Source organism: Podarcis erhardii, assembly GCF_964252035.2.
Source record: "Podarcis erhardii genome assembly, chromosome: 8".
Classification (NCBI taxonomy): domain Eukaryota; kingdom Metazoa; phylum Chordata; class Lepidosauria; order Squamata; family Lacertidae; genus Podarcis; species Podarcis erhardii.
Window position 1 is genome coordinate 38061734 of NC_138499.1, and position 144179 is coordinate 38205912.

General features: G+C 40.6%; 1 protein-coding gene across 4 annotated transcripts; it reads right to left on the bottom strand.

Annotated features, from left to right (window-relative positions):
* Positions 1 to 6841: 6841 nt before the first annotated feature.
* On the bottom strand, positions 6842 to 79279 carry FAM110B (family with sequence similarity 110 member B). 4 transcript variants are annotated; one of them, XM_081874562.1, is made up of 2 exons: positions 78604 to 79279; positions 6842 to 10021 (listed from the first exon to the last, which is right to left on the bottom strand). In XM_081874562.1, exon 2 carries the CDS (start codon positions 9676 to 9678, stop codon positions 8566 to 8568), a length of 1113 nt encoding a protein of 370 aa, XP_081730688.1. In that variant the 5' UTR covers positions 9679 to 10021; positions 78604 to 79279; the 3' UTR covers positions 6842 to 8565. The 4 variants fall into 4 exon arrangements, with proteins under 4 accessions (XP_081730688.1, XP_081730691.1, XP_081730690.1 ...); XM_081874565.1 differs by lacking the exon at positions 78604 to 79279 and adding an exon at positions 54351 to 54484; XM_081874564.1 differs by lacking the exon at positions 78604 to 79279 and adding an exon at positions 44004 to 44134.
* Positions 79280 to 144179: the final 64900 nt, after the last annotated feature.

The window sequence follows — 144179 nt, forward strand, 5'->3', positions numbered from 1 at the left end:
AATCTGCTTCAGTGCTTCCAATAGGGGACAGCTTTGCTTCAGATAATATTTGCTTTGCTTTGGAGGTGGGCCAAATACATCCAACTAAGTCCACAGGAGTTCAGCCTTGGCTCTCTCCAAAGCAGATACACAATCCAAGTACTGTAGCTAACTCCTTTGGAGAGTTACAATGCCAGCGGTGGGGGTAGAGACCAATACAGGAGCTACATGTTTTATTGAAGCTAGGGTACATAAAGGACAGACCACTGCAGGAGCATTTGGCTTTCCAACTCTAAAAATATATTATGACCCATTTAAATTCAAACAACTGATCCATGTTATCGAGAATGAGTCTTCCCTGGGAACTTCTGCTTCATTCGCCATCGTTAAGGGCAGTCCTCTCTTAACCATGATAGAAACACACAGTATATTTTTAAGGGCAATGTGGAAATCCTGGGCTAAAGTGCTAACATTACATATATTTGTCTTATTCTTGGACCACCCCTATTTCACAGACATGGGGATATATACCGTATTTTTCGCTCCATAAGACACACTTTTTTCCTCTAAAAAACTAAGGGGAAATGTCTGTGTGTCTTATGTAGCAAATGTGTGGTCCCTGGGGCTGCATGCAGATGCCCCATGCTCCTGAGCAGCTCTGGGGTAGCCCGCGAAGCCTCTGCAGGGCAGCGGGATGAAGGCTCCCCACTACCCTGCGGAGGCTTCGCGGGCTACCCCAGAAGCCAGAACAGCTAGAGAAAGCGCTGTGCAGCGCTCCTTCTAGCAGTTCTAGCTTCTGCCTTAGCAGCGCGAAGCCTCTGCAGGGCAGCGGGGAGCCTTCATCCCGCTGCCCTGTGCAGGCTTCGTGCTGCTATCCCTGGCTTTTGCTGCTATCCCTGGCCTTGCTCTCTCCCTTCCCCCACCTCCCACAAAAGCCCCCAAGAGCCGCGCTCCCTTTAAAGAGCCGCGTGGAGTGTGTGTGTGGCACTTGGGGGCTTTTCCCCAAGGAGGGAGAAGGGCAGCCCGTCAGTGACTTTTCTCCCTCCTTGGGGAAAAGCCTGCAAGCGCTGCACACACACTCCGCGTACCTTGTGAAAGGGAGCGCTGAGCAGAGCCTGGGATGCATACAGGCTCTGCTCAGCGCTCCCTTTAAATAATATTTGTTTTATTGCATTCCACCTTTAAAAACTAGGTGCACCTTATGGTCAGGTGCGTCTTATGGAGCAAAAAATACAGTAAGAAATGCATTGGTTGTGGAAAATGCAGACTGAACAGAATACCAGACTTCTTTATTAAGGGTAGATGGCAAAGCAAAGCACAACTTGCTGAAAAGTTTCAAGGTATCAGTTTAACTGGCTGCTACACCATCAAATAAGCTCATTTGCATCTAAGCTTCTAAATATTCAGCAGGCAACGCTCTTACAGTTTGAAAAGGCACGTGTTACCTCAGTTCCTGAACATGTAGTATCCACCATTTGCAATTCATTCATTTTCAGTCTTCTGATAACAATGAAGTTTTAAGAACTCTATGAAGAATGGATGCAGGAACCTTTATTCTGGAGCTTCACTTGTCATTCATGCGGACCAAATTGCTCCGCAAAGTCCACCTCAGCTTCAGTATGTGTGGTTTCCTTGAAACTCATTCATAGGTGCTAGCTTACCCCCAACCATTTTTACAACATCGATGGAACAATGTACACTCATGTACACTAATGCGCAAAGCATGGGTAATAAACAAGATGAGCTTGAGCTCTTGGTACAGCAAACTAAATATGACATAATAGGCATCACTGAAACCTGGTGGGATAAGTCCCATGACTGGAATGTAATAATGGAGGGATACAATCTATTTCAGAGAAACAGACCAGACAAGAAAGGAGGAGGAGTGGCATTATATGTCAGGGATGTGTATACCTGTGAAGAGATCCAAGATTTAGAACCTCAAAGCCAAAGTGAGAGCATTTGGGTCAAAATTAAGGGAGAGAAGAATAACAGGGACCTCATTGTGGGAGTTTACTATGGATCCCCAAGCCAAACGGAGGACATAGATGATGCCTTCCTGGAACAGATGGCCAAGCATGCAAAAGGAAGGGAGATAGTAGTAATGGCGGACTTCAATTACCCGGATATTTGCTGGATGTCAAACTCAGCCAAGAGGATAAGGTCAAACAGATTCCTCACTGGCCTTGCAGACAACTTCATTGTCCAGAAAGTGGGAGAAGCAACAAGAGGAACAGCCATTTTAGATCTGGTCCTAACCAATGTTGATGACCTGGTTAGTGGGGTAGAAGTGTTAGGATCATTAGGTGCGAGTGATCATGCTCTTCTGAAGTTTACTATACAGCGGAAAGGAGCAGCCAAGCATACTAGGACTCAATTTCTTGACTTTAAGAAAGCCGACTTCATAAAACTTAGGGAAGTGCTGGGTGAGATCCCATGGACAGTAATACTAAAAGGAAAGGGAGTTCATGATGGCTGGGAGTTTGTTAAGAGGGAGATAGTAAAAGCACAACTTCAGGCAATACCAATGAGACGGAAACATGGAAGGTGCCTAAAGAAGCCAGGGTGGCTATCTAAAGAATTTTTAACTGAGTTAACATTAAAAAAGGATGTGTACAAAAAATGGAAAAGGGGGGAAACCACCAAAGAGGAATTCAAACAAATAGCCAGCACGTGTAGACACAAAGTCAGAAAAGCTAAAGCACAGAATGAACTCAGGCTTGCTAGAGAGGTTAAAAGCAACAAAAAAGGCTTTTATGGGTATGTTCGTAGCAAAAGGAAGAAGAAAGAAACAGTGGGGTCACTCAGAGGAGAAGATGGTGAAATGCAAACGGGACACAGAAAGGGCTGAACTCCTCAACGCCTTCTTTGCCTCAGTCTTCTCCAATAAAGAAAACAATGCCCGACCTGAAGAATTTGGAGCAAATGATTCAGCAGAGGAAACACAGCCCAGAATAACTAAGGAGATAGTACAAGAATACTTGGCTAGTTTAGATGTATTCAAGTCTCCAGGGCCAGACGAACTGCATCCAAGAGTATTAAAAGAACTGGCAGATGTGATCTCAGAACCACTGGCAGTCATCTTTGAGAATTCCTGGAGAACAGGCGAAGTCCCGGCAGACTGGAGGAGGGCAAATGTTGTCCCTATTTTCAAAAAGGGGAAAAGAGAGGACCCAAATAATTACCGCCCAGTCAGTCTGACATCAATACCAGGGAAGCTTCTGGAGCAGATCATTAAGCAAACAGTCTGTGAGCACCTAGAAAGGAATACTGTGATCACCAATAGTCAGCATGGATTTCTGAAAAATAAGTCATGTCAGACTAACCTGATCTCGTTTTTTGACAGAATTACAAGCCTGGTAGATGAAGGGAACGCAGTGGATGTAGCCTACCTTGATTTCAGCAAGGCATTTGACAAGGTGCCCCATGATATTCTTGTAAAGAAGCTGGTAAAATGCGGTCTTGACTATGCTACCACTCAGTGGATTTGTAACTGGCTGTCTGACCGAACCCAAAGGGTGCTCATCAATGGTTCCTCTTCATCTTGGAGAAGAGTGACTAGTGGGTTGCCATAGGGTTCTGTCTTGGGCCCCGTCTTATTCAACATCTTTATCAACGACTTGGATGATGGACTCAAGGGCATCCTGATCAATCAAATCAAATCCGTTTATTGTGAGGACCATGCCTGTGCACAAAAAGCATCCTGATCAAATTTGCAGATGACACCAAACTGGGAGGGGTGGCTAACACCCCAGAGGACAGGATCACACTTCAAAACGACCTTGACAGATTGGAGAACTGGGCCAAAACAAACAAGATGAATTTTAATAGGGAGAAATGTAAAGTATTGCACTTGGGCAAAAAAAAATGAGAGGCACAAATACAAGATGGGTGACACCTGGCTTGAGAGCAGTACATGTGAAAAGGATCTAGGAGTCTTGGTTGACCACAAACTTGCCATGAGCCAACAGTGTGACGCGGCAGCTAAAAAGCCAATGCAATTCTGGGCTGCATCAATAGGAGTATTGCTTCTAGATCAAGGGAAGTAATAGTGCCACTGTATTCTGCTCTGGTCAGACCTCACCTGGAGTACTGTGTCCAGTTCTGGGCACCACAGTTCAAGAAGGACACTGACAAACTGGAACGTGTCCAGAGGAGGGCAACCAAAATGGTCAAAGGCCTGGAAATGATGCCTTATGAAAAACGGCTAAGGGAGCTGGGCATGTTTAGCCTGGAGAAGAGGCGCTTAAGGGGTGATATGATAGCCATGTTCAAATATATAAAAGGATGTCACATAGAGGAGGGAGAAAGGTTGTTTTCTGCTGCTCCAGAGAAGCGGACACGGAGCAATGGTTCCAAACTACAAGAAAAAAGATTCCACCTAAACATTAGGAAGAACTTCCTGACAGTAAGAGCTGTTTGACAGTGGAATTTGCTGCTAAAGAGTGTGGTGGTCTCCTTCTTTGGAGGTCTTTAAGCAGAGGCTTGATAACCATATGTCAGGAGTGCTCTGATGGTGTTTCCTGCTTGGCAGGGGGTTGGACTCGATGGCCCTTGTGGTCTCTTCCAACTCTATGATTCTATGATTCTATGTATGCTGGAGGAGATGCAAGGAAAGGGGGGTGAATGATCTGCATGGGGTGGGCTGGTCAAGTGGTAAAGACATTCTGAGAACAGGGTTTAAGGAATATATCAGACATTGTATGTCTAAAAATACTGCATTGCCCCAAGTTACCATTTTGCATCTATGTGTGTGTATATGAAGAGGATCAATAACAGCTTCTCCAGAAGAACCTCATCGTATTCTTCCTTATAGCAGCTAGAATGGAGGCAGATATAACTGGAAATGCTTCTCTAGATATTCAGTTCGGAATTGGTTCAGAATTATGTTTTTTGGGCAGTGCCTGAAAGATAACATGTCAAAGTAAACTGGCAAGTGATGCAGCTAAATAAGACTTCTTTGAAATGTGATTTCCCTTCATCACATAAACAAAGGGGTGTCAAGTACTCATCCCCCGCCTAATTCATCCTTTTTGAAAGATTCACTTATTTGACATTATGGTTATCATGTTGTAATCTAACTTATTAGTCCTTTGGGCTATGACTTCATTCATATTCGTTATATGCCCTTATTCACATTTGTGTTTTTCTGTGTGGCAATATATGCACTTGTACTCCAGTAAAATAAAATACAAATAATAATTCTAGCTTTAATAATTCTACCAATTTACCTAGGACAAAGAGTAACTAGCTAATTGTTGTGACTCTCCCTTAGATCCCTTTTTAAGAACTGGTATTGCATTGGCTGTTTTTCAGGATGGATTTTGGTGACAAGTTGCATATTTTTTTGTCAAAGGTATAACAAATTTATATCTGCATTATTTAAAAACTATTGAGCGCATGCTACTGAGCCCCAGTGATCTGTTAAAATTCTGGTACTAATTGATAAAAGTTACCTTCTTCACCTCCTTTCATCTCTGCTCTTGTGGACACATACTTATACCTGAACCACTTTTTTTCAGGAATGGCCTCTAAAGAAGAGACAGTGTGTGAGGAGTTTTAATCCTTCTGCCCAGATGTGGCCCTCATGAAAATCACCCCCTCTTCTTTTAGCCTTAGAAGGCAAGTTTGCATCTCCAGGTAGGGCTGGGAGAGCCACTGCCAGTCAAAATAGACAATGGTGTGGTAGTTGAACCAACAGTCTGACTCTGGTATAACACAGCTCCCTACATTTGTAACACCTAGCCTTAAGGGTATCTAATGGCTGCCTGTTTTCTACTGGGCCCAATTTATGATACTGACTTTGGCCTATGGCATCTATATAGCCTAAGCCAAAGTATTTAAAACAATGCCTCCCCTATTACCTGGTATCCCGTGCCTTAAGATTTCCAAGAGAAGCCTTGTTCTTAGTTCTGTTTATATCTCGTGATGTAATGATGTGGATTAGGATCTTTGTTGTAGCATTCTGGTTGTGGAATTCTCTCCCCATCAAGATCCACCTGTCGCCTACACTGTTTTTAGGTGTCAGATTCATATGTATTAATTTCTACAGGTATATTATTATTATTATTATTATTATTTATGCGAGAGGCCAAGTTGCAGGGAACCAGGCAGAGGGCCTTCTCGGTGGTGGCGCCCGCCCTGTGGAATGCCCTCCCATCGGATGTCAAGGCGATGGACAACTACCTGACATTCAGAAGACATCTGAAGGCAGCCCTGTTCAGGGAAGTTTTTAATATGTGACATTTTAGTGTATTTTTTATCTCTGTTGGAAGCCGCCCAGAGTGGCTGGGGAAACCCAGCCAGATGGGCGGGGTACAAATAATAAATTATTATTATTATTATTATTATTATTATTATTCAAATTTGTATACTGCCCTTCATCTGAAGGTTCCAGAGTAGTTCGCAACAGAAAAATACCAAATAAGAGTACAAAATACATAATTATACAAAAACAAAAGAATATGGTCTGGGCTGATGTAACAGATAGATTGCTGCTGGGTTGTCTGATTCTGATTTCTTGATATATTGGTTTGATATTTGCTTTATGACTTTTGTGTTGATTTTGTTATGAACTGTTATGGCCTTTGGCTAGCACACTAAACTTATTGAATTGATGAACAAACGTATTGTTATGCACTGCCCTGGGAACCTTGGGGTTGAAGGCCAAGACTACAAATTTCAGCAATAACAGCAACCCTGATTATGCCTAGTCTAGCAGTAAAAAGGTTGAGGTAGGGGATGGGAACTGTTTCCATTGTACATTTAACCAGGAGTTGCTTTCACACTCATTACATTCAATCTTTTTCCTGTGCCCACTTTAGCATAATGAGTACAAACAGAGAAACTCATGACCAGTAGCTGCACCAAGAGCTATTTATTAGCATAACACTTTTTTTTAAAGATCTCGTAAGAACTGAAATATGTACAAAGTCTTACAGCATTTACACAAGAAAAAGTTTCCTATTAGCTGATGAAGTATAAGAGTGCTGCAAAGTACTTCAAAGCATGAATAATAATAATGATGATAATAATAATAACAATGAAGCAGACCACTGCACTTTCAACTCTCTGCTATGCACCACAACTGCCACTTTGACATGACAGTTAAACCATTGGGAAGACACAAGATTGTCAAAAGAAAAAAAAGTGTAACAGATTGACGTGCAGCACTAAACATCGTACGGTGCAAGGAGGAAGAGAAGGGTACAAAAAAGAAGAAGCTACATACTGTCATGTTTCTACAGTTTCCTAGAGCTGTAACAAACTTCCACAGCCTTAAGATATAACATATTTAAGACAACATAATCACAATTTCTCAGATATAGTTCAGCTATATTGAGTGTGTTTAAACTTCTGGGTAAGAGGCTCTTATTATACTGATATGGCTGTGTACTTCCATTTTCTGTTCATGAACTGCTCAAACAGGTCTATAAAAAAAGTAGTCAGCAGCAGGAGCTTGTAATCATGATGTGCTTTGTCTAGATTAAAGGCATTCAAAGATCAGCAAACAGGATCTAACCATTCCTGTCAAAAGTTTAAGACAAGGAAGTTTCCTTTAAAATGTCACCCATCCTTTTCATTTTCCCAAGCTCTTTTCAAAATACCCCTTGATTGGTGAAACCAAACCATTACCATTCTTGCTACATAAAAAAAAAAAAAAAGTTTATAGCTTTCCAGACCACTGCTTGTAAAAAGGCTGTATATGGGGGCACCAGGCGTGTCGGTGGGTGTGGAGGGGGGATTCAGTTAGAAGATTACGACAGAAAACCTGTGCATCCTTTCTTTGAAAGGTAAACAACCTTTTTAAAAAGAAAGAAAGAAAGAAAAATAATTGCATTATACAATGTAGTTCATGGACAGGCCAGCCCCCACCCTCCCTGCAACCTCAGCCCTATACCACTGCCTTTTACTGCTATTCACAGATGAAGACATCTGAAGGCAGCCCTGTATAGGGAAGTTTGCAATGTTTGACATTTTATTATGTTTTTATATGTGCTGGAAGCTGCTCAGAGTAGCTGGGGAAACCCAGCCAGATGGGCGGGGTATAAATAATAATAATAATAATAATAATAATAATAATAATTATTATTATTATTATTACAGGTAATCTGACCCATTCATTCCACAGACTACTATGCCGTTCTAATGCACGGTGCTACAACAATCTTAGGTTGGCAATTTCTGTCCTGTGTCTTAACTATACCTGTGCTCAAGACACACACAAAAATGTACAAAACAAAACAAAACCCCCAAAACAACCACAAGGGACCTACAGATCTAGAAAAAAGAAGCCATATAACCATTTAATGTAAACAATTTGTTCATAAACAAAGCCCTATTTAGATTCTGGTCTTAAACTTTTGGCAGATAATGTGTGTATGCTCAGCCAGGCTCTGTAGCTAGTTATTGTTCAAGTGGAAGCCAGGTCAGTTCACATGTTGACAGGCATGCAACTTGAAAACATTGCACAACAAGCAACACAAAAAGGGATCTGAGAAGTGTATTAAGACTTCAAGTAGACTTCACAACCCTTCACAATATTCACAAAGATACAGTCCCTCTTTGCCCCCCTGCGGATCCAACTCACACATGGGACACTTTCTGTGACTCTCTAGCTTGCTTGATGCTGTATAACCACTTGATGATTCTGGCATTTCTTTCGATTGCAGAAATGCCATATGGCACGCGGTCATTGGCACTATCATCGTTTCTAAGGTCACTGTTGCTGTCCTGAGACTGTTCACAGTCTGAACTGATCATACTTGCACTGCGAAAATTGAGAGAGATAATATCAGAGTTAGCCCTTGCAAAATTTTCCATCCCAAGATTTTCAAGTTCTTCAGGATCCAGTCCACAGTAGTTAAAGAATCTTTCAACATCTGCATCAACTCGAAAGTATCTGTCACTTAAGTCTGACTTCGATCGCTGTAGAGAAGGTCGTCTACTGACTCCACAGCTGGATTCTACTGTGTCCATCTCTGGCGATTTCAGCGTGGTGATGGCAGCAATTTTGGGTTTGGGAGGGAGAGGTGGAGCTGAACTACTGCACGGTATTGCTTTTAAGGTTTTGCCACTAGATACTTTCCTAATGTCTGATGAGCTATGGGAAACGTGCAAGAATGACTCTGGCGACTGTCCCAATAGTCTTCTACCCACATTGGAGTTGCTTTCTTGAGGACTGCTACGGCCTTGGGTGGGGTAAACCTTTAAGGATTCTGCAAACGAATGCCGGTTAAGGTCTCCTGAATCGGATTTGTGGGGAGGCCAGTTTCGTGAACTATGTTTGTGACCCGAACCTGAACTAGAGCCCTCTGAGCTATTGATTATGTTTTTCAAAATCTCTAGCTTCAGATTCTCCCTTTGGACACCACTCTCAGTCTTTGCATTGTTGCTAAACACTTTCAAGGTAGGGCTGCCCAAAGCCCGCTTGGCTGCAGGACACACTGGCGGCTTGGGAAGCACTGCTGGTTTCACAGGCTCTTGTTTGGCATTGATGACCTCTTGGCTCTTAACGTATTTTGCCTTGTCAGCTTCCAGCCTCTCCACGGCACTAAGTCTTTTTGGGTTAGGCTCTGCTTGCCTGCGAAAATAGTCAGGTCCTTTGTTTAGAATGCGGAGTGGAACGGCTGAAGTGAAAGTGATGGCGGGGCTGACAGGTTTCACCATGCTACCTGTCTGTAGTGTTTCTGTAGGCATGTTTGGTGGTCTTTCCCCGGCAGCCGTTTTGAATTCCTTTCTGGGATCTTCTAAATGCACAGTGCAGAAACATGTATATTAAGCACAATGAATAGCAGATGAATCTAGGAATTGGGAGGTTAGCAGCAGCAGCAGTAGCAGCAGCAGCAGTGCTTCATTTCACAGCTCATTAAATAAGCACGATGTTTCTTTCTTCCTTCTTCCCCCACCCTCGAAGGCAGCCTTTGTATAAGAAGACCACCAGAAACAAGCCTGTATTAATCCTGCTCTGCTGGCTTCTTTCTTCTCAATGAAGGACGTGGAAGTCTCTGCGGTTCCTTTGTGCTCCACTACAAGCAGTGATCTGAAACGCAAAATAACCAACCACATGTTAGTAACAGTGTATGATATCACAGCTATAGCAACAGAGATCTCTCTCCACACCCCTTCATTTGTTGGCTGAGCTACAGCTGTGGACTGTTCAAGCTAAAACATTCCATCATACTTTCGACTAATGGCATGCGCCTTATTAATATGGGATTAACAAACTGGGATTGATGCACTTCTATGTAGGTATATTTATGCATCTTTGTTAGTTATTTGTAATCTAAGCCTGGGGTTCAATTTTTTAAAAATAAGTTACAGCGACAAAGCTGCAGGCTTATATGGTAAATCATATTCTTGCTTAGACATTTTATGTGGTCTCTTGAATTTTCAAGGCTGTCCCTATATTTCTGCCTGTCATTTAAAACATGGTAAAGAGGCTGAATGAAAAGGACCAACTGGGAGGGAAAATTTAATAATCTCTCCTGCTATATCTATTGTCACAAAAGAAAACCAGAACTGCAGCTGTTGGCGTTTTGCCTAGATGATCTTAATTCATGTATTTTATACTGAACAGTTTATGCAGAGTTAAAAACAGCAATAGCTTCCTTCTCTCTTAATGTTTGTCTCTGCTGTGAATGTTTAAACAACAAGGAGTTTTGTGGCACCTTTAAAAGACTAAGACACATTTTGTTGTTGCTGCTGCAACAGACTATCATGGCTTCCCCTCTGGAATGTTTAAGACAAATGCTACAAATGTTAAGACAAACATCTCCTTCTGATCTTAGGCTTACTTCATCATTGGCTCTGTACTCGCTGTACCTTTAAAGCACATTCAGATCACATTTTTCTTCTTAAAGAATTCTGGGTGCTGCAGTTTGTTCCGGAGTGATGGAATTGAAACCCTGTGAGGGGTAAACTAGAGTGCCCAGAATTCTTTGAGTGAAGCAACGTGTTTCAAATGCTGTGTACAGAACCCTTTTGATCTCATATGATCACACGCCAAAATCAGTTACAAAATAAATCAGTCTTGCAAATCTTACCTCTCAAAGGGGGACTCCTGTCTCCTCTATTTGCTCTGCCTAGTCACGCCCCAGTCCTTCCACCCTATTGTTGTTACTCTTGCTCACTCACTACTTCTTTACCTAATACTCTTTCCCTTCAACTATGCCTTTCCTCTGCTATAGTTACTACTGCTGATGTTATGGTATTTCTTCAAGTAGAAGCACCAGCAACAAAAGGGGAAGGAAACAGAATGTAGTGGCAGCACCTGGTGGGCAGAGAATGAATTAATGAATCTGCCATCAACACAGCTGCAACTTACTGGTGGTAAATGATGAACTGCATGGCTGATAATGCAGGGTGAAAACCATAACGACCTAATTGAATTGCAAGCAAATTAATCTACCATCAGAGGGTACTTAGTGCCTACAAGCCATGAAGCACCATTCCTATACCTATACCTGTGATTATCTAATGCTGGGGAGCAACAGACCAAGATATGACCATCATGCCTTGCACGAGAATCACACAATAGTATCTGACTGGTCACAGTCAGCAGGCAAAATAATGAGTTAGACAGAAAACTAGTTTAATCCAATATGGCAGCTTGTATGAAAACATATCATTTTGAAGTGACATAGAATAGAGGGTAGCTCTGCACCAGGGGTGTGAAAATGCTCCCCACGCCCTTGCACTGGAACTGAGTGGGGGATCCAAAAGCGTTTTTATATGTCTTCCTTTTAACAAGCAAATTATGTACCAGCATGGGCATTAAATAAAAACACAATTTGGTAACATTTTATTAATGCACTCCAAACAGAACATTATCTTCTTTCTTTTTCAGAGATGTTACACGGGTATAAAAATATTTATTATTATTTCTTGCTATGAAATTATGACACCAGTAATTCACATATATTATTAATTCTTAAGATCTCTTAATCTACTTATTAGTATCCAACTCAATAAAAGTTCTTTAAAGCTTCATAGAGCAGGAAAGGTTTGTTATACTTCCTCAGTAACTGCTGAAATAAACATAGTAATAAAGACAGAATTATACATCATTTAGTGACATTAAGAACATGGAATGAGTTCTTTAATAGGCATTACCAGGCAAACTATGGAACACTAAGGCTACAAAAAAGTCAGCAAATTATGCAACAAAGCTATATTGAATATTCAACCAGAAAGTATATGCAATACTGCAAAACCTAAGATGTTTAAAGAGTGTGGTAAGCAAGTGTTCCAGCCATACAAACACTGGCTGGTAATTAACCTCCATTGCCCCCTCCATTGATGCAAGGTATCCACTTGTGAAAGATGGGAAATTTTCTCTCTCCCTATTTCCCTATAGCCCCCTGTCCTCCCTATAGCGCCCTGTCACACACATATCCCCCAAAAGTCTGAGGTGGTGGTGGAAGGGAAAAGGAAGAACAGCATAGCAAGTAAACTGTTGTTGCATTTATTTACAGCACAGACAATGCAGGACTAACCTGTGCCCTTTCTGTATCAAAGTCTAAGCTCAATGTCAATGGATGCCATTTATCAATCAAAGCTCAAGCTCCGCTTTCACAATAGATGTTCCCATCACAAAAGCTGTTAGTTTCATATTTTAAGTTAGATTTCCCCCACCCTTGACTCAAAGTTTGTTGTTGTTATTGTTCTTTATTGTTCCAAATAATCAGCAGATACTAGTAATAAAACAAGCACCAAGGAATGTCCTGATTCCTGTTACTATATTCTTGCCCTTTTTATTGCTTTTGTGACTCCATACTAAATCTGCAGTGATTTCTAAGTTTCTTGCGCAAGGTGCTAATCAGTTCCTGGAAGTTGCTGCAATTGACAATCACTGTCCTGATACACTGACACCATAAACATATCAGCTGTGATATGGCATGCCTTGCATCTCTATTTCTCTCTTTATACTGCAGAACTGCAGTGTTATTTCAGTAAATGAGGATCTAAATTCAGTTTCTAAAATGGAAATTCAGTAGCATGTAAAAAACAAACAAACCTGGGTTAAAACCTGGCACACATGTAACTCATATGCTTTCAGATGCAAATTATTCTCTTTAAAAGGTTGCCAAACACAAAAAGCCTTGCATCGCCTTGCATCTGGATTATGAATAGACTTACTGGTTTCTCACTAGGTGGAAGTGTCCTTCAAAAGGGTGTTGTAAGTTTTTAAGCAACACTGTGTGCCAAATTTTATCCCTTAGCTATGTCTTGTGGAAAGGGAGATTTGTTTACAGTGGTACCTCTGGTTAAGTACTTAATTCATTTCGGAGGTCTGTTCTTAACCTGAAACTGTTCTTTTTTTTTTTAATAAATCTTTATTAGCGTTTTCAATAAGAACACACAAAAACAACAATTAAACAAGAAAAAACAAAAATACAAAAATCCAAAATTTAAAAGAGAAAAAGGAAAAAAAACAATTAAAAACACGTATAGTTTCAATTACTTAATTTCATTCAATTTATTTCTCAGACCTCCTCACACCTCCCCTTCTTGTATTCCAATTTAAATTATGAATTCAACAAATCCTTATTATCCAAATTAAAACATCCATACTTAAACATCATTGCTCCTTCTTAAACATTTTTTCCTAAAGTCGACCAAAATTTCCCTTCCACGGCTTTCCCCAGTTCCAAACAAATAACAAAACAAAAATAAAAAACAAAGCAAGTTATAGTTATAGTTATATACCCTTTGGATTCCCAAACTCCACCCACCCCCTTCCCGGTTTCAGTCCCCAACAAGTGTTCATCAGTTCCATATCATATTTAGCCTGGAGATCTCACGTCCGAGGCTTTTAAATCTCTTTCTCTGCCGGCCTTTTTGGTAGTCCTTAATGTTGAACCCCAAATTTCGGAGAGGCTTCGGCCCAACAGGATCCATATTTTTTCCAGCCAGCCCTCCAAACTTAAAAATAGAGCCTATGGGGTACTCAAACATACTTCTTTCAAGCCCAACTGTCCCCAAAGCTCCAATTTCCACCTTGATCAAATTTGTAATCCTTCGGTCTTCAGATCTCCCCGTAAGGAGGTCTCTCAATTTTAAACCTGAAACTGTTCTTAACCTGAAGCACCACTTGAGCTAATGGGGCCTCCTGCTGCCGCCGTGCCGTCGGACACGATTTCTGTTCTCACCCTGAAGCAAAGTTCTTAACCTGAAGCACTATTTCTGGGTTGGCGGAGTCTGTAACCTGAAGCGTATGTAACCTGAGGTACCACTGTATTTCAAGGAGACACATGACTCAGAACTTAATTTTAGAAAGCAAACTTAAATCAGACCATTGTTGTGCTGCACACATGCTGGCCATAAAAAAAAAAAAGATCTCTTCAATGGCATGTAGATGTTGAATTGAATATCTCTAGAAAGTAGAGCTAAAATATGCACTTCAAAATCTGACTTCATATAGTCTCTAATGTTAACAAATTAGTTAAGAGTTCAGAATACCCTGCTGAACCATCATCTTGTTTTCTGGATAGTGATTCATAAAACTTTATAGCACTATACCCTATTACCTTTTGACTGCTACTTAAAAACAGCCTTCTCTGCAATAACGGCACTGTAAAGGTTACTATTTATTGGCTTCCATCCTTCCCCTCTCTTATACATCATTAATAATGGAAACTCTTTGGAACACTCTATTTAAGCGATCCCTTTGTATTCTGCTATTAGCCTTTTATCTTAGGGCTACTATGCTAGCTTTCAAAGCACCCTGGTAAAAAAAACCATGATTACTCTTGTTGCAATCTAAGGCAGTGTGCACATTACTGGCTTAAAACACAGCTAGGTCATTCTTTTTCTCAATTCGGATCGAAGCAGGTTTGTGGGGGAAATGGATCAAAATGCAGTTTTTCTTAAGAAATCACAGGATAGGTGTAGATTGTGGTTAACCTCTTGTGTACATGGCTTTCCAAACCAGCCATGGTAGTGAGGCATCTGATCAAGGCCTGTATTTTAAAATGAGCTTAAAGATATATTTGCAAATGTTTGTATGTTTCATGCCAAGCAGAAACCAGCTGGCTAAGTACTTTGGCAGTTGTTTATCTTCCTGCTCTCCTGAACAAGGACCCCCCTAATATATAGCAGTAGCAGGAGACAAGTTTCTCAAAGTTGTAAAAGGGAATTACAGGCTGGGAGCAAATGTTACACTGACCCTACATATTTACAATCAAGCTGCAAAAACACTAATTAAGAGTTGGTAAATAGTAAGATTTATTGTTTAACAGAAAATAATATCATGTGCCTCCCATCAGACTCTAGCCATATTTTCCTAAGGTTTAAGGTATACTGAGAGAGTTAAAGGGCAATAAATTTTGGGAAAAGCAGCTGGCTGGGAAAGGGGGGGGGTGTAAACTGAAGAGGCTTCTTTTGAAGCTGTTTTTTACTGAGTTCCTTTTTACTTTGCAAAGGCCTTTTCTTCTAAAAAGCTATCTATGTTATGTATGAGATTTGTTGGCTTAATGTAATTAGGCAAAGGATTTAGAAAGTAAGAAATGTTAGATTCTTATGTTAGATTCTTATTTCATTGATGGTGTGTGAGAATGTGAACCCAAGATCTCTGTTTAGATAGAATTTAATACCACGAGCCATTTGTTTTAGCCATTTGTTTTGGAATGCAGGGGCAACAGGGGCAAAAGGTGATCTGGTAATTAAGGTGCTTTGTCGAGGCAAATATATGGCTACTTGTCTGCCATTTATGGATAGAAGGAAATATAGCTCTTTGTCTCCCATAAAAGGTAATAGGAAATGGGTGTATCTTTTATGATTGGTTCTAGCAAACAGCCAATAGGAATTTCAACCAGGCTGATTGGACAGAGGCAGCCAAAGGAGGAGCAAGGGGGCTGGGCTGAGGAAATATAAGTGCTGGCCATCAGGGCTGGAAGGGGCAGAGCTTTGGTAACCATATACCACTGTGCCTATCATTTATTTGTCTGACAAATAAATTATTATTTTAATTTCTCTATTGCTGTGTTGAATATTTCATTCCAGCTAAGCGTTAACCACAAGCAGGGTGCTACAGTAGCACATTGGATAAAGAGCAAAACAGAGAGTGTCCACAGCCTATTTCTACATTACTAGCAAATATGAACAGAGCAAACAAAAACCTAGTGCTACATATAAAATGTGTGCTTAGAAATTAGCTTACTTCTTTGCAACTGTTTTCTTCCTTGCCCTTTTGCTCAGACCTGACAAGGAAAAAATGGCAGATTTTGGATATTTTAAAAAGCCCATAAAACAAGCAGTTGTAGTACTGGATGTGAGAGAGAATCAGTCTCTGCACAACGTACATTCAAAGCATATTTCTCCACTCACAAGAAGCCTGGGAACTGTAGTTTGTAAAAGGTGCTGGGAAATGTAGTTCAATGGCGGGGTAAAAGCTACAGTTCCCAGGATTCTTGGTCCAGGTGTTCTTTAAGAGAGCTTTAAATATATGTTGTGTTTGCAGCCTCAAATAAAGGCTGGCTGAGATTTAATGACTGTCCTGTGGTGAATACCAGAAATCTTAAGAGATGAGAGTTCAAGAACCATTGTTTAGGATTTTTCTTGTCCAACAAGAAAAAGGATTAGGCAAGCTGGCTACTTGGCATGATGGCTATGCTCTACCTTCCAAGGTCACCAGTATGCCTCTGAATGCCAGTGGCTGGGTTACATGAGTGCTGAGTATACTGTTGAACTCATGTCCTGCTTCTGAGCTTCTCAAATATCTGCCTGGCTATGAAGAACAAAATGTTGGATTAGATGAACCTTTGGTATATGATCCATCAAAGCAAAGACACACTTAAGTCTCTGATAGTCAGGTATTAGTTAAAGGAAGTTATTGCACTTCTTGTGCAACTTAGGGTTTTTATTTTGGTTTTAATCTAGCAAGATGAAAGGCAAATTTTCCACTGCCTTAGGAGCTGTGAAACAGAGAAAAATGAAGCAGGGACAAAATGTAGTTTTCTATGGTACAGTTGCACTGGATGTAGGCAAAGGTTGTGGTGGAGAGGTTATCTCTCTGAAAATGAGGCTCCAGTGACCCTAGTTGAAAAGCAATTGGTTAAATAAGAACGTAAGAAGAGCTGGCTGGATCAGGCCAATGGCCCATCTAGGGAAATACCCTGTTCTCACAGTGGCCAACCAGATGCCTGTGGGAAACCTGCAAAGAAGACATGAGTGCACCAAGACCCCGTCACCTGTAATCTCCAGCATGCTGCCTCTGACAGAGGCGCTGCAACATAGCCATTGTGGCTACCCTGGGATCCTACAGGGTGCTGCTGGACTCAAACTTAGCGGTCTGATTTTGTATTTGTATCCTTATATCTAAGGAAGAATGCTGAATAATATTAGTGTGAATTATACATATAGCGGAAGCAAAAGTGGAAAACTGTGGGCATTGCTTTTTCCTCCTCTGTGTTGGGGAGCATGTCAGTGGGGAAGAATGGCTTCTATGCTAGCATTTGTGAATGCTTTGCCCTGTTTATCTGCACCTAGATTTCTTGCAAGCTGACTATGAACTCAGCTAAAATGTAAAGGTAAAGGACCCCTGACAGTTAAGTCCAGTCACGAACGACTCTGGGGTTGCGGCACTCATCTCGCTTTACTGGCTGAGGGAGCTGACCTTTTCTGGGTCATGTGGCCAGCATGACTAAGCCACTTCTGGCAAAACCAGAGCAGCACACGGAAACGTCGTTTATCTTCCCACTGGAGCGGTACCTATTTATCTCCTTGCACATTGACATGCTTTCGAAGTGCTAGGTGGGCAGGAGCTGGGACCGAGCAATGGGAGCTCACCCCATCGCGGGGATTTGAACCTCCGACCTTCCCATTGGCAAGCCTTAGGCTCAGTGGTTTAGACCACAGCACCACCCGCGTCCCTACTATGGACTCAGATACACAGCTGCAAATAAAATGTTTTAAATCTGCAATATACAGATGTGACACTAGATAGTACCAGTGAGCTATGCAAAATTCAATGTATTTTTCAAAACATTTCTTAAAAAAAGCATTTTCACAGAGTTTTTTAATATGTGTGTAGATTCCACCTATATGGCTTGGAATTCCAAGTGTTCTTGGAATATTGCAAAAATTTCATGGTTTTTGCAGAGTCTGGAATCAGCTACAGTGCTGAGATAAAGGACAACCTCACTTTAAGATAATAAGAGAAATTTAGATAAGTTGGATCCAATATTGATCTTCTTAGTGCTCTAGATCAAGACAGCAGCTTCGGATATGGAGAAAAACATGCCAGAAAAGACAGATTTGTGATCCATGGATATAAAAGTTTGAATAACAGAGGCAACAATGAAATAAAGGAAAACAAATGGGATAGGGGCGTTATGGATTAGTACAGCTTAGGCAGTGTCTGTTAAAGTACTGTGGTTTACTTAGCTGTTCCTTTCATTGATAATTGCATTGATTGATTGATTGATTGATTGCAGGTAGAATCAATGGTATTTTAGGAGAAACCTGAAGATGAGTTCTAGAATGAGAGTAGGGACTAAAATATAAAGGAAATCCAGCAACAGATTCAGGTACCAAGTTAGGAAGACTAGGCAGGCAAAACAAAGGTATTGAGCAAGATATCAGCATGTTTCAGGGAGCCCCATTTCAGAAGTTTAGGCAAGCCCCAACTGGCATGAGGGCTGCGTTCCAGGTTATTGCACAAGTCGGTGGAGAATGCATAAGTCCATTACAACCCCACACCACTCCAGCTTCTTTGGGTCCAAAAATGGCCCGTGTGTGCATGGTTGCACATTCTTTGAATGTGCACAAAGTGCAGATTGCCTGTACAAACCACCATTTAGGAAAAAAATCCAAGGGAGCAACTGTGCACCTACCAAACAGTTCAATGATGACCAAGCATGCTCAGTCACCACAATATGGCAAGTATAAATTGGGCATGAGAAAACTGATTGTGGTGGCCTGAAAGAAGACATGGCTGGCTGGCACACTGAACAAGAGGACTGTACACAGATTTTGCTGCAGGTCCATGTTTAACATTTTATTGTCAAATTTGGTATCCCTCCATAACTTCCATCACCCAACTTAGCAAAGATGCCTGCTACTGAATTTCAATAAAAGCAAACTTCTCATTCTCTTTCTATTAAGGACATACCTACAAAATTAACACAATACAAACAAGATATTCAGGGTGTGTTGTTGTTGTTGTTGTTGTTGTTGTTGTTGTTGTTGTTGTTAAGAGGAGAGGCATCTCCAATTCTGTTCTTCCTCCAAATACATGCCCCTGCACTGCCTCTTCCCCATAAGAACCCTCTCTATAGCAGGGGTGGGAAAACTTTTTGGAGATGAGAGCCACATGACCCCTATAATATGTCCTCACTCGCTAGATCATCACCTTGTCATGGTGAGTGGGCTTGCACGTTCCTATGACTCTTGTGAGCAAAGCCGTCAGGGTCACCCAAGTCGGTATGGTCAAAGGGAAGGAACTAGACAAAGAATGTTCCAAGAAGTCCTCTTCAGCAGAACAGGCTGATGATGACAAGCGGTATGTTACAACAGCTGTGAAGGCAGATGAAGGCTGCAGCAGATAAGAATCTACTGGTCGTCGTGACTACTCATGCCATCGGAACAGAGCCTTACTGTGAAGACTGTGTTGGTCAGCGTGCACTGATCTACACACATAAAACAAATTCACACACAGGTGTCTTCCCAAAAAACCCTGTGTTTATGGAAGACAATCTTACTCGGCTACGAGTGATTGCCAAAGAAGAAGATAATATGTCAGGGAGGACATTCCAGGAGTAGTGGGTGGGGCGAGACCCCCACACAGTCACACAACCTTCCCTCAATCTGTCTCATGAACATAGCTATTCCCTAAGGAAACAGCAATTCTCAGTAATTCCACTCATTTCACCTACCATTTTCTCTACAAACTTTATTCACAACACTTGTAAAAAAACAAACAAACAAAAAATGCTCACCAACAACCTTTATTTGTCTAACTGTGCAAAAAGAACTCAGTAATCACAGCAGGCTACAAATAAGGTGAATGCACAACAGAAAGCCCTGCCTTGCACCTATCTAAAGACTCAAACGTCCCAATGCAATTGCATCCTGCAAAACTGCATGTATGCAGCTGCAAAATGCATGGACTACTTTTTACATATTTGCAATGAACACAAGTCTGGAGAGACATTTTCTCTTCTGCTTTGATTTAAAGTGCTAACTTAAAAAAAGAAACCCACAGCAGGATATATCTGGTGCATGGATCTGTAAAGGTAAAGGTAAAGATAAAGGATCCCTGACAGATAAGTCCACTTGCAGACGACTCTGGGGTTGCAGTGCTCATCTCACTTTACAAGCAGAGGGATCTGTACTGCATTTCAAATAGGGACACTTTGAGTTGTGGGAATTCCCTTGATTAACTCTGCAAGGCAAAATAGTTTTTCAAGGTGTCCATGAGAAGAGAAAATCAAGTGTCTCAAATAACAATAGGGAAGATATGTATCCAACTATTTTCACCACATTTGAAGTCCTGTAGCACAACTCCTGCAGAATAATATAACTTCTAAGCACTTATATATTTTAGCATTCAGTCAGCCTTTGAGAGCAAATCTGGCAGAACAGCAGCAAGGGAGTATCAAATTTACTTGCAAAACTCTGAATTTATCAAAAATCCATCTGTAGTAGCTCAAGCAGTCATCTTTGGGTTTGTTTGTTTTTTAATTGGTTTCAATAAACTGCTTTCCATGGGGCAATTTGTTTCCTCTCTATGGACACAAATTCAGTGTTTGGCATGACTCAGATCCAGGCACATTCCAAGAAAACTGCTTTCATGCACGGTAGTGTTTACAATTTACAGGGAGTGATTCTGAATATAATACAACAGTGATTAAGTGTAAACTATTGTGTAGCTCTTAGTCAAATGCAGATGAAATGCAAATCCTTTCTGCTGAAGGTGAACAAAGAGTTCTACCCTCTCCAGCAATTCTAGCTCACAACGCATTAAGCCTCACATAATCATCAGCACATTAAGTTTTTTCACAGCTGCATGCACTTCACTGATGTCAGGGGATGGGTAGGTGTTTGTGCCTGGACAGGTGGGGGAGAGAGAGGTGGTGGCAAGAGGAGGGGTGCATGCTACCTGAAACAATGGGTTGCAATGGGGCGCTAAAGCCCAGCATAATTGATAAACACTGATATTTGCTTTTTAAAAAGAAAACAAAATGCTATGCACTGTTCAACAAATTTTATCACAGTTATCCTTAAGGAAACTCAAAGTCCAAACCTTGATTTCACTACTGTTTCTGTTTCTTCAGTGAATTTCCAATAAATAAAGTAAAATGACCTCAAGTACAAGTTATTAAACTTTATATTTAGATGTAGACTGATGGAGGAAAGAATTACTGAAGACATCAGGAAAACAATTAAATTAGTAGACTGATATCTAAGTTACAATAATTATGTTTTAAGGCGAAGTGGGTTACAGCATCAAATGCTGGGAACACTTAAGATAATTCTTTGAAACATCCCCTCATTTTTATTTTTTGCCTTAGATATTCCAAGACAAATTTGCACAAAAATATTTACAAGGCCTATGCAATAAATATATATCAGTAATTGTATTCTGGGAAGAGTATGCTGGGTTTCTATATTTAGATGCTCCATCATGCTTTTATAAGGATAATAACAATCACAATAGTTTGTTCTCCTGATCTGAGTAAATTTGGCACAGCACAGCTAATGATACTAAATGCCCAATCCTCAGCTGAATTGCTCTTTCAAACTTTTATCTCATTCCTTGTGATTGTAAACACTGAGCAAGTAGCAAACTGCATAACCTCTGTCAAATGCAATCATAGTTTATAAGCTCAGTTTTAGTACTAGAGATGTATAGGATACAGAAGCATAGACCAATCAATCAAAATGTAATAGAGCCAATTAGAATACACAGTGCTAACTCACAATTGAATTCTACTGTCTTATCTATACAGCTTGTTTGATAATTGCTGGTGTAACCCTTGATACTTCATTTTTTGCAATGTACTGGATCCAGGCACTTCTACAGCAGTAGAACAGCCCTGGAACCCTGAGGCTGGGGGCAGAGATCCTTTCCCTGAATTATCTTGGACATCACACACAGAGGCAACCTATCTGCCAGAGATATCTACCAATGTTGCAGAGAAAGTACTCCAAGGCCAACACAGCGTGTTCTCCTTCATGGAGAGCATGTGTTGCGGTGGGGGCTGCCAGGACACTCCAAAGTTGGGGGGCGGGCTAATTGATCGTTGGCCACTGATGCAATTGGGGCTTCCCTTATTGTTGGGAAGAAGTTAATGTTGTCATTTATTGATTGACAGCCAGAAATAGTAAAACTCCTTGCACGAGGCTAGGGCTTTCTCTTTTTGCCAGTGCATTGGATTGCCCGTCCCTCCCTCCCTCCCTAGAATAGGGTTATTTGCTTTGACCTTGCTATGCCTGTCATGGGGTCGTCTGCTTTGGAGCGGGGGCCTGGTAGGAATTTTGTCCATCTGGCTGATTGGCTGGGGCCATTTGGTTTTTGCCTACTGCGTAGCAAATCGTCACAACTTGTAAGGTTCACGGTTAGGCATTGGTTTATGGTTTGGTTGGTTGAGGGGCATGGATTGGCTGTGCCTGCCCCTCTAATGCTGCTGCTGCAAGGGATTCCGTTAAAGGAATTGGGAGCTAACTATTGCTTGTCCACTCTGTCAAGGGGGCTCGGGCCATAGCAATGAGCTCCTGGTTGCATTTGGGGTGAGGGCAGGTTCCCTGCTCCGCGTAACCCCCAAGTGTATTCCCCCATTCTGACTTTCGCATCGTGCGGAATGTCAGACTGTCCCCCATGGTGGGGGCAGCTAGTCGCAACCAATGCCTACGCAACCACTCACAAATTTGTATTTTAATAAAGTTGTGGCCAAAATTATGCCAAAAATCTTAAACAAAAATTTCTGTGTGATGTGTGAGTTATTGGGGTGGACCTGGGGACCTCGACACGCAAATTTATTTAACTAGACCTGTACAGTTTATAGAGTACCACCATCTTGTTTTGCTGCTTATGGCAGCCACTCTGTGTTGGCACCCAAGGCAGTTTTATCAAGATATGAGCACTGGCACTTCATTTTTTACACACACACACCCCGGGTCCTCCCAAAGCACTGCAATTATATCTCAACTTTTCTCCAAGGAGCTCAATGTGATATACAGTGCATTGTTTTGTCCTCCCCATTTTGTCTTCCATACAACCTTGTGAGGTAGGTTAGGCTGAGTGATGGTGACTGGCCCAAGGTCACCCCGTGAATCAGAGCTGAATGTTCTCTGAGACCTAGTTCAACAATGTAGCACTATAGTAAAACAGATCTGTGAATCATTTCAGAGCCCCAATACAAATAATTCACTATACCGGAGAAACATATATATGACTACCCTAATTCATGCCATTTTGACTAGTGAGATGTCACCATTTCAGTGACCCACCGAACAGTTTAGACAGAAGAGAGTGCAAAACTTGTCATTGTTCCTCACAAATCCAATCCATTAATACAATTCCTTACTTCCATTCAATTGCTTTCTTTCCAGTTGCCTGGCTGATGTGACAACATTCCTGTTCTTAAGACAGACACTATTCTTGTTATAAAATCTGTCCAACAATTGTGGGAATACCAATTATCTTGACACCCACCCTCTCTGTGTCCACTTGGCTTACAAACAAAAATGAATTTGAAACCCAGATCATCATAGATGTGCTTGTTGGTTTGATTTATTACAGAGACACAACAAAATCAAAGTAAGTGAGCAGGCTCTGATTAAACGCTTGCAATTAATAGAGATGGGGATAAAATTAGAAGAAAAAATAATAGTTAAGTACAGATGTGGAATGCATAAAGTTGTGTTAAATGATATTCTAGACGCTTAAATGACGTGTTAAATAATGGTAAATGATTTGAAGTGTTACTAAGTTTTGATTAACTATGTGTAATTATTAGAAAATTGGGTAAATGGATATGGAAATATAAGAGAATTTTGTTGATATAAAGAACCAGAAGAGGGGATGGAGGGAAGTCCAGAGATTCTTGGAATCTCGAAGAAAAGGTTTTGAAAAGATATTGCTACACATGGGGATTGGGTGTGTGTGTAAAAATGTTCTTTTTTTATTGGTGTTAATGTGGAATTAAATTGTGGAAAACAATAAAAATTTATTTAACACAAGAAAGAAAGAAAGAAAGAAAGAAAGAAAGAAAGAAAGAAAGAAAGAAAGATCAAAGTAAGTGGAAGTAGCCAATACATTTTTTAAATAAGGAAGTATGTACCAGTAATAGTAGAAGGAGGGAGGATTTGTTTGCTTTTAAAGAAATAACAAAATTCAATATATATCATTTTTAAAAATCTGGACATTCTGATCAAACTTTAAACTACGGAAACCTTGTAGAATATATGCTGAACATGCACTAAAATGGACAACGGTTTTCAGACCAAACCTCTCTCTCATTCCATCTTCTCCCTCCAATAATACAGGACTGAAAACATGACAAGAAAGCCTGGGAATATTTAATACCCATATGGATAATTTTATGGCTTATGGGTGGAAAGACTGAATATTCCAATAGTCCCAACACAAGCTAAAAGATATACACAGAGAGCAAGCTGTGTGCAATGGTGATATATTTGCAATCAAACCCGATTTTCTTCAAAAGACAGATGAAAAGCTTTATGGCACAAGCAGCAGTAAAGAAAGTTAATGAAAAAATGTTTGAACATTAAAATTTATTAGATGCAAGTGGAAAATATATGCATGAACCACAAATAATTCAAAGTTATTTTAAAAGGGGCAATGGTATAATTAAAAAATAACAAATAGCTGTTAAATGTCAGAAGGTATTTAGGAAGGAACAAGGAAGATATATGGAGAGGAAATCTGTGATTCTCCAGATGTTGTTGGGCACCAATTACAACCAGCCCTAGCCAGCATGGTCAATGGTCAAGGATGATGGGAGTTGTAGTCCAGCAACATCTGGAGGACCACTGAATTCCTACCTATGCTCTAAAGTAGTAAGTTTGGAGGAGGAAAATGGAGTAAAGGCACCAGCCTGTACAGCTCATCTGTAAAACCTCTTAAAGGAAACAGTGATCCCCTCCAGTAGTTAGGGTTAGACAGAGTGCTTCTGCAACCACTCCATATATTTCATCTTCAAGAAACTTGCAGCAGAAAACAATCTTTCAGGAGCGGATTTCAGGAGTAGGTCAGCAATCAATCACATAGTGTCAGTGCAGTTAACTTTTTATTCAAGGGGGAAATGTCGGCTCAGGAGGCCAGGCCTACTGAGCACAGCAACTCATTCTGGTAGATCCTGCTCCTATGAGGCTGTTGTGGGGACTGAAGGACCCCACCTCTCTACAGTTGTCCTAAGTCTTCCCTTGGGCCCTTCCTAAGCAATCGGAGACTCCATCGCCGTGCCTGTCTTTGCTCCTCCATCTTCATACCTCCTCTAGGAGACCAGAATGGGAGGGGAACTGGTCACAGCAGGAGGGGAAGACACCCTGGCTTCATCACCAGATTGACTCATATCGCTGCTTCTTGATCCCCCTCCTCTTTGGCCTCTGCTTCTGGACTGCTCTCTTCCTGCTCACCAAACCCTGTTACCTCTTCAGCTTCCAACACCTCCTCCTCCCAGTCTTCTCCCTCTGACCACTCATCATCATCATCATAATCCCACCACCAAATCTCAGGCCCTGAGTCTTATGCCCTTGGAGGTTATTCAGCTGGCGCCTCCCATCACTCCTTGGCATCCAGCCAGTCTATGACACAATCCGTGGAGGGGACAAGACTTATTGTACCTTAAGAGTTTTTGCTTAAAACTGAGAAATAGGCACAATACCACCTTTAACATTCTGCTATATGTTAGTACATAGAAAGGCACACTTGAAAGTGAATCTTCTATGTATTTCTTCTGCATAGGATCTTTGGGGGACAGTCATCTGTAATGGGAGAGGGTTGGGAAGTTCAATCCTGTTGCTACTACTTGATATCTCAGCAGCCTTTGATACTATTGACAATGGTATCCTTCTAAACTGGCTGTGTAGGGTGGATATAAGAGGCATTGTACTATAGGGGTTCCATTCCTACCTACATCATCAAGTCCAAAGAGTAACATTGGGGGAGTGCTCTTAAGACTACCTGGCACCTGTGCTATGGGGTTCCCTGGGGCACTATTTTCTTTCCAATGCTATTTAACATCTATATGCTATGGCTTTGGCTAATTAAACAATCTATAGCCTTTTAAACAATGTGTATGTGTGGTTATTGTTTTAGTTTGTTATGCATCTTTGTGTTTTTATATTGTAATCCTTGTGATCCTTGGGTGAAGGTGCTGCAGATATTCAATAAATAAATACTACTAATAATAGTAATAATAATAGTAATAATAATAATAATAATAATAATAATAATAATAATAATATATATGAAGTTATTGGGAGTTTTGGAACATAGTGGCATCAGTATGCTGGTGACCTGAAGCTATACTTCTCCATTAACATATGGATCAGGAGAGAGATAAATCAAAGAAAATAAATAAACAAGACGAGAACAAATAAAAATAAATATCACCCCCTAATGTTCATCCTTGCACATTCTTGACTCTATTTATCTCTTTTGTTCAATTTCAATGGAAGCTTAGTCACTAGCTTCAATGCAGTGGAAATTAAACCCAGTTGAAGTACTTCAAATTCTATCATGCAGCCTCTTCCAAAACAAGCTGCTGTTTATATAGCACATTAAAATTAAAAACATTGTTGGGGAAAAAAATCTTGTTTCCAACAATACGTTAGTTCAGTAAATAAGGAACTTGCTAAGCTTGTGCTTAAGTTAAACCATTTCTATTTCTTCTTTTGCAGCACATTATTTTTGTGTTGCAGAAGTGTAAGTAGTATTTGTTCTTGGCACAGATAACCTAGGATGAAAATTACAAGTCAGTGTTGCAGTAATTTCAGTCCTACCAAAAAAGAAAAGAAAAAAATACTTTAAGAGAGTAGAAATAAATCAACACATTTTTCAAGTGACTGAATAGTTATCAGACAAGAGGCCAGTTATATTCTGTGATTACTCTTGAAGAACAGTATCATTAGCATTCCACAGGCTAAATATGAAAACTCTGAAAAAGTTTAAACTGATATTATGAGGTGCCATCTAACTCCCATTTGTCATCACAAGTGCAGCACTAGCACACAACCGTACACATTCCTTCCAGTAGCACCTTAAAGACCAACTAAGTTAGTTCTTGGTATGAGCTTTCGTGTGCATGCACACTTCTTCAGATACACTGAAACAGAAGTCACCAGACCCTTCTATATAGTGAGAAGGTGGGGAGGGGTATTACTCAGAAGGGTGGTGGGAATGGGTGATTGGCAGATAGCTGTGATGAGCCTGTTGGCGACTCTTAACGACTGCAATAGGTCTTACAGGAAAAAGCAAGGGGTGAAAAGGTGAAAAATGGCTTTGTCATGTATAATGAGATAAGAATCCAATGTCTTTGTTCAGACCAGGTCTCTCCATGGTTTTAAGTTTGGTAATAAGTTGCAATTCAGCAGCTTCTCTTTCCAGTCTATTTCTGAAATTCCTTTGTAATAGAACAGCTACTTTGAGATCTTGTATAGAATGTCCTGGGAGATTGAAGTGTTCTCCTACTGGTTTCTCTGTCTTGTGATTCCTGATGTCCGATTTATGTCCGTTTATTCTTTGGCGTAAGGTTTGGCCTGTTTGTCCAATATAGAGAGCTGAAGGACACTGTTGGCATTTGATGGCATACACAATGTTAGACGATGAGCAATTAAATAGTCCCGAGATGGTATGTGTGATGTTGTTGGGGCCAGTAATGGTGTTGTCCGGGTGTATGTGGCAGCAAAGTTGGCATCTGGGTTTATTGCAGGCTCTGGTGCCAGTGTCCGTGTTAAGACAGCCACCCAATCTTAAACAACTCCTAACCCACAATAATACTACAACCAGACTTAACACGGACACAGGCTCATCACAGCTATCTGCCAATCACCCATTCCCACCACCCTTCTGAGTAATACCCCTCCCCACCTTCTCACTATATAGAAGGGTCTGGTGACTTCTGTTTCAGTGTATCTGAAGAAGTGTGCATGCACACGAAAGCTCATACCAAGAACTAACTTAGTTGGTCTTTAAGGTGCTACTGGAAGGAATTTTTTTATTTTGTTTTGACTATGGCAGACCAACACGGCTACCTATCTGTAACTGGAACAGTACACATGTGTATCATGAAGGGAGTGGGGTTGATATGCACTCTCTGGACTGTATGTTGGATGCAGCTGACGCCTGCTGTAGCTGCATCCTATATTCAGCATAAAATTTGGTTGGCCTAATGAAGGTAATCCCCTAATGCAGATTTTGCCATTTTTCTTATGGTCCAGCACATCTACCTGCAAACGACTACCTAACAATACAATGTATCTCTTGGAATTTACAACAAAAAGGTAAAGTAACACCGATTTGAAAGCAACACCGTTGCATATTACCTATGCATTATTATGTAGAAATAATTGCTTCAATATACCAATAAACTGTCGTGCTAGACTACATTTTTAGTTCTCCTGGAAGGAGAGATATGAATTCCAAAAAAAGGTCAGAAGAGCCAAGCCAAGTTACCCCCCCCCCAAAAAAAAGCAGCTTGAGGTAATAAATCTGTGCCTTGATTTAGTTTTGAGGTGTGAACTTGTATGAGGGAAGGAAAAGAATATTCCTCCACCCGGAAAATTAGTAAGTTTGGGGGCATGGGAGAAACTTGGCTAGAAAAATGACATTTGATTATGTATTCCTATACATAATTCATTCATGCAAACCATGGCAGTTTGCCGTGATACCCGGACACAGGTATACCACCTTATCTGCCTGTTTGGGACAATGAGGCTTGTAACTCCAGTCTAAAGAGCTCTTAAAAATCTTTTAGAATAAAACTTTTATGCAGAGGGAAGTGCAGAGGGAAGAAGAGCACAGAACCAAGTTAGAATATCAGCTGCTTTAAATCCCAAGTGTTGTTTATTCCTTTTGTATGCCACAGACATCATGCTTAAGACAGCCAGGGTTCTATCTTGAGGAAACTACAGGGGGTCTACAGAGTTAACTGAATGGGCACATCAAGCAATTCATATGTCAGCCATTGGTTATACAAGTATTCACATGCATTTTTTTGCACGAAAGGTAGCATTTTCAATGGAGAAATCTGCCCTCTACCTGTCTGCTAATACCTTTCTCTGCTCTTCAAAGGCTGCTAAGTGCCTGATAAGAAACTGCATCCTTTTACAACAATAAGAACATTATCCTAAGAACTTGGGCATCATGTAATAAGTGTGATGATGGCATTAAACATTTTAGCTCGAGTAATCTACAGAGTGATATCATGTGACCCATTCAATGCAAGCGCCATTGTTTTTGGTGTCTTTGCACAGGCAAACATTTTCAAGCCAGTAACAGACTCCTTCCAAAATTTGCCCTATTCTGGCTGAGCCTCACCTATTATAGAGAGACAGAACACAAGACACAAAGAAATAGTTAAATTTGGGGTGCATCAGTAGAATACATCCTATGCCATACCATAGCACCACCACCAAACAATTCCTTCACTCACAGCCTCCAAAGCTCTTGCTGATCATACTTAATTTTCTTTTGGCTAATTTATCTCTGTTTGGGATAGCATTGTTTCTAATAAGCCTTCAGAATCACAATATTTGTTTTAATGTGAGAAGGTAAAAAATATATGTGAGCATGTGTGTGTCAGCAGGGGGTTGGCTGCATAAGAAATAACATCTACAGAAAGGTGACCTGTGTCAGCAGATTTATAGGAAATAGAAAGAAAAAATAAGGCTACACAGCAGAGTCTACAACCATATTCACCAAAATATTATCTATGACTCACTCTGCTTAAACTTTCCTGCCACCAAACGTAATTATTTTTGTGTGGGTTGATGCTTCCAAGCAGTCTTGTACTGAACAGTGCTATGCTTAAAAAATGTAGGTGGCAAAAAGTTGAAAGCGAAAATACGGATAAACTTTTTGGAAAATGTAGATAAATAGTTAAAAGTTTCAAAAGCCCATGAATGGGCAAGTGATAGCTGGTCAGCCAGCTTGAGATATAGCCAGCTAAACAAGGTAACAGAAGATAGAAGGCTCCCTTTTGCGCTTTACAAAAGTAATTTAGTGTATACAATGGGAGGTGTAGGCTGTTTTATATACCTTCAACATGCAAACAGTCTGGCCACCTAATTCAAATCACGGATACTTAAACCAAAATTGTACACAGATAACAAACAGTACGATCATATGGATTAACATCAAGTTAGTATATTGCAGAACAAGTTCAATTAGTATATAATATGATATAATATGAAAAATAAATTAATTTGTACACCAATGCCAAGATGCATAAACTTCTAACCAAGTTGAATTCCTGTTGCTTATATAATGGATCCATGATATATTTGAAAATTTTGAACACAGCATATTGCACATATTGACTGTGCATACTGTGTTAAATAAACTTATGACCTGCAAACACTTTAGTGATTAGATTTTAAGTAAACATAGCATCTGGAGAAGAAAAGAGGTTAAAACAACTCTTTCATTTACACTTCACTTGTTTCAAGAAATGAAAAACTAAGATAGAAATAGCAACAATTCCCTCCTCAGAAAGTCTAATAAAATAGAATCAGCTTATGTAGGTAAAATAAACAGTGTAGCAACATTCTAGCAGATGTGATTTGCTTTAGACAAATACTTGTCAGCATTTCAAGAACCTGATGAATCTTGGTAGTTGGAAACCCCTTCCCCACCTCCCAAAATTCTAGATCTGTTGATTCTTACCCGGTACTTAAAGGACAATAAAGATCATGGAACCTATTACTATTTATAAATATAAGGAAAATTATAAGAATGCTGAACAATATGACCAATTAGGCGTGGAGAACAGGAACACGACTGACCTGGTAAAAGTTTCCAGATGCAGATTCCAGGTGCATTCAGACATGGAGATTATTGCTCTAGTTTTTCTGGTCATTATGCTAGTACTTCTGTCTTGATTTCTAATATTCATTTTACACTGCATTAGTTGTTGCATTATGGAATTGTGGCTTTTTGATTGATATACTGCCATGTCATGCTAAATTTGATTCATGCCAGTGGACACTGTGTAGCACAACACTGGATGTCACTGGACATGTCATCACCCTTTATGTTCATGTGCGCTTCTGTTTCCTCATTATTCACCCATGAAAATGGTGGGAAAGAACTGCCCCACATTTTGTCATGTGAGCAGAGATGGTATTATCCATGAAAACCACAAGAAAAAATCAGGCTTTCTAACAGGGCTGCAAAGGAGTTGATTTCTTGATGCAATTATCAAGGAAGCCTAGAAGCCTAGAATTGTAGAGTTGGAAGGGACCCCAAGGGTCATCTAGTACAACCTCCTGCAATGCAGGAATCTTGCCCAATGTGGGGCTTAAACCCACAGCCCTGAGATTAAGAGTCTCATGCTCTCCTGGTTGAGCTATCGCAGATATGCCTAAACTTCCAACCTGATTATGGTAAATATCCAGAAGTGGCTTTCATATGTGAAAGGTTACATAAAATGTGAAAATTATCAGCTACATAAATGTCAGGACAAAAGGACGAAATTGCTGTCTGACTGTGGCCTTAAAATACATCAGCTGTTGTGATTCAAGTGTATTGATTTTTTCAAAACCCAAAACAGATTGGAGTTTTCTGACATCTCAGTGTGAAAAACTGTTTGGATATTTCAAAAGGTACATCTCTTGTGATGTAGGAATATACAGTCGTCATGTCAGATCTTGAAACGTTAGTTTAATGGAAAAGAGTTTCTTTGAAAATAAGGACAAATCCTGATTTTGCCATTATCACCATTGGTAGCAAAGTCATATCCACATCAGCCTACTCTAACAATAAGTTTTTTGTATATGCTATGTGTCAGGGAACTGCCATCAGTGCCGGAGGGAGAGAGCAAAAGCCAGAGGGATTCCAGAGAGCGTCCAGGGATCGGGAGAAGCAGCCCATCTTCTGGGGAAGAGAATCAGCGTAGCACCAGTGGAGAAGGGGGGCAGATGGGGGAAGCGGCGAGGCGGTCCCATGACTCCTTGCCTGGGACCAGCGGGGAGAGCAGGGGTCCTCCGTTGCCCATGCCCTCCTTGTGCAGAAGGCTTTCGCGCAGAAAGAGTAGGAGGAGACTAGGCATCAAAGAGCTTCTTTGCTGGAAGAAGTTTAAGAAACGCCCACTGACGGATTCTGCCAGCGATTGAGTCAGCCACGGGTAAGTGGCTGTCTGGACAGAAAAGGTTCACTTTGGCAACCCAGCCAGGTGTTTGCACCCAGCCGGGGAGATAAGCACCGGCTTACGCACGAGCAACCCCTAGAACCCTTACACTATGGATATTGCAGCAGGCTGCAGAGTGGTCCATTCCTAAAATATGTTTTTTGAAACTGGAATATAGAGAACCAAAAAAAGAAAAAAGTGGATGGTTTCATACCAGGCAGCTACATGATGTTGCAAATAGAAGCATGATGTCAGAATCCCTGATAAAACAACCTTGAATTATCAGATTTGATTTTTTTTTAAAGTAGATTTGTCCAAGACTTAAGCAACGTGTGTAGGATTTCACCTACAGCATTGAGAAAACAACTATAAGTTTGGCAGTAGACAATAGTTGGAGAAATCAGCATTACAGAATATGAACCTGAGATTATGATCTGATAAGCCTGCTCAATGTCTCTTAATACACTTGATTACTCATTAGCTGGCCTTTAAATTCCCTACTGTCATCAAAAGTTGGTAAGCCCTGCTATATTCATCCTGCACACCAGCTCAAAAACTTGTAGGCTATGTGAAAGAAATATACTAAGAGGTTTAGTCGTATAGGGCAAAGTACAGGTAACTGACAACTTACACACATTTAACTTGCATGGTTTCAGCTTTACATGCTTGTCAGCCAGCCAGCTCAAATCACACAAATTAAACGTGCATGAGGAGGAGAGGTTAAAAGCTCTTTCCACCTTGGAAAAAGCTTTTAAACTCTTCACCTTGCTTAGCAGGCCCTTGCAAGAACTTGGATGGCTTAAAAGCTCCCCACCTTGTTTGGTGGTGGTTGGGCAATGGCAAAAATGCCTCCTCAATGCACCAGCTTTGGAAAGGTAGGGATGCACACATGGGGGTGGTTTCAGGGCTGCCTTGACAACACACAATATTGGCTTTATGTGAGTTACCTGTTAGTTGTAGTATATACTGGCTGCCAGGCAGAGCCGTAACTAGGTGATCTTGCGCCCCTGGCAGAATTGTTCAGATTGCATCCCCTAGCCACTGACAAATTAGTTCTTCTTTCCACCTCTCCTCCAACACCCCCCCCATTCAATTCACCCTCTATTTAAAACCTTCTATTATGAGGCAATAATCAATACAGTGGTACCTCGGGTTACAGACATTTCAGGTTACATACGCTTCAGGTTACAGACTCCGCTAACCCAGAAATAGTACCTCGGGTTAAGAACTTTGCTTCAGGATGATAACAGAAATCGCGGTGCGGCGGCAGCGGGAGGCCCCATTAGCTAAAGTGGTACCTCAGGTTAAGAACAGTTTCAGGTTAAGAACAGACTTCCAGAACAAATTAAGTTCTTAACCCAAGGTACCACTGTATTTTTATTTATAGACATATTTATGGACATATTTTTAGCCCCCCCCCCCTTTCCTGCGCCCCTGGCAGGGGCCCACCTCACCACCCCCTAGCTACAGCCCTGCTGCCAGGCTCCACTGCCTTACTTCTTGTACCATCATCAGTCTGCTTATTTGCAAGTCCAGCAAACTGAGCTCCCTGCCCAAGGTCTACTAATCATGTTAAACTTTAGTGCTCAATTCGAGCAACTCTGTCCTAGTGTAATCAAGTTGTCAACAACAAATTTCAGCTTGCCTTATTAGGCAAAACCATTGCTTGTGTTGCTACTCACCCTTTCCTCCCAAAATACTTGCTTTTTTTCAGGGAACTCAGGGAGGAAGTGTACTTGCCCTTAGAAGATATATTTTGCAGCAGGTGCAAGTAGGACTTTGCTGGCGTTGTCTCCAGCAAAAATTCAAGAGCATGGAGGATCCCCCAAAATTCACACCCCCCCCCCAAAAAAAATCCTAAAAGAACCATCCTGCATCTACTCAAGCACACTTTTTAGCCATAAAGTTTTTATGGTGAACTTTGATGTGTACATATTTCTGTAGTCAAACATTTAACAGTTATTTAAGACACTGGATCTATAATACCTTATTTGTATACATGCATAGCAATAATATTTGTAAAGAAGCCTGGAGGGTTTCCATGGTAACACATTTGTTAACAAAGAACAATTATTTCACACATTTGCAAAGGAAGCAAACCCAGCAACTTGTAGAAAGAAAATATAATTTCTGTATCACTACGATAAAATCAGGTGGGTAACAGTTCTGAAAGAGCAACTGCCAGAGGCAGCAGAAGTTCATTTGTGATTTCCACTTGGTTTGAAATTACTGCTATTTGCAGATAGCAAACATTATTTTGAGTGAAAGAGGCATTTTGAAAAAAAATGTTTTTGAATGAAACATTACTGTTGAAATCAGGAGAAAGAGGCACACAGAATGCCGTCTTTAACTGAACCAAACTGTTACCATCTCATCTTCTCTTGTCTCAGTTCAATTTAAGCTTTTTCATTATCATCTAGTCTATGCTTGAACTCAGGCAGATCATTCAGGGAAGGCATCCCAATAGCACACTGTTATGAAAAGGAGAAATGGGGCAGTGTGTCATCAGCAGACCAGTGAAATTTCACCCTATAAATGACTTGGCACAATGCTTCATGGATAATAACAACACATTTATGTTAATTTTTATTTGATTATTTGATTTGATAAATTGTTGATTTAACTGGATTAATATATTGCTTAAGCATCAAAAATTCTAGGTGGTTTATGTAAAATACACATGAAAATTACCGGTACAAATAACATCAGATGTTAAAAACATGTTTGCCCTATTTTTTTCATGTAGTTATCTCACATCACAAACTTTGCCAGTGTGCAGACAGCACTAGAAGTTGGATGTCTTGTTATTCACTAAGTATAATATTTCTTATTAGAGTCAGGATTATGCTAGAATAATCCTTTATTACTCTAGGATAATATAGAATAATTAAACCACCTGATAGAAAAGGTTTCATTTCTGTCAAGACATCTGAAAATGTGTTTTACAGGGCACCTATTTCATTAAAAAGAAAAGAAAAAAATCTGAATAGCTTGCATTGTTTTTGAAAGATGAAGGTCTTTAAAGGTCTTCCTTTTTAGAATCTGGCTATAGAAAAACTACTTCCACAGTCAATGAAAAATGCTGCTCCAGTCATCTCTTCCCAACAGAAATCTCTCTTTACAGCACATACCTTCAAAACAAACTTATTCATTGAAAGCCCAGAAGAAAGTTACCCATGCCTTCATTATGTTCCTAATTAATGTTGGTAAACCAATGTTTAGAAATGGAAAGTTTTCTTCAGAAAAATATAGATGTGGAGAATATTCACTTCACATCACTAATCAAAATTTAAGAGTTACAGATAGGTAGCCGTGTTGGTCTGCCATAGTCAAAACAAAATAAAAAAATTCCTTCCAGTTAGTTCTTGGTATGAGCTTCCGTGTGCATGCACACTTCTTCAGATACACTGAAACAGAAGTCACAGACCCTTCTCACTATATAGAAGGGTCTGTGACTTCTGTTACAGTGTATCTGAAGAAGTGTGCATGCACACGAAAGCTCATACCAAGAACTAACTTAGTTGGTCTTTAAGGTGCTACTGGAAGGAATTTTTTTATTTTGTCAAAACTATAACAGACCACTTTCACTCCTTTTCTTTTTACACATCTTCTAAACCTTTCACATTACCATGCCACTATACAACATTTTTCTGCTGTATTAAAAAGGGAGAGAAAAGAAGCAGAAACAAAAGCTTCAGGATTTCAAAGAGCTTACAAGCAATTTGTTGCCTCTGTAGCTATGTACTATGCACCCAAGTTCAGTATCACCAACTGGCAAAGTCCCAATCAGAGATGCTTAGGAAAAGGAAACAGATTTGAAGCAGAAGGCTGGCACCGGCAGGGGAAAAGAGCATGAAAGAGTGTCATGTTTTACTAAATCCGCTATTGCTGTGGATGATGCAGGGGCTCCGGAATGACTTCCCATTCTCCAGTGGAGCAAATAAAATCCCACCAGCACTGAACTTGCTTCAAAGAAGATCAGGGCTAGAAGGTCCAAAAGGAGCCAAAGAAAGAATCAGCTGTAGTCTATCTATCCCATTCCTCTTTACTGTCATTTCACCCCTTTTCCATTGCTTGAAGTAGTGTGCATGCACACAGAAAGGGGACTGAGGAGGTGGTGACATTGAAAAGAGATGCTGGTAGTTAAGACACTGGAGATGTCACTAGCCCACCCCACTCCCCAAAAGAAGCGGGGGAGAGAACCCCAACCATGGACATATCCTTGATTCCTTGATGTCAGAGAACTTGGGTTTATGGCAAGCGGACACAGTGTAAACAACTTTGCTTTCAGTGAGAATGACAATATATCAGAACCATTTTAAATGCAAATTAATGTCTTTGAAAGATAACATGTCCCTGCACTTTTATGAGATAATAATACTGTTGGCTAGTGTATCATATTTTCATATTGAGAGATAATGATACAAGCACCATTTCAACAACAAAAATTAACGGAACTGTAACAGGCAGACCAAGATAGTTGGAAAATAAGAGTTGAATGCTGCATTTTCTCATATCTGCTGGATTAATAGCTTAATAGGTGGCTTGTCAATTGGTGAAACAGAGCAGAAATCAAGCAGTTTTAGCTATGGGTGAATGTTTTCTGCTAAAACAAAGTGTGAGCAAATTATTTCATATCATGCATTCCCTTAAAAATCCAACTTTTTCCTGAGTGAAACTAGCCATGTGTGGAAGTTTTTACTGTAGCCTCTTTGCAACTGGTTTGATTGCCTGCCTTGAAATATTAAAGTTTTACAGCACATTTTCACTGCCTGTCAGGAGGACATTCTCTTGTCAAAGGCAATATTTATGTATCCAAGGAAAATCAGATTTCTCTGACAAAGTAGGAGTTATGAATTTTTTATGAGAGTGTATTATAAAGTTGAAGTGCATTTCTATCAGCTGGGAAAACTGATGTTTAACCAGGTAAAAGAAAAAAAAATACTTCTTTATAACTCTTGGTCAAAATATTGTTTCACCTTGCTGTATTTACTTATTTAAAGCATACACACTGCCCTCCCAAGGTGGCTTGCCAAAACATTTTAACATATGTAAACATGTATTTTACACCAAGCTACAAGAAGTACAATGTTAAAATTAAAAGCCAGCAGCAGTTAAAATTTCCAAAATTAGTTAAACAGCCTGGAAATAAAAAAAAATAGATATTCCAAAGTTAATTAATAAAATAATAATAATAATAATAATAATAATAATAATAATAATAATAATAATAATAATTTATACCCTGCCCATCTGGCTGGGCTTCCCCAGCCACTCTGGGCGGGTTCTAACAAAATATAAAAATACAGTAATGCATCAAACATTGAAAGCTTCCCTAAACAGGACTGCCTTCAGATATCTTCTAAAAGTCTGGTAGTTCTTGTTCTCTTTGGCATCTGGTGGGAGGGCATTCCACATGGTGGGTGCCACTACCGAGAAGGCCCTCTGCCTGGTTCCCTGTAACTTGGCTTCTCACAGTGAGGGAACTGCCAGAAGGCCCTCAGCGCTGGACCTCAGTGTCTGGGTAGAATGATGGGGGTGGAGACGCTCCTTCAGATATACTGGACTGAGGCTGTTTAGGGCTTTAAAGGTCAGGACTGACACTTTGAATTCTGCTCAGAAACGTACTGGGAGCCAATGTAGGTCTTTCAAGACCGGTGTTATGTGGTCTTGGCGGCCGCTCCCAGGCACCAGTCTAGCTGCCGCATTCTGGATTAGTTGTAGTTTTTGGGTCACCTTCAGAGGTATCCCACATAGAGCGCATTGCAGTAGTCCAAGCGAGAGATAACCAGAGCATGCACCACTCTGGCGAGGCAGTCCGCAGGCAGATAGGGTCTCAGCCTGTGTACCAGATGGAGCTGGTAAACAGCTGCCCTGGACACAGAATTGACCTGTGCCTCCATGGACAGCTGTGAGTCCAAAATGACTCCCAGGCTGCACACCTGGTCCTTCAGGGGCACAGTTACCCCATTCAGGACCAGGGAGTCCTCCACACCCACCCACCTCCTGTCCCCCAAAACAGTACTTCTGTCTTGTCAGGATTCAACCTCTATCTGTTAGCCTCCATCCATCCTCTAACTGCCTCCAGACACTCACACAGGACCTTCACTGGTTCTGATTTGAAAGAGAGGTAGAGCTGGCTATCATCCGCATATTGATGGACACCCTGCCCAAACCCCCTGATGATCTCTTCCAGCGGCTGCATGTAGATGTTGAAAAGCATGGGGGAGAGGACAGAACCCTGAGGCACTCCACAAGTGAGAGCCCAGGGGTCTGAACACTCATCCCCCCCCCCACTTTCTGAACACGGCCCAGGAGGAAGGAGCGGAACCACTGTATAACAGTGCCCCCAGTACCTCTAGACCGTCCAGAAGAATGTTATGGTCGATGGTATCAAACGCCGCTGAGAGATCCTGCAGAACTAGGAAACAGCTCTCACCTTTGTCCCTAGTCCGCGGAGATCATCAACCACCAGTGTGACCAAGGCAGTTTCAGTCTCATGATGAGGCCTGAATCCCGATTGGAAGGGATCCAAATGGTCCGCTTCTTCCAGGCATGCCTGGAGTTGTTCAGCAACCACTCGCTCAATCACCTTGCCCTAGAATGGAAGATTTAAGACTGGGTGATAGTTGGCCATACTGGCCGCATCTAAAGATGGTTTTTTTAAGAAGCGGTTTCATAACTGCCTCTTTCAGTGGGTCTGGGAAGGCTCCCTCACAAAGAGAAGCATTCACCACCCCGTGAAGCCCATCGCCAAGCTCTTCCCGGCTAGCTTTTATAAGCCAGGATGGACAAGAATCAAGGAGACAGGTGGTTGGTTTCACTTGTCCAAGCAGCCTGTCCACATCCTCAGAGGTAACAGATTGGAATTAATCCCACGCAACTTGACTAGACAGGACTCTAGCACTCTCCCGCTGCAGCCCTGCTCCCACGGTGGAGTCCACCTCTTCCTGAATCTGAGCGACTTTATCTGCAAAAAACTTTGCAAAATCATTGCAGGAGATGCAGCAGGTTGTTTCGCTAAATTGTGAACCACCTGAGTCTCCTGCTGCTGTTTTCCACAGATGCAATACAGGTGAAGAAGGTCTTCTTCGCCGTTGCTATCGCCACTTGGTAGGCTCGACATTGAGCTCTAACCCTTGTCCAGTCAGATGCAGAATGAGTTATCCGCCACCGGCGCTCTAGCCGTCTCAGCGATTGTTTCATTGCCCTCAGATCCAAGGAAAACCACGGGGCTGTCTGGGCTCCATGCAATCAGAGAGGGCACTTCAGAGCCAAACAGTCAGTAGCTCTGGTTAACTCCACATTCCAGCGGGCCACCCGGGAATCAGCTGAAAGGTCATCAACATGGGATAAAACACCCCCTACCACTCTCTGGAAACCATTTGGATCCATTAAGTGGTGGGAGCAGACCATCCGAATCGGTCCCACCTCCCTGCAGAGGGGAAGGGTTGCGGAGAAGTCCAGTTGCACCAGGAAGTGATCTGACCATGGCACTTCTTTAGTTTTGCTTTTACTTAGTGTCAAATCACCAACATCCATAGAGGTGAACACCAGGTCTAAGGCATGTCTGCGGCTATGAGTTGGGCCAGACTTATTCAGGGACAGCCCCATGGAGGCCATGCTTTATGCTTTCCACAAAGTCCCGAGCAGCCCCTTGTAAGGTCGTGTCGGCGTGGATGTTAAAATCCCCTAAGACAACCAAACCAGGTGTCTCCAGGAGAATAGCAACAGTGACGCCCTTGGGGAGGAATTCCCCCCAAAATGTGGGGCCACTACTGAAAAGGCCCTGTCTCTGATGCTTGTCAGCCCAATGGCTCTTATTACTGGGCCTAACAGGAGGTCCTCCATTTGTAATAACCATAGTTCCTTTTTTTCATTCCAGGAAAGGCGGCCATCCCACAAGAGATTGCTGGCAATTGAAGTTCTATTTGTACATTGATACAAATGACTGAGGAACATGAGTGGGGGTGGAAATGTTATCTGACTGCTGGATATAGAAAAAGCCCCCAGTACATAATTCACTGTGTGTAACATCCTCATGCACAGAGTGACCATGATTTCTGAACTTTTAAAGTACTGTGATAAAGCAGAGAGTCTAGGACCAAGAGTCCACGTAATCTGTGAACACAGCTATATCTGACATTCTCCTAATATGTTATGTGGTTGTTTATTTTTGTGGTAGTGTTGGTTGGCCAGAATCCAGAGTTCTTCCTTTTATAAAACCATACTGCTATATTCATCATGAAACTGTTTGTTCTAATGTATACTGGTGTTTACTGGTATTCTTTTGTTTGGTTATCTCACAAAGAAGTTTCCGAGGAACTTGGTTAAGATAGAAACATGCAGTCTCTTAAGAGTGGTCCCAAACATCTGTGGGCAGATTGTTGGCACAATCCATTGGAAGAAAGCATCCCGTGGGATCTACAATGAATGCAAACTGGTGGCAGTAGTGCTCTTCTCAACAACTGTTTCCACCCTTGGAAAAGTACTACTGTCACACACAGGGAGCTTTTTGGAAAAAATGGAAGGTGACCCAACATGATAAGAAAAAACAAACAAATCTGGTATCCCTCTTTCTCTTAGCCTCTCCCAGGAAATTTTATAGCATTCTCCAACCTGGTACCCTCTGGATGCTGTTGGATTATAGCTCCCACTATCTCTGACCATTGGCTATATGGCTGTGGCTGATGGGAGTTAGGAGTCCAATACACCTTTGCAAAACAAAACATAAACCAGCTTATTTCTCAGCAATATCTTAATGTGATGCACTATCACATTCGTTCTTATGTTTACAAGGTCTCTTAACATGAAAAGCAGGACAGATACCATATGCATTACTAGACTGCCTTTGACATTGCTTTTCCTCACTTGCATTAAAAATAAATAAATTATGGGGAAGGGAAGCTGTTAGGAAACAAATCAGGCACAAATGTTTGGAAGATGGTCAGAAAACTCAGAAACATGTATTTGTCAGATAAACACCAGGAAGAACTTTCTGACAAGTAAGAGCTGTTCGACAATGGAATGGATTCTCCAGGAGGGTGGTGGACTCTCCTTGTAGGTTTTTAAGCACAGGTTGGATGGCCATCTGTCCTGTAAGATTTAGTTGAGAACAATGCATAGCAGGGGTTGGACTAGACGACCCTCAGGGTACCTTCAAACTCTACAATTCTATTATCACAACAAAATGAGGGTGTATTGTAGGAACACCTTCTTCATTCCATTCTTTAACGTTGTTAGAAACCACCAAGCTTTCATGTCATCTTGCTAGCACAATACTGATAAGGGACTAGATCAGTTTTCTCCAACCTGATGTCTTCCAGATATTGTTGGATTACACCACCCATCATTTTATGACCATTTCCCATACTGTCTGAAACCGATGGGAAGTGTAGTCCAATAATATCTTCTGGAGGGCACCAGGTTGGGAAAGGCTGACAGGGTTACTGTGTCAGAAACAGCTTTCAGTATGGAAGATACCACATGCATGAAATGGTTATTAAGAGATGTATATACAACCTGCCACAAATTAAGGAGTTACATCCATGTTTTCAGAAAACTAGAGCTTGTCCTATATACCAGTAGTTGCTGGCACAGAAAAGACAGGTACTTCTCATTTTGAATTAAAACTGTCTAGAACTGTCACATGAGCTGCTGTCAACATCTGCAAGGCACTGGTAGCATCGGGCCATGCCATAAAAAGACTGCAACATTTTATTTTCCACCCACATAGATAATTACAGGAGGCAGTAGGTCTCTTTTGAAAAAGAAAACACAGGACAATTATAATTGGCAATATAGCACAGAGAGGGGCTAGCAGACAGTAACACACAGGTTGTATGTGCACACCCACTCTCTCTATTCATCACTGTCCTAGACTTAACTGTTGCTATGCAAAAGGGCTATTCTATAATTTCTGGGAATACAGAGTTCAGAAAACACTGGTACTGAAATTTATTTAAGGCAATAAACAAGTAAATTAAATAAAAATAAATATCTACAGTTCCACCCCCACATTCATGTTCAAAGTTCTTTGCATATATTATCAATTTAATCCTGTAATATGATGAGTATTATTAATATTTTAAAGCTGGGAGAGGAAAGTTGAGGTTGAGAGGGTTGCCAAAAGCCACCAACCAGTTCATAGCTGGGCTCAGATTCAAAAGTGTGATGAACCAAATTTGGGATGTCAGTCATAACCACTAGTTTAACTCTTGTTCTACAAATAGAACAAAACAAACGATCAACATTATGCACCATATTAAAACAATCTAGGCTGAAGGTTAAACTCAGTAAAATATTTGATGAACGACTACTTTCTTGTGTTTGCTTTCCATCCTCTCTGTGTTCAAATGTAAAATGCACAAAGCTGACAACAAATGACAAAAAACCCCTGCTTTTATGGGCAAAAGACTGATAGCTATGACTCACCAGTTTTGCTTTGCAATGCAGTGCAAAACTTCACTGGGGGGGGGGAGGGAGGGAGGGAGCCAGAGATTAGTGGGAGAGATAAGAAGTGAAAGCAAAGTAGTGAAAGTCCATAGCTTGTGCTTACTTGAGGCAAATCTCCTGTTACCCAGACGCATGGTGGCGAAGTGCCAGCTGGACAACTGGTGACCTAATGCACATTTATGGGCTATCAGCAGTCAAAACAAACCAAGGGAACATCCTCAAAGAACCTCTCCTGCAGAAACCCACTGAAACCATCGTCATCATGTGCAAGGTCCCATGCATTTGAATGGGATTTGAACACAGTAAGTCACAGCGCACTCTGAGACTACATGGAGATAGAGCTCTCTTTGGCTGCTCTTTTAATAAACCCTCGCAATCAGCATAGTTTTGAATAAGTTTGGATCGGTCACCACACAAATCCCAAATGAAAAAACAGGACAATACAAGATGAATCAAATTTCGGAAATGTTTTTTTCCTGAACAGCCCTCCCCCCCCCCCGCCCCACCAAAAACACAAAAACCAAAAAACCCACCCAAGCTTGTCAGATATATCACTGCAGCAATATATACCTCTTTCACTACATTCAGGGCAAGGTCCCTAAACACACACACACATACACAAGCTTGATCTCACTGTTTGGCCTTTGGGAACAATGAGTGTGCAGAGATGGATTCACTGCACTATAGTGGCTGTTTTTGAAAGGCTGCTTAAAAAATTCAAAGGATCAAACAAAGAATTCACCCAAACAACGTAAGGTGACAGACAGACAATGGAGCATATTAATCCGAATTCCTTTCCCTATGCATAAATCGGCAGGCAGTTATTGCACCAATCACATTAAAGCATACATCCTGACATTATTCCCTGTTATCTGCTCGTTGCTTAGAAATATCTCTGTCTCCATGAAAGGCAAAATCATATATGCTCTAATTCAAATGTTCAGCCACCCCCCTTCAAATACCAACACTGCTCTTAGAATAACAAAAAAGGTACATGCCACGCTCCAGATTTCATATGAGAGCTATTTCTTCATGCAGTACACATTATACTTCTCTGCTAAATTCTTAGTATAATGATGTGCTTTATAATGTGATGACCATCTCGCTGGAGTACACACAATATTAATGAAAGCAAGATCAAATTAAACAGATGACATGATTAACTGTATTCATTTCATGCATGGATGTGTTTTATGGGGGGGAGATAAAGACCTGAAAGTAATTACCATTAACTGAAACTCCTTCACTGACCTCTGCTTGCAGCCAGCAGTTGTTAAATGCTGATGGGTTTATAACAAAGAGCAATGCCTCTATCGTCTGTAGGCTTTTCTTTTATTCTACACAGAAGAGGCAGACTTCCTCCACCGTTGCATGAACACTGTACCTCTGTATCTATGTCTCTAATGCAGCATAAAGATTACTGTGGAAACCTATCAAATTGGCAAGCAGCAAATGCCAGCAGCCAATCGGAGAAAGGCGCATGCAGAATCTAGCACATGCTCTCTGAGACTTGGATACTGTCACTGCTGTTTAGCAGGCTGTTAATCTAATTATAGCAGTTTGCTAGCACAGTACTATGAAAAACGGCACATGATCAAGAAAATAAAACACCCCCCTCAAGGCAGGTATTCTAGGAATGTCTAATTGTATGTGTATGAGTGTGTGGGTACATGTGCTATTTCTTTAAATGCAAAAAATCAAATTCACACATTCAGCTTATTTCAATACTCCCTCATGAGATCTGAAACCACGAAGCAGCATTCATCAATTTCAAAGCCAGTTTCCTTCATAGGTTATGCTACAATATAGTGTTTCATTTTTTATATGCAAAATTGTTGCATTTGCATGAAATACGATCATTTTCCTTGACATATCACAGACTGGCAGTAGAGAAGGATGAGTAATTCCAATTCTGGTTTATTGTGCTAGTGTAATGAGGATGCATATAAAGGTTTGGCACATGGCTTCTCAAAGTAAAGTTATAGTGGAGCTGCTGAAACTTGTAAAGAATATGCTTGAGTATTTTGCTGAATTGTGACTCTATATCTGTGTTTCCAAAAACAATTCAGGGGTCTACATACCCTCGCTAGTTCCCCAGAAGCAAATGTTCTTCTCTATCAGTGAGCATCCCTGCCCAGTACCAAGATTCCTTTCCATGCATTATCTGCACTTGGCAGGGACCTCTGGAAGAAAGAAGCATTCTGTGTTGGGCACAACAAACCAGCTCTGTCCTCTTCCAAGTTTTTTGTTGCATGCAAAGAACCTTATTTTGTGTGCAGCAGGTACGTACAGGATATTAGGATCGGCAGAGGATGCCCACTAATCATTTTCTTGATGGCATATTGAAAGGAACAAGTGTGAGATGTGCAACAATATCAAGTCTCAGCAGCCAGGAGAACCAGGAAAGTTGGCAGTGGATCTGGGCCACTGTTCCTCCTGTTCCTCCACACCAGGCCTGTTCCCGCTTCCGTTCAGGTGGTGTCATGTAGTGAGAAAGGAGTGGGGTAGTTAGCCTGGCAGGCAGGTATGTGGCTAGGATTTAGGTTACTTGATTTGGGGAGCATGACAAGATAAGTCACACCCCATTACAACAATGTGAAATGACATGAATTATCTGCCCCATCCTCTACAGTAATTGCATACGCCAAGCAACCTATAAAGTGGGAGGTGGCTATGATGGCGAGCACGAATAATGACTAGCCAAGATAAAATTTATAGAATCCTGATTTAGGGTGGTCAAATAGCTAAAACAGGGCAAAATAATAATGCTTATTTCAACGACCTACAATTAAGGGAAAGCCAGCAAAACAAATCAATGCTAGAGGCAGGGCTTGAAGCTAGCCTCCCAGTTCTCATTTTCTTTCCCTCTCTTGACCCAATCTGGTTGGTAGTGAAAATTACCATCTGAAAAATGAATACACTAATTCAACCCAGGAAGAAAAACTTTAAACTGTTTATGCAGCTATATATTATATATTGCGAAGTATTTTTAAACTTTGCTAAAAATGCATGTTCTTAAACTCACTGAATGAAACATAGACATCAACCGTATCTGTCCCAATTTACTCCAGTAATACTTAAGCACACTTAAAAAAACAACACCAATCAGATTGAACTTGTTGGGTCCATAACTGTATTTTATTTGACACCCACATTCTCTAATGATTCTCAAATTATGAAGATGCTCATCTGGAGATTCACAAAATCTATGCTATTTAGGCTAGTCCTTCCTTCTGTAAATGAAACACGATCAAGCCTTTCCCAACAAATCTTTTTGTATACATAATCAGTGGAAACCACCAGTAATTGTTAGGGTGAAAACAGGCCTTTGCGGACTTTTGTTTTTACACAAAAACATTTCTGAATTCCTTGAATATGGCAGTAAATTGAGTGAAGTTAAATTATAGGTCGTTCACTGACAAGCCACTATTTGACAAACTCTAGTATCTTGCCATCAACATGTACATCCATCTTTGCACATTAGATGAATTGAGGAAAGGCCCTTTAGCCCACTCTGAAGTTTTAGCATCATGGCCCAGATTTATTTAATAAGTAGCCATGAATTTAACATCCAGGTGTTATGTGTGCTAAATTCATGTCAACCTGAAATCCATGTCAAGTTTAACACCTATGGACACTTACTGTGGGAGTAAATTCCACTGAACTCAAATGAGTATACTTGTCAAAAGACATATGTGGGACTGTACTGCATATTTTTTCTGATTTCTTATTATTAATAATGCAAGTTATGAGATACTTTCCTTCTGTATTGGATTATGACTTTTATCTTTCTGTTGCATCAGACATACCATGGCAGCATAAATTAAACTTGCAATTCCTGTGCAATAACCAACATAATTAAAGCTTTTCCAACATTAATCCAAATTAGTTGATAAAAAGTGTTATTGACATATCTGCAAATTATTTTACTGAACTGGTGAAGAAGAAGAAAATTTAACATACAAGGCTGACATGCTGCTCAAACATTCAAATTCAATAAACAAATCTCCCAAACTGAGCATGCCTAGGAATTTAATTGGAATGTAAAAAGATGGAATGTCTCGCTGCCCACGTTCACATTTTGCAGAAAACTTTAACAAGTTTAAAATGAAAGGAGAGCAAAAATGTGCATCTTGATTGCCTTGAGAAAATGCCAGTAATGAAAACACTGCCAACATATCTAGTCTCCATTCATAAATTTATTCCCCATTCTATAAATTAATGAAAACTCTTATTGTATTTTTCTAGACTAAAAAATGGCTTGTAATACCTTAAAACTAAGAATTTAAGATTCCCAGACTGTTCCTACAAAGATTTAATCAGAGGTAAGAGCCAGTAAGTTCAGCAAAGCTGACTCCCAACTAAGCATCCATAGGACTGCAGCCTAAGAGAGTTTCACTTCCTAAAGAAAACTGAGAAGAGCATTTGCAGTCCCCTTCTATCTCTGAGGCAAGCAGGAAGCTACATAAGAAACGTGGACGAGATATTAAGGGCTTGCTTGCAAGCAAAAAATAAACAAGCGGGATTAGCCGCTGAAGTTATATTATGTGCTGTGGTGGTGGCTGTTCATTTGGACTGCTAGGGTGGAAGGCAAGGAGGAAAGGAGCAGGCGGAGCCAGAGACAATGACATGCAGGGCCACCCACAATTGCTTGGAAGACTGCAGACTGACTGAAAATGACAGAGGTTGGTCATCCTCAGTAAGTGCCCCGGTTACCCAAGGAACCAGCCTCCCCTGCTTTATTTAGAATATCAGTGTTGCACAACTAGAACAGTAAGCATTAAGCTCTTCTGGATTTCAGAATGCTACTTTGCATTAAGAGAGGAGGACTACTTCTGAATTTTATCCCTTATGTTAAATAGCATCCTGAACCCCTTTCTAAGATATCTAAACATATGCCACAAGGGCATTTTGGAATCTTGTTAGCGCTCTCCTCAGCAACTTTTGCAATTTCTACCTCAGGCAAATCTTTGGATTGCTTTTCCATAGGAAGTCAAGCTAGGATGAGTATTCCTAGTGCAGAATGAACTCTTGGTTCTGACACACCTACATCACAATAAATACAGGGGTGAAAGCTTCCAGGAAGTAGAAGCAAGAGCAGAACTCCCATAAGCCTGTAGTGAAGGCAAGGGAACAGAATGCCATTTTCAAAAGCACAAATAATTTCCTTCCTTTCTCATTAGACACTCATATATACTGTTAAGAATATACTTCTTAGAAGGCCATGGAATTCACTTGGTATAATCTTTTGTCTATAAAAGGAAAAAAGTTGCATGTTTTGTCTCTTTTGCCACACACTACAAAGGAACACAACCTGGTAGAGCTACACAGACAAGGGTCCCCTTTGGGTCTCTCTGGGATTATGCCAATGGAACAAAACCAGCCTCCCCTGCCGCAGTAGTTGTGGCTAACAGTAATACACATGTGACAGATTTATTTCCCAGCTGCAGTCCACCAACTGAGTTAATCTCTCCATACCCAAACCCTTAATTCTACTTCATATTACCTTTTTTCTTCACGTTTAACAAGTTTCCCTTTTTGAAAGTGTGTTGGATTATGAAAGACTTTTGGGGCAATGTTACGCTCATATGCATGCTGAATTTCACCGCACAGTGGCAATTGTTCCAGACTATCATACAAGTTCCTGGGAGGATAGTCATATCCTGCTACCTGCAATACAGTGGTACCTCGCTTCAGGTTACAGACTCCGCTAACCCAGAACTAGTGCTTCAGGTTAAGAACTTTGCTTCAGGATGAGAACAGAAATCGTGCTCCAGCGGCGCAACGGCAGCAGGAGACCCCATTAGCTAAAGTTGTGCTTCAGGTTAAGAACAGTTTCAGGTTAAGTACGGACCTCCGGAATGAATTAAGTACTTAACCTGAGGTACCACTGTAGTTTAAAATATGCTCCAACCATTCTTGCAAATCAGTACAATCACAGCATGGTACCTTTACATATGTGAATTGTCTGAAACTATTTGGAGGAACATGCAGCAGGCTAGCAATCTGGAGCTACTTGAATACAAACTGGGACTGAGCAAACAAAATGTACTGGTTTAAGTATTTTATTATAAGTAGTAAACATCTCAGTTCATCCTATTTCCCTTAAATCCAATTAGCCCATTTAAACAATGCAACCTATTTAGTTCCTTTCAAACTCATGCACATAATAATAACATCACCATCATTATTGAAATGCACTCCATACAATTCTGGAAAGCAGCCCTTATGTGCCTTTCAGTCAAGTCTTCAATCATCTGGAAATCTAAGTAGCTGAAACCTGGAGCATTTTTCTTGCTATTTAAATTTATGATAAATACGGTCATATGCATGTTAAGGTATTTGCTCTCATACTTTAGAATGCCAGCCTAACAAAGATGCAAAATGGGAAGATAATTGGCCCTCTGATTTATTTCATAAGGAATAAAACCTTATTAGTTCAAGTTACATATTTATTAGAAAGTCACTATGAGAAATTCCAAGGAACCCTAGCTATGACTGTTTTCAAATATATAAATCGATCCATTTCCTAAAATGGAGTTGGTGGTAGTTTGTAACTGCCAACTGTACCTCTAGCAATGTAGACAGGTTTTATGGTTAAGTACATTTAATTTACATAGTCTTCAAGGCAGTCAGATGGAAAAAGAGCATTGATTTCTTGACTCAACCCTTTGCAGCCTGTGGCTACATTTGCCAATGAGCTGCTTTAAAAACAAAACAAAAAAACAAATAAAAAACACCCCACTCATAAGTGCATTCACTCATAACTGCAACAAAGAAATAGCAATCTAGTCTAGGTCACAAATACTGAGCTTGTTATTTTCACATCAGAAAAAATTCTGCAAATCTTTCAGCATTACATAAAATTGCCCATGATGCTGCTTCCTCCCCAAAACCAGCAAACTGCTGGGCATTTCTCTACTTTAAAACTGCATTGTTGTTTTTCTTTATAAGAAGAGTGAGAAAGCAACAGAATACCAGGCCCTAAATGTAGATGGTGGATGGTACTGAATTCAGATTTCATTTTTATAAAGTTTTTTCTCCTTTAATACCGTATGTTTAAATCAGATTTTAAGCTTTTAAATCATGAGATCTGATTCTGAAGCAATTGTATCCAGCTTGTTGTTCCAAATAAAATATTATGACTTGATGTGGCCAGTTCCTTGTTTATTATGTATCCAAATCCAGCTTTTAATGGGCTGGATCCAAAGAGCCCATTCTTCCATGAGAGGAAGACTCCTTCTTTTGGGAGGAACAGAACCTTCGGCTACAACTCAACATTTTATAAGTTTTAAATCAAAACAGAATATTGATTTTAACAGCAGTCCATGACATGGTATACTTCTATTTTCCATTCAAATAGGGAAAAAGCAGGCTTGCCAAGTTGTGAGAAACATTGTTTTCAAAAGAAGATTTGCTTCAGGTTATTGTTGTACTTTTTGGTATACTAAAGCTGATGCACTCGCTTATGTCATGGATGCTTTCCCAGGCCTGTACAAATTCTGTTCCAGCTCTTCAGTTTTCTCAGGGATAGCTAACATGGTGCTCTCCAGATATTGCTGAACTCCAAATACCAACAAACCCATACTGGCTGGAGCTGATGGGAGTTGCAGTCCAACAATATCTGAATAAACCTGTCTTAAGATGACATTTCTTGGATGCCTCTTTCTATGACTGGCTTTGGAGCATCTGTGAAATGAGGACAGAAGGTGGTTGCTGCTAGGTATCCCTTTAAGTCTAGATGGAATTTGTATCTTACCTGGGGCATTTGAGAAAGCAGATCTGTGGTGTAAACATCACCATTGTTACTGTTAATAATAGCAACCATAACAATATCTTTGATTTATTATATGCTCTTTAACCTAAGGTCACAGGGTGGGTCACATCAATTTAAAGCACAAGAAAAATAGTTTCAAACAAATTATGGTCACAAAAATAGGACAAGCCCTAAAAGGACTCATTCCAAGTATCAGAGGTCAGAGTAAAAAGGTATTTTTTCAGCATATGATGAAGGTGCCAAGTGCAACTCAGGGAAGAGAATTCCCTCTCCCAGATCATCACCATCACCCTGAGCTTCTCAAGGCAATGGTACTATCAATTATATTTTAAAAATTGAAAGATCGCAGTATTGTGACACATATGATTTGAAAAAATCCAGTTTCCAGCAGCATAAAATAGAACTTGCTGATGACATCAGCAAATATGTCCCTGATGTACTCAGTATGAAGAAGGCTGATCCCTACAATCAGTAAGAAGAAATTGCTTTACCTGAGCTCTTGTTTACAGGCCAAGCAACTACAAAGCTTATAAAACTAGAGAGAGAAGTGGTTCCATCTCTTGCAGTATACAAATGCTACCTTGTCCCACAACACATTTCCAGGTCCTTACAAACCACAAAATACACAAGGGCAAGTAAGAATAGCAATGGCTTTTAGAACATCACATCAACTTGCTGAATTTGCTATAGCAAAGTTTCAATAACTTCCTAATGGAAACAAAGCAGTCAATTAAAGCTTACCCCATAATGTCTCAGAGCTAAAGTGCTGACTAAAAAACAAAAACCAAGAGTCATTACTTTGGGTTTGCGGTACAGAAGTTTATATTTGAACACAGCTGCATCTCAGTCAGCCAGTTCCCATGACAGCCCCTCCAAGCTGTATTGATTTCCAGAGGAAAAGGCACCATAAATCTACTTCAGCTCAATTGCATCATTTTCGAGGTTGGCTTTAGAAGGCAAATTAAATGTCTTCCGCTAGAAACAGCAAAACAGATACACAGAGCTCTGTTTTCATTTCTTTTGGAGTCTCCCCTTACAAAATACTATGTGGCAAACCCCTCATGTTTAATATCCGTAAAGACAGCAAATCCAGACTTGTGAGGAAACATCTCTTCTAGGTCTGTGATTTTTTTGGAGGGGAGAGGAAAGGGGGGGAAGCAGATGTTTGTTTCAATACTAATGTTGATTTCTGAACGTTTTATTTAAATCATGGAGGGAATTGAAGCAAAAGCCAGCACTCACACTGGGGAATGAAACATCACAAACATCTAAGAAGCTCTGTGCCATAATAAAGAGTGAAGCACAGCTCTGAGCAGCAAGTGAGCAGAATATTACTTTGGGTAACGAGTGAGGTATCCTTGTTCAATTATTCATACAATCTGCAACAGTTAAACTTGCTTCAGTGAGGAGAAATAAAGTAGGACAAACATCACCTTGACAACTTTAAAGAGAACCATCCATTTTCCTTGAACATATTGCAATGGTAGTATTTCAAATATTTCCTATTAGTACCTTTATTCCACCCACATTTTAGGGGAAGGAGAAGCAACACACCAATGTACTGCAAAGAAGAAGCGTGTCCAAGACAAGTGCTCCATCCTGTACCTCCTACTATTCCACACACACACACACACACACACACACACATTTATATTGTTTTTCAGCCCTGCAAATCAATATATCTAGAAAAACAAAACCTAACTTCCAAAATGTGTTGACTAGCACTGAGATTTAGTTTTAATTTTTGCTATTTAATCAACAAAAAATAAAGCTAAGCCTTCAACCATGTATTAAGAACCAAAGAGAATAAGTATATATTCACTGCCTCCCTAAATACAATCATGGACGTGGCTTGTTTCACCACTTCCTAGGAGGGAATTCCACAACATGGGTGCTGCTACAGAAAAGGCTCTGTCTCACATTGAGCTGCCATTAAATTTTCTACTTTCATAGCAGCCTAAAGCACCATCTTAAGTACATTGACTAAAAAGTTTAGTTCACTGAAATCAATGAAATTAATTTCTGAGTTGAGATGCAAATTGTGTTGGATATTAAATAATTTTAATTTTTCATAAGGGAAACGTACTTTCCATTTTCTACCAAGTTTGACAAAATCATTCCATTCTTATTTTATTTTAGGTTCTATTTAGATATCAGTACAATTAAAAAGAGAATCCAAGGTAACATTCCTCCAGCTTTCTGGTGCCAGAGGAATCTTACTTAGTGTAATCATGTATTGTGGACATTGTTTCTGCTATGCCCTTCCAGTTATGCAATTATTAAAATAGCTCCACCAATCTGTTGATGGTTCACACCTTTTCTTGTGCCCTGTTCAAGAGTGTTTAGCAGAAACCAACAAAATCTCAATGCAAACGTCTAAAAACGGCTGGCAGGGTAAAAACTAAAGAACACTGGGAAACGATGATGAAGGGCTTCAGCACACTTCCAAAGCTGCTTTTTATTCTTTTGATCAAGAGAAGTGTCTAATATTACTTGCATTTCTCAGTATAAGAAATCTAGCCCTGATTACCTACTGCCTGAATGATAAACACCCCACAGTTTTAAGAACAGCTAAGCACAAAGCTGCCTTTCGCTATTCAAAGGATATTTTTAATTGATGACGCTTCTTTTGAAAGAGCTCCATTCAGAAGAGTGAAACTTATTTATTCAATTATTCATTTTCTAAGTGCTAAGTTGGCAACAGCCTTTTAAAATAGCCTGCATTTAACTTTGATGAACTGTGTTACTGTGGGTCACTCCAATTGTTCCTAGTGCCAGTCAAATAAATGTGTCAGGCTGCAAGCCAAAGTGTTACAAAATTGGCTTTGATACAAGCGCTTCCTCTCTGTATGTTGTTGGTAGACCAAGTCAGTCAGTGGACCAATATGTAGCTGAATGAACTGAACAGCTGTTTAAGACACTTCTACCACCAAGAGCTTCCAGTTAGGTTACACCAGAGTGAATGACTCCACGACGAAGGATGAGTTGAGCATTAGAAGCTGTGAAAGCACACAGGTAGACAGGTTCCCATTCATGTTTTCTACTTCCTCAAGACAAAGCAGAAACGATACACAAATGCATGGAGCAGTTGCTTTTACTGCCTATTTCACTACAGTGGTACCTTGGGTTACAAACACCTCGGGTTACAAATACTTCGGGTTACAGACTCCGCTAACCTGGAAGTAGTACCTGGGGTTAAGAACTTTACCTCAGGATGAGAACTGAAATAGCGCCGGTGGCGCAGTGGCAGTGGGAGACCCCATTAGCTAAAGTGGTACCTCAGGTTAAGAACGGTTTCAGGTTAAGAACGGACCTCTGGAATGAATTAATTTTGTAACCAGAGGTACCACTGTATTTCAGAGAACTATAAAGCCAGCTTGAAGCCTTTGGCTGTAATAAACTTTAAGGCAATGAGAATCAACTTTTGCAGTAGCTTTCTGTTCTTGGGGAAAATTAGTAAGCTTCAGGAAACCCCAATGTGAAAAACACTACTTCAAGGGAATGATGAACTCCGCTCCCCCCATATAAGTACTAAAGTCTGGGAGGAGGAGCAGAAAAAAATCACACAAAACCAGTCCTGTTCCATCCAGCCTTCACCTTTAACTGGTCCTATGAGCTGAATGCAGTTTAATCAGCCAAGATTCTCCACATATTTTGAAAGTCCTTCCAAGGTAAATAAACCCATACCATATTAGGATGAAAAATTAAGATAGCTGAAGCAAGCAGAGAGATGGTACACAGAAATTCCATACCAGGGAAAGAACTGAATGCTGCACTCTACCAATCATTTTGTCAGAATAAATGTATAAAAAGTATCTCACCAGCTAGTGTGTTTTCAGAATTTTTGTTATGCTCGTCTGGACCACAGATAGTTTCTTGATGTAAGGTGTTGTTTCAGATTTGAATTGGGGGGGGGGAGCGTGTTAGTAGCTCTTCAAGGCCAAACTCCTCTACAAGCACTTTCAGGATATTTTTTGCAGCCCCTAGAGCAAGTAACAGCAGAAGATAGGTTGGTGGGTCCACAGTCTCGGAAGCCACATTTTTGTAAAGGCATAACATTCATCCAAGCACTTGTCAAAGTAGCTGTCAAAACAACTTGCATTGACAAGAAAATATATGTTAAACGCCCTACAAATTAATGATTACAACTTGAGGTGTTAGGAAATTCTTTGGACTGATTTTCAATAGTAAATATTACCTCTGAGTGGAAGACTAAGGACACTGATGCTGATTATTTAATTTAGTTTCTAAAAATTCACAACTCACTGTGAATAGGCTTTTTTTTAAGTGGGCTGAATAAACATATATTGATTCATTTTTATAATACCATACAAATATCAGACATTAAGACCTAGTTTATCAGGGTAACTGGGTTATCATTTTCAAAAGAAGGGGGGACGGACGGGACTACAATGCAAAATAAATAAATAAATAAATATCCAGAAGAATGATACCTATTCAATAGAAAGAACAACCTACCCAGTATTATATCCCTTTAAGTCCAACTGATTAAATGGAAGTGTAAAGCAGATGCATTAACAACTGTCTTGTATACAAGCAGATAATATTTAGCTAAAAATGCAATCAAGTTGTTTGTCTCAAGAACTACTAAAGTGTTACAGAATCTCTTTTCACAAGCAAGGGAACAAGTGCTGAATAAGCTATTGACAACTTCCTACAGCCTTGTGCCAAGAGAAAGGAGCTATTGATGGATATGTGCCTTTACCACAAAATGCAGAATGCAGCTGCTGCGTGAGGGAAGTTACTAAGATACATGAACCACAGCAATTTCAAGCTAGAATAGCTTTTTTCAAAATTGTGGTTTGGTAATATTTGCAGTCAAAACTAAGCTTTCTTTTAAATAAACAGCTCTAGCCCTAAGGATTGCACCTCTACAGACTGTCAGAAAACCAAGTCACATTCACAATGATAAGTGCTTACAGGCCATATTCTAACTCAGTTGGTCTTTAAGGTGCTACTGGAAGGAATTTTTTTATTTTGTTTAGGCCATATTCTGTTCAGCTAAAACAGAATAAGCAACAGCATCTCACCACTTACATAAAGATAAGTGGCGTTAGAAACTTCTCTGCACACTTGAAAGAGAGCATGCACCTTACTCCAGTACTCACAGCCCACCTGCAAACATGCTTGGAAGAAGTGGATTATCTAAACCCATTTCAATCTGATTTCAGGCTCAGATATGGAACCAAAACTACTTTGGCCACTCTGGTTGATGGCCATTGTCAGTAGAGAGGGCATAAATCAGAGTTTCTCAAACTTGGGTCTGCAGCTGTTTTTAGACAACTACTTCCATCATCCCTAGCCAGGACCAGTGGTCAGGGATGATTTGGACTCATTCTCAGAATATGGAGTTGTTTATAGTGAAGAATTTGAACTCCCCTTGTGAAGTAATTTCAAGAATCAATGTGCCATGGTGGTTAGAGTGCTGGACTAGAACCTGGGAGAGAAGGGTTTAAATCCCCACTGAACCACAAAGTTTACTGGGTCACCTTGGACCAGTCACGGTCTCTTAACCCAACCTATTCTTAACCTAATCTACTCTCAACATAGTTGTGGGGATTAAATGAGGAGGGGGAAGAACTATATATGCCACCCTGAGCTCCTTGGAGGAAAGGTACAATATAAATGTGCAAGTGAAAGTAAGCAGAGTAATTCACTTGTCTTTTTACTCCCATATAACCTCTGAAGACCTGGCATTTCAAACTGAAGACAAATGATAATCTAGTGCATGCTTCAGCAATAACACACAACAACTACAACTACAACTACAACAACTACTACTACTACTACACCTAAAAAGTGAGATCTTCCTTATGAGGCCCAAAGCAGATGTAACATTTTCTGATCTCCTGTTAAGACCCTGGGTGAAATAAACACATGGGTGCTGTTCTGTCCCTTCCAGGTGCCATCTCTGTATGAAACACACACCCACACCCGCAATTTAAAAAGTTATTTGCAGAAAATATGTTTAAACTCATAAGAGTTAGTGTTAACTGTGGTTTGCAAACCACTTTGAACTCTGTCTAAAGCTGAAGATGGTTAGCGTTATTCTCAATACAATACTGGTATTTTAGAATTTCAGCAAACAAAACAACAAAATGTACTGCACTATGTACAATGATGTGAGAACTGCCAGATCTGTCACATCCAGTGCACGTTGTGTCCCTCTGGGTTTCAGATTAGGCTCACTGCTCCCCAAAATAAAGTGTGGGTAAGCCGCATACTACCACAAACGAACACTCCCCAAACATACTATGTGTGTCACTATCCTGGGAATCTATGCAGCACAGGGCAGACTAAAGCCTGTTTGGCTATGCCAGGTATGCTGCAATCCTGGGCTCAGAATATATATGGACCTTTTCTACCTGGGATTATCAGGGCGAGATCTTCCACCCATACAAACATACATATTTTTCAGCAAGAATGTGCAAATCCATACTTTTAGGTTGAATTTTAGCAGTTCTTATTTTTATCTGTATGCCACCTTGAGTCCTGCCAGAGGTAAATCAAATTGATACCACAGAACTCTGCAAGATCCTCTTTACATGCCTATTAAATGTAACAGTCTCTTCTTTTTAGCTTCTAACACAAAAACTCTGATTTATTCTGAGTATGCTAATCTGCCCCATGTTTCAGTCTGGAAATTCAATAATCCACAACTGTTGAGCCTATTGCCCTAATCTTGTCATTTTAGGATATCAGTTCTGTTTATATTAGATACAGTTTGCTCATCTGACATCACCTGACCTCTCTTTACTCTTGTTGATTACATTCCAGTGCCTATGAAAGTATACAGTACTATGTTCTCAAAACAAGCCAAGGTTAGTTTGGGACAAATTTATGAAGCTGGGTTGACTAACATTCCCTGAAGAGCCACTACATGTATTCAAATCTACGAAAAGATGTTTTAATCCATTGCTCAGTCTTAAAGATGATAAGCAATGCCAATTTTGATACTTAACAGGAACATACAGAAGCTACTGATATAGCACTTTAACACTATAAACAGAATTAACATACTAATGAAAGAGAAAGAATTATGCAAATTTTAACTGACTAGACAGCTACAGGGTTCTGTAACTATTCAGTTGAAGCATGACAGTCTCTTCCATAAGAGCACCTTCTGCTCTGCAACTGAACTAGGAAAGATAGTTCTATTCTTGGAACAAGAGAAGTGATTTGACAAAACAGAAAAGGTGTGGGAGATCCTGGCTTTGCATCTAATTGGAAACAGAAGATCTTTGCCAGTGGACATTATGACAAAGAGAATCAGTCTGTAAAAAGCATACTCTCAATTCAAGGAGACAGGCAGGCTGAGTCACTATTTTTAAACACAAACACACACACACACACACACACACACACACACACACACTTTACAGGAATAACGGAAGCCCAAATGAGGTTGCAACAGGAAACCTTAAAAAGTTATCGCACTCCATATAATCTGAAAAGTGCATTTCTGTTTAAGGAACTAAATAGAATCAAACAAGTTCCACAGTGGCATTAAGACACCAAACAAACACTTTTGCCACTCCCACATCAAGCCACCTGCATAAAATCAATGATAACATTCGGAAATGAAAAATGCAGAAGACAAACTATGCAACATGTTCTACAGCGACTCAAGTCACCCATACTACATAAAATGAATTATGTATCACATCTGTTTATAGTTTGTCCATAACATGTGCCTTAATAGACCTCTTCAGCACAGTGCTGGGGAACCTGTGGGCCCCTAAACATTGCTGGACTACAACAAGGGCCAGGCTAAGGCCTGAGGAGCCCCTAAGCTACGTCAAACTTTAAAAGGCCCCACAGCATTAACAAAAATGTGTATCACTTTAACAGAAAGGACAAATAAAATTGAAATAATCATACATAGGCAATGATTCAGCTAAAAAACAATCATTTAACCAAAGCATGCATCTTGCAATAAGCCTATTTGCATATGAAATATTTTAAAATTAAAATACCTTATGACATCTTATATATAAACTTTTAATGTACACCAACACAAGAGTCATTACTCGTACAGTTTATTTCAAGTACAGTGGTACTTCGGGTTACATACGCTTCAGGTTACCGACACTTCAGGTTACAGACTCTGCTAACCCAGAAATAGTACCTCGGGTTAAGAACTTTGCTTCAGGATGAGAACAGAAATTGTGCTCCGGCGGCACGGCAGCAGTGGGAGGCTCCATTAGCCTAAAGTGCTACCTCAGATTAAGAACAGTTTCAGGTTAAGAACGGACCTCCAGAACGAATTAAATTCTTAACCCGAGGTACCACTGTACCTCGGTTTTCGAGCATCTCGGAAGCCGAACATTTTAGAACCTAAACACCAAAAACCCAGAAGTAATTGCTTCCATTTTCAAATGTTCCTCAGAAGTCGAACGGCTTCTGCTGCGTTTTCTTCAACCCCCCTCTGTGCCTTGGTTGTCGAATGTTTTGGAAGTTGAACTGTCTTCCGGAACGGATTACGTTCGACAACCGAGATACTACTGTGTTTCTTTACCACTTAATATTCAACTGCTACTTATTTACGAGATCTGATTGCAAAGACAGAGCCTAAGTGCAGAGAGTTTGCATAGGCGTGCAATACAAATATCTTTCTGATATCACACTGAATACATGTAGGGCAGGTATGGAGTCAGCACACACAATCTTGCTCCCCTCTCCCTACACACTTTCAAATAAATGTCTGAACATGACCCAGCCTTACACTAATGAGAAATCTATGTTTATGTATGGTGCAGACCCTGGACAATATCCAACTGTTTCTGCCAGCACAATGATTTTTGCTTGTGTAGTGCAACTTCCCTTCTCCTCTCTGTATGCATGCCCTGCACTCTCCTCAAATCTGCTCTGGGGAGTCAGGGGAAAACCCAGAGCATATTTCAGGAGTACACATGGGGGAAGTGGTGAAATTCTGTTGCGCAATTGAAAGTCCTTTGTCATTCAACATCTCATAGTTTCCATGAATCTGTGTGCCTGCAATATTTTTCGTGTCGGCATATATGAGCAGGATTGAATAGATGCTCACTAAAGCAAGCAAAATATATACTCAGAGTTAGAACAAGCATCTCCTAGAATATCCAATGCCCAATCATTCCCCCCCCCCCCTCCAAAGTGGAAACCACAACACCATGGTCTCTCCGTGCTGACTGCCATATCCTCATTCTGGAAGCCAAGAAGTTGTGACAAACCCCAAAATGAAAATAGGCTGCAGTACAGTGGGATTTAATTATTGGTACCTTGCCCTCTGCCTTCATTATTCAGCACTATTATTCCCCTAATGCAACAGAAATCCTGATGGGCACCTAGCTTTTTGAGTTCACCTTTCTGTAGCTTTCTGCTGAAAAGAAATTCTGTGTCAAAATGTTCACTCAAGCATTTCCAAGGGACAAAGTGGGCTTTCAAGAGATGCAGAAAGAAAAACAACAACCCTCTTGGAAAAGTTTATTTTTTGCTGCAAGTTGTAGTCCTCAATTACTGCTGCTTCGACACCATTTTAGGGCTTATTTGGAGAGGAAGGAATGTGTTCATGTTGCTGAGGCTCAGTTTCATTGCATGGCAGCATGGTGTAGCAAGGCTTTTGCCCTGAGAAAGCTCTAGTTTCACTTAGTTAAGAGTGACGAATTGCAGAACGTGAATGGGGGAATGCACATTCCAATGCACATCCCATTTAAAGCAATATACTATGGATGGACAACCATACAGCCAAATAATTATGTCAATCCACCATTCCATACTGTGTTACTGAATGAAAGCACATCCCTATCCATGTTATGCTGAAACTAATCAGCTACAAGTTGTTATATCAGCACACAAGAATATCAGCCCAATTGCTTTGGCATTCCAGCTCACCACTATCACCCTTCAGTAGCCTTCTGACAACCTTGAAATATTAGAACAGAAGGAAATGACATGTATACAAAAGAAGTACACATCACATGTTTAGTCACCTTGTAGCCATTATTCTATGTTTAGTATTTTTGTACCTCTTACTTATGAGAGTGCATTTGACATCCAGCCCTCTTGGAAAGCTTGTGTCTTCTACAGTTTCACTTAATAGGAAACAGATTTTATACGAGAAGTTCTGAAACAGCAGATGGAGAAAGTTTTCCCATCATTCTTCCATATAACACAGAAACTCCAAGGAAGCTATTTGGTGCTACTATACAAATGTGGCAAAGAGAAGCATTGAGAAAGTAGAGGGGCGATGTGTGAACACAGACAGTGCTCATGTGGTGCACACTATTAACCAGTACAAATGAAAGAGTTCCATCATAAGCAAAGGGGGGGGGGGAGTATTCATAGCAGAAGCTGTGAATGAAAATAAAGAACACAAGTTCCCTTACAGACCTAGGCTCCAGTGAAACTCACCACCCTGATTACTTTTAATGAAAATATTATTATTAACTATTTAATAACATTTTACATGTCTTTAGAGAGGCGTCTAACACCAAAGCCTTTAATTTCTCCTTCCCTAGCCATAAATGGACTATCATGGTAAGTAACTGGTGATGTTCTATTTCCAATGCAAATATTTGTTGTTCTGATGGTGACTGAAATTTATGACCAGTTCTATCCAATTTATTTTCTTGTCTGAGAGGGAAGAGTTGGCTGTTGGATGTGCAAAGTCTTGGGTGGTAGTCAACTAACCTTTACTCAGAGTAGACCAATTGAAATTACTAGGCCTAAATAAGTCATAGACATTAATCTCAATGGGTCTACTCTGAGTAAAAGTTAACTGAATAAAACCCTTTGGTACAGAGTAAAATGGACAAAGGATTGCAGCGGGGATGAACATTCAAATGCAAATCCCCATCCCAAACCAGCTAAGATAAATACATCTCGCCTGCCACTATAAATGTGCATCAGTTTGTGCAACTGCTCTTTCAGAGGGAGGGCAGAACACTGAAAGAATTGCTTGGAAAAGCAAGGATATCCAAGACACTTTGTAGACTTCCCATGGATATCTGATACCATGGCGAGACATAGTGCAAAACTCCATGAAAATCCCCAAATGTAACAAAACAGAACTGAATTAAGACAGCAAGCAATGTATGACCATTCAAACACACAGAAATACAACTGAGAACTCTGGAAAGAAATGTATGCAATATGAGAATTCAAACAGTATGCCAAATGAGGGAGGGAGTAGAAACCAAAGTTTTGAAACCTATGAAGTCATCCAAAAATGTTTTAAATGGAACACAGTCCTAGGCAAGGAAACAGTTTTCTCAGCTTTTTAAAGGCTTGCTGCAACTAGCTGCTAATTAAAATGATATTTTAAACAAAAGGGTTTCTTCATTTCCCTCCCTGCCCACATCTATGTTCTACAGCACTGCAAAAAATATGCAACTGGATAAAAGACAGAGATATTAGTTCTTTTTGTGTGGGTTAGAGAAGGACACACAATGCAATATTCATGAGTAAGTTAGATTTTAGGTTTCTTGGTGCCCTAATTTTCCCTTTTGATCCCAGTGCTTTCCATCCTTTATGCGGAAGATGTGGTGAAATCAGAAGCTAGAATAAACAGAATGACAGAAAATGTATTTATTTTTTGTTTTATGGTAATGCCTCTGATATGCTAGTGACTTTAAGGACGTTCAAGATATTCAGCTTATGCCCAGGGAAATGCATAATTTAAAGGACACTCATGCAAGCAAAAATGATGTTCATGGAAAAGAATTCTGTTATTTCAGATACATCTAAATATGTTCTGTAGGCAACAAGCAAAGGTGTTTTTTTAAACAAGCAAACAAACGGAAAGAAAATGGCATTTGATACCAATGCCAGGGACCTGTCACCCTGGCAAACACCAGTTTATTAGCAATAGATGAGGATACCGGGGGAATGTGGAGTTTTTTGCAGTTTCCAATACAAACTGAATTATTCTGCATCTCCTAGATTAATGCACAGGTTGGAATGAAGCCACCCACTGGAATTCACACTGTGACATGGTGATTTTTTTTGGGGGGGGGTGCAGAATCAAACTACATATTCTAAATCCTTATTTTGATAGAAAATGCATTTGGAAATGCCTATTTAAAAACATATTTAAATGGAAATTTTAATCCCGCTTGGCTTTCAAAATTCACCGATTAATGCAGAAAAGGGATAGAACACACTTGAAAGTGGATGGAAGCAGAAACAGAATTGTCCATAACTATTTAGAAATACTTCCTGCAGTAAGGTAAGGTAGGCATTTACAGGTGCAAGCAGGGGAGCTGGGGGGAAAAGTCAATCCAACATACAGGAAGAGACAGAATTTGGGTGACTAGGTAAGATTATATTCAGGTCATACAGATGTACCATGTCTAATAAATAAATGTGTTAACCTTGAAAGTTAACAACCCTACAGTACTGGGGGAGAGGGCCCCCATTCCAGGGGCCATTGGATGTGTCAAATCTCCCTCTCTGGTGGCAGAGAGAAAAGTCCACCATTGCAGAGAAATATACAATGTTGCAAGTCCCTTCTGTAAGGATGTGGGAAAGTCCATTATTGGTTCTTCTCCAACAAGGAGGATACATCAGGTGGTTATCCATGGTCATTCTGGGAGACACCTCCCATTCCCTGACACACTACTCCACCCACACTTTCCTCTGATGGCACAAGCCCAACAGGGCATTGGATTAGGCCATGGGTAGGCAAACTAAGGCCCAGGATCCGGCCCAGATTTAGATCCGCCTTCTAAATCTGGCCCGCGGATGGTCCGGGAATCAGCGTGTTTTTACATGAGTAGAATGTGTCCTTTTATTTAAAATGCATCTCTGGGTTATTTGTGGGGCATAGGAATTTGTTCATTCCCCCCCCCAAAGAACATAGTCCGCCCCCCCCCAAGGTCTGAGGGGACAGTGGATCGGCCCCCTGCTGAAAACGTTTGCTGACCCCTGGATTAGGCCGTTCATCCACCTTTGTTTCTTCCCTCCCTGTTAGATTGCACCTTTAGTTGTTTTAACATGCAAACACGATTTAGAAAGTGCATGTCCTGCCTCTGCTTATTAACCTGCTTTCCCTCAAAATTCACACACCTCTTTTAAGTTTGACTCTATCAGAAAATGCAACAAATGTTTTATTTCTGGAAATGATTTATTAACAAGGTGTGGGCTCAGCTGTTTTAGTAAACAAAATACTGAATGTTATAACAGTGCACCATTTCTTTGTACTTAGCACCTCCAAAATGATTATTTATTTAGCAACTTATAGTCACTATGAGAGAGTTTGCAACTCAACAAGGCAATGCTACAAGTCAAAACCAGGAAAAGACATTAATACAAGAAGGCCTCATTTCAAAGGGGGATGAATTTTGGGGCAAAATTAACTGCAGTAGTTCACACAGTGGGCCAAATACCAGTATCATTTCTTAATTTAGTATTGTCTATGCTGTTTGATGTGGGTGGGCCTTTTTTACATTTCAATATAATTTTAGGTTTCTGGTGTATAAAATGAATTGTGTTTGACATTGTTTTGTTATTTAGTGCTGATTTGACTTTCAGTATGAATTTTTTTCATTGTTACATTTTAAAGCTGTTTTCATTTAACTTATTGTACATAATCTAAACAATCTAATAAATGTTGATATACGAGTTTTGCATTTAACTCCTTATATGGTCATCTACTTGTAGAAGCAAGAAGCCAAATTGGGTTGTGAGTGAAAGGCACCTCTTGCCCCAGATACAATCACAGAAGACAGCTTTCTTAGACCTGGAAAACAGGCCTTCCCCTATGATGAAGATGGTCCTCCTGTGGAGAACCATGTATTACTGTCTGGGTACCAACAATTGATGCTGCAGGTGAGCCACCTAGTAAGATTTTGGTTCACCTTGGAAGTAGTTGTGCCGGGAGTAATTCCTCTAGATGAACTTCTTCCTTTCACATCTCAGGCTCATGCAAACTCAAACATTTACATCATGAAAAGATGCAACTTTTTTGTGTAGCCAATTTCTGCAAATGCCCCTCAGCCTCTTACAAAATATTAGTTAAATGTATAAGGATTTCCCTCCATCTAAAATGTAGTGATGGGGTTTCATGAGTTTTCTCTAAAACCTTCCCCTCATCCAGAAATAATCTCAACATATTAACCCTCATCACTGCAGAAAACTTCTCCTGGGACAGCCTTCCTAAATGCTGACCAAAAACAATAGATAAAGTATACTTCCCAACAAGAAGTTCAGGGTTCCAACCCTAGGCATTATTACTGGGAAATATAGTACCCTTCAAACACATGCCTCCCATTCTGAACTAGCAGCTAATTTGGAAAGCTACAGCTGTAAGGACATATATAGAGTGAGAACATGAGAACAATTTATTTAATATATATTTTATACCAGCCTTCATACAAATCCCAAAGTAGTTCACAACAGTAAAATACAACTTAACAACACAATACAGGAAAACAAAGTAAAATCACAATAAACAAACACACTAAATTCATCATTACCAGCCAATGCCTTGCACCAGTGATCCATCAAAGGATATGGCCCGTTCAGTTGTTCACAACATGCAGAAGAGCATTTGGCAGGAATCAGGGTGAGGGCTTTCCCCCCCTCTTGTGGCACCTGGTCCATGGAAATAAGATGGACAGCAATTCTGTTGTGTTTCCAGGAGGTGCCAAAAACTCAACAGAATTGGTGTCCATCTTATTTCCATGGTGCCACAAGAGGGGTAAAAAAGCCCTCACCCTGATTCCTGCCAAATGCTCTTCTGCATGTTGTGAACAACCGAACGGGCCATATCCTAATATCTCAATAGCCAGTCTATATGGGTGAACACGTTCCTTCAGGTTCCAAACTGCTTAAGACTTTGTAAGACAACAAAACCTTAAACCTGACCTGGTAGCAAACTGGCAGCCATTGCTGCTCTTTCAGCAATGGTGTTACATGACCATAGTAGGTTGCTCCAGCTAGCAGCATTACCACTGCATTTTGCACAGCTGCAGAAGCCTCGTGGCGTAAAGGGTTGGTGCATATGGCTGTTAACAAGGTTAATGGTTCAAGCCCACCCAGGGATGGTTGTGGGCAGGATTCCTGCATTACGGGGCATTGGACAAGATGCACGGATCACTGTTGCCAACCTATCCTTGTCCAGATACAAAAGTAGATAGCACACCAAATGAAGCTGTAAAAAATGTTCCTAGCCAGGCACTTGGGGCTCCAGTGTTAAAGGTGAGTTCCCCCAGGGCACACACCTGCTCCCTAATTGGGAGAGCCACCTCAGTCCAAAACAGGGAGACTAACTCCCAGAACTGGGGACCACCACTCACAACCAGGGTCTCAGCTTTGTCAGCATTCAGCTTCAGCTTGTGGCCCTCATGCAGACCACCAATGTATCCAGGCACTGGGCTCAGAACTTGCACATCTGCACATTATTCAGTTGTGACAGAGCTATGTGTCACTTGCATCTTGATGATACAGTACGCCAAATCCCCTAAGCACTGTTAAACCGCTTCAGAGACAGAATGGTACCCTGTGGCACCCCACAGTGGAATAGTCACAGTGCCAACATATAGTAATGTGCATGTGAAGTAGACCTTATTCTCACTTAAATCAAAAGGACTTGCTTCTGAGTAAAATATGTTTAGCCACTGAGTCATGCTAGCAAGTATTTCTGTTGGAGGAACAGCAATGTAAATGCAGAAACAAAAGCTGAAAAAAATCCAAAGAAATCAATCATAAGCACACACAGTCACACAACCTTTGGCTGTATGAAACTTAGAAGGCTGTAGAGGAGGAAAAGGTCAGAAGCAAGGGTCTCAGAACAATGGATATGGAACAGAAAAGCTAGGAAGCCACTGAAGATAATTTCTGTTGAACGGAGCCCTAAGTTATTAATAAGACAGCATCTCTTTGACCTAGATTTTTTTTCCTAGCTACAAGAAGGAAAGAGACTGCATTTTAAAAAGAAGAAGCAACATATTATACCACATACTGAATTATATTAGACAGATATGAACAAGTAAAACTAAAAGAATATCTACACTGCTTGATTGCATATAATTGAAAGAGTGCTTGTACTTTGGGTCAAAATCCGGTTTATTTGGACTAGGGTTAAAGATTTATTTTCAAACTTATTTGATTTCTTCTTTCTCTTACTGTTGTTTAATTAAATGTTTACATGTAGGCATCCCCAGCACAGTAGTATATCTAGATTTAACTTCCAAGAGAGATGCTTGCTGGATTTTTGTTTTATTTATAACAGCTTTGATATTAATATATATTATCTGTGCAACAGATTAAACGTTAGGCTATCAAAAATAGTTTGCATTCTCATAATCTCATTTATTTTTATAATGATTAAAAAACAAACAAACCCAGAAACAAAGCTAACACAAAAATTCAGGGCTTTTTAAAAAAACCACCCCAAAGTAATAGAATCTAAATTGAAAAGGCCTTCTAAGGGAGATGTTGAACCTGTGGCTCTCCCTCAAAAAACCTTAAATGATCATATAATAAATCTCCTATTGTGTTATTCTGAAACATATTTTGAAAGCCAAATTCATCAGCATCAGAGAAACAGATCTATACTGGAATGCACTTTTGAATTAACAGTGTATCCAAAGTTCCTAATTTCCTTTTTTAGTATACAAAACCATATACATTTGGCTGTATGATTAATCAACAACAATTTCCTCCTGAACTTATTATGTGGATTGGAACCTAAATTGAGACGCTGTACACGCAAAGTCCATAGTCAGCCAGGTGATGAAAGTGAGCTGCTTTTTGGGGGAAATGGGCATTAATTCTTTATATGTTAACTCCTTATTATCAAGTGAACTCTCACAGATTGCAACAAAACTATATCCAATAACTAAATTCAATAAATAAATAAATAAATAAATAAATAAGCATGTAAAATTGCAAGGCAATATTGTGTTGCATGGATAACAGCTGGAGAGATTCTGAACAGCTGTTGCATCTGAGATTCTGTTGCAGCATCTGTACTCTCCATAATAACAATAATACTTGGGAGTATCAACCCAAACTACACTACAATGTTACAGATAGGTAGCCGTGTTGGTCTGCCATGGTCAAAACAAAATAAAAAAATTCCTTCCAGTAGCACCTTAAAGACCAACTGAGTTAGTTCTAGGTATGAGCTTTCGTGTGCATGCACACTACAATGTGATAGAAATATGTATTAGGCACCATCAGTATGCATGGAATAACACTACAAGCCAGGGAAAACGGTCCAACAAAAAAGTTGTCTCCAAAGGAAGCTTGTTCTCTAGATGCTTGAACCAATAATTAGTTGTTGCTATGACCACACTACCTTAACCCCTTACCTCATGACACACCTCTGAAACACAGCATGAAAACTCACGTTCTACCTAATGCAGACTCTGAGCTAGGAGTCCTCAATCCAGGGGACATAGAACACACTAGGCAAGTGTAGGACCAAAACAAATCACAAGCTTCAGTGGAAATTTGAGGTTGGGGAGGCAACAGGCTTTATTCTTTCACCTCTGCTGCTCCAAGTTTCAGAGAAAGCTTTGAGCATACTCAGCCCCTGGGGTGAGCAACATTGTTGAATTCTGAGCATCACTATTTAGAATTATGGCTTTAAAAATACAACTCACAAGAGAGTGCAAACATTAATGTCACACACACACACACACACACACACTGTATACTTACGAGGGGAGCACACAATTAAAAGTATTTCACTAGTATCATAGAATTATAGAGTTGGAAAGAACCCTGGGGATCATCTATTCCAACCTTCTGTAATGCAGCTGTCCCATATGGGGATTGAACTTGAAACCTTGGTTTCATCAGCACCATGCTCTAGCCAACTGAGCTATCTAGGCACACAATCTAAGGCTCCAAAACTGAAAATCAGCTTCAGTCCTCCCAACTCTGTCTCTGTTCCCTTTGCCAGTTGAACAATACTACAGCTGGACCAACACTTCCAAGACCTCCAAGTAAAGCAAAAGTGGGGAAGCTGTTTCCAAGCCCCCATATGCCCCCATTGGGTGGGACCAAAGGAAAAAGTGGCTGGAACAAGGGAAGAAACATTTAGTGACAGTAGGCTAATTTCTACACACATCCACCTCCATTTTCCATCCAGATAAGAAAGAGTTGTTATTGCAGTTCTAGGACACATTCCAACCAGACAAGAGCACTCAACAAGGGTGGGAAGCAGAGTTGGTGAGTAGGTGTTGCCTGAGGAGAGTTCCAAGGCCAGAGAGAAAGGCCCATTTGGCCTCTGGACCCAAGGTTCCCGACCCTAGCAGTGAAGATGCAGTATCTTAACACAAGAACACAATATAGCAATTTGGAGTGCTATCCTGTCATAGCTACTATAAAAGACTTTCATTAATGCTTCTCATCTCTGTTGTCCACTTTCCTGACACTTCGCAAATACAAAATTTTATCAGCATTTGCCTTTTCCCACACTAGCTGCTCTTCCCGATTTCCCAGGAACTGACCAAAAACAGACACAGAGCGGATGAACCTGGCTAAATCCCAAGCCAGAGAAAGAAAGAGCCTATTGGTAAGCACATCTGGAACGAGTTATGTCAATGCGGTTCCTTTTCCCCTTATGAGGATTACATTTTAATTGAACTGGTTTGATAACTTTCATGTTTAAAGCTGGAAAAGTGAGTCCATAGCAAAATATTCTCCCAGTTGCTCAGCCATGAGAACCCAGGCTGCCACCCACCTCACTTCTTATGGAAACCCACTGGTAGAAAGTTTGTACCGGAGTTATCAGATTATTGGAAAAGAGAATGGGGTTAAATGAAAAGAGCAAACACACAACACACAGCACCTTGAGCAGCAGCAAAACTACACAAATATAGTTGATACTTTACTTTAGCATGTCCTCACATACTTGTGTTCTTATATCCCCCTCCTTTTTTCCCCTTTTTGCAATTACCTCCCATAGTTTAGGAAGCTGCCTTAGGCTAAGTGACATTACTGGTGTATTTAGCTCAGCATTTACATGGACTTGGAAGCAAGGACTACCTGGAGATTTTTAGATAATGGGACTCAACCTGGGACTTTCTGCTTTGCATGTGCTCTACCACTACAACTACAGCTTGCTTGTGCGGGGCCCTGGGGGTGCAGAGAACAGTAATGTTCAGAGACTGTCACTTATCATTTAGGCAGGTATATATGATATATTGATGCATTGTAAGATGTTTCTAAGGTTCATTTGATAGAGCAAACTCTTTTTGCACAAAAGCATGTTAAAATTAATAGATATTAACTAGCAAGTCTTTCTCTGCACAGTTAGCAAATTTTGCTATTCCAGTCACTAGGATAAGTATTATAAAAGAATTACTGTAGTTCATGGATAATTTGCAATAGATTGCATGTCAAAGGGACTCTGTGGGAAGGCTCCATGAGCCCAGAGGGTGTGGCAGGTAAGGCAGCACATGGAAGTTATCCAACTCATTGTCCTTGGGAATCCATAGATCTCCCAAACTAAAGTAGTTTTTACTCTAAAGAAGTAACATATTAGCTTCATAATGACATAAAACTGAAACCATCCTAATCAGAGCTATCAAAAGACTAGTAAGAGTACACTAAATTCCAAGAGATAAAAAAACAAACAAACAAACCCAGATGCATTTCCATAGCAGAAAAATATTTAGCTAGCACAGCAATTGATTCTATGCAACTTACTCAAAAGTAAAGCCACTAGTTTATTTAGTTATTAAGTTTATACCCTGTCCTCCCTCCTAAAGGAGCCCAAGGAAGCAAACAAACAATAAAACAATGAAAATATCTTAAAAACTAGTTCAATTATATAACTCGCAATGTGTTTGTAGGACTGCAGCCTTAAACACCAGTCCCATATATTAAGGATTTGGTTTCACTGGTTTCTCAATGAAAAATAAAAGAAGTCAGAATTAGACAATCTTTTTTTTTTTTTTTTTTTTTTGGGAGCGGGGTGAAAAGAGAGTAAGGAACATTCATTGGGTCCAGACAAATAAATATCGTATCTGGCCTTGTAAATTATCATATTAGTGATAGGAAATCCTTTATGATTCATCGAACAAGTCTCTTTCCTGAAAACACATGCCAAAAACACAGACATCAAAGGGATGAAGGAACCACGCTAAATTCATGGCACATTTTTTTTTATTACTACAAATATACATACATGAACATTCTTCTCAGTATACTAAGAACTCAGTGCCCAGTGATATTTATCAAGCAGCTGCAAACACATCTGTACACAATGGTGCTCCTCACATGACTGCCTCTCCCCATATTGGCAGCAGCTTGTCATCAATTCAAGCAGTGAGGATCATGGTAGGAGGTGGCCATTAAAAAAAAAAATCAGCAGGATTTCTTGCAAGTGGAGCAAGGCACAGGGTTGCAACCCAATGGCATGCCCACTTTTAAAATTTGCTCAATATACTATACTTTTCCGTGTAAAAGACAAAGGGTTTTTTTACACAAAAATAAAATTTTAAATGGGGGGGGATCTTATACATGGGTAGTGCAGAGGGGGGACGACAACGGGCGATTGGTTGCAGCCGCAAGCAGGACCTTGCGATTGGGTGGGTGAATGGAGTCTGCTGCAAGGGCTGCTTTGGATTGGCTGCTGCTTTGTCAAATGGGTGGGTTACTAGCGGATGCGGCAAGGGCTGCTTTGGATTGGCTTTGGCAATTTGGCGGGTGTCGTGATTGTTAGCGTTTGTCAGTTGGGTGAGTGATTTTCGGCAATCTTCCCCCATTTTCTTTAATTTTAGTCCCCCAAAATAGGGGGCATCTTATACATGGGGGCATGTTATACACAGAAAAATATGGTAAGTGCAAGGCATGGATCAAATGGATTTCTTTACTATTTGCACTTGCAAGGCTGCAACCAGGCATGTATAAATAACATTTCCATTATGTAGCGCCAAACCACATTACGGTGAGGGAAAATGTAGAAAGTTGTCAAGCTAGCAGTTCAGCTATACTTCTAAACTCAAAGGGATAACTCCTTAAATGTAAGCCTTTTATCTTCTCCAATTTCATGCTAAATTTTACATTGATTAAAAGTGAGGAGGGGGAGCTTTGTTTTATCTCATTTCTACGAAGCTTATGTTTTAATTCATGGAACTTGAGGGGGGGTGTATTTTATTTTACTAACAGTGGGATTACAGAGTTAGCAAATGCTGCGTCACCAGTTATTAATTTTGTCACTTTTGACCTAAACGGAACAGTCTCTTCCTGAAAGGAAGGATTGCTCTTGGAGTTACACAATTTCATAGATTCATAAAAACAAAGACAGTTCTGTTGTACAGTAGTAGTATAGTTTTGCTGTGGGCAGGAAGAGAAAGAAATGGTATCTACTTGTCTTATAATTAAATTAAATAAAAGGAGGCAACAATAGATTTGCAGTCTTATGGCTATAAACAGCCATGAATAGACATTAAAAGACTACCTTAAATCAGTATTACTTTGAGGCTTTTACAAATGCTTAATTTTGCTGCAATATAAATCTTTAATATCTCACACAGTTGATTTGATAGTAAGCAAACAAGAGGTAAGACTGTTTAGGATCAAAATGTCATGCAGCATCAAGAGTAAACACAAGTGTGTCTATACAGATGAAAGTATGCAACTGTTGTCACCTGGAATACCAATGGCAATACAATATGAATATTGATAAGGGCGGGGCATTATTTGTAACTACACAGATTTCTCAACATTCACTATAGTTCTGGGGATCATGCCTAAAGCCAAAATTGCATATGGTCATGGGTTCAATGGCAGGTGGGATTGCCAAAGTCTTTCCCCCCCAGACACTGACGCCTTTCCACACCTTATTTGTTTGTTTTTTGCCAAGCACATAAAGCGAAATGTGCACAAGTTAAATGTGCATACGTTGCGTGCTTATTATATTTTTCCTTCTAACTGAATGTACATTATTTCCATTGACAGAACAGACCACAAAGCTGCATAGATGTCCACATGGAAAATCCTTTCTACATAATGGGCTGTAGCCAGAAGAAATCAGGCATGCTTTAGTTGGCTCCTGCAGAGCAGTGGTTCCCAAACTTCCTTTCGCCATGAACCACTTGAAAAGTGCTAAGGCTCCTGGCAGAACCTTGTTTTCTGCCTGTTGTAGCAACTGTAATGCACTTTGCTAGATGCTATATGATCTTTAGTTGTATTTTTATTGCTTCTTATTTTCTTATACAGTGGTACCTCAGTTTACGAACTTAATCTATTCCGGAAGTCTGTTCTTAAACTGAAACTGTTCTTAAACCGAGACGTGCTTTCCCTAATGAGGCCTCCTGCCGCCGGTGCCCTTCCACTGTTCGGCTTCTGTTCTTAGACTGAGGTAAAGTTCGCAAACCAGGATACTATTTCCAGTTTTGCGGCGTTCTTAAACCGGAATAGTTCATAAACAGGGCTGTTGTTAAACCGAGGTACCACTGTAATGCATTTTATTGTAACAGAATTTGAATGCCATCAAATTTTATGGAATTCAAATTGTAACTGTTCTTCACAGATATGCTGTGGACCACCTGAATGAAGCTTGTGGACAACTACAGTGGTACCTCGGGTTACAGACGCTTCAGGTCACAGACACTTCAGGTTACAGACTCCACTAACCCAGAAATAGTACCTCGGGTTAAGAACTTTGCTTCTGGATGAGAACAGAAATTGTGCGGCGGCCGCAGCAGGAGGCCCCATTAGCTAAAGTGGTACCTCAGGTTAAGAACAGTTTCAGGTTAAGAACGGACCTCCAGAACGAATTACCGTAAGTACTTAACCCGAGGTACCACTGTAGTTGCCTGTGGAACACAGTTTGGGAGTTGCTACTCTAGAGCAGTGTTTCCCAACCTTGTGCCTCCAGCTGTTTTTGAACTACAACTCCCATCATCCCTGACTAGCAAGACCAGTGGCAAGGGATGATGGGAATTGTAGTCCAAAAACAGCTGGAGGCACAAGGTTGGGAAACACTGCTCTAGAGAGCAAAACTAGCCCAGAAAACAACAAGAAGAGATCTGTGTAACAAAGAAACCAACAGAAACTAATGCAAAATGAATTTGCCCATCCAGCTGAGTTGCAAATAGGGGTTTTGAAGGTTAGATTCAAAGCAATAACCATGGTCATTAATTTTCACATCAAGTATTTCCATAGAGTCCTAATCTCATGTTCTACTCATCTATGCAAAGCTTACTTCTGAATCTGCATAGAAGTACAAAAGCCAGCATTCAGATATGAGAGTGAAAATCAACCTTGTTTCACGAAAGTCATCCTAAAGGTTTTACATGATTTTTTGAAGTTTGACGATTCAAGACTGAAGAAAATCCTTTGCTGCCATGATCTTGGAGTACTGACACTGCATGGCAAACACCTCAGCACAGACTTTCTTAATCTGGGATCTTGAATACATCACAATGCTCTAAAAACATAAATGGATATATATATATGACTGCAACTTGTTGTCTTGCAATCTATACATTTATTTATTTTACTGCACTTTTCTCCTGCCTTTTTGTCAAAGAAGCTTAAGCGGGGTGGCTTCTCAATCCCATTACCACATAAGTAACATTGTGTAGTGAACAGGATACAGTTTTCTCTGTAGCGGCAGCCCAACTATGAAATGCTCTCCAAGCATCAACAGTTTACTTTTCCGTGTCAGCTGAAATACATCTCTCTTTCGATAGGCTTTTACAGATATTTGATTCCATTTGACCAGCTACAAAATAATGGGTTACCTGTCTGGTAATAATACAGTTTTACTTGAAATGAAATTTTAATGGCTGCATCTTATAATCAACCACTATGATTTATCAATTACTTCTCCACCTCAACATAGGGCAAATCATTATCATGCTTCTGAGAACATAACATTATGAAATGAAATACAAGATTTCAGGCAACTCATTGGTAAAGGAATATTGCTCAATTGACCAGTCAAATATTATCAAAGAGTAGACAAGTATTTAAATCATCAACTTAAGAGAAGTGCGCATGAGACACTGACATCACTTACAAAACAGAACCAAGTCCATCAACTGTTATTATGACATGATGAAATAAAATGGTTAACTATTTTAAGGGAAATTACCAATAATGTTCTGTAAATACAAAAGTACATAATACTGAAGAGAATAAAGAGTTCTTAGTTTTCATCATGGAAATCCTTTCTCAGGAAGAGCCCAAAGAGATATTTTAAAAAATGAAGTTAAACAAATAAAATACAGAGTACATATGAAACACACATGTTGAATGCACAGCAAAAGCCAGATTTTAAATGTGGTAAAGGTTACACTAAGCAGACGTCAGGCCAACACAAGCATTTTTGCTTCATATTATCCAACTCAGATGCTTCAGTGTCATCACCTTTCTCATCAGTATCCCCCACCCTCCTCTTGTATACTCCTGCTCACTGACACAAGTCTTAATCAGGCATTCTTCACAACTTAAAACTGAGATATGCGGATATCAGTCTTACGACAATGGAAGGCTTGAAACTGATTTCTGGCTCTTGGAAAGTTGATTCTGCAAGCTGACCGATTCCATTCCGCACTAGCAGCAACACAATAATTTCTGCCACTATGGCTGATCCATAAGGAAGTCTCCACCCTTTCTACTATCATGTAGGAGCAAGCTGCCTTGATTAATCCGCTGGAATTTCACGTCACATTGTTGTAGCAACCAAGAGATTTCCCCGCCCCCATTTCATTATTTGCTACCTCCATCACAATTGTCTGATCGTTTTACAAATGGTTAAGACTTACGACCCTGGCATTCCTGAAGCTGACTGTGGCAGGGTGCAGCAAGGAGCTCCTTGTATTTCCTATCAGGAGACATCATGATTGAGATAAAAAAGGTTCATCGCCATTTCCACAAAAAGGATACATGACATATATCTGACTACTGTGAAACCAGTGGTCAGTTGACTGACTAACAAAATAACCTCTAAAGAGCTAGAGAATATATAAGGAGGTATAGTCTCTATGTATCTTTTTAGCATTTTTGCCACACTAGGTTCACCTCTCTGAAAAGAAAGAGCATCCCTTTGAAATCTGACCAGTTACCAACCTTTTATTTAAAAAAGTTACCCTCATAGGAGCTTAATTTCATGTAGTGTTGTGACAGATGTGTACCAGATTTGGAACAGGACCGAAGTCTGGGTTAGAGGAAGGAACCTTGTGTTTATTCATTCATCATAAAAGAATTAAAGCACATTGGACAACCCCAAGATCAAGTCATAAATATGTAATCTTTCTAGGCCAGTGTTGTTATAGTTTTAAATTTTATTAACAGTTTTTCAATGGTCCTGTAAGGAGCAGCTTACTCAGGACCATTTAAGCGAAGCAAAATTGCTCAATGAATTAAATAAAAAAAAAGTATTTCAGACATACAACAGGCCCAAGACAAATTCTTGATGTAAGGAAGAACTAACCTGGATTTATATTTGCACTGGCTCAATAGTTTTTCCACTGAGTTTGTTGCTCATAACATATCCTAAAGTCAAATGCTTATTAATGCAATTTCTCTTGATACCAGTGAGATTTTTTTTTTAATGCAAAACATTTTTGCTTCCATTTTCACAAAGCTACTAAAAGTTCCATTCAAATATTGCAGCCCACATGTGGATAGCAATGAAAAATGCTTTTGCAGAGGGCAAGAGATGCTCTACAAACAAGGCTGCACGTGGAATGGGCATGAAGAGTCTCTTATACCAGTGGTTTTAGAACTCTCTGTCTTCAGGAAACCTCTTCTGCATCAACTTATCTGCCAGGAATACATACAACTACATACTTGCTACAGAACATTAGCACATGACCAAAAAGTCCTTGTATACTGTAGGGCAAGGTTGGGGAAACTGTGACCCTCCAAATGCTGCTGACCTAAAACTTCCATCAGTTCTAGTCAGTTATGACCAATGGTCAGGAATGACGGGAGTTGTAGTTCAGCAATATTTGGACAGACACAGGTTCCCCATCTCTGTTGTAGGAGATCATGCACTGCAATCATCAGGCACTGGCCATACATTTTGAGTTCCACTGTTATCCTATGTGCACCCATAAGCGTGCCTTAAATGCACCCAACATCTTCTGGCAAAACTGTTCATGAAAGAAAGATCAATAATGGAGGACTAAATGTAATGAACTTTGTCTAACATCATAGGTCTTCTCACTAAAGAATGCACTGATAAGTTCTCCAAAAACACCAGGATTCCCTAGAAGGGTTTTAAAACTATGACTGGGGAGGTGGCATGGAGTAAATAGCTTTAAGCCTACTGTATAGAATGCCACCACAAGCAAGAATTTTACATAGCCTCTTCATGAGGCCCATTCATATCTAAGCAGTTCTAGTACATAACCTGTTGCCTAACTGGTTGAATATTTCATGTTTTCTTAAAAGTTACTATAACAGCCTTATGCAGTAGGCCATTACTGTATTCTTATCCTCACACTACAAATGGGCTCAGTTAGCTCAGGTGGTTAGAGAATGGTGTTAATAATGCCAAGGTCATGAGTTTGAGCCCCATACGGGCAACCTGCCTATGAACTAGGTGACCCTCCAACTCTACAATTACATGATTCTAAAAGGGAAGGGAGAAAGCCCCCCCCCAATAAATTAGATGAGATTTTAAGTAGAATCTTCCCACATCACAACTTATACTCCTAGCCACTATACCACATCTATGGATGAGAATGAGATCATAATATTGCCATTACAAGGACCTGCACTAAAATGAAATGACACTGATGAAAGAAGTTTGGCAGGCAAGTATCTTGGATGTTTTAGGTAAGGAAAGCCTGTGTGAAAAGTCCTCCTCTAGATCCGTGCCATTACTAGAAGTCTAGGATACTGCCTTAACACAATTTATTCAGTTGCAACTGTAACTCCAGTTCCCACCTAACAGGTGCACCTCAAATGTGAAAACACAGTTGTCCTCCAATAATGCAACCCTATGGATGTTTATTTGGAAGCAAGTCCCACTGTGCTTAGTTCCACTTACTCCCCAAGTAAATGTTCCTAGGACTGCAACCAAAAACACTGCTGAACTATTAGAGAGAGAGAGAGAATGAATGACATTAAAGCTGAAACCCTAAAAATACTTACTAGGGAGTAAACTCCAATGAGTATGGCTTCTGAGGATTGCCATGCACAATGCCAAAAGCAAACTATTCACAACATACATATTCTCAGGAGCCATACAGCCTATTCCTGTGCATGCTTACTCAAAAATAATCTCACCTAAGGTGAAGAGAGACTGATCATCGCAAGTGTGGTGCTGGTGTTCTCAAGCAAACTGTAGCAATTATTTGGGGCGAGGAGGATGTTCGTTCAAAGCAGTTCCCCCCAAACTTTGGCTGTCTTCAGTCCAAGTTCAGGCATCCCCGGGTAAGTATGCACGTGATCCCAGCCTCGGGATGCAACAGTGATACTAGCAAGACTTTGGAACCAGAAGCTGCTGCACCTGGATCTCAGCAACCAACAGCTCTTCCGCTTCCCAGGCAGAGCCAACAGAATCCTCTTGGCAGCTCTGGGTATCCAACCTTTTGCTATTCTCCTGGAATTACTTCCATCTCTAAAGATCTGCAAGGAAACAAGCCTGCCTCCCTCTACGCACACGCAGATAACCCACCCTCCTCTCTGCAGTACAAACCCAGTTTACACGAGCAACCTCCCCCCAAAACCTGCCCCCCCACTTCCTGCTTCTAACCCAAATATCTCCGAGAGACTGGAAGAACAATGCCCTTTTGGAGGGGGGGGGGCTCAGTCCAGGTGGTTGGCGCATGCACAAAGCAAGCAAGCGGCCCCCCCCCTTTCCCAAAGGACTCAGCTGCTGCTATTTCAACGGGCAGCAGCGTTGCTTGCTGGCTTGCTTGCCTGTGCTTATGGCCATTGCAACAAAACAAGGCACAGGCGCTCCAGTCAGAGCAGGCGAGATGTGAGGGGGTTGGGGAGGGCAGACGAGACGGAGCTGTAGCTGCGCCAGACAACGAGCGCGACAGCCAGCCAGCCAACCTTCTCCACACACCCCTCCGGTATTCTTCCGCCGCCGCCACCGGTCCCGAGGCGCCCGGATTCCCTCTCCGTTTCTCTCAGAAGCACCCTTACCTGCCGCGCCTCTCCTCAGAGATACCAAGCCCCGCGCCAGGCGACGCCAGCTCCCGTGGAAAGGGGAGACGAGGCGGCGAGCCGCTGAGGGGGCGCGGGAGCAGCGCAGCCCGCTAAGCCGTCCTGCCTGCGCGCGCGGGGCTCCCTCCACGCGCTGAATGAAACTCTCCCACGACCGAGCTGCAGCTGCTGCTGCTGCTGCTGCCGCCACAGCTAGAGGCGCGGCGCCGAGCTCCGTCCTTCCCACTGCCTCGCCAACGCGGAGGGGGAGTCGAGGGAAAGTAGCTGCCTTGCTCCGGGGCTGCCTTTTCTCCATGGGCGGCCTCGCAGGGTCTAGCCAAAAAGCAGCCAGAAGCCCCGGTTCGAGCTCCGGCCTTGAGCTCTCGGGAGAGCGCGGCTGGGCCAAGGGGCTGGCATGCTCCTTTCCCCGCTGCCTCTCGGGGCCCCCTCGACTTCGGGATGGTTTGGTCCAGGCTGAAATGGGGAAGGGGGCGGGGCGGGGGATGCTGCTGCCCGCACACAATAGGTTTGAATCGGCCCCCTCCGTGTAACGGAGCAGACGCTGTCGAGAAAGCGGCGCTCTCGCCATCCCCTCCCTTTTCTTTCTTTTTAAAGGCAATGCTCTGGGTTTGGACCAAGACGTGTGAGGGGAGGAAGAGAGAGAAGGCAGCCAGCCAATGCAGGCGCCCAAATAAATGAATAGTAAGCCAAGGAAAGGTCCCCCCCTTTCCCCCCCTTTAAACCAGTCATAATTCGGGTTGCGAGAACTGTGACGATCTATTCTTCCGCATTCGGCTTTGTTGTTTTAGCAGCATGTGCGAAGCTGCGCAAAGTCATTTGCGCGCAAGCCCTCGCCCTCCCCCTGAGAACTATCAGCCTAAAAGCCTCTGTGCTTTTCCTCCGAAGTAACATCGGTTCAGTTGAAGTTTACTCTCAGGTTAAAAAAAAAAAAGTATAGGATTAAAGCGAGGGTGTTTTCTCACACTGGTTTTGTGTGGCCTGAACCAGTTCTTGGTTTGGCCTATTGTTGCTTTAACCTCTCCTCCCCCCCTCCAGGCTATGATGCCAATTTGAAACTCATTGTAGTACTGTATACAGTCAGTTTAAAGCTGGCGCTAGGAAACGGAATTCTTCACTCTCTCTATGCATGGTTGTTATCCGTGATTTGTAAATAATGAGCCAATGGCCAAATGTTTTCCTGCAAGGCATATGTCATTGGGGTCAAATATACCTACAGTGTACATAGACTGCAGTCTTAAAACATGTCTACTTGGAAGCAGACACTATTGAATTTAATAGGACTTACTCCCTGGTAAATGGAAGTAGGATTGCAACCTAAGTCCCATTATAATTACAGTGGTACCTCGGGTTACAGACACTTCAGGTTACAGGCGCCTCAGGTTACAGACTCTGCTAATTCAGAAATAGTACCTCGGGTTAAGAACTTTGCTTCAGGATGAGAACAGAAATTGTGCTCTGGCGGCGCAGTGGCAGCGGGATGCTCCATTAGCTAAAGTGGTGCTTCAGGTTAAGAACAGTTTCAGGTTAAGAACGGACCTCCAGAACGAATTAAGTTCTTAACCTGAGGTGCCACTGTATATACTGACTCGTTACTACCATGCTTCATTTTGGTTCCGTCCCCCTCCTTATAAAAAAAATGTATGAAAAGGCCCTGCCAATGCAATTCCAGTAAAAATGCAATCTCTTAGCTTGCTATTTCAGGATGGGAGACCATGGTTAAAGATACAGATAGGTAGCCGTGTTGGTCTGCCATAGTCAAAACAAAATAAAAAAATTCCTTCCAGTAGCACCTTAAAGACCAACTAAGTTAGTTCTAGGTATGAGCTTTCGTGTGCATGCACACTTCTTCAGATACACAGTGTGCATGCACACTTCTTCAGATACACAGTGTGTATCTGAAGAAGTGTGCATGCACACGAAAGCTCACAGTGTGTATCTGAAGAAAGATACACAGTGTGTATCTGAAGAAGTGTGCATGCACACGAAAGCTCATACCTAGAACTAACTTAGTTGGTCTTTAAGGTGCTACTGGAAGGAATTTTTTTATTTTGTTTTGACCATGGTTAAAGATGTCGTTTATGACAGTCCTGTAGTGTAGTCAGTATTTCAAGTCATTGGTGGGACTTTGGATGGAAGGGGATACAAAGCAGCCTATCAGGCTGCAGCAAAGGTCAATCTACCTAAATTGTTTTTGATTTTCCAATATGTTGTATAGAATATTAATATGTTACATTATTCCCATCCTTTCTATGTATAGCACATAGTTCTATATATATATGTATATTTTTAAAATGTGAATTGCTGGGAGACCCTTTGGGTGACAAGTGACAATTAGGTTTGATAATAAAAATATAGTTCCTCGGAAGTCTTCCCAGCTCAAATGAAAACCTTATCTGCATGCAGCAGTCTTATTGCTTTTGAAGGTAGAAGTGTTGCACTTTTAAATACCCCTCCCCCAATATCACATGAAATAAGATTAAATTGAGAAAGAGCAGAAACCATTTTGCTGCGTTCTCCCCCCTCCCCCTCTTTTTAGGGAAGGGGGCATGCTGGTGCACCTGGAATGAAGACTTGACATAGGAATATGTTTAAAGCTTATAGTGATTAAAATATAGCAAGGGCAGCTTGCACGAAACCAAGCAGAAGTGCAGGAAAGTATAAGCTGTGCCTGCTGCTAAAGGCCAAACCACCTCAGAACAACTCCCTCATGCAAGTTATCCTGTAGGAAGCCAAACCATCTTTCCATAAATGGAAGCCATGACCATCCTGCCCTATGCTGTTCAGCATTCCACAGGTGGCACCTATAGATATGTTTGTAGTGAAGGAGCTCTGTATGGAGTAGGGACACTCTATTCATTTTCTAGTCTGCTTCTATGGCTCTCTATAGACTTTTCCCGGAATGGAAGTATGCTGGGGACTAGAATGACGAAGTTCCCACTGCAGTGGATAGAATGCAGAAGTGTCCTAATAACACATATTTAAGCATATGAGTGTTCTAATTCACACTTGCACTTTTTGAGAACATCATGTTTCATTTTGAAATAAATAAATAAATAAATAAATAAATAAATAAATTGTCCAGTAGCACCTTAGAGACCAACTAAGTTTGTTCTGGGTATAAGCTTTCATGTGCATGCACACTTATTCAGCTACTTACCTGAATCATGTTTCATTGTGTATTTTGCACCACAGGATTATTATTTTTTTGTTCAAATCCCTTTCACCCATGGACTTTCTAGTTGCCTAGACGGGACTTTCCCAACCTTGGGTCCCCTCTCCAGATGTTGTTGGACTATAACTTCCATTATCCCTAGCCTGCAGAACCAGTAGGGGAGGGGGAAAGCTGGTCTAGACAAGTCACTGGCTAAGCCTCATTTTCCTGTCCATAAAATGAGACCATTAATTATCTAATTAGGGCTGTTGTGGGTATAAAGCATTAGGTTGGGAGTCTTATAGAAGTGATAATCACTTTCTTTATGTGTATTTATTTGTATTTCATCTACAGCGTACTGCACAGATGTCTTGCAAAGCTGCTGTTAATATGACTGATTTTGAAGAACATGGCAAAGCTTTATTGCTAATCCTCCTAACTCTATGATAAATCTTCACTGTTTTGTTCAAATACACACAATGACACAATGTGGCTGTGCTTCTTGCCACATCTTATCAAGTTTCATTTTGCAAATCTCAGGACCTCGAGATTAGGATAAACACTATAAAATTTAAATGCTGAGGCTTAGCTTTCCTATATATATAAACTTTTACTCCATTTTTAATGTATGATTTATCTTGCAGGATTTAGTTGCAGGATTTCTGTATTATAATAGATTTACAAGCTTCAGGAGTCAAACTGTTTTGGAATCTATAGGTGGATTCAAGAGCCAATGATGAATCCATAACCTGCTTTGGTACCAAAAGCATGCTTCCAGCAGAAAAACAAATCTAGTGAATTGCTTCCAGATTTGGGTGGTGGTCATTGGGTACCTCTCCTCCACGTGTCCCTTTGAGATGAATGAGGGGCTGACTATGGAAGATAGTCTAATGGCATGCTTGTTGTTGTCTGTTGATTTTATTGCTCTTTCCATTCTGGTCCTAACTTGGCTTCTCCCAAGTATGCTGATGCAGGTTGGACAGCTTTTATTGTTGTTTAGTCATGTCCGACTCTTCGTGACCCCATGTACCAGAGCATGCCAGGCACTCCTGTCTTCCACTGCCTCCTGCAGTTTGGTCAAACTCATGCTGGTAGCTTCGAGAACACTATCCAAACATCTTGTCCTCTGTCGTCCCCTTCTCCTTGTGCCCTCCTTCTTTCCCAACATCAGGGTCTTTTCCAGGGACTCTTCTCTTCTCATGAGGTGGCCAAAGTATTGGAGTCTCAGCTTCAGGATCTGTCCTTCCAGTGAGCACTCAGGGCTGATTTCGTTAAGAATGGATAGGTTTGATCTTCTTGCAGTCCATGGGACTCTCAAGAGTCTCCTCCAGCACCATAATTCAAAAGCATAAATTCTTTGGCAATCAGCCTTCTTTATGGTCCAGCTCTCACTTCCATACATCACTACTGGGAAAACCATAGCTTTTACTATACGGACCTTTGTTGGCAAGGCTATGTCTCTGAACAGGTCAAAAGCACAGTGCCCTACTGCTGGCCAGTAGAGGCTCACCCAACTGGGTTGTGGCTTGGATGACAAAGTGAGAGGAGCTGGAGGAAAAGGGATTGACCCAAGGCCTCTATCCCAAGAACAGATCCAAAAGGATAGAGACTCATGAAAATTGAGGGCATCCTCTATACAGCGCAGGGCATGTATTAGCTAGGTCTCTGACTCTTTCCAGAAGAAAACAGTAAATAGGTACTGCCTACCTGTGAAAGTTTAACAGGGAGTTTAGATATTTAGGAAATTATTCTGTATGGCATCTCTTGCACACTACTTCCTGCTGAGCCATGAAACTCCAACTCTGCCCATTTTTAAAAATGCAAACTCCACATTATACACTTTTACAGGGGGACAGTACCTATTGAGTTAGTGTTTTCTTCTAGAAGGAGACAGAGAAGGGGGGCTTGGACATGCCTTGTTCTTGTTACTGCATTCCCTCAGAGGTAAAAGCTGTCCATTTCTGCATTGCAGTGCAAATGGGATCCATTCACAAGAAAGTTGGCTATAAGTAGTTATGCTTTTAGCCATCATAACCTTTATATCCAAACATCAGTTCCCTTGGTATATTCTAGCAACACTTTTGCCATCTGATAATCTTAACAGTTCACTTGTTTTCATATTTCAAACTATTTCATAGCACAGGTTGAAGAAAAGCATTCATATTAGAACCCATAACTTCTGGCACTACTTGAAATGTAAGCTGCTAATAAGCCAATGAGATAATCTTGGTGGCAATTCACTGTACTTCTGAGATCACTTTTTAAAATCTGCAAAACAGAAATCTCTTTAATTTATAATATATTCATCAGTCAAAGCTCCTGATTAGATGAATACATTTTAGCAGCATGAATTTTAATATTTGTATTTTCCCTTTGTTATTAAGTCTCACTTGATGGAACAGAATTTGCTCATTTTAGTGTAATGAAACTACCTAAAACTAGTAAGCTTTTGTCAATTTCAAATAAGAGAAGACTTAACAATCAAAGGATGTTTAGATCTGACATCTCTTCTATAGAGGAATGTCTACTGTTGTAGCCATAGGAAAATTGGGAAGCAGGCTCACTCCATCAGCTCTGGTGAAAGGCCAGCTCCATCCCTCAACTTTTCCCACTCTAGCTATTATATAGATCTTTTACTGTTGGGAAACCTAGGTTGTATTATGAATCCCAATGATACATCTTGGAGGGCCTGATCAAGATGAGGGATGGGAGGAGTTGCTGCTCAACAATCTCAGGGAGGGTCCCAGTGATGTGTTACCCCGACACGCTGCTCTGCCTACCCTCCTGTCATTCAAGCACTCCATGCCAGCCTCACTGCTAGTTCCAGCACTGCCTTCCATGTTGCCAGAAAGCCTGCCTCTGTCCTTACTTTACAGATGAGGTGACCAAAGATGTACCCACTGAGACCTCCATTACCTAGGACTCGGAGATACCAGCACCAGTGTGAACAGACTGCTGAGACCCAACTTACCTGAAAGGGTTCTTGCTTACTTGTACAGTCCAAAGAAACATCCCATTTGCTGCAGTAAAACCATGCCTGCCCCTCTGAGGTCCAGATCCGAGGGCCTTCTGGCAGTTCCCTCACTGTGAGAAGTGAAGTCACAGGGAATCAGACAAAGGGCCTTCTTGGCAGTGGCATCCTCCCTATGGAATGCCCTCTATCAGTTGTAAAGGAAGTAAATAACTACACAACTTTTAGAAGACACCTGAAGGCAGCACTGTACTATAGGGAAGTTTTTAATGCTTGCCCAAGTGGCTGGGGCAACCCAGTCAGATGGGTGGGATACAAAATAGAAATGATGTTGTTGTTATAAATAATAATATAACAGCAAGCCAGGGGGCATGTCAACTGTTGGATCAACAGAACAGCCTGTGTAGCCATGGCTTGAACCTGCTGCACCTTTGAACTTTGCCTTGCTTATGTACCACCATACTGACTGGTGATATATAACATTTTTGGCAGAAAATAGTAATCGTCCTTTGTCCAGCATGAGCCAGGACACGTTGTGAGCCTCTTCTGGATCCCCAGTGCAGCCCTTTGCTGTTAGATAGTTCAGAAATGAACCTATAATGGACCATGCTGACAGTAGGTCAGTTGATTTATGTATTTTCTGGTGCAAAGATGCTAAATAATGGCAAGTTCAACTAGCACTGATACCGTAAAGGCACTTAAAGCAATGTTTATGAGTTTGATACAGGAAAACACTAGGACACATGTTTCATTTTGGGCATACAGTCTGCTTCACTAAAACATGAACAAGGTGGAATTACACATTTACCTGGAAATAAGACCCAATGAACACAGTGGGGGTTATTTTTGCATAGACATCATGCTGCACAGCATAGATATAAATATCATCTAGCTTTCTAATTTGTGGGAAATGCTTAGTACATTTGGAACATTAAAATAAAATTAAAACATGTTGAATTTTTCATAATGCCAAATGTAATAGCCTTTTGTTTCCACAAAAGCTCTCAGGCAATCAAGATTGTTATTACCAATAAACTTTCCCTAGTGAATGTGTCCTTATTTGCAGGAAAATATATATTTAATTCTTAACTGGCACTATTTTCAACTGATGTTTTTCAAAAAATTTATTTTATGCCATCATCTTACACTTCTCCTAGTAAATAAATAATGGACAAACCTTTCATTCACAAAAGGTGTGCATAACCCATTCAATTGTTTGTTTCCTTGAATGCAAGACCTACTGACTTAGCTGAGATGTATTCAAGTAAGTATACATAACATTGAAACAAGTGCTTCCAAGTATACATACATTGTCATATAATTCAGGAACTTATCAACCATTTAACTGCATGGATACACCAGCTGGAAATTATTAGGCTAAAAAAAAATCAAATCAACCTGACCTCTCTTCATTTACCATTCTATAAGCATTTTATAATGTTTTACCCCAGAACCACCACCACTCCAACTTCCAAAATGGAAATGTATATGAATGCGGCAAATATTTATTCATTCAGTATTTTAAAATAGTAGATGAAGGATTCTGTTTCCTTACAGTTCATAATGTACTTATTTCTACTGTGGGGTTCACGGCTTAATTCAAAACTAAAGAGAGATTGTATCGATTAGTGTTAAAGTGAGCATATGAAGAGCCACCGTCTGTTCAAATTCTAAATCACACAGTTCTGATAGGGTCTCGTGGACTTCCTTTGTGCTGCAGCAAAAGAAGCAAACCCTGGTAAAGGGGAGACCTCATTGCCTAATTTAAGCATGGTCTCTTTCCTGGGAAGACTTGTGACTAGGTTTACATGCTAACTCTGAGTAATCCCCCAAATAATGTGGTGTGGTCATAAGGTCAGCAGGGTTTGAACGAGATTGTTAAATTCATCCTCTCTACTGAGCTGTAATGCACATACCAAACACCAAACACAAATGCACATACTCCTCAACCCTGAAGTAAATGAAGAAACTCTTGTTTGCACAAAGTTCTGTGTGCGCATTAGTGCCTCTGCAAATGTCCCTTGAGCAATGGCTATGGGATACGGACTGCTTGATTATGATTATGGTTTAATAACACAGTTAAGTACATGGATCAGTATATAAGAAGAACCCTGCTGGATCAGACCAAAAGTTTATTCCCTTGACTATTCTAGTTCCCTCAGTGGCTATACAGATGCTCTGGGAAGCCTATGTGCAGTGCATGTGGGCAATAGCCTTCTCTAGCTGTTGCCCCACAAGGCTGAAACATGCTGATGCTGGACCTTCCTGAACGGCATCTCCTAAGCAACATTGTGAAAATGTGTCAGTTGTGCATTTGCAATAAGAAGCAAAGTTAGAACTCTATTAAATGTCCTTTAAAAAGCAAAACACCCATTCACAGATGCCACTCATTGTTCCTAGCCCATTTATGATTTGCATCAAGAAAGCTTTGCCCCATCTTGACAGGTTTTGTGGGAAAACACTGAAACACACAACAGTCAGTCACATTTATAGTCCACAACACTTCACATTCCCCCCCCAAAGTATTTCATTCCATACAATGAAAAAGCTGAAAAGTAGAAGAAAGTCAATATATTTTTCATAATGCTAGATTAAATTAAGCTAGATTAGGACAAAATTAAAACCAGTAATGAATCTGGAAAAGCTGCTTGTGCATCTTTATAGCTTGGAACATAAATTTGCAACAGATCGGTATTTACAATAGTTTTATAAAGTTCTGTTTCCATGACCAGGAAGGCCATATACCATTTTCTGGGAACCACTTAGAACCATACAGTCATAGAATGGCAGAACTGGAAGGGGTGCTAATGGTCATTTAGTCCAACCCCCTGCCATGCAGGAATCTTTTGCCCAACGTGGGGCTCGTGCTCTGCTGACTGAGCTAGCCTCAGTGGGTACATCTCAGTTTAAGAGTCTCGTGCTCTGCTGACTGAGCTAGCCTCAGTGGGTACATCTGCTGGGCTATTCTGCCTCTCTAAAAATCACACAAGAGTAACACATAGGCCCCTGCCCTATACTGAGGAAGACCATTGGCTCATCTAGCTCACTATTGCCATGCACTGACTGGAAGTAGGTCTCCAGCATTTCAGACAGAAACAATTCCAAGCCTTACCTGGAGATGCTGGAGACTGAGCCAATAACCTTCTGCATGCAAAGTACTGTAGAAGTTATTTTTCTGCTGAACTACAGCCCTTCCCCAAATGCATGCAATTTGCATATGGAATGCCATTAAAACCAGCTTCCAAAGCAGATGTGGGGAGAACATTTAAGTGAATTAGTATAAATGCTTTCCTATATTCTGGAAGACATAGCCTCAACAGGAATTCCATTATTTTTATTATAAACTTTGAAGTGAATTAGTGTAAATGCTTTCCACTATTTGGGGAGAAATAATGATCTCAACAGGAAATTCATTACGTGTATTGCTAAATCATTAACTGGCTACTTAAAAGTAACATTTTGCAGTGTGTGTGTTTATAGAATGGATTAAAATTATTGGCTTAATTACTGAAAGAAGGTAAATCACTGAAAGAATTTTTTTATTCCATTTGCAAGAAAGTATTGATCTACCTTGTGACAGGTGAAGGCAGCCCTGAAATTGGGCTCTGTGTAAGATCCAAACCAGCAAAACCTGGATGAAGCCAGTTGAAGTCTTGGACAAAGTTCCTATCTGTTCATAAGATAGGTATGGACTGCAGAGAGTCAGTACCGTGTAGTGGCTGCAGTGTTACACTAAGCCTGGGAGATCAGAGTTAAAATCCCAGTGTAGCCCTGAAACTCACTGGATGCCATGAAACCCACCCAGAGATAGTCACAGTTTCTCTCAGCCTAACCTACAAGATTGTTGTGAAGAATTGGAGGGAGTGTCCTTGTATAACAGCTTGAGCTCCTTGGCAGAAAGGTGGGATATACTGAGGTCCTCCTCCTCTGAAGGTCTTCTGCTGGTTCACTCACTGAAAGAAGTGAAGTTACAGGGAACCAGGCAGAGGGCCTTCTCAGTAGTGGCGCCCTCCCTGTGGAACATACTCCCTTCAGTTGTCAAGGAGATAAAGATTTACACAACTTTTAGAATACATCTGAAGGTAGCCTTGTATCAGGAGGTTTTCCCCTCACGTTCCAATGCCTAAATTAATACCCACCTACAAAAGCAGAAATACAAATGGAAGAAATTGACACAAAACCGAATGCTAGATGCAGACGTGGCCAAACCCTTTTTTGTTTGGCCATATGACCTTCTAGGCAGCCCTGTATAGGGCACATGCCACTTGTGGATGGGTTCAGAGGCTAAAGTGAGTGGAACAATGAATCTAAATTTTACTTTTGTACAATTGTCCCTAACACACATTCATCACCCCCTTTATCCTCTATTCAGGCAACTGTGAAGCATTATCAGAGGTCAAGGATACCTTCCAGCCAGAAAAAAACCAAAAACATTCCAAGATGGTATGAAGCACAGCTGGTCAGAGGTGTGGCCTGAGGGGAGAAGGTATGGCCTGAGGAGGTGGTGTGGTCTGGAGAAAGTCCCAAGGGCCAGAAAGGCCTGGAAGGACACATTTGGCCTGCAGGCCTGAGGTTCCCCACCCCTGCACTAAGAGCTGCATGTCTGTGGTGAGTATGGCAAAATTGCATACTCTGCAACATTTTTCTAATGAAAATAGGGACGTTCTATTTCATCACCACCATAACCATCATCATTTTTTTATTTATACCCCGCACATCTAACTGGGTTGCCCCAACCACTATGGGTGGCTTTCAACATATATTAAAAAAACATAATAAAACATTAAACATCTGTCTTTAGATGTCTTCTAAAGCTAGTATAGTAAATTATCTGCTTGGCTCAGGGGTCGCATAACTCTGTACCCTCCACCATTTATCTGATGGAAATAGGGATGTCCTAAGGAAAAACGGGACATTTCAGGATCAAATCAAAACCTGGGACGATCTTGATCAAATCAAAATCCAGAACTTAGGGACACTTAGAGGGTCTGAAATTGGCCAGCACAAACTCCCTCTGTTTTACACACACACACACACACACACACACACACACACACACACACACTGTACTTGCTAATTGAGAGAGAGAATGCCCATACACATTCAGACAAACATGTCCATGGACACACACATATTCAGTAACTAGAGCCTTTGCCCCTGAGCTCTTTTTTTCCAGAAGGCTAGTTTGAGAAGGGATGGAAAGTTGGTCCCATTCCACAAAGAGAATTAATAGATAGTCACCTTGCCACAGCCAGTCCTCCTACATATTCTTCTTAACTCTGAGTGGGCACTGGGAACCATGCCCCCAAGGAAGCCACATTTGATTCTGGCCTTCCTAAGCCTTAAAATTGTCCTCCTCATACATTAACACTTAATATAAACCTTCGCACACAATGAAGGTTTGCAACCTTCACTTCCTTTGTGATCTGTGGCCACAACCATTCTAAATATAATGCAGCTTTTCATAATTTAAATGATGTAACATAACATGTAATTTCATCAGAAATTGGAGTTAATACAGTGTGAATTAATAGGCTACATCTATTTCCTGTTTATTTAAGACGTTCTAGGAGAGAACCACAGCGGACCCATTTGAACGAAAGCTCTGTGGCATTGGTTTACACAGTTATACGCAAAGCGGCAATAGAAAATTAGATTACATAGCACAGCCTTGATAAAATGTTTAGTTAAAGCATGTTTAATTTGACCTGTTGGTTTGAGGCCAAATTTTGCAGTCAGCCATGAAGCAGTTGGGCAGCATGTGTGAAATTGAGGTTAGAACTGCTGCTGCTATACTTAAGTCGGCTGCAAGCTCATTAAATCACTGCTCTGTCCAAAACCCAAAAAAGGTCAATTAAAAGAAGAGGGGGGAAGTGCCACTTTTGGTGCACCCAGCGGATTTAGCAGGACCAGTGCTATGTTGTGACTTGTTTCCTTTTTTAGATTTTATAGTCTTTATTATTTATTTATTTATTTATTTATTTAAAAAAGGCTTGTCGCGTGGCACAAGGAGAAGCTGTTTGAGACACATGAGACCAAATTCCCCTAAGACATGGCTTATCTAGTTGCACAGTTTTGGTTTTGGTTTGTTTTTTACTCCAAGCTGTTATATTTATCTGGCCTGCCTATTTTTACTCCAGATTTGGACTTTAAACATAGCAATGTGGCACAATTCTATACTACTTAGAATTCAGTCCCACTGAATTTAAGGAGACTCATAAGTGGGCATAATATTGCAGTCTTGTGTGCTAAGCAGCAAATTTACACTCACTTGCCATAAACTAAGTCCCCTTGAACACAATGGGATTCATTTGTGAGAACAACTACATTACACATTCAGTAGGGATGGGCGAATCCGTCAATTGCAGCTTCTCATTTTTCAAGTCTTCAGTTATCCACATTTCAACATCAGTTTGCTTTAACTTATGAAAACTCACCAGCATTTTAGTGCAAAATTCCCCAATATTTCTGTATGCAATTTTACCTAATACACACATTTTTCAAGGCAATTTTGCATAGTATAATGCATTTTTATATCTTTTCACTATGATATGCATTTGATGCAAATTTTATCCTAGCATATGCATTCTGTACACATAGGGTCCATATCATATGGTTTAACATGCAGCGTGGTAGCTGCCAACAAATGGACCTCAGTCAGCAACACTGCACTATATGGAAACCTGCCTGCATGAAGCAGCTCCTGCTGGCATCTTCCAACAGCTCACCACTTTCTCCTCATTCAAATTTTCCCCAGGATTGTACAGGTCAAAATTACTTGGTCTTGTTTCTGAAGTAGAACTGATGAATTTGAATCCATCATGATTTGATTGATTTTTATTTTTCAGCTTTGCTCAGAGCACTGTGAATGCACAGCTATCGATTCCGTCAATTCATTTGTGACTCTTCTTCACCCCACTCTGTATTACCAAATGTGTGTGTGTGTATTTCTAAAGCACTGCCAAAAAGCTGCACTCTCAGTGCGATTATTATATGATTGCACCCAGATTTTTGTTAATGCGTAAATGCATATGTGTATATTAATAAAAAGCTGCACAAAAGGAATTGTTGTTGCTGCTGCTGCTGCTGCTGTTGTTGTTGTTGTAATATTTTATTACCCACCCTTCAGCCTAAGATTCCATACTCATATTATTATCACACTAAGACTTCACTTATTTTGGCAGTGTGCTAGCTGTACACACATGCACATTTGATTATGTACAGATTTTAAAATATGGAAATTTTCTGAAGAAACTGAACTCCATGGCAAACTAGACAAGTTCCTATTCCATAAATAGTTTCAAAAATTGTCCTATTTTAGCAGCTAGAGAGACATGTTATTTATTGGCCTGTCAGTTACAATTTAATCCATATGCTCACATTAAATTAACCATATGAGGTAATGCAGATCTGAAGACAGAGAAGTAGTCTTGGGAGAAATGGTTAGAATGTGGAATATATACATTATACCAGCTGAGAGGCTCAGACTGAGATTTGCCAATCGGAAGGTGGGCAGTTCAAATCGCCGTGAAGGCGTGAGCTCCCGTTGCTTGGTCGCTGCTCCTGCCCACCTAGCAGTTTGAAAGCACGTCAAGTGCAAGTAGATAAATAGGTACCACTCTGGCGGGAAGGTAAACAATGTTTCTGTGCGCTGTTCTGGTTTGCCAGAATCGGCTTAGTCATGCTGGCCACATGACTCGGAAGCTGTCTGCATACAACCCCGGCTCCCTCGGCCTATAGAGCGAGATGAGCACACAACCCCAGAGTCATCCGCAACTGGACCTAATGGTCAGGGGGTACCTTTACCTTTAAACTGTTTGGTACTTACAGAAAACTAAACCCATGTTTAAGCCATGTTAAATGGATTTTGGTAAGGTAGAAGTTTATAAATTTAGAGAAGAAGAGTTTGGATTTGATATCCCGCTTTATCACTACCCGAAGGAGTCTCAAAGTGGCTAACATTCTCCTTTCCCTTCCTCCCCCACAACAAACACTCTGTGAGGTGAGTGGGGCTGAGAGACTTCAAAGAAGTGTGACTAGCCCAAGGTCACTCAGCAGCTGCACGTGGAGGAGCGGAGACGCGAACCCGGTTCCCCAGATTACGAGTCTACCGCTCTTAACCACTACACCACACTGGCTCTCTGTGGAGAAGTGTGGAGCAGGGAATTAGAAGGTATTATACAATGTAAACAATGGAAAATTGGTATAGAGTCTATACAAAATGTTTCTTTAGACCTCAAACTGAGATTGGTGCAGGAAAAGGCAGTCTTTTGAGCATACTACAACATTTGCATAGGAAAGCATTTATAATACAGATGTGGAAGATGTAATGCTGAGAATGCCTCTTATGATGTCAGCTTCTCCAGTGATATCTACCCTTTGGTCTTAATTTGTTACAGCACTTTTGTATTGGTGAAATCCTTGATATTTACAGATTTTCATGTACTTTTAAACTATATTCCTGTAGTATGGGGATTAATGGATGGACAGTGAAAGTTGAGTTTTTGATTCCTTATGGTGGCTAGGACACTTATACTTCAAGTCTGGAAAGAAAAATACCCAATGGCATTTATAGTCTTAGGACCTCACTGCCCTAGCTACTTTTCATATAGGCATCCATTTCTTTCTTTTTTATTTTTCTTAATAAGTTTTTATTGTTAAAATAGTTCATCATTAATACACATATACAAGCATACAAACATACATTTCATACAATCCTTAAAAGTGTTCAAACATACTTACACTCAATCCCACAAATAATTCCTTTTCCCATCACCATCCACCACCCCTCACCCCACCTTTGTGTTTGACTTCCAATCTACTCAATTACAATTTCTTTCCACTTCTATTACTTTCTTTCACACACCTTTAGCCTAATTTCATACTTTTTTCTATTACACATTGTTATCCATCTTATTAGATATTTCAGTATTTTAAGCGGAACTTGTTTATTCTAATAGGAGTTCTGATTTTTCGATATGATTTTGCAAGTATCTTTTAAACACCTTGTATAATACCGACACAAACAGAGTGGCTTGCCAAATTATTGGAATATTACAATATATCCAAAACAATGGAAGAAATTGGAAGGATTTCAAAAGAAAAGATAGATAGGGACTGGAAGGTGTTTATAGGCATCCATTTCATATGCATGTTGTCTGTTAAATTAATATACATTCTGATTTGCTGAGAGTAGGGTTGGAAGGATCTGCCAGTTTAGGTTCTCTCTTGTTTCTTATTTTTACAAATCAAATTAAGTTCTCCACATCTTACAGCAATTTGCAACAAAAATCCTCATTAAAATTCATTACCATTTTAGTGCAAATTTTTCCTAGTAAACACACTTTATATGCAGTTTTCACTAATGTGTGTAAGTCCCCCTAATATAATGCATTTTTGTATGTTCCTTTCATGAATATAATTGTTTTTATGCACATTTCCCCACAATATATGCATCTTTGTAAACATTGTTTGGTTGGAGAACTGCGTCACAATGTGTATTCCGGTTCATATGTTGTTTTGGAAAGTGTGGGTTCAACAGTGTTAAATGAATCAAATTTCTCCTCCATTCCCCAGTTACAGTGGTACTTCGGGTTAAGTACTTAATTTGTTCCGGAGGTCCGTACTTAACCTGAAGCTGTTCTTAACCTGAAGCACCACTTTAGCTAATGGGGCCTCCTGCTGTTGCTGTGCCGCCGGAGCACGATTTCTGTTCTCAACCTGAAGCAAAGTTCTTAACCTGAAGCACTATTTCTTGGTTAGCAGAGTCTGTAACCTGAAGCATATGTAACCTGAAGCGTATGTAACCTGAGGTCCCACTGTAGTGGAAAGGTTAGATAATGTTGTATCCAAGCAAGTGTTGCCCACCCTTTCCAGTGCAGTTCCCTGTCACTTTCCTTGTTGCCAAACGTCCGATACGTTGAAGAAGCAGGTCTGTTACATAAGACCTTCCAATCAAGTATAATTGTGCAACCTGCTGGTTTGTGATTGACTCTCACTAGTAAATAGCAACAGTCTAGAAGCATCCCATGTCCGTTTTCTCTAAACTATATATAACTCTATACACTTTGATCATGTCACCATTTAATATATGGCACCATGCTTGTGTATTTTGTGACTGGCACATTATAAACTGCAGCTTCAAATATCTGGAAGGAGGCAGGTTATCTAACCACAAAAAAGAATAGCAAAAGATAACTCTCCTTCACTTTTATAATTAACAGTGAATAATAATTTTTGCACAAATGTGTAGCCATCTTTTGTGACCTAGCGCCACTTGAAGAGAATGGGAAAGAAATCAGTTTAAAAGAGCCATTAGAGTCTGACCTTGGGGTAGACAACAGGAATGAATAAACAACTTGGATCAGATATAATAACAGTAATGGAAACTTGCCGTCATAGAAATGAAATGCCATTCTGCATACAAGCAGGACTCGGCTTTTTGAATCCATCACACTGATTCAGGCAAATATTCACAAGGCTATGAATGTGATTGAAAAGAGGGATGCCAAGGTTACCCTCTGCCTACGCAGTGTGATAAATACACTGACACATCTCCTGAAGTGACAAACTTGCATGTGAAAATGGAACTTAACTCATTGGCATAGGATGATGGCGATGATGCAGCCACAGGGGTTGGGTGACGGATGGAGCTGACATTTGGAGGTTATTCTGAGTATGAGCTCTCGCCTGAGCATTTCATATAGCTAAATGTGTGGCAAAATGAAGTTCTGATGTGCTATACTAGTATTCTATGAGACGTGTTTCCTCAAGATTCCATGCTAGTTATCAACAGATGTGTTAAATCTTTCTGTATGGCATTCCAGGATGATTTGCAAAGGGAGGGGATTGCTACATTAGGGGAACATAATATAACAATATTTAAACAGGACAAGGTCTGCAACTTTGGTTGCTAACATGGTGACCTCCAGATGTTGTTGGACTACAACTCATTATTTAGCATTAGATTTTATTTGGCTACCCTTAACTTACTTAGTATAGATTATAAGAAGATGTACGCCTGGAGCAGAGCCATCATGACCATGAGAGTCTTAGGAAGATAAGAATTCTGACTGGAATTCAGTGCTTCACTGGGGTAGGAGTTTGGGAATGGTAGATAAGCTGTTAAATCCATCTGCCTGCCTATTCCTTAGCTACCCTGCTGACCTGGGCTATTTCTTTGTCTTGGTTGATCTTGGAGGGAGAGAACTGAAACCAGCTGTGGGTAATGTGAAAGACCTGGCCCATAGACTTATTTAAAGGGTGCTGCTGTTTGAAGGGTCATAGCTCAGTGGCAGAGTGTCTGCCTTGCAAGCAGAAGTTTCCTGGTTCAATCCCTAACATGTCCAGTTAGGGTTGGGAGAGACTCCTCTCTGAAATCCTGGCGAGCTGCCAACAGTACTGAGCTAGTTGGACTAATGGTCTGACCTGGTATAATGCCGCTTCCTAAGTTCCTAACTCTCAGTAGTAGATTATTATTATTATTTTAACCTTCTCTTTCTCTTTCTCTTTCCTTCCCCTTTCTATTTTGGGTTCCCACCCTTTCCTCTTCCTTTCTTCTCTTCTTCCCTGCTCAGTTTTCTGTTTGTTTTGGAAGGTACGAAGGTTATAGTAGTTGGTCTGATGGGTGGTTGGGAGTGGGAGTTTATAGCTCAGGGAAAGAGCCTGAGCAGCTGGAATATTGGTGAGATAAAGTTGCTCACTGATGTTTGGAGCAAGAATTTTATCGACACAGAGCTGCCTTTGGGGATGAGGCAAGGAGGCGACATTATTGATTTATCTTTACTTTAATTCCAAGGCTGTATGAGTTGTTATCTGGTCAGCTGTCTTTGCTTGACAAAGTGATTAGGATTTTCCAAGCATTACTGGTTTAAAAATGGTTTATTTGATTATTCATATTTCGTACTCTATTTGATTTTTCTTTCGTATTCTGTTTTGAGATGTATTTATTTATTGTCTTTGAGTTCTGCTTGGTATATTGTTTGATTTTTTGGTATTGTATTTTGACCGACACTTTACATGTAGTTTTCAGATTCTTTTATACATACTATTTTTGATTTTCATATTCTATATCAACTTGAGCTTTTGTTTATTCCATATTCGATCTATATTTTGTCCATGGCTTTGAGGTTCTTTCATATGCTACAAGATCTCTACTTAGTATTGTGCTTTGAAACACTGGTTTATTGTATTTGATTTTGATTTTCTGTACATCACTTTGAGATTCTAAAGCAATTGGGACATTTTCTAAATAGCTAGATAGAGCTATCCTATAAGGGGGTCATAACTGTTGGACAACGAGGCCACATAAGAATATCGATATACAATATCTTTATTGTCATTGTCCCATACAGAACAATGAAATTGAAAATCTACATAAAACATTCAAAAACCCCTAAAAACTCTGAAACCCCATTTTAAAATATAATATACTATAGAGACTCCTTATGCTGCATTTAGAACCAGCATTGCATTTGCGGAATATCACCAACTTTGTTGGTTGTTTTATATTGCTACTGTTTGTGGGGCCTGGAAGATGATTCATTTCAGTGAGAGTGAAGTCCCAGAGGAAGAGGTGTAGAGTTTATCCCAGTCTCTAGATGAGAGCTTGAGTTTAAGGGACAGCAGCTTGACTGGGAGTAGGGCTGCTGCCCACGCCCACACATCTATATGATTTGGATGCTTGTTACACTACAGATCTCTTTGTAGGCATTTCTGTTGGATCATAGCCCTCTTGTATGCTGGCCATGTAGTTTTATGAAGTGAGTGGAGAGAATAATTATTGGACTATTCTTGGTGGTAGTGGTGAGTATAATAATGCTTAGCTCACTTTTTAGATGCTGTATTTTTAAAATAGGTTAGAATTATTTATAGTTGTCTTATTAATGACCTGCTAATTATATAAGCTGTGCTGTAACTATGGTGTTTTTTGTTTTTTGTTGTTGTTTATTGCTTGCAGGCCCCTTCGGCTTATTTTGAATGGAAAGTGGCATAGAAATGCAATTAATCAAATCAATAAGCAAGAGGTTCAAATCAGGGAAAGCAGAATATCCAATTATGAAGACTGAATCCTGACAGCAGAAGTGGCATGCAATAGGGAGAAATGTGCCAACACTGACAGTTCAAAAGGTCCATGAAGAAACAGAGGAATGAGAAATGCAAATAATGCAGTGGCCCAACTCTGTATTAAAGGGACGTTCTCCCCAACACTGTTCTGATACTGGAAGCAACCCAGGCTGGGGAGGAGGTGAAATGCATGAAACGAGGAGCGAGGGGAGTAAGAATGGGGGTGGCTTCAGCTCGCTTTGGGCATGCATCCATTTGCAAATTGTTGTTGTTTAGTCGTGTCCGACTCTTCGTGACCCCATGGACCAGAGCACGCCAGGCACTCCTGTCTTGCAAATATTATTTATTTATTTAATATTAGTTTTATAGGTGCAGAACAAGAAAAGGAAAAACAAATCCGAAACTCTCCTTTTTCACCCTCTCCTTGGTTGCACCAGTGAGCATTATGTAATCCATCCCATCCCAAAATGATTTTCCACGTGTGTCTATGCATCCCCGGTGGATGCAATCCATGATCTTTTGCTGTAGCATATGTCAGTTGAATGTTCATTTCTCATGAGTCAAGTTTCCCATTAATGCCCAGGTCCATATTTAGATAGTTCATTCCAAAAAGTCTCCGACCACAGTTCTCCAGTGCCAATTGCTACAATAAGATACTGTACATAACTAAGTCTTTACAGAACAATGTTTCAAAGACGGGATCAAAAAGAGAATGGAGAGTGGACTTAGGGTCAGGCAAAATTTTCATCTTACTTATGTGTTTGATTTCCTGAAACCCTTTTCAGCAAAAATAAAACAACTTTAGGGTAAGATCACCAAATGAAGTAAAAGGAGTTGGAGGCCCCTGTGCCCTCTTTCCTAGTATATTGATTCTAATCACCCAATGTCCACAGAGTGGTTTACATAAAAAAAAAGATAAACCACATCATTACAACTCACAAAACACAATTAAAATAGCAATAATAAAACCATGCATGCAAAACAATTGCTATAAAACCAAAGATGCTCAAGGTTCAAACACAGTCTAACTGTAGACACCGAAAGCTAGGGAAAAAACAACAACCAAATTTCCGTCAAACAGTGAAAGCCCAACAATGACTAATGTTTGATGTTTTATCGTCTTTTTAATATTTTGTTGGCAGCCACCCAGAGTGGCTGGGGAAACCCAGCCAGATGGGCAGGGTATAAATAATAAAACTGATAACAACAACACCAACAACATGTCCTTTAAGCGCTCTCCAGGTGTTCTCTAAATGTATTAACTAAGCACACAAGGAGGTTAGCAGAGATGAGTGTGGCACCCACTATTATCATTTTCCCTGGCAAAGTTCTAAAAAGTGCTGGTTAGCTACATAAGTTCAGGGGTCTCCCGACTTCAGACTGTTAAAATAAAATAATAATAATAATAATAATAATAATAATAATAATAATAATAATAATAATATCTTTATTGTCATTGCCCCCTCTCGGGGACAACGAAATTTACTTGGCTGCTCCATCCAACCAGGTAGGGCACTCCACACAAAATCAGAACAACTATAATACAGCAAGGAAGATTAGACTGTTGCCCTCCAACTTGTGAAGGGCAATGAGAATAATGATGTGGGCCTGGAGCTAGCATGCTCCTCCCAACTACCCCCCTTGCATGTTCAGTTAACACATTTGTTTTTTTTTTAAAGTAATTTTTATTAATTTTACAACATAAACAAAAAACAGACAAACATAACACGACTTCCCCAAACCTCCCCTTCACTGCATCCTTATTTTAAAATTTTTTAGCAATCCTTCATCCCTTTTTATATTTAATTCTCTTTAAAGTTTTTTAAATTTCAATTTTTACAGCTGTAATTCTTTATATCCAATCCCTTGACATCTTAACATTCCGAAATTTTACAACAATTTTTAAGATAGATTTTGAATTTTTTCCAGTCTTCTTCCACTGTCTCTCTCCTCTGGTCACGGATTCTGCCGGTCATCTCTGCCAGTCCCATAAATTCAGTCACCTTGGTCTGCCATTCTTCCAGAGTAGGTAATTCTTACTTCGCCAAAAGAATTCTTGCTGCTGTTGTTGCGTACATAAAAAATGTTCTATCTTTCTTTGGAACCATTTGGCCTACCATGCCCAAGAGAAAAGCCTCCGGTTTCTTTACAAATGTCCACTTAAGGATTTTCTTAATTTCATTATAGATCATTTCCCAGTAGGCCTTAATCTTCGGGCAGGTCCACCAAAGATGATAAAAAGTTCCTTCGCATTCATTACACTTCCAGCAATTGTTATTGGGCAGATGATATATCTTTGCAAGCTTGACTGGGGTCATGTACCACCTATAGATCATTTTCATTATATTCTCTTTCAAGGCACTACATGCCGTAAATTTAATACCTGTGGTCCATAACTGCTCCCAGTCAGCAAACATAATATCATGACCAATATCTTGTGCCCACTTAATCATAGCTGATTTAACCGTTTCATCCTGTGTGTTCCATTTTAGCAGCAGATTATACATTCTAGACAAGTTCTTAGTATTGGGTTCTAGCAATTCTGTTTCTAACTTTGACCTCTCCTTCTGAAATCCTAGTTTCCTGTCCTGCTTAAAGGTTTCATTAATCTGGTAATAATGTAACCAGTCTTGGACTTTAGGTTTCAATTTCTCAGTTAACACATTTGGATGATGCCTGGAGAGGGCTACATATGCATCTGGAACCAGTGTAGGAGCCTAACTTCTGCGGGAAAGCGTGTGGTGTCCTTGCCATTTTGAAAACTCATAAATCACAATTTGCATAGAGTTTGCTACTCCCTAAATGCTGGTGATTGAGTTATAAAAAATTCTGTTGGACAAGGCAGTAGTGAGCACATTAGAAAGATCTGTAATGACTGCATTGCTGCAAAAGAAGTGTTAGAGATAATCCACTGCCATCTGTCTTTATTTTGCAAAGCCACTCAACTGGAGACCATATTTACAAAGGAAAAACAACAACACTTATTACAAGAAAGAGCTGGAAGACTAGTGCAAAATTATCTTCACAGAGATACAGCTGCATTCCAAACAGTACTATGTTCATTCAGTTACCCAATTTTAACTTGAAGCCTCGCAAGCAAAGCTTTTATTAATAAATAAATAAATGTAAAAATGCAGATCTTTGTGTAATCAGAATACACAGGATACATAGGTGTGCACTGAGTGTTACTTCTGGGCATAATTTTCTTCTAAATGGTTTCTTTTCTGTTCAGTGTATCACACAGCGGTAAATTAATCACGCAGAGTCTTCTTCATAAACAAATTAAAACTTTACTGAAGAAAATAAACTTGTTCATAAACAGGATAGTTAAAGCGCATACACAGAGTGCTCATAGCTGCTATCTGCCTCTTCACAGAGGCACAGTCTTAGTTAGTGATTTACTAGAGTCCTGGAGCCACTCTGTTTGCCTTAGCTTTACACAGCAGCAGCAGCAACAGCTCCATTCCACAGACTACTCCATACACAATCCATACAGCTCTCTGATGGAGGCCCAAAGCGAGACTCGGTACTTTTATAGGGAGAATGAGTCACGAGTCACAGTGACTTAGCAGTTTGCTGTTAACAGTTAGCAGGCTTAGGTTTGAATGATTTTGTAGGCCTTACTGCTTCTTCTGCTCTCAAGAATCTTTGTCTCATGACACAGTGGCCACAACATTATCACACAGGGTTGGTTTACTGAATATGAAATATAAACAGCATACAATCAAACAGAAAAATTGTTGAACATCCTACAAGGTGGAGCTAGATTGCCTAATGTGCAGAAATATAGTACACAATTTGCAAGAAAGGAAAAGGACTAACAGTGCTGAGAGTGCCATTCTAAATGCACCTACAAGCCTCATAATTCCAAGTATAGGATTACCGTTGCAAATGAGTGACTTGTAGGGAAAACTGGTGGCATGATTGGCAACACGTGGGTGCTTTGGGACCTGGTAGAAGGCAGAATGGGGGGCTGCGGGGAATAGAACAGGGCATAGCAGGGCTGAAATACAATGCTTGGAGTACAATGTTTACTTTTTCTTTGGTTTTGATCTGAAACAGCAATATTGACATTTTGTTGTGTTTCGTTTACTTCTTAATACATGAATTTAGTATCAGTGTAGTATAGGTGATTATGCCTTTTGGCAAGACAGGTGAGATGTTATGATTTGTTTATTTGTTCATGGAAGATCCTTACATCTCACTATTCCTCCTATCTGGAGCATAGAGCATCTAACATCCAATAGATAAACAATTATACAAAATAACACATAACTGAAACCACAAAATTGTACTCTGTCTCAAGTGACAGCTGAGATTTCAGTGTGTAGCACTTAATAATCCAACAGCAATTCAACTAATAAGTGAGGCAATAAAAATATAACCATCAGCTAATAGTGGAACAATAAAATAAATCCCAAATAATCAACTAATAACAGAAATAAAAGCACACATTATAATTTACCCTCTGCCTTTCCCTTCCTCAGTAGCAACAGCATTTTACACAGACACAGACACACACAAACACCCACACCCCCCCCCCACACACACAGAGAGAGAGAGAGAGAGAGAGGCAGGCTTATACAGGATTTAGCAGCTCAACCACTACCATTTCCACAATTGATGTCAGTACTGGTAACTACAGTCTTCTCCACAGTATCACATTTTTTCTCTTCCAGTCACGTCAGGGGTTGCTCTCCCCACTGGAAGCAGTCTACACCTCAATCTCCCATCCTGGGGTGCCTTTTCTTGACTCTCACTCAATGATCCCTTCAACCCATCAGTCATTTTTAGAGGGGTGCTCCATCCATGTTGCTTCTGAAGCAGTCACTTCCCTACTTCCCAAAAGCAGTTAATGGGATGCAGCAGAGTCACTACACCAGCTTCACAGCAGGTGAGACACTGCTGCTTACCAGGAGACGGGAGGCAGCACAACACAAACACATCAACAGAGCCAATCTGGCACCTCTGTCAATGTGTTTGCACCACACTGACCTCCCTGTCCCCTCCCACTCTCCCTCCTGTTCTCTCTGTCTCCTGGAGACAAATGGAAACATCCACTCTCACATTCTAGTGTAGCCACGATGTGCTACTTTGCTTCCATTAGAACAGATTAGAATTTTATTGTGCATTCCCTCTGTCCACACCTCATACAAAATATGCATTCAGTCTCACACTGGTGCAGGCACAGTAGCAGATACAGTCATAAACATTCTGTCAACGTATCAACGCTAGCATAGTAAGCAAATTATTCTTTTCATGCCCAGAGATGGCGTCATCCATTTAAAATGACTAAAACCCTTCTGCATTTGCCAGCTGTGCAGCATATGGTACTTATTCTTTGACCTGAAGCTTTGAGCATCTCGAGAGAAATTCTGCCAGGTACTATTAACACTGATCTCTTGTGCTGACTCCCCAAGCCATGCCTTCATCCTTACACAAGGTTTATACCTAGAGCTATAATCGCATAATGAGCATAACCTACTAATTGGAGTGAAGAAGAGAGGAGAGAGGGAATAAATTTCCATATTTCTTTATGTAACTTTGTTGGGATAAACTATGCAATTTTTATAACTTCTTCTTTTGAATTTTTGAACTCATTTGTTCACCCAGGGATTCCCCGATGGATAAGCCAGCTATGTTGAATGTCCTAAGCTGATCTACTGATTTGTGACTAATTTTGTTGATTTTATGCTGTTTTATGCACTTTGGTATTTTTGCTTAATATTGATGACATAGAAAAATCTGCAAATAAAATAAATAAATTATAGGTAACCCCCTTTCTACAGATACTGAGTTCCCAGTGCTAGGCCTAGCTATGCTAGGATTTGCATGTGCACTTTGTTACCTTATGCCCAAATTCCTGTGTCAAAGCAGCAACAGCCATTAACCAGTCTCCATAGATGAGGCCCTGATTCCAGCTTAAAAGTAAGCTTTGCAGAAGTGTGGGCTAAGATACTTTGATCTACATTTTTGGGGTGCCTTCTGAAAGAAGTTCACCTGGCAGTACTCCTTTATGAGTTCAGGAGAATGAGAAAGCCACACTTTTGCTGCTGGGTGTTTTGCCAGTAATTGGTAGCTGGTGCTGGTTGGCTCTGTAATCTTTTTGGATATAATTAGTAGCAGCTGCTTTAAACGTTATTTTTTTTTAAAAAAAACCCTATGTCAGCTGTGATTATGGGTGTTGCAAGCATTTGATCAGAGTGCTTGTAAATGCAAGCACCCTTGACTGAAAACTTGAAAGCCAGGGCCAGTCATACTATTAGGCAGAGTGAGGCAACAGATACTGGAGAGCAGCAGCTGTACTTCCTGAGCCCCAGTTTATTCCCTTCTGTTGACACACAGACTATTATGCCCCCCAATCTGTCCCACTGCTTTAGATTTGGTGCAGGATCCGATCCCATCACCATGGCCAAGGTAAGATGTAACTGCCAGGCCAGTTGGCTTCTGTACATGGGATAGGGAAGGGGTGCCACCCCAGAGGGTGGAAAGATCATTTTAAAAAGGAAATAGTTCTAGTACAACATGTCCAAAATAATTCCAGTTCACATTTGACTACTTACAAAACAAACTAATTTGGGTCACATTCAAATCAGAGTTCCAGTTCATCCAAATGATCCTCAGCAAAGATTTTTTAAAATTAAGTATTTTAACCGTATTTTAGTATTTTTCTTAGAATGAAAAGTGAATATTGTCTCCTTTTTATTTATTTCCTCTTCAGCCAAGCAACTTCTTGCTATATATTCCAAGGAAAAACTTGTTACTTCCTATCACTCATGCAACTACTTTCAAGAAGGAATAAATGCCACATGCCAATTATTTATTACTATTATTACTACTACTATTTATTATTTAGTTTAAAATAAAGCTCTTCAGCAAGCAATATGTCTATCATATTTTGGAATAATGTGGAAGGGAAAGCGGCATTTTGGTTCTATAAGTATTGCACTGATTTCCAATTTGATTTTATTCATGAGGATAATGGGTTTTGATGGTTCAGCTTTTTAAATACAACTGAAGGTTTCACAGAATGAAGAATGGATCTATTGTGTGCTCTGACACTACTAGTCAAAATACATAACAAAACAAAACAAAAAACTTTTAGTAGGGAGAAGCAATTCTTTCAGTCTGTGTTCCTTTTTTTAAATGCACTCCTTCCTTTATGAATGATTATTATTTGAACTTACTAGTTATTTTCTACACAGCAAAGGTCTCCAAATGACTTACAAAAATACAGCAATGAAAACATCAATAAAATAGTGATTTTATGTTGTGGTTTTTCCTACTTGAGGAAGGGGCTGAAATGAAACAATAATCTATACCCATCATGAAAGTAGTTAAGATGTGTGTGCTAATTCTAAAGTGATGTTCTTAAATGAAAAATTTGAAATTGTGCATCCTGTGTGGTTAGAAAATTTCAATGATCTGTCTATAAAGCTAGTTCAAATGAGCTTTATTTATTCCCCCCCCCATCATTTTTAATGGACCCATTGTGCATTGGCTTCATGCCTACAAACACAACTGCCATGAGCAATCTAAGGTGCAATTCATCTTTAAGATGGAGAATCCATATTGCAGGCTGACAGTGTTGAATTATGAAAGGCCAGGATGTTATTTGTTCTAGATGTCACAGTTCCCCTGGTGTTTGAGGTACCAATGAGTTATTCCTTCCACTTTTTCCTGAATGGCCTGGGAAGTAGGGATGAATCCAAAGAAAAATTGGCATGCAGGAATATCCTAGGAAAAATATATGCAGTCAACCCCAAGATGTCAACTTTGAAGACAGTACAGTTAACCTGTATCCATTCAGGAGAGGCAGTTGAGGTGCTATACTGGTTCTTGGAGGTGGTAATGGCTGGTTGTGTGCCAATAAACTGAATCCTAAAAAAAAGAGGCATTATGTGTTCCAAGTTCTCCAGTATGAGAGGTGGGGAAGGCATTTTTTATGGGTGTCATTTGGGCCTTGTCCTTGAAAGCTACTGATATTTCAATATGATCGTACCAGAGAAAGAAAATATAGTAAATCGCTTTGGTTCTGCAGATATTGATTGAAGGTTCTGAACTTCTGAGTACTACTGTTTATGCTTGAAGCAACAATATGCAGTGGTGGACTTTAAAATTTCAGCAACACCCTGTGCAACGCCCAAATTCAGAGTCCCCCACCTCTCACCTTCTGTTCTACATCATTGTTGTGGTGCCCCTCAGCACCCAGTATGGGCAAGCTGCTTGCACTCCCCATAATCTGCCTCTGCAGTCACAGAGAGAAAACTTAATGTTGCCAGGCTGTGCAGAGTAAATGGGAAGCCATTTTACCTGATGGGTTTTTCCAGCTCATATTGCAATGGTAAGAAAATTTTGGTACCTACTGATGCGTCAAGTGTTTACATATGCGTTTTGCTGTATTATCCATAGTGCCATACCTTTTCTGGTGATCTTTGGGAGCTCTCCTTTATCTAGTTTGTAAGAGTGTATCATTGCGTGTTTGATAAAACTGGCTGATGTGCATGTTATTGTAATTTACAAGATGCAGAGCAGTGCACATTCTATATTTGAGGGTTCAGTTAATCCCTTAGCACAGCAGAATTCTCTCAGTACAGCAAGGGATTTGATAATTGGACAGATGAAGCATGAAGGAATAAGGCGAAAGTGCAGGAGCCAGATATTCTCATTTAAATCAACCAATCCCAGCACAATTTTTTTTAAACTTTAGGCCTAGGCTATGTATTGGTGGAGAGGGAGGTCTTCCTTGCCACCAGTACATTCTTCAAGGTTGCATTCTTAAAATAACAATCACCCCACAGAGCAGAAGCTAGTAATGTAGCTACACAATGTTGAAAATATTAATGTGTCATGTACATATAATTTAAAATAATATATTTCAACCTAAATCTGTTCAAATTCCACATGAAACTTGCTAAAATCTTATAAACTTTTTTAAAAAGTAAGAAGTATTGATTCATTAAGTGCTATGTGCTGAATTAAATCAGAATGCAGAAATTGTCATGGCCCATGATCTGGAGACTAGCGTGTGGTGGACTCTAAAGGGGGATGCTTTTCAGGCTATTTCCTTGGGTGCAGAACTATCAGGACCGCATTTGGTGCCCCCTGTGACGGCACGACAGCACTTTTTCACCCTGGTGCCGTTGGGCCGGCCCTCATTTAAATATAGTGCCACCACCTCACAGTATACCAATTACGTGAATTTCTACAAATTACCCCAGATTATCTAGTGGGGGACTTGTGTGAGGGAAAACTTAATGATTTGGAGTCTCAGGTAGGATTTGATCAAATAAACAAGAAAGACACAAAGGACACTTCAGGTTATAATGTTATTTCAAGTAACCGTTCACCTAATAATATTTATACTAAATCTAACTGTTGTTATGGACTTCTAATCAAGCATAGCTTCTTTTAAATTTCAGTTGCTTATGTTAAGTTACTTAGCTTCAGGTAGATGTTACAGGTTTATAGACTAAAGGGTAAATGCTCAGCTTATTTCCAGTTATTTCACCTCAGTTCTTTCTCAGTTGTTGTACAGCTGTTGCCGCTTAATACTTTGATTCTTAACAAGGTAGTATTTTCTGACAGTTACACACCCCTTTGACAACCTTACTCCTGAGGTCCTCCAAGTAACAGACCCAAGGGATCACCACACCCCTCTTAACTGGTTTGGGAGTCTTCTCTTTTTGTAGCAGAATCTCTCCCCTTCTAACTGGAATGAGACCTAAGTAGACTGTATCTTTCCAGCTTCTACTTCTCCTGGCTCAGCCTCAGTCTCCCAGTTAATTCCTGGCCTATTACTCTCACTGGACACCACACACTGTCCTTCACACTAAGCTCAGAGACTCCTTTCTGTAGCTTTTGTTACACTCCTCAGAGTGGATGTTTCTACCCAGAACCAACTCTCTCTCCTCCCCCAACATGTCTCCCAACCTCTCCTTTTCAACTCCCTCTCCTGGAACCCCAGCCAATCAGAAGCTGAATTTCATTAACTGTTTGCTGGCAGAGAAAAAGAAAAAGAAAACACTTGGTGACCCAACCCACCCAGCACACCCCGTCACACTCCCTGGCCTGAAAACACAGCCTTCCACTATCCTCTGACCCATAGGATAATATCCCCACTATATCCCCAGCCATGCAGAAGCTCCAGATTGCAAAATAAGGTGAGGTTTTTTTAGCCTCTTAACCAGTTCCTCCAGAGAGGTGGAGCATCCTACACTGCATGTCTAGACAGTTTCAGATGGCTCTAGGTCCCTGCAGAGATAACATCTTCTGTAGCTGTCTTAGGGGGGAAGAAAGTTTCTGAGCAGAGACCCTCTTAGAGCTGTCCAAGGTGCTGTTCTCATCTGACTTAATTCTTTCTTAAAATTTCTTTTTCAATTTAATGAAAAACATACCACAAACAATCCCCATCTCACTCCCACCTCACAAGAATCTTTCCATGCATATACAAAGTAAATGATACAGTCATGCAGGTTTGATTATAGCAGTTAAGGGTCTTCTACACTTTATTCTTAACAGATTGTCCCAGAGTGAGCCATGGGTAGCTGGTGGTAAGGGGACAACATTGCCATTTCAGATGTACTAAATAAACGCGGACAATACATTTTCAAAATATACTTTGGTCTTTGTGTTTGTCTGACTTCTTAACTGGACTCTGCCTCCTTTCTCCGTGAGCTTCAAGTCCAATGGAAATGAACAGAAAGGTGAGAAAATACCCACTCCACATTGGACTTTTGAAGACTAACTTTATTTAATAGCGTGAAAGATATCATTTGTGCTCTATTTGTGTTCTACGTGTCCACATACTCACCATACTGAGTTGAATAGGTGGAACATGTCTAGCTAAAACACCCCTTCCCCTGGTCAAACCTGGCCTTCCTAGTTACTCATTTACACCACCCATCCCCTTCTAATGAGAGGGTAACATGTGCTCCGGTCCCCTTTGGTCCCCTATAAACCTATTTGTTAACCCCTGTCCTTGACACTAGAAATAGCATCAAGCCTGGAATCATATTAGTGATAGCCTTGCGCTCAGTGGAAAGGGCAGGCTCCTTTATTTTCTTCTGTTATCCTTATTTCTATTCAGCCCATGTCTACAGTGGCCCCGTGGCAATAAGAAAAAATAGTCAAGATAACTGATTTAAACCAAGCCCAAACCACAACAGACAGATTCACTAACCATCAACTCTAGGAGATCACCATCAACAAAATGAAAATACATCCACCGAGTTAGGCTTCATGATAGACATGATAGTATCAGTATAAGAGAATTATAAAACAAATCAATAAATCTGCCAGAAAATAAAAACCTTCCTTCCCATAATACAAAGTAAGAAGCTAAGCCAATGAGGACATGGATCCATAAGGATGTGTGTGTGTTGAACTGGGATTCCTGGCAATCAGGATGTAGTGACTAAAACTCTACTACCTCCACATATAAGGGTCCCATCTAACCTACAGTACCTCTGCAAGCTGGTGGTGCAAGGGTGTCATCTAGGCTGTGCTGGACTAGCTGAGCCTTTGGTCTGATCAAGCAGGTTCTTTTTAATGTTCTTATTTTTGCAGTACTGCTAGCAGATGCTATGTTCTAAATGAATACTTTTAGAGGTGTTCCTGGACATTCCAGGGTGTTTTTTTTCTTTCTGTAACATAAAAGACTGCTCTGACTGCAAACTCTCAAACATGAAAGATACCCAGGAAAGCTAGTCTCTGACAATCTTAGTTTCTAGTAATGGGATTTGAGAAGTTTCTGAAAGCAGTCTTTCTTTCATTTATCACCAATGGGCCAAGAGGGGAAAAGAAACTGAGTTTTTATGAAATGTCTTGTGAATTACTGACCTAGAAAGACAGTCCTGAAAATCTTTTCTGTGAAAAACATGTCCAGAAAGTGATTGCATTCATCTCCTTCCATCTCTCTGCTGGATTATTGGATTGGACAAGAAAAGCAGTGTCCAATTAAAGAACAGGGCATTCAAAGAAAGACCCCACATTGCAAGGACTAAACCCAGAATACTTTGCAGAAGACACAATAAAAAAGAGAAAACAAATTCACATGGGAAAATTGTCTATTAATATTACTGAGCTCTAAATTCCTGCTCAAGAAGAAAATATGTTATTATTTATTTTATTTTATCTATTTTGTATTGAACAAGTAACCAGTTCAATAAAGATAAAAATCAGTTAAAACTATAAAATTAGAATTCAATGCCTGCTGGAAAGGAAAAGTCCTCAGTAGGTGCCACATATTCAGCAGGAAGGAGGCCTATCTAACCTCAACTGGAAGGGATTTCCATAAAATGGGGCTCATAGAACTAGATGCTGGTGGATACAAACCATGCATCTAAGCCAAAGGAGATGATTAACAGTGATTCCCTGAAAGACCTCAGTTATCTTGGGCAGGGAATTGAGGAATCATGTGGTCCTTGAGGAATCCTGGACCCAAGTTCTTAAGACCTTGTAAATTAACACAATAACCTCGAACGTCACCTGCTAGCATATGGTTGAAACAAATGAATGATCTGGATGTTAGGAATAAAATAATTACATCTGAAAATTTAGTTCTTTGAATCTTTATCAGTGTGTGTAGATTTGGTTATTCTGGAGCCATTGTATAGTATATTGTTTAAAGTAACTAACAGAATTTACTGAATTTGAGTGAATTGTGTTCTCTTTAGAAATAGGCATGTTGGAAGAATTCATTCTTTGTGTATTCTGATATTGGTCTTGCGGGCACATCCTACCTGTACCTGGTTGTCTGATGCTGCCAGATGTGGTTGTCTCCAGCTGCACTGAAGATGGTGGCCTCCCCAGACCCACCACAGTCATGGCAAAGACTGCCCACCCAGAGCTCCAGGTGAGTGGATATTCTCTTTGTATTCTGATATGAACCAACATTGATTGATAGATTTTTTTTTAATGAATACTGATACAATCAAAGTGGTTTACAACAATTGTACATCAAACCTCCTGAATGTTCCAACACCTTTCTTGGGTCAAAAACATATACAGTACAAATGTTTTTTAAGATGTGTCTTTTGAGGTGGGAGGGGGGGTGTATTTTAAATGCAGAAATGGGATGGATTGGACTTACGAATGAAAAATGTGAAAATGCCGTACCCTGGTCATCCATGCCTCTGTAATAGAAACACAGGAAGCTGGTTTATACCCGCTCAAACTCTATGTGCATCTAGTCAAGTTGTGTCTCCTCTGCCTGGCAGCACCTCTCCAGCCCTGAAGGGAAGAGGAACAGATGGGGTTAAGCAGCAGTGAGGCCAAGCAAGGACTGTCAGGCCTCATAGCAGCCCTACTGCCTCCACCTGAGCCCGAGCTCAGAGACAGAGATGGAATCCCCACCCTGCCCATTGGGCCAGTCACTATATCTCAATGTAACCTTCCTCACAAGGTTGCTGTGAGGATAAACTAGGGAAGAACCACGTCTACCTCCTTGAACTCCTTGGAGGAAAGGCAGGATATTTAAATGGGGGGGGGGCAATTAATTGCAGCATCACTAAAAATATTCTCAAACAGCATTATAATTATGGTATAACACCCCACAACAATGTTTCAGCGATGATATGTTAGAAACAGTGCATTATCCTATCTCCCCATATTTCTTTTTAATTAGGGTGCAGAGGGTGGTGGGATCACTTTGCAATTCTTTGCCACTTAAAAAAAATAAATAGTGGCATGTATAAAATGGGCAGCACAATTCCAAACTATCCAACCTCCCTTGCATGCACTAAAAAACTTTCATAAAAGCTTTTAAAATGGCATGACATCACACAGTTTCCAAACAATTAAGACTGCAATCCTATCCCCATTTACCCAGGAGAAAAATTCAGAGGGACTTCAAAATAAACAAGCATCGCATTACAGTATATGTCTCAGTGAACACTGTGGAACACTTCTGGGTAAACAAGCATAGGATTGTACTGGACAAAGCCTAAAAACAAAACAAAAAAACCCATAATTTAAAATGGATTAAAAATAGATCAGCATGCTTGAGCTACTAATGTAATATTGTTGAAGGGGAGAGATTCTGTCACTGGACACTAATTACAGAATAGGTGACATCTAGGCAACCACATTCCATACTGCAATCGCAATGGGTACACAATGTGAAGGAAGTATTGTGCTTTTCTAGGTAAAATATGCTTTGACTGCCTGGAAAATGCATTGACCTTGAGACAGAAATATCTATAGATTCTTTGAAGCCCATGGGGATCTCTTGATTTGGGAATTGCAGGCTCATGGGGAGTGCAATCCTCAGGCCCATCCCCTCTGTCAGGACACCTTCTAGCTCAAAGCTTGTTTTCATTGTGCTTTGACTGTTATCAACTGCTATCGTGCCAGGGTCGGGTGTTTTTTAATCATTGTCAACCCCCTTAGAGGCTCTTATTGGGGCTGTTTATAGCTGTTTCTACAAATACATCAAGGGACAGTGGAGCTGAGCTATTCCCCATGTTGCCTATGTCTTGGAAGAAGATCTGCTACCTTGGTCTGGGGTTTGGAAAGCAGACAAACTGAATGACTCAACTTCCCCATACAAGCTTTTACAATGTGACAGCATTAAGACTCAACATATCCTATTTACCCTTTCCTCAAGAGTTCTCTTAGGATTACTTGAAGTAGACTTGCATTTGGGAATAAGCAGCAGGGCTGTTGTATCATCAGCCCCCCCCCCCGTACACCTCGGGAGACCCTGCCTTTATCCCCGCCAAAAACACACACACACACACACACACACACACACACACACACGAAACAGGAAGCCAGATTCACACTGTATATATTATACACACAGAAAGAGACTGTGCAAAAGTCCAATAACCATTTCCTGTTCTTTTGTTGTGTAGAATTACTGTGTAATTCTAGATTAAAAATAAATAAATTCTGCCACTGGCAAGGCAGATATGATGAATGCTGTGTCTTATGAACATCTAGCTTGCTGCTCAAAGTATTAAGGTCACATTCCATACATTCTGGAAATAGCCTGATTCCACAAAACTTAACTGAGATTCCAAAGCAGAAGGGAACTGGGACAAGGTATGTACTGACAGTGTCCTAGAGATTTTTATTAGAATGAAATTGGCTTTCAGGGCAAACATACCTGTGATCCATCCTTGGCTCCCAGAGTCTTTGGCCTCCATGAAAGACAATTGCCTGGGACTTTGTTTTCAGTAATGTGAAGTCTGTCCTGTGCTAGCAATAGGGTGAAAGAATTGCAGTTTGCAAGAGTTCCCATCTAAGATATACTAGCTTTGCTTTCAAGTGGATCAGGAAAAGATGGCTATATGAGGAGCAACAACATTTTGTACAAAGCAGCAGTGGTTGAGGTATACCTAGGTAAGTAGTATGCCTACCTATAGCTTGACTTGCAGTAAGTATGGTGTATCTGAAATGTCTTATTTATTGGCCTGCTAATTGTGGGCAAACAATCTTAAATTTAGATGGATGAATTTCATCTGTTCTATGTGTATATTGAAAATAGAGACAGATTCATTTTCCCACTTCTGGATCCACGAAGATGCTTGTCATGATTAGAAGTATTTTCACTATAATGTGTCAAATTGGCAAAGCAAAAAGAATGCCCCATAGTGACAGAAACAGAAGCAAAAATTGCCTGTGTTGGTTTCTTCATCCCATGACCAAAACAGAAATCAATCCAATGAATATGGCTGGCATCCACTGTTTTTGTTGCTTTCAGCCTTCAAACCGTGCATAACTGATCATACTTCCCCATGAGGTGGAATAACACAATGACAGCATAGTTTATGTAATTTATATAATTAATTACATAAATGACACAAGTTGCATAATTTTGCCACAGAGGACAGTGAGATGAATAAAGTCAATTTTGGCGGAAGGCAAACTGCAGCAGAACAGAAATGCCAATAAAAATAAACAGACACTTATTTTCCCTTCAAATCTTCCTTGTAATTTTGAAGGCTTCCTTAAAACAAACAAACAAACAAACAAACAAACAAACAAACAAACAAACAAACAGCAACATTGTGCCAAAATTCTTGAGTCATTCTGTGTGATGGACCCATAATCCTTGCACCACTAGCAGGGTGAGAGCTTCCTGTAAGTACATTTCATAACACTTAGGAAGCGTGCAGTAGCATTTGAAGAAGTGAACTCTTACTTAAAGAGCTTACTATTGCTCATGCAGAGTTTGGAAATCTGAAACACATCATGGAAGCTGCAGAATCATTGTCCCTGCCAGATATGCAGAGGGAGTATCAAGGTTGTTATTTCTCTAGGGTTCATTCAGCAGAGGCCTGTTAATTTATTTGGGAGTTAATCCGAAAAACCTCAGAGACAGGGTGGAACAAAGGAGGATTGATTTCCAAAAACCAAAAACAGACAGAGCAGTCATTTTCTTACTGAAGCGGCCTGAATTAAAGAATAGTAATGGGTTATTCCAACAAGCCTTGCTTTATTGTTTTACCAATAACAGGATTTCTCTTGTCATTTCAAAGGGGACGCATGCCAAGGGTTCAGCAAAGTTTCTTGCCCTGTAGCGATAGCTTTCACTATGTTCCTCCAGGCAAGAGTGGGCTGCTGACTAGTTAGAGAAGCATAATCCTGCTGCATGGACTCTTTCATTGTGAGTCAGATGTTTTCTTTCCCTTTTGTTTAGGAAAGGAAAATACGTTGTGGGCAGGGAATTATTACTTTTTCCTGACGACATACATAATTATGCCTCATGATTGTTCAGAAGAACATCAAGATGAGGAATCAGTTCGTTCCTGTGCGTCAGCTCTTCTGAAAACAGCCAGCCATCTCAGAGTCGAGAAATGCTTTCTCTTTAGAGCAGGAGTGGGTGGGCAGATGTCAGGCTTGCGAGATCTGCTATGTTTTCTGCTAGGACCCTCAAGATCCACCAACTGCAGCCTGGCACAAAAGGTATTGTCAGAGCCGCCCCTAGGTCCCAGCTCACAAAGGACCAACGCCCGGCTGTAGTTATGTACAAAAGTCTTTATTGAAGTTCAGTTTCCATTTCAAAGCTGCAGCGTGCAACTCTACGTCTTAAAGCCTAGACCGGCGAAGTTCCGTCTGACTCTCCTCCACTTCCACACCAGTTTAAGACTCTAGCCGTGCTCCACCTCTTCCTTAGCTCCTTCCTCCTCTGGGCCCTCCTGCCCGCTGGGGTTTCATCCTTTCTGGACTCTTCTGACGCTGACCCCCCTGATTCTTGCCCCTCCTTCTAGCGGGCTTTAGGACCTGGTTCCCTATCCGGGCTACCTGCTGTGCCGCTCGCCTGTACATTTGAACTTGGCGCGCGCGCCCAGCCGGCAACCTTCCTCTTGACCGTTCCCTCGCTCTCCGATGGAGGCGTGGCCAACCCTGACTCATCTTCTCTCGCTGGTGGTGAATACACTGGCCCTGATACCTGGGACTCCTCCCCCCCACTACGCTCTGGTGGGGAAGCTGGTCCTGATTTCCAACTGCTGCTCTGGGAGTCCCCGCTGGCCCCTTGCTTCTGGGGTGTCCCCCTTGGGGCCCCCCTTGCCCTGGCCATCGGCGCCCCCTTCTGTGAATCTTCTGATTCGCTGGAGAGGCTCATGGAATCTCTCGGGCTACTGTCATCTTCTCCTACGCTGCCCTCGGATTGCTCCCCCTCGCTCTCCATCTCCTCCCCTCCCTGCGCTCTCGCTGCGTCCCTGACATCCATGTACATAGAATTAAATAATTCTTAGTTCAGGAATTTGTTTTGAGTTCCAGAATGAACAGAGCTCATAGTCTTTCCATAGAAAAACCCACTGCTTGATATCCTACTTTAATTCTAGCAGTATACCTTAGGCTAAAACGTTCAATGACATAAACATTCAATACCAGGGAAGCAGTCATTTTGTTGCTGCTTTTATTTAACAACTGGGAATCAGAAATTCTTGCTGATCTATTGCAAATCAACCTTCTGCTCATTTGAGATTAAGAGCACAATGCAACAAGAAACTACCCTGCACAACTTCCATCGACATGAATGGGAGAAGTGCGAGGGATCAGAATGTGAGTTCTTAGACAGCCTCCCTTCATTTTACTGGTGCAGGTGTGTTGCCTATAGAGACTTCTAAAAAGAAATAACCTGGAAGATTGTGTTTACCACTGTTATCTTACAGAAGAAGACAGCTGCCACCAAAGGAAGTAATTCTTGAGTTATCCTTTGGGTAATCCTAGTCATAATCTCAGAAACTGCTGGAGAAAGCAGGAGGAGAAAAAGAGAAGTCATGTTGGTAGTGTCTTGTTGTTTCTGTTGTTTTCATTACAATCCTCTTTCAGTATTATTTTGATAGAAAAGTGGGTTTAAATATTAACTTTTAATCTAGTAAGCAACATGATGGTGCAGTGCATTGGATTCGTAGCATTTAAACATTTTGTAAGCTTTCTAACTCTGACAATTCATCATCCAAAAAAAGGTAGCCCAAGCAACATTGGAATAATTTCTTACGTTTCAGAGCACAATTCAAAGTGTTGGTGCTTACCATTAAAGCCCTAAATGGCCTTGGCCCAGTATACCTGAAGGAGTGTCTCCACCCTCATCATTCAGCCCAGTCACTGAGGTCCAGCGCCGAGAGCCTTCTGGTGGTTCCCTCACTGCGAGATGTGAAGTTACAGGGAACCAGGCAGAGGGCCTTCTCGGTTGTGGTGCCCACCCTGTGGAAGGCCCTCCCATCAGATGTCAAGGAAATAAACAACTGACTTTTAGAAGACAGCTGAAGGCAGCTCTGTTTAGGGAAATTTTTAATGTTTTATGTTTTATTGTGCTTTTAATAGCCTGTTGGAAGCTGCCCAGAGTGGTAGGGAAATCTAGCCAGATGGGCGGGGTATAAATAATAAATTGTTATTGCTATTGCTATTATCTCTGGACTACTCTTTAGCTGCCTGACTATTCTGTGTTGAGAACAAGGATCATAGTATTTTAACAAAGTCCTGCCTCTTATAGTGTCGTTAGCTGGGCTGGATTGGAAGAAGGACTTTAGTTTCTATAAGCCATAAAAATGAAGCAAATTAGGCCAATAACTTCACAAGGGTAGAGCAATGCTCATCATCTTGCATTTAGGTTTCAAAGGACTCAAGTTATGATTGTTTCTCTCACAATACATGCCACAGAACTGTCAGGCACAGGAGGGGCGCTAGTGCAAGGTCCAAGCTCCACTTAAGGAAGGTCAGCAGTCCTTGATGTTGTGGCTGCATCAGTACACTGCAGTGATCAGGTGAGTCATAGAATCATAGAACTGGAAGGGACGGGAGGGTCATCTAGTCCAACCCCCTGCAATGCAGGAATCTCAACTAAATACAATCCCCAGAGTTTCATGGAAAGAAGGGATGATTGATAAACCACTCTGGGAAGTGTAGCTTTGTGAGGGGAATAGTTCACAACACAAAATGTGGAAGTGAGCAAACATGTGGATTCACTTTAAGGGAAATGTTCAAATGTCAGTTGTGACACAATGCTATTGAAGACATGCGTTTTGGATAAATTATTTTTATTTTATACTTTAAAAAGAGTATACTAACACATTTAACATGCAGAAGTGCCATTATTTGACAGTCTGTTGAGTCCAAACTTATTTGGATGTGGATAGCTCATACTAGTTTTAGATGCCCACAATGCCATTTACATGAGATTATAGTGTATCTTTGTGACTTTTGAAGGCCTCATGCAGAAACACTGTTGTATTTTTTCATGGTGAGGTGTTTTGAGAAAAGGTTTCTTAAGTATTTTTCTTTAGTGTGGTATCCCCTCCCCCCCCACACACATGGAGGCTATTCTCAAGAATACCTCACCATGTGAAAATAATGTGGTAAGTCATTGCATGAAGGTTTTGCTATGTCAACAAATAATGTGGGAACTGACCTTCATTGCTTAGAGAGTTTAAAAAGAACTATCAGGGAAACCTGGCTGAAGGCTATGCACAAACACTTTTTCTCTTTATACATCCCTTCTGAATCTCACTGCAGCTGGAAAGTATCATAGCACAGATGTGTTCTCAGGAAGCTATTCATTAAAATTCAAGAGCGGTATAAATCAAAATGCATTTTTCACTTTTTTGAAAAGAAAAACAAAACTGTCTGCATAAATTTCCTCTCGTTTTTCTTCCTCAGGTTTCTCTTCCGTCCTCACAACTCAGGGATGAGATAAAATAAACAAAAGAATATCTGAAGATCACCTTGTAAAATTAATTTCACTTACAGTTATTACAGGTGATTCATTCCCACACATATTCAAAGTGGGAGGCAAGGCTGACAAATCAAAGTGACTTCTAGAGGAATCCGGACCATTTTCTTAAGATCTTTCTATGTTCGCTTTTGACCTTGCTCTGACTACTTCCATCACCAGTCTTAACAATTCTTACATTAATAGCCTGCCACCATCTATTCTAGAAGACAATTAGAAGATCATCAGATTCACCGTGGCAACAAACATCCAGAGTCTCTTAAATGTCGTGCTGCCTGGAAAGAGAACAAATGCCTGGGTCGCCCATAACCTTTTCAAATGTTTGTTCCATGTTCAGTAGTGAAAGTGGACAGGGACAGGAAGGGGCAGGGATAGAGTTGAAGCAAAACATTGCCGATCTTCTGTTGGCACAGTCGTGCTGTCATTGCTGCCTACACTGGTGTCTTGTTTCTTTTAAGAAAATGATACTCGCTGAGATGGATTAGAAGAGTGAATCAGAGACTGATTCTCTGCATCTTCACTGCACAGTCAACTAATGGAAGAAGAAGAAGAAGAAGAAGAAGAAGAAGAAGAAGAAGAAGAAGAGGGAGAGGGAGAAGAAGAAGAAGAAGAAAGCGGCAACATAACGCATAGAGCTGTGTAGAAATGGCTTCTCAAAATTCTTCTTTGTTGGCAAAGAAATTTGGGGAATTTCCATAGGAAGCGGAGAAATTCTTTAACTTTTTTGGGAGGGGTCCACTACTAGCAGTGACATTACCTTAGCTTCCTTCTTTTAAATTCCTTCCTTTCTTCCTTTGAGCCAATGGGGGGGGGGGAGAACATGACGGGGAAGAAGAGGGAGGAACCCCCCCTCAAAGTGAAAGTTCTTACATGGGCTTCTGCTAGCAGGAACAGTTTGGTGAATCTGGCTCCAAGCTCCCATTTATCCAGTCTATTCTGGGTAGCAGAAAAAATGCTCTCATCCTCTGCTCTGCTCGTGCAAGACCCTCTGCCAACACTGGATAATTCCTCATCCTCGCTGAAGCCCTGTAAGGCACATCTCACAATGCCCCCTAGGTCCCCTCAACTCTCTAGAGAGATGTTTTAGGGAATAGATGGGGTTGCAGGGAAGAGGAGGGGAAGGGAAATATCTGTTGGATCAGTTGCATTCTTCTTGCATAGTATTGCGTACAACCCATACACCATAGTGGACCTAGAAGGAACATTAAACCAGAAATGATAGCAGAGGAGGAGTTTTCTGATAGAAGGAGAAGGCAATGCAATGACAACATGGTTCCTGACTACACTAAAGACATGAGGCTCTGTCTACCCATTGGATTGGTTCAACTCATTCAAATCAAGTGGCTTAACTGACTCATTTTGCAACTAGTGTACACTGAATTTATACAATTCTGGAAGTGTTACTGCATGCTGACCTTTTCTTGTTTCTGTTTCATGGTGCATTTTTCTTTTTCCCCACCATCAATGAGATTTATATAAAACTAACGTCAGAAAAGCTAAAAATTTCTTTGGTCTTAGGACATAGTTATATATAAAATTGACTGCCTCACAGGAGTGCATTATTCATAAGAAAACATCATCAAAGAAGACCATTTTAAAATCACAGTAACTTTCTATGATCTTTTATGACAGGATAACTTTCAGTGGATACAACCAGACATTTGTATAAAGTTCACAAAATATTTGGCAGCACCAGTTTAAAAGTTTTGCTACTTGTGCTTCAAAATCCTTTGGATAGCCTACAGTGCTAAAGGTCTCATAATTTTGCTTTTATAATTTACTTTTGGTATGTGTTCATATGAACATGTTGATCTTTGGGGAATCAGACATTTTACTTCTGAAAACTGAGGACAAATAACCCCTTAGATTTGGTTCAGAATTTATTTGCAGACTGCTTCTGTTTATTGAGTTTTCAAAAACAACAACGTACAAGCAAGACAAACAATAGAAAAGAACTGCGCCGATCAGATTATTGCAGTTAGAATAAAATATGCAAAAGGCTTATTTTTTTTGCAGACGTTCAAGTATCATATGAGGTCAAGTGATTTTGTTCTCAGAGTACCTAGCAGACTTGTAGCAGGCCTTGGGTGATTCTAACACCCATTACCTGGGGCAGGGGACAGCACCTTCTTTACCACACAAAAGAGCTCTGCTGAGTACCTTCTTGAGCATGCAATGGAGGCAGCAATACAGATATTTTTTCCTGCCTTTATTGCCATATGATAGAAACAGTTATACACTCTGATATTCAGTCAGCTTCACACTGGATCTTGCACCACTTCTGCTATATAACCTTTAGAAGACAACAACTTTTCTGTCTGGATTTTCACTGTTTGAAATATGGCAACCCTATGTATAGAAAAGCTTTTTAATGTGTAATGTTTTATTATGCTTCTATATACACTGGAAGGCACAAAGAGTGGCTGGGGCAACCCAGTCAGATGGTAGGGTATTTCTCCTCCTCCTCCTCCTCCTCCTCCTCCTCCTCCAAACTCCACAGTTACGGTTTACAAACATTTGGACCAAATTACTCTTAGTTTATCAATTTAATTTATTAAAAAAAGTTTACACTCCAACCTTCTTCAGTTGAACTTAAGGTGACCAACAAGGGCAACTTAAAACAATTATAACAATTATAAAATAAGAGTAAATCACTTGAAAGCAGCAGTAGGAAAACTGCCTCAATACAAAGAATGGTTTCTTGGAGGCTTTTGCATTAATATTTGTTTGTGGAGAGAGTTTTCTGTCACCTTTTGATCTCTAATAGGATATACTTACTGATATTTTTAAGGGAATTCAGAATTCAGTTTGATTTCAGCTGAACTCAACAGACAGGCAAGAATGCTGAGGAATGAGACCAGGGGAAAACGAAAGCTCATATCACTCACCAGAGAAATTTTAAAATGCCTTTGCCTATGGTGGTAGCAATGTGTGCTTTGGGACCACAGTGTTGTGTGTCATGAACTTCAAGCTTGTTTTAATGTCAGCCAACGAGCCACCATTTCATCTCTAGGTAAGTTTTCAGATGGTGCCCAGCTGTAACTCAATCTGATCACAATCTGCCCAGGATTTCTTATTTGTACAACTAACCATATGAAGGCAAGCCAAGCTGAGTTGGGGGTGTAGCTGGCATAGACATTTTAGAGTACTGAAGGCAAAGGGAGAAGTTGGCCATTGGGTCATGTTTCCTTCCTGTCTTTTAGGGAAAGAAGAATGTTTTTTGTAAGGAATTAATTTTGCTTTTCTACCTCAGTATCCCTCTTTCGGGGCATTGAATGGCTTGCGATTTGGCACCAGCTGAGGCCAGAGAAGTCCATTTGACAATCTGACGTTTATTGTGCTGTAATCCATTTTGAAGGAACAGTGAAGGAAAATGGACATAACCAGACAACGGGGCCTATTAAACAAAATGAAAGGTAGAGCAGGCTGCCAAGCTCGCTGGAGAGTTGCCTTTATCCAGTGCTGTGATGTTTACACAATAGATGTGATGTAATGTTCAGCTGCATTTTACAAGGATGCTGACACTTAGAGAGGGTCCTGAACTTCTACAATTACTTTTCCTGTCCTTTGAAGACCACCTGGTTTTGTTTAACAGATTTTAAAAGGGCACTAGTAGGATTTGGCTGAAATAAACCATGTCTCATGTTTATGAGAGCCAAATGGAAGGGTAGTACTGTGGACAAACAGTGCACTTAGAGATATTTTCCCAAGATTGGTGCAAATGCTCTTTTGTTTTTCTTTGTGGAAGTAGGTAAAAAGGGCTTATGGTAAGTTGGGGGAGGGGTAGTCCCTCTGGTGAAGGACACATCATGCTCCTTCTGGGGTAATTTGTACACCTTTGGTCCCCACCCTGCACTCACCTATCACCTGTGGCTCCTAGAAGCTGTCACCATGTGACAGCAGGCACAGCTCAGGAATGGCTTTGACTGGCTGGCTAAACCAGATGACAGTGGCTGATGAGTCTCAAACCCTTGGTGAGTTAGGGATTTCTCCTGCATGCAGGCTCCGGTGGATTGAGCGGATGAAACCAATAGTGGGTCCAACAATCAAGAAGGTGGTTTCTGAACGTGCTATAGAGGGAAGTGAAGGGCAGATGGGGCTCATCAACCTGGAAAGGAGAAGAAAAGCTCTTATCCTAAACTACCACTGCCTTGTGTGATAACTTCGAGAGAAGAAACAGTTGATGAGGAAACCCTATACAAATCTGGAGTGGAGTTCCTAAGACAATTGGATGGCACCTTGCAGCCAAGCTGGTGCCAAATGTATTGCTATGCTTTCCTTTGGACCACATCAGCAAGGCTGAGAGGGGGGCTCTTGTTGTCTGGGCACCCCAGAATCTCTATACTGCCCAGGCTTGCACCCTGGGGAGGTCTCTTGGGTGCTGTTAATGCAGTGGTTTGATTTCACTCCCAGAGGTGCACTGCATTGTCTCTTGAGATGGATGGTTGCCAACAACAACTTGCTGGAAGTGATCAACCAGCATTACAAATTACATCACAGAACCTTGGTACAACCATGAACATATGAAACTGGAGGGCTAAAGTTGGAATTCTTGTAAAAAGTAATTGAGAATAATAATAGTAATAATAAAGATTTTTGCTCCTGTGATGTAAAAGATACACCAGTATCCAATTGTTATTTTAATTCTACCACCTTATATTTAAACTTGTTTCCTGAGCGAATCTTCTTTATAGACACTTTCCTAGGCTGCTCTATTTTTATTTTTTTTGTAAATTTTCTAAGTTTGCCTTCTGTGTGTATTTCAAGAAAAAATTGCACACGAACAAATGCAGTTCTGCTATAAGAAAATATAAACCTTTTTTCTCCTCCTATGGGAATCAAAGCATTTGTAATATTCAAAAATGTGTTTATCTCATTTCTTCCCCACCTTTTCTTCAAGGAGCTCATGGGGCAGAATCTATGGGCTTTATTCTTTCAACATTTTAGCCTTTCAACAACTCTCTGCAGTGGAGAAAGAGTGACTTGCCAAAGGATATCCAGTGCACTTAGTGGCTGAGTTGGAAACTGAATCAAGATCTCTGTGGTCCAAATCCAACATTCTGACCACTATGCAGTAGTGGCTGAACTCTGTTTTGGCAGGACAATGATCCACTGAGTGGGATTTTTCCCCACAGAAATCAGTTGCCTTTAAATTTTATTGTGGGCAAGGTCAGGCTCCCAAACAGCCAGAACAGCCAACCATTTTGTTTCATTGTTGTTGTTGTTGTTGTTTAGTCGTTTAGTCGTGTCTGACTCTTCATGACCCCATGGACCAGAACATGCCAGGCACTCCTGTCTTCCACTGCCTCCCGCAGTTTGGTCAAACTCATGTTAGTAGCTTCGAGAACACTGTCCAACCATCTCGTCCTCTGTCGGCCCCTTCTCATTGTGCCCTGAATCTTTCCCAACATCAGGGTCTTTTCCAGGGAGTCTTCTCTTCTCATGAGGTGGCCATTGGAGCCTCAGCTTCAGTATTGGAGCCTCAGCTTCAGGATCTGTCCTTCCAGTGAGCACTCAGGGCTGATTTCGTTAAGAATGGATAGGTTTGATCTTCTTGCAGTCCATGGGACTCTCAAGAGTCTCCTCCAGCACCAGAATTCAAAAGCATAAATTCTTTGGCAATCAGCCTTCTTTATGGTCCAGCTCTCACTTCCATACATCACTACTGGGAAAACCATAGCTTTTACTATACGGACCTTTGTTGGCAAGGTGATGTCTCTGCTTTTTAAGATGCTGTCTAGGTTTGTCATCACTTTTCTCCCAAGAAGCAGGCGTCTTTTAATTTCGTGGCTGCTGTCACCATCTGCAGTGATCATGGAACCCAAGAAATCCCCTTCTATTTGCCAGGAGGTGATGAGACCAGTGGAAAATTGAAATTTAAAACCCTTCCTAATTGTCCTTGTTTCATTCTTTCCCTCTGTCTTTTCCGTATTAATCTTTTCTTCCATGATCTATCCATTTTTGCAGAGTATATTTTCAATTATAAATAGCCCTTCTTATAACAACACACTGAACTGAAGCTTCTGCAATTTCTAAACACACGTTCTTCTAACTAAGGGAGAATTCTTTATCTCCAAATGTACAGGAAATTGGTTCAGCTGGTATTTATTTGAGTTGGGGAAGATGAAAAAACATCCTCTTTCAGAGCTTTTACACGATATGATTTTTATCTGCACTATACAAGTGTAAGTCTAGAGAACCAATTAAACTACCTCTTTTGGGTTATGGAGAAACTGAGAGGAGACAGGGTGGGGAAAACCCTGATAGTCTTGGGTAAATCAGTTAAATGTCAGAGGACACATTTATTTTGTATTTATTTGTTAAAACTATTAGAATTTTTGGTCTAAAAAGCCATGGATGTAAACTCCCAGGGATGATGAAAGCCACAGATCCCTGATCCCTGTACTAAGCTGTGTATTCTTCTGAGTTTGTTTTTACACTGAGAACCTGTTGCAGTGATGCAGGAATGGGGAACCTGTGCATCCCCAGCTGTTGCTCTCCTCCAGTTCCCATGGTTCTGCTGGCTGGGACTGATGGGAGTAGGAGTCTAACAACATTCAGAGGAGCACAGGTCCCCATTCAAGCAGTAATGGGTGGTCAGCACAACCGCAGAGTGCTTCCTTTCAAAAAAGGCCGTGCTCCATGGTCTGAAATAGCATGATACAAGCTTCTTGCCCTCTCCCATTCTTTCTCAGTAAACACAAGCAGCAGACCAGACGCTCCTTGAAGGGTTCAACTCCATGGGTATTTAGATACAGATTGCAATAAAACAAAAAGAAAGAAATTAATCCTGTCCATGTAAAATGGTAAATTACTACTTTCTTTTTAAACTGTAAGAAATAAATTAAACCTAAATACCAGCTGTCAGAATTAGGACTTCCCTTCAAAAGAATGCCTATTGTTAGAAAATGCTAAAACTGTTTTTACTGATGAAGTTGCTGCTTGAAAGCTGGATGGTTTTCGCCGACTTTTGAAGTGGTGGTGAACAGTGTTGGCAGTTCCAGAACTTTCTTGACAATGTGATTGTTCGTTTGCCTCTGCAGCATATGGGTCATTTCCTCTAAGCATGGAGATGTCACCAGGCGCCCAGCTGCTGCTGTGGTGCTGAACACCCTCCCTGCTATCTCCTGGCCAAGCCTCTTCTGCTTTCAGTCAAATGCTGCCACACTTCAGCTCTGGCCCAGGTCTTTTAATGAGGTCAGCCAGGTGGATCATGTACAGTGGTTGCTAAGCAACGTTCATTTTGACTGAAAGCTACACAATTTAAGACGCAGCTCTTTTTCTTTTTAACCTAAGAGATTTGTATCTTATTCATTATTAAAGTTGTTAGGTGCTCTGGTTTCTTCAGATAGAGAAAGAGTGACTTAGGTTACAGTCCTGTGCAGTTGCTTGTGTCAGATTCCTGCAGTCTAAGCATCCTTGCTGTATTCAAACATTACCAAATAGGAGGGCTTGCTGCTTTGATCGTATCTGTGCTTTTGCACCCTTCATTGTTAATATGCACTTCTTAATGTAAATGTTAGGATGTACAACTGGGTATACTGCTGGAGGAAATGGATTGTGTCCGTTAGCTCCTCCCTTCTCCATGTGTTTGGATTGGCACAACTTCTGGAAGTTTCTGTATGTGTATGTGGGCCCTGGTGATTGCAGGGCTCCCATACACACAGCATATACATTCAGTCTTTGCTCATGTTGGCTTTTTCAGAAGTTATGAAAAGCAGCTCCCTGAGTGGGGCAGAGCAGCTGTGCTAACTTCCTGGCAGCTGGGCTGCTTTTGCTTCCTGGGGTGGAGAGGTTTAGGTGGTGGGGAGGTTGGTGCAGTGTGAATGCACTGGCGGGGCCAATTCTAGGGATGAGTGTTTTTGTTTGTCAGGTTAGGAAAGGCTGTCCCATGCTGTACTGTTTCTTTCTAGTCACAGCAGCCAGCCTATCTACCTGCTTCCTAGCTGGAGTGGGTCTCTGGTTGTCACCCACTGCACTATCAGCCCTCATCCATTTTGTTCGTCTCACCTGGGCACGATTATAAATTACTCAACTCTCAGGTAATTGTATAGAGACTCCTTTATTGTTCCATTTTATGCTGTCATGATGCCCTTGTGTTCCTTCTTCTTTTCCTCCACTACCTACATGGCAGAGCATTGGTGAAGGTTTTTAGAGACTCTGATATCCAAGGGAATTGATAATGGGATGAGATTATCTTCCTTTCTCATCACAGTCTCTTTCATCCTCCATTATCCCTAATTGAGAAGGAAGCAGCAGAATCAGCAGAAAATTAATCTGCTTCTAGATCAATAAGAGAAGATTCTACTTCTAAGGTTTCCTCAATACATATTCTTTCTGCAATCCAATCATTAAATGAGATCTGACACACTTGAATCAGAGATAGATTAGCTTCTGATTCAAATGGCTAATCCTAAATGATGTAATATGTTCATTCAACAATCCTAGACAAATCCGGGTAATAATTAGACCAAGATCTATGTGAAAGAATGTATCACATGAAAGAATGTGCGCCAAAGCACACATTATGTGGCCATCAACTCTCTATCTTGCCAACTCCCAGTTTCTTTATTTCACCTTGTCATATAAGGCTAGATGATCAGGGAATATAAGTAGGGCAGCTGTTTCCAGAATAATTGCAGGGCAGAATATTTACACATGCAAAGTAGGAACATATCTACCAGAAGCCTTGTGCAGGCATTTGGTACTCATGGATTCTCAATGCTTGAAGGGGCTATTGAGAATGTGCTAGTTCCACACTTTAGATGGCAACATGCACAACAGCCACATTCTCCAGTTGATTCATAATTGGCATGGTTGGTGGCTGAAGTTATGAATGGAATTGTGGTAGCAACTAGGGATGAGGGAGAAATGTGATTCTGTTCTCATTTAAAGGAGAGCTTACCTAATTCAAACTTCTCCAAACAATTTGAACCAAAACACAGCTACCTTTTGAAATTCACTCATCTCTGATAGTGTGCAATTGAGTTCTCCAGCCAGGTAGTGGTACAAAAACCCACGTGCTATGGGAAAGGATGTCTATAATGAATATTAGTGAAAATGAGTTGTAAATCTGCACTATATTAGGAGAAATTGCTTTGCAAAAAGTGGGCATTAGATATACAAAATGCATACAAAAATGTGTGTTAGGAAAAATTTGCACTGAAATCCCGATGAATTTCCACAAGGACTTTCTTTTCTTTTTCTTTTTCTTTTTCTTGAAAAAACACACCCTCAAACTGATGTAGAGAAATGTAGAGAACTGAATTCAAGATTAGAAAAAAAATAAAAAAATAAAAATTGGGAGATGCAGAAATGGACAGATTAACTCATTTCTAGTCCCAGTTCCTGTCAATTATACTCTCCAACAATACCTAAGTGTTCTCCTGTCACTTCCTGTTTTTGTGTCAACACACATTTAGAATCATATAATCATAGAATCTTAGAGTTGGAAGGGACCACAAGGTCCCTATTTCAATCCCCTGCAATGCGGGATGTTTTTTTGCCCAACGTGGGGGTTGAACGCACAACCCTAGAATTGAGAGTCTCATGCTCTACCTACTGAACTATCCATCTCTACAAGCCACTCTGTAGATAAAATTTCCCTAACCACTTATATAATCCCAGTGGCTCCTTGGGAATGTTTGTATGGTGTAACAGTATGCACGTTTCCTAGGTAAATGGGTTTCGGATTGTAGCTTTAATTAAATTCACACATTTACTTTGTCAGTTCTGACAAAGAATAAGGATCACTGACAAATATTCCAGGTGCCTGTAAGACATAAAATAACCCATTTCAGGCATCTATTTCCAGCTTCATCCCATCATTTCTTTTTCAGATCCCTTGCCAGTGTTGTACACCTCTAAGCATCCATGCCACCTTGAATTTAACCCTTGCCCAGACAGCTGTATAAAAATATAGTCACTGATGTAGCTCTCTGGAAACTCATCTCCTCATCCTTGATCTTGAAGTGAAGTCCTAGTGCTACATACAATTGTGGCATCCCATCCATTTCCATGGCAACAGATTGCAATTTCACAGACACAGGATTATCACAGACACTGCAGGATAAAAACAGCTAAGCAGTGTTACGGAGGAAGGAGTTTGCATTCAAACAAAAAAGAGCTTTAAAATGCTGCAAGATATAATTATTGGCAAATAAATAAAATAGAATTTCACGATGATCTCTATTTTTATATCACTTTCTTTTTACAATGGTATGAAAGTTTCTAATTTAAAATTGCAGCTGTGGTGATGGAAACTGGGGAAGGGCAGTAGATCAGTGGCAAAATATCTATGGGTATCCTCAGGATTTTTTCTTGTGTGGGGGACAAAGTAAAACACTAGAAGAGGGAGCAGAGTAGTTTCTCTCACAGACACAAAAATGAGAGATGAATATTATACCTCATAACATATTCTACATATGCTAGAAAATAACCCTTAAAAAGAAAGAAAAAAATCAGAGATATGGTTGAATATTATGGTTCATTGGGGTGGGGGACCTTTCCCCCTGTTTAGTAGAATCCCATGAGAACATCTGCTTTGCATGCAGAAGGTCCATGGTTTAGCTGTCCAAGGTTCCTTGGCAGCTGTCTCTGATGTGTGGTGAAATTCTCCTTACCATTTGGCAAGAAGATATAGCACAAAATAACACTATGGTATTCACACAGTGCACAGTTAAGCTCTGGAATTTGTTCCTTCAAGAAGCAGTGATGGCCATAATCTTGGATCCAAAATAGGATTATATAAATTCATGGAGGATAAAAGGTTCTCCATGGCTACTGGCCAAGATGGCTGTGTTCTCCTCCTTCTGTCAGAGGCAGTATGCCTCAGAGGCAGTATTGCCAGCTACTGGGAATCACAAGTGGCAAGAGTGCTGCTGCATTCAGGTCTTGATTCTGGGCTTCCAATAAGCATCTGGTAGGTCACTGTGAAAACAGGATACTGGACTAGATGTGCCAACAGGCTCTTCTTATGATACCGATGACCCAGGTATCCTAGAGTAAGAGAGAATCTGTTACCTGTGTGGACTCCAGATGCATGTCAGTCCTATGATGGACCATCCTAATGGTGAACCAATAATACACTGATTATTATTTTGTGGTCTTTTGTTCAGTGTTGGTTAATCAAAGGTGGTATTCAGCATTGATCATGAACTGGCTAAGAATAGGAATCCTTTCTCTATACACTTCTCTAATAATAATAATAATAATAATAAATTTTATTTATATCCCGCCCTCCCCAGCCGAAGCCGGGCTCAGGGCGGCTAACAACAATCAACAATCAAACAATCAGATATTCACACATTCTAAAAATATTACATTATAAAAATCAATTAAAATCAAATTAATGGCAACTAATTAAGCAAGATTCTAAGCAGGTTGCCAGAGGAGGGAGTCAGGCTGCGCCCTGACTAAAGGCCTGGTGGAACAACTCGGTCTTGCAGGCCCTGCGGAAGGATGTCAGGTCCCGCAGGGCCCTAGTCTCTTGTGACAGAGCGTTCCACCAGATTGGAGCCGCAGCCGAGAAGGCCCTGGCTCTAGTTGAGGCCAGCCTAACCTCTCTGAGGCCTGGGACCTTGAGGATGTTATTATTTGCAGACCGTAGGTTTCTCTGTGGGGCATACCAGGAGAGGCGGTCCCGTAGGTACGAGGGTCCTAGGCCGTATAGGGCTTTAAAGGTTAAAACCAGCACCTTAAACCTGATCCTGTACTCCACCGGGAGCCAGTGCAGCTGGTATAGTACCGGTTGAATGTGATCTCGCAGCGAAGACCCCATAAGGAGTCTCGCCGAGGCATTCTGCACCCGCTGGAGTTTCTGGGTCAGTCTCAAGGGCAGCCCCACGTAGAGCGAGTTACAATAATCCAGTCTGGAGGTGACCGTCGCATGGATCACAGTGGCTAGGTCAGGGTGAGAGAGATAAGGGGCCAACTGCTTAGCTTGGCGGAGATGAAAAAATGCCGCCTTTGTTATAGCTGTAATCTGCGCCTCCATAGAGAGGGAGGTATCGAAGATTACACCCAAACTCTTAACGGACGGTGCTGGCACTAATTGCACCCCCGCAAGAGATGGGAGTTGCCCCCTCAATCCCATATCATCCCGCCCCAGCCAGAGGACCTCTGTCTTCGAAGGATTTAACTTCAACCGGCTCCCACGTAACCATCCAGCCACAGCTTCCAGACATCTCGCCAGTGTATCGGGGGCCGAGTCAGGATGGCCATCCATCAACAGATAGAGTTGGGTGTCATCGGCATACTGATGGCAACCCAGCCCAAAACTCCGGACAAGCTGGGCGAGGGGGCGCATAAAGATGTTAAAAAGCATCGGGGAGAGAATCGCACCCTGAGGCACTCCACACACCAAGGAGTGGCGCGATGACAATTCCCCCCCGAGCGCCACCCTCTGTCCCCGACCAGAGAGAAACGAGCGCAGCCATTGAAGGACTGTGCCCTGGATCCCCACGTCGGCATAGTTTGGTTCCCCGCCTCTGCCAGTAGTAAATCCTGCCACGCTTTTCTTTACCGTGAATGTAAAATGGGGCAATATAAGTTTAAGAATCAGAGTTGTTGTTTTAAATAACATGTGTAGTAAAATGCAGTTTGATTTCCACAGGTAGCAGTTTCCACTATTAGTAAGAAACAGAGTGAAAAACTGAGCCATGGGCAAAAAGACAAACAAATCCAAGAGTGCTTCTTTGTAAATCCCTGGCATATGCATGTAACACATCTTTGTACTTACAGTTTGTAGTACTGGGTTGTTGTGATGTTGTCATCCAGCCTCTCAGAGATGCTTTGACACCATTTTGTACTTTTGGCAGCTGATCAATGGAGGCCTTCTGGCATCGTAGGTATGGACCAATTTTCTATCAGTGGGAATGGAGCAGGAGTTTGTTTATATAATGTGGTTGTCCAGGGGATGAACGAAACCAAAAAGGCAGGGGATGTTTTGTGGGATTAATGCCACAGCAACAAAGCTACAGTGAGTCTGAATCCAGAGCAGCTTAATTTCTTCCACATAAGGGTCATTGTTACTGGATACACTGAGTGTTTATGGGGATTAAAAATAGTCAGTAAAGTGTACTACTTCCTATAAAATAAAACCTTTAAGCTTCACTGTTACCAGCTACATTCATATTCAGTTAGTACCTTCAAACTTTCTTTTCTGGAGCCCCAGCCATGTGGGGAGGGGATACAGATTATTTATTTCACTTATTGCTCATATATGTGTGAGACATAATTTAGCTATTGAGCTAAATTGGTGTTACGGTGGCGATAAGCATATGCAAGTCCTTACACTTTAAAGTTTGCATACATGTATATACATGTATATAGGCACACATCAGAAGGGGTCATTTCAGTAACATGCTTGCAGGCAGCACCATATTGAAAAGTAATCAATAAGTTTAGACAGAAGCACAGAAGTTCACACTGCAGAGGTTTCACGCAGTGTGTTCTTGCACTACATATTATGTCTGCAACATGGAAAAGTTGCCATGCATAACTTATAAAGCCTATTCAGGTGTTTGAGTAAACATGAGTGGGATTAAGGGCGCACTCAGATGTGGGGAATATTGTGTTAGTTTTCCTGATTATAATGATAATGCTTCCACCCCATTTTCTAATGGTCCTTTTCTACTGCAGTACCTGTTGCATTATGGAGTTGTGGCTTGTTGACACCTATACCAACATGTCACATTAAATTTGTGGCACATGATGTCGCACAATGACAAATGTCATTGGACAACATCACTACTCCCCCATGCTTTCTTCACATGCATGTTTCCATTCCCCCACGATTCACCCACGGAAATTACAGAAAAGAAAGGTATTCTTGTATACTGCCTCAAATGTCGTCATTTTTCTCCTACAGTTTTCTGTGGGATTGCAAACAGACGCTTTCTGGAAACAATGAACATGGAAATGAGCACCAAACATCTACTATATTCTGCTAGATTTCTAGAAGTGGCTTTTACATCACATGACATAAACAATTAGGGAAGCAGAATCAACTGTCGTGTGAATGCACCTTTAAGTGAGGGTGTATAATCTCACAGGTCTCATTTGTAGGGACTCTTCCAAGCATGTTTGGTCACTAAATGAGTAATGGCATGAAGTGGAGCAGCAGCACATGGGGCATTGGGGTGCGGCTCTCTGTTAGTCACCCCTTCTTGCCAGTTTAATCCCATGTGTTTTTGCTGAAATGTCTGAGTATGGCTTAAGTGGGCAATGCATAATGTAGACCAGTCTTTCCTAATTTGATGCCCTCCAGGAGCATTGGATTACAACTCCTATCATTCCTTCACCATTGACCATGCTGTCTGTGGCCTATGGGAGCTACGGCCAAAAACATATAGAAGGCACCAGGTCTGGGAGAACTGGTGTAGATTAATACATTTAAAACATCATACCACTTTAAATAGCTGTGACTTTATCCCCAAAAAACTGAGGATTGTAGTTTGTTACGGATGCTGAGAATTGTTAGGAGTAAAGCACAGATGGGATATTATAATCCTTTATGTAAGGAGTTTATTTCTGGTCTTTGTGCAGTAAGAATTCTTATAAATGAGTTAAACTCACTGAGTTGCCAAATTTGATAAACACTAGGAATAGATTCATCTCATGCTTCCTCCTATCCATTACTGTCCATTTTCTGATGCAAGTGGATGACCTAGTTAAATTCTGGTCAGAGGAGTTGTTATGGCAGCCGATTGAGACATTCCCCCGCTTCCAAAAAAAGGGGGGAGGGGGAGAAAGGTGTCCTCTTCCATCCAAGCTCACACAATTCCATATTTGTTCACCAAAACCCTTCTCACCCTAACTACCACCTCAAGAGGTTGTTGTTTTTATTCCACAGAATACTGTTAAGGAAAATTTCCCTATGATGTCAGTGAAACATCGTACAGTCTTTTTAACATGAAGATGCTACTTAGATGATACTGTAGCCTACTAAACACTAGACACTTGCTTGAATCCCCTCCCACATTCCTCTTGCTGTTCACGTAACCAAATGTTCGACATAAGTTAGGGAGAGATACATTGTATAATTTAATAAATAATTACCGCTTTCTAATTTAGATGAAGGAATTATGATCCAGAAATGAGATATCAATTGAGAATTGAAAGAGATTACTGGGATCTGCTTTCCTGAGATAACAATGGGAAATTACTTTGGTGTGAATGAATCTTCGTTTATTTTTGCAAAGACTGTAAAAAAACTTCAACATTTCAAATAGCCATTTTTCTGTGGCTGCTAGCTTCCTCTTTAAAGGCTCGGTGTTCTACTGAACTGGAATCAGCACAGTGCAAAATGTGTACATCACAGTTGCCTTTTAATTAACCCCATAATTATATGCATGGCTGCAGAAGCGTAATTAATATAAGCATGCCCCATCTGTCCCCAGCACACTTGCAGTTTTAAGGAAATTAGATTATTTGAATGCTTTTTGCACTTTCTCTGCTACTGCTATTAGCATTCCAAATACACTGATACAAATTTAAATGGAAATAATGTGTTTCCGTCCTTCTGCTGTTTGAATGACAGTCTGTAGTAAGGGAGGAGAGAGAAAGCACCATGTTAAATATTACAAAGATGGGGCTGAAAGTATTTAATTTTTTAATCACTTACTGTAATTAGAGTGCTCCATTGCAATGATATATGCAATTTGTTTCATTTCTTTATGAGGCAAAATACATACAGAGCTGTTGCAGAGATTAAAATTCTTTTGTATTGCATTGGAAGATAGTTTTAAGCATGATTTTACAATCACCTGCTGGTTGATGTACCTGAAAATACCTGAAAATTGAAATACCTGAAAAACAGTCCCAGGGTAGAATTCAAAGTTGAGCTAAGGAGATCACTCCTGCCCCCCCCCCAAGCTTGGGGGGGGGGTATGAAGGGAGGATTGGGGAAAGTCCCATTGCACTAGTGGGTTTTATTGCTTTGGCTCCTATTAGTGCAACTATTTAGTTGAATCCAGCTCTTAACCTGCCAAATAAAGTGAGGTGGGTAACAGTATGATACCTTACCTTATTATGAGGTTCATCTTGTGCTTTCCTTATAGCTTTTAAGGTACTCAGGCTCTTTAACTGAGTTTTAAATCCAGACTGTAAGTTCTGTTATACTGCCTTCTGTTGTAAGGGAGGTTTATTTGGTGCATTTTATTGCTGTTTTTAATTGGTGCTGATTTTGGGTGAGATTGCGTCAATTTCCCAGAAGATCTTGCTGAAATCACATGAGATCTTGTGGAGCATGTGACAGCCCACGTGGTTTCAGTGCAATCTTGCTATAAATCAGTTCAGTCTCACCTGAAACCAGCACTGGCTTCTCTCCCAGTGGCAGAGGTGGTGGGTCGGGCAGTACAGTTGGCAGTGGCAGGTCAAGTGGAGAAATGGGATGCTCTGCCTCTGGTAGATGTCGCCATGCTAGGGGCCCAGTCCCTGTGTTGTGTGAAACAGACTGCCTGATGAAATGGTATCTGCAGGGTGTTTCCCTGCTACGCAGCACAGTGAACACTTGAGTATACAGTGGTACCTCGGGTTAAGTACTTAATTCGTTCTGGAGGTCCGTTCTTAACCTGAAACTGTTCTTAACTTGAAGCACCACTTGAGCTAATGTGGTCTCCTGCTGCCGCTGCGCCACCAGAGCACGATTTCTGTTCTCATCCTGAGGCAAAGTTCTTAACCTGAAGCACTATTTCTGGGTTAGTGGAGTCTGTAACCTGAAGCGTATGTAACCTGAGGTACCACTGTACTGTATAAGAAATTTGAGATGGAAGAATCTGTTAATTTCAGTTCTCTCACTTTCTCATTTCCCCCATCTTTAAATGCAGTTCTTCACATTTTGCAGGAAAGTTGCTTTATTTTAGATAATTCTGTCCTTATACACAGGAATTCCAGCTCATGTGGAAAACCTTGAGGGGACACAGAGCCAGATTTCAAAACTGCCTTACTCTTATTTAGCCAGTTACAGATAGGTAGCCGTGTTGGTCTGCCATAGTCAAAACAAAACAAATTCCTTCCAGTAGCACCTTAAAGACCAACTAAGTCAGTTCTTGGTATGAGCTTTCGTGTGCATGCACACTTCTTCAGATATGAAGAATTCTTATTTAGCCAGTTAGCTGAAAACATGGCCAAAGATTGCACAAAGGAGCAGATGGTGAAAGAGCACTTTTGAATGTCAGTTCCTGTCCCCCCACTACTTCTTCTCATGACTGACCGCTTCTGAAAGTGTAAGAATTAGAACTTGGAGACAAAAATGGGGCTTAGTCGACAGTGCTGAGTTTGCCATAATCACTGGCACACATCAGATTCAACAATAGAATACTGGGATCTGCTTTTGGCATTTGTTAATGTAAAGTGTTTAGTGAGCTTGACTGTTCTCTCTGGACTGTAAAACTGAACAAGTGGTGATAGGTAATATCCTATCAATGGCAGACTCTGTTTTACACAGGCTATGGAATTAGTTGGTGGTGGAATGCTTTAGATCAGGCACCCCCAAACTTGGCCCTCCAGCTGTTTTGGGACTACAACTCCCATCATCCCTTGCTAACAGGAGCAGTGGTGAGGGATGGTGGGAATTATAGTCCCAAAACAGCTGGATGGCCGAGTTTGGGGATGCCTGCTTTAGATGGCCTGAATCATTTAAGAGTATTTGTAGAGGAGACACACACACATGCACGCACGCACACACAAATAGAAACCTCTCTGCAATTAAAAAAAGAAAAACTAAATTAACCCTGCCACATCAGGAAAAGAGCCTACCTTCTTGATAGGCTAGATTTCAACTTGCAGAGAGTTGTGAGGGTTTTTTTTTTAAAAAAAAAAAACACACACCACATTTTAGGATGTGAATCAATCTGAAATGGTACAGTCTATTCTGCCATCATTGAATTTGAGCACCACACCCCCCCTCATTCTACTATGTGTCCAGAGCAAGTCAGCGTTGCAAAAACTGTATATTGGCAAGTACCACTTCCATACCCATTTAATTCCAATCCATATGCTTCATACCAGTGCCTCTTAACATCATTTTCACTTTCTATCTCTTTAATTCTATCTGGATAATTAGGAGAAGGTTTTCTTGTGAAAATATAAATGAAATTCTTTTTTTTCCTTTTTTCTTTTGCGCTGTAGCCAATACAACTGATGCTCAAACAACTCTGACTGAGCATGTTAAGCAGTTTTTGTTTTGTTTTTTTGTAATGAACAGATGATATTCTTGACAGCAATAATGATTTAAGGGAAACAACATCTTTTAAGAGCTGCTTTGCACATTATACAGCAGCAAATCTAGATTTGCCATAGAGGGAAAATTCCCTTTCTGGCTTCCTGATTAGTGTATCTGTACCAAGCATTTAAGCTGTATGTCCACAACATTCATGTATTGCACTATAAGTTTACATTTAAAGCATCTTAGGTGATATACATCAAAATACAGTGTTCAGTTGGCCTAAGGTAACTTGAGTACTTTGATATTTGTAACTAATAGGTATTAGAGATAGCTAAATCTGCCCTGCTACCGTTTTCAAAGCCCAGAAGAAAATATACCCAAACAAAAGAACCATGCTACTATTTATAATTCAGTTCACTGATCACTTACCAGCAGGAGCTCAAGGTCGGGACGGGCATATTTGCCAATTTCAGTTTCTGTTTCTCATCTTTTAAATCTTAAATTCAGTTCTCTGCTTTTATGCAGAAATTTGCTTTGCATTTTTATGTGAATTTTCTTCCAGTAAAGTCATTTTTTCAAAGAAATGTCCGCTAATGCCCTGCATTTGTATATGTTCTACATGTACATTTTAATGCATCTTTCCCCCTAACCATCCCCGCTTGTCCATGAAGCTCACTGGGTGACCTTGGACCAATCACATACCTCACAGGATTGTTGTGAGAATAAAATGGATAAGGGGACAGCCGCTTACCCCATATTGAGCTCTGTGGAGAAAAGGTAGGCTATAAATGCATAGGTAGATGGATAAATTATGCATTATTGTCCTTGTTGTTACATTGGGCAATGGCATCACAAAATTCAGAGACGTGCGAATTTGAAAGGATGGCAGTGCTGCAGTTTGCATATTGATTTGGGAAGTGTGAATTCTCTCCTAGCTGTAGCTCAGTAGCAGAGCCCATGCTTTGCACACAAGACATCCCAACTTCTTTCCCTGGTGTCCCTAAGCAGGGACGAGAGAGATCCTGTCTGAAAGACAGGAGAGCCATTTCCAGGCTGTATCAATAATACTGAACTAGATGAACCCAAGATAAGTCTTTGTATAAGGCAGATTTCTATTTACTTCAGTGGCCTGCACTACTCAATTATCCATTCAACTGTTTACCCACTTGATACTTGGGCATAAGATGTCAGCCTCAATTATTATGGCATGCACTGCACCTCTCTGTGTAGATGAACTGTTCAGTTCCAAAGTGGCATTCTATCTTCAGTGTATTGTGTGACTGTTTGACATTGGATGCACATCTTCTGAGACTCAGCCTTCTAGGATTTTGAAAGGAAACACTTTATTCTTTCTGTGGCAGCTGTACAGCCTGGCATAGGCTAGTGGGAGCTGGGAAAATGTTAGAAACCAAACAGTAGCTTCTAATATTTTGCCTCGCCACAACTGACTTTGAGAAATGTACTTCGGAAAAACTCCCAGCTGGATTTGTAATTAAGTCCATCTTCTATAAACATTGACTGACACTCTCTAACTAATGGCAAATGCTGGAATCGGTGGCAAGAGTATGAGCCAAACATTATTTTGAGCAAGTGGAAAATGTAGGCTGTCTCCGTGTTACAGTGATAGCCTGAAGGATTATTATTATTAGTTTGCATACAGTTGTTTCCCTCCTATTTGGAGGTGGAAGACAAATCCCACTAGGGGAATATGCCTGAATTACATAAAAGTAACGTTGCATTTCTGTAACCATTTAATTGAGATTCATTTGGCAAGACCTCATATTTCTATGAATTGATTATACCCCCCAAAACCCTTCAGAATGCATTGAAATGTTACTTAGCAATTTAATAGATACAACATCTGCTGAGAATATTTATATTGATGTACTAAAGGGAATTGTCAGTGGAGCTATGTTAGGCATATGGACAAACACCATCATCTGCATGTCTACTTGTACACCAGTCTAATTGAGTTCAGTGGGATTTACTCTTCGGTAAGTTTGAATAGAATTGCATCAGTAATTTACTTGTTTTGGTTTGACCAGATCATCTAGCCAGATCAACAACAGCCACCATAGTAGACCTTGACACCTAGACGATGAGAAAAGCATTGTGGTTGATGAGAAGCAGTAAGGAATATTATCAGGCAGCACAGCAGATAGAGACACCACAACATGCTCAATTATGTTTTGATATCTGTAGGGCCAAACCTTTTTCATCCTTGTACTAAGGCTCCTGCCTTCATTAATCTGAAGATGAAGTCTAATGGCATCTGCAGGGTCATAAGTTCTCTATCCCTGCCTTAGTTTGGGGATACTTTTTCATTGCATCCCTTTGCAATTTCCCTCCAGCAACACAGCTTGCTAAAAGAAATAATCACACACTGAGCATACAGCACATTGGTAGTTCTAAATGATTTTTATTTGAATGCAAATGAGTTGTGCAAAGATCAGGAGGAAGAGGATGTTATTTTCTTCATTCCACATTTAATTTATACTTCTAACGCATGATTTTGAAGTTTTTCTTAGTGGAATGTTAAAATGAATAGATCATGTTAAGAGCCCTGGTGGATACAGCCAATGTTTTCCTTATGCTTGTATCACTTCAAACGAAATGCTAACCTCAGGATCTACAGTCAAGCTTATTTTCCATTATATTCTATTACACTCACATAATTCTCACTCGTGCCAGTAAAAATAACTGCACTGATATATGCAAAGATCAAAGATGTGAATAATAATTACTCGTTACTGAAATTGTTGCAGAATCCCTATGGAGAATAAGAAATAACATTTGTGTGTTCATGTCTGCATACATGCAGACGTCATTTACATTTTTTTAAAAAAAAAAAAAAACATGTTTTGGAAGATATCAGTGTGGAAAATTTAGGATGTATTTTCAAATAGTTATGGCTTCTATTTATTCAATAATTGTGCCTGTGACAGTTTGGTGTACATCCTGGAGTGCACACAGAGCTCTAGAGTAAAGGCAGTGTGTATTGTAAAAAGAATGATGTTCTAAAGTAATATTTACACACTAGGGACCAGTGACAATCTGTTCATAGGATGTGAAGAATTTAATCTAGTCACCTGCTCCTGTCTCCATCAGTAATGTCATCTACTGGTAAAACTCAAGACTAACCTTTGGCTTCTACTTAGACCTCATTTCAGTATTACCTAAATGCTATGCATCTCCTTTGGAGTCTGCTCATCATCTTTCTCATCACTGCTCCTCCTCAGCATAATTTAGCTCAGGTCCTGCCAACACCTTCTCATAGCCTCTTTAGAAGCTTAAAGAACCCTAAGGTTGGCTGCTTGCCTACCTTCATTCCTTACAAACAAGTACTTTCCTTAAGGTACAGAAAATACTTTTTGATGTGGTTGTTGTTCTTCCTAAATTGAATATTCTTTTCTGCAGCATTGATTGCTGTGGTAATCTTGCCAGTAAAGTTTGATCATATCAAACTATGCAGAACAATGTGGTTTTGTCTCTATGACCGTTCCCTACAATAACATGGAAACTATTATAAACATAACTGCAGAGAACACTAAAATAACTAGATTTGACAGCACACATAGCCAACAAAACACCCCCCCCAGATGATAAGCACCCTTGAAACAATTTGTATGTTCATTTAAGGCTATATTGGTTTTATTCCATCACTAGCTCAATCTGAGGAAGTGTTGGACATATGGCATTACCAAATTATTTTAGTAACTTGGGTTTGATTCAGCCAAAAATAATTACTTTTCAGCCATATTATTTTCCTTAGGAGAGGGAGGGAAGCATGTGCTAATCACTATTTTCAACTGAAAGCAGTTGTTCAAAAGCCCTTTAAAAGTTCTTTAGATGATACCTTTATATTTTTAAACATTTGGTTTTTAATTGTAAAAAATACACATTTTCTTTTAAGAATTCAGTCATTCAATTGAATCAGATGAAAGGCCTATCTAGTCCAGAATCCTGTTCCCACAGTTGCCAGCCAGGTACCTATGAGAAGCCTGAGAGCAGGAAACAAGCACAGCAGCGCTCTTCCATTTGTGCTCCACAGCAACTGGTTTTCAGAAGCATGCAACTTTATCCATGAATTTGTCAAGTTCTTTTTTAAAGCTGTCTGTGGCACCGGTTATCACTCCAGCTCCCCCCTTAAAGGCTCAGCATTTAAATTAATAAAGAAATGGTTCCATATGTATTAAGTAAATTCAGGCATGGACTTTACTTCAGTGTAGTGGTCTGGATTCCTTTCCCTAGTAATAAATATACAAGAGTGGTTAACTTAGCATGTAAAAAAATGTATAGCAGGTTTACTCCTGATCAATGAAGAGTTTACATTATACCAGAGAATATTTGCAGTGGTTGCTCTTAAAACTGATATTTTCAGAGTGCCATCACTGTACTTTAAAGAAATATGCCGGCAAAATCTGGAGGATTCACAACAGAGTTTCAAACATCCTAAGGAAACATCTTATTTCAACCCACCTGCATAAAGAAACCCACTTTCCCCTGGAATTCATCACTCTAAGAAATCACTATGACCTTCACAGCAGAGACGCAAAGCAGAGGTTAGCAAAAGTAGTCAAACCATCACCGAAGTGGTGATGCAGTCCATAAAGGTGTGAAGTGCTTTACTGTAAAGCTAATGTGGAAATGAGCTGCAAACATACCCTAAATATAGCAACTCAGTGACACAGAAGGTACTTGAGAGGTGAACTAGAAGGAGGTCATATGTGTGAATATAGCCCAAGCAGCGAATGGATGGCTTTTCAGGTAAGCTTGATCAGCTATAAAACACATCCCTGCCATCCCCAGGTGATTTTTCAGGGAGTTATGGAAAAGGGACTGAAATAATTCTTTCATCTACATACCTGAAAGCTATGCAAAAAGGAACAGAGTCTGACAAATTTCAAAACATTTGGCACATTTCTTAACAAAGGAAGAAAATCTTCTCTATCCCGTGTGAAGAGCAGCTAACGAATTATGCCAACTGTAGTGTTAGACAATGTTGTGAGAGCAATAGCTCTCATTTCTGTCCTAATAAAAAACTTTAAACTATTTCTAGTGGGACTGATAGCATACATTGATGCTGGTAGTCGTACATAACATTTCTACATCCGTTTGTCCCAGTCCTGCAAATGGGATATGTACCTGATATGCTTCCCTGCTGTTTGTCCCCACTGTCTGGTATGGAGCATCTGCTTCTGAGCATGGTTCTTCAAAGGATCTGGTACCATCTTCATGTGTGCACTGTGACATGCTCTCATCCGTCTTGCAATGTGGTTACAGAGGCATGTTGTTGCCTGCTGTCTCAAGCTGCCAGTCGCAGCCACCACTGTATGCTATTATCTCCAGATTGGGACCTCGCTTAATCCAGTATCAATGTGTTGCATATCATTAGCTAGATGTTCTCCATATTGGCTTAATTCAACTGTAATCTTGCTTCCATTAGCCAGCACTGCAATTCAAAGGCGACGAATAGAAATAGTTTGCTAATAATTAATTGGATATTTTTTTAAAAAGAACTTCATGACTATATGTGCATGTGTGAGGAGTTAATAGGAAATATGCCAAATCCTTTTGCTTGACGAGGCTTTAGAGCCTCATAAAGCTACTCAGATAATCATTTTTCAAACAAGGCAATTTGAAAGATTATCCAAGCTTCTTGGTTTTGTGTAACTTTCTGATTGTTTGCAGGGGAGCTCTTTTATCTTAGGGAAAGACTGCATTTAATTTAAAAAAACCTTCATAGCTCAGATTTTCACTGTAACTCTTCTGCTTTGGTGGCAAGGGTAGGCAATATATTTCCGCAAAAATGCTACTGTGAAAAGGATAAGTGGTAGGTTTCCAGTATGAATTATTACGGCATCATGTCTAACAGCGCATTGTCCTTAGTACTGAAGATTGAGTTCCTGTTCTCTGGATTGCTTAGGATATATATATATATATATATATATATATATATATATATATATATATATCATACTGCCAGCTCCAAAGCATTCCCAGCTGATAAATTAGAATCCAGAAAAGCTATTAGAAAGTAGTTTCTCTGAATACTGTGCAAAAGAAGGAGGACTGACTAGGACACCCACTGCAGCGATTTAAGTTCAGTACCCAAATTATAATACCAGTGTCTGCAGAAGTTGCTATGGCTTGCTAATATGGTAAATTGTGGCTATTAAGTGTATAAGACTGACTGTTAATGCAAGCAGAAAATCAGCTCTGGGAAACTCTGAGCAGATTTGGGACTAAGTTCATGACATGAGAAAAAGCAGCCTGAGAGAAGAGATTGCCATTTATTTATTTATTTTCCCTCCCCCCACTACAAAGTTTCCAAGGCATCTATCATTTCAACAGCACTGTTGAAAGTCAGAAAGATTGACATGGTAGTAGCACACTATCAGCATGGATCCCCTCCCTACCACCACCTCCAATTCCAAATTTGACCATATAAATCACATGCTATAAAGGAGGGATGGCGAACTTGTGGCCCTCCAAATGTTGCTGGACTACAACTCCCATCATCTCTACCTATTGGCTTTGCTGGCTGAGGTTGATGGGAGGAGCATAGAGGTTCTGCATCCACCTCTTTGTCTCCATCAAAATGGAGCTATTCAGCTGATTGAACAGTGTTGATGGAACTTAGAATCTTAGTGCTCTACTGACTAGGCTATTGCTGCGATAGAGCAACTAAGCTAGTTCTATCCAGAAGATCAGAGGAACCTCTACCCATCTGGACCTATTATGGGGCAATATTGAGCTCCAAGTGCTTATCACTACTTAAAACAAGCATACAAAAATCGGCTCAACTTTTCTGTGATTGTTAAATGCATCCACTGAAACAACTGAGGTAGTACAAATTGATAATTTACCAGAAGAGATCTATTTGAAGAAGAAGAAAATCAATTGAGCTGTCTTCTGGGTATTGATTACTTGACTAGCATTCATATTACTACAATATAAAATGTATTTTAAACAAATGGGTCAATAGCAATGTTTACATCAGGGTGGCATGGCAAATTTGTTTCTTGTGCAGCTAAACATTCCTCTGTCTCCCCCTGCTGCCTTGACCAGCTCTCTATTACAACATGGCAACGAGCTATGCAATGGTAGCGTACCCCTGGGAAAGGCAGAAGGATGCAAGCAGACTGGAGTGGGATTAAGATAGTTAGAGCAGGACAATCAGCCAAAGCAAAGGAATGGGAGGCAGGGAGCAGGAATACTGCACACACCTTTTTTCCTGAATGAAGATTTGACTGACACCATCCTTTGTTAAAGATGCTGGGAATTGTAGCTCTCAGGGGGAACTCCAGTTCCCAGGATTCTTGGGGGAAAGCCACATGCTTTAAATGTATGTGCTTACGCAGCTTAAGAAAGAAAATGCACTTTATGTCCGATGTCATTGACTACTAGTTGTGTGAATCTGAAGTGGGGAGAGCACTGTTGCTCTCAGGTTCTTCTTGAAGACTTCATGGAGACATCTGCTTGGTCACTGTGAGAGCAGAATGCTGAATTAGATAGGCCTTTGACCTGATCCAAAAGAGCTATAATTATGTTCTTACTGATCTCCTGTTTCCCAGCTCCAAACATGTTTGCTGTTGCCAAAGCACCATGATCTGCTGGTTTCTCTAAATCCCAATACCCTTTTCAAGTGCTAAAAAAAAAATCTTGAAACTAAATTGCTTTTCTTGATTAACTCAAATTGGATGGTTATGTATTATTCCAGTTCTGGAAATGGTTCAAGGCATATCTAGATGATTGTCCTGTTGGTGTTAGCTAACATGTGCCCCTTCTCACAACCACCCGTGTAGTTAACCAGTGGCAGTGTTCTTAGACTAGATCAGGGCTTCCCAAACTTGGGTTTCCAGCTGTTTTGGACTACAACTCCTATCATCCCTAGCTAGCAGGACCAGTGGCCAGGGATGATGGGAACTATAGTCCAAAAACAGCTGGAGACCCAAGTTTGGAAAACCTTTGTCTAGAGCCATTGCACTTTATGATCTGTGTTTCATTG

What these genes read in the sequence shown, in the direction of transcription:
- FAM110B (XM_081874562.1), bottom strand. Translation starts at nt 9,678, where the DNA reads ATGCCTACAGAAACACTACAGACAGGTAGCATGGTGAAACCTGTCAGC.